We start from the raw sequence: 144,179 nt of genomic DNA on the forward strand, positions 1-144,179 counted from the left end.
AACATGAGACAATAATACTAAGTAATATCCCAGTAGGTAGTAGGAAAGAAACAGAGATTTTGCATGTTTTTTTGTCCCTGTCATTAGTAGAAGTTTAAAACCTATGCTTAGACATATATGATATTACCAGGTCTGATTTACCTGCAGTCTGGGCCTAATTGTATGGGCATTTCCTTGAGATCAACAGGTGAAGGTTTTAAAATACATGTTGGAACAATTTCCCATACACTTAATATTCTGTAGTAAATGTAACATGCCATTTGGAAGGCATTAAGTGGAAACATATTTTATAGCACAGTGTCCCTTTAACTGCAAACATTGTTTGTCTGTCAGAATTTATCTCTGTTTCAGTCCCATGAAAGCTCATCAAAGCAACAATTTACTGAGTGTTTACTCCCTTGCAGGCACTGTATGACTGTAATGGTAGCATATGTGTTTAAGACAATGAACAGAGAGAGACTGTGGTCAAATTATAGTCTATTTTCCATGTCTGGGAGTTATGTATACTGGTATGCCAGGCAATATATTTTAAAAGGTTATGAGATTTTGACCTACAAGTTTAAGGTCACGACCTGTATTTCCAGTCTGCACAGAAAGAGCAGTGCTTAAGCGTACCTACTGTAATGGCTTTAAGCAAACAACAAATATTTTACTGTGTTTAATATCATTCAGGACACCTGCAGTTTTGAAACAAAATGAAGCTTCTAGACCCCTATAGTGATAAATCTTGGTGTGAATAGAGACAATCTATAAACAGATAAATTATGGTATACTGAAATGTGCTGGTACAATGACAACTATTCAGAAATATTAACATCTAAAAATAGAAAAACAAAATTACACCAACAACAATCATTCTTTAGTAGAGTTTTTTGTTGTTGCAATATTTGAAGAAACAGAGAGATATGTACCTGGTAAAATAGTTAAACCAACCATAAGGAAAAATCTATCCAGCATCTATTATATATATATATTCCAAGATGGTAGCCACCACTCATGATGAAATCTGAACCTGAGGGGCATATCAGACTGTATCTACATCTTCAAAGTGGAAAGCACTTGCAAAGATTTATAATGTAGCTTTTTATTTACCACAACATGTGTAACGTTTCAGGGATTTTAATTTCACCCTCAGACACAACAAATTAGTGTAAGACACAAACAACCTTCTAACCTGTTAAAATAAACTCCTATAGCATTGGTGTGGTACTCTGTCTGACTCCAGCTGTAATGTTAAAAACAAGTAGAAACTATAGAATTAAAGTATCAATCAGGGCAGACTGTGAAAGATTAAATCAATACACCATCAGATTTCATATCATATAGCTAATCGCTACCATGCTATACATATAAAAAGTATTACATGCAAGTCCTACCTGCGATTCAATAAATTGCGCTAAATTAGAGATATTATATAACACTACTTAAGTGCTTTCTGTACTACCAGTGCTTCGCTATATATATTAGTATTAATCACAGCGCTGTCTTAAAGTTCGTGAATCTCGGTGAGCCTATAGCAACCTGGGCAGCAGAGGGTCATATGTAGGAATATATAGAGATTTTTAAAGACATGTTCAAAAATTAATATAAATCCTATCCTACATAATGCAAACCCCAAACAATAGAGCTGGTATTACTGGTGATCAGCCTAGGTTATCATGACAATCTATATTAACTTTTGTTTTATGTCAAGAAGCTATGCCGTTACAGTTTTGTTTTTAACCCCAAGCCTGAACATTTTCTTCCTGTCACCTGCTCTAGTTGGTTGTGAAACATGATCAGTGATCATATATATTAAGTCAGAGACATTGTGATTGGCCTGCAAAAAATGCCTGGCCACTGGTTGGTCTGATCGCTACTTATTTTTCACCAACTGGATGGCACTTCTATGGTTCACCATCCATGTCCTAAGGTCATTATTTTTCTTCCTAACATAGAAGAGGCGACACGGGCAATTGATTAAATAAACAATATGGTTAGTTGTACAGGTGACCATGTGTTGAATCTTAAACATCTCGGATGACATAAAAATGAACCCATTTGTAGTCCATTACCTGTGGTTCATCTACTACACTTATAACAACTTGGTTTTAACCCTTTCACTGCTGAGCCATTTCACCCCCACGTGCTAGAGATGTTTTTAGTTATTTGGGCCTCATTGCATTTACACATACATTTTAACTTTTTCTGTGAGGTACCCACTCAAATTATACCTTCTTGTCTTCAGAAGACCAGACGTTTTTAGAAAATAACATTTGTTTGCAGGAATATAATAATATGAGAAAATGCCACCGTATTAAATGCAAACTAAAATAAATACATTTTTGTCTTTTCATCTGGTGCACATAGTAAATAGCTGCATAGGAGTAATTATTTGTTAAATATTTCAAACCCACATTAACCATCAGTTCACCTGCAAAAAACAACAAAAATTATGATTTTATAATTTATGGTTCAATTAAAATTAACAACTTAAAACCAGAAAAGAGAACAATTATTATTTTTGTCACTTTTTGCCATCTTGCAATTTATGCAAACAATAAGTAGGTATAAAATATCTAACCATGCAAATATTACACAAAAACATAATTTATGCTTACCTGATAAATTTATTTCTCTTGTAGTGTATCCAGTCCACGGATCATCCATTACTTATGGAATATATTCTCCTTCCCAACAGGAAGCTGCAAGAGTCCACCCACAGCAAAGCTGCTATATAGCTCCTCCCCTAACTGCCATATTCAGTCATTCGACCGAAAACATGCAGAGAAAGGAAAAACCATAGGGTGCAGTGGTGACTGTAGTTCAAATGAAAAAATTACCTGCCTTAAAGTGACAGGGCGGGCCGTGGACTGGATACACTACAAGAGAAATAAATTTATCAGGTAAGCATAAATTATGTTTTCTCTTGTTAAGTGTATCCAGTCCACGGATCATCCATTACTTATGGAATACCAATACCAAAGCTAAAGTACACGGATGATGGGAGGGACAAGGCAGGTACTTAAACGGAAGTTACCACTGCCTGTAAAAAACCCTTTCTCCCAAAAATAGCCTCCGAAGAAGCAAGGTATCAAATTTGTTAAATTTGAAAAGTATGAAGCGCAGACCAAGACTCCGTCTTGTAAATCTGTTCAACAGAAGCCACATTTAAAAAAGGCCCAAGTGAAAACCACAGCTCTAGTAGAATGAGCTGTAATCCCTTCAGGAGGCTGCTGTCCAGCAGTCTCATAAGCTAAATGAATTATGCTTTTTAACCAAAAAGACAGAGAGGCTGCTGAAGTCTTTTGACCTCTCCTCTGTCCAGAATAGACAACAAACAAGGTGAACGTTTGATGAAAACTGTAGTAGCTTGTAAGTAAAACTTTAAAGCACAAACCACGTCCAATATTGTGTAATAGACGTTCCTTCTTTGAGGAAGGATTAGGATACAAGCATGGAACAACTATCTCTTGAGTGATGTACTTGTTAGATACCACCTTAGGAAAAAACCCAGGTTGGTACGCAGGACTACCTTATCCGTACGAAGGACCAGATAAGGAGAATCACATTGTAACACAGATAACTTGGAGACTCTACGAGTCGAGGAATTAGCTACCCAAAAGGAACTTTCCAAGATAAAGATTGATATCTATGGAACAAAAAAGGTTCAAACGGAACTTCTTGAAGAACCTTAAGAATCAGGTTTAAGCTCCATGGCGGAGCAACAGTTTTAAACACAGGCTTGGATCTAACCAAAGCCTGACCAAATGCCTGAACGTCTAGAATACCTGCCAGACGCTTGTGCAAAAAAATAGACAGAGTAAAAATCTGTCCCCTTTTAAGGAATTAGCTGACAACCCTTTTCTCAAAAACATCTTGGAGAAAAGATAATATCCTGGGAATCCAGACTTTACTCCATGAGTAACCCTTGGATTCATAACAATCAGATATTTACACCATATCTATGTTCAATTTTCCTAGAGACAGGCTTTCATGTCTGTATTAAGGTATCAATGACTGACTCGGAGAAGCCATGCTTTGATAACATCAAGCGTTCAGTCTCCAGGCAGTCCATCTCAGATTGATTCTATTTAGATGGTTGAAAGGACCCTGAGGTAGAGGGACCTGTCTCAGAAGCAGAGACCGTGATGGAAAGGATGACATGTCCACCAGATCTGCATACCAGGTCCTGCGTGGCTATGCAGGCGCTGTCAAAAACACCAAAGCCCTCTCCTGCTTGGTCTTGACCTCCGGAGGAAATCCCACTCCCCCGGAAGAAAAGTCTGACGACTTAGAAAATCCACCTCCCAGTTCTCAACACCTGGGATATGGATAGCTGATAGACAAGAGTGAGTCTCTGTCCAGTGAATTATTGTAAGACTTCTAACATCGCTAGGGAACTTCTGTTCCCCCTTGATGGCTGATGTAAGCCACAGTCGTGTATATTGTCCGACTGAGTATGATGTACCTCAGAGTTGCTAACTGAGGCCAAGTCTGAAGAGCATGGAATATCACTCCCAGTTCCAGAATATTTATTAGAAGGAGGGTCTCCTCTTAAGTCCACTATCCCTGAGCCTTCAGGGAGTTCCAGACTGCATCCCAACCTAAAAGGCTGGCATCTATTGTAACAATTGTCCCATCTGACCTGCGGAAGGTCATACCCTTGGACAGATGGACCCGACATAGTCACCAGAGAAGAGAATCTCTGGTCTCTTGGTCCAGGTTTAAAAGGGGGACAAATCTGTGTAATCCCCGTTCCTCTGACTGAGCATGCATAGTTGCAGCGGTCTGAAATGTAGACGTGCAAACGGTACTATGTCCCTTGCCGCTACCATTAAGCCGATTTCATTCATGTACTGAGCCACCGAAGGGCGCGGATGGGATGAAAAAACACGGCAGAAATTTAGAAACTTTGACAACCTGGACTCCGTCAGGTAAATTTTCATTTCTACAGAATCTATCAGAGTCCCTAGGAGGGAAACCCTTGAGATTGGGGATAGAGAACTCTTTCCTTGTTCACTTTCCACCCATGTGATCTCAGAAATGCCAGTACTACGTCCGTATGAGACTGGGCAATTTGGATGTTTGACGCCTGTATCAGGATGTCATCTAAATAAGGGGCCACTTCTATGCCCCGCGGTCTAAGGACCGCCAAAGCGACCCCAGAACCTCCATAAAGATTCTTGGGGCTGTAGATATCCCAAAGGAAAGAGCTACAAACTGGTAATGCCTGTCTAGAAAGGCAAACCTGAAAAACGATGGTGATCTTTATGCATCACAATGTGAGGATAAGCATCCTTCAAATCCATTGTAGTCCTCTATTGACTCTCCTGGATCATAGTTAAGATGGTACGAATAGTTTCCATCTTAAATGACGGAATTCTGAGGAATTTGTTTAAGATCTTTAGATCCAAAATAGGTCTGAAGGTTCCCTCTCCTTGGGAACCACAAACAGATTTGAGTAAAAACTCTGTCCCTGTTCCTCTCTTGGAACTGGATGGATCTCGTACACAATGTAAGAATGCCTCCTTCTTTATCTGGTTTGCAGATAATTGTGAAAGGCAAAATCTCCCCTTTTTTGGGGGGGAATCTTTGAAAACCAGAAGATATCTCTGGGATATAAATTCCAATGCCTAGGGATCCTGGGCATCTCTTGCCCACGCCTGGGCAAAGAATGAAAGTCTGCCCCCTATAGGATCCGTTACCGGATAGGGGTCCATTCCTTCATGCTGCCTTAGAGGCAGCAGCAAGCTCCTTGGCCTGCTTATCTTTGTTCCAGGTCCGATTGTCTCCAGACCGCCTTGGACTGAGCAAAAATTCCCTCTTGTTTTGCCTTAGAGGAAGAGGATGCCACACCTGCCCTGAAGTTTTTAAAAGGTACGAAAATTAGACTTTTTTTTTTTTTTTTTTTTTTTTTTTTTGCCCTTGATTTAGACCTATCCTGAGGAAGGGCATGACCTTTTCCTCCAGTGATATAAGCAATAATCTCCTTCAAACCAGGCCCGAATAGGGTCTGCCCCTTGAAGGGAAGTTAAGTAGCTTATTTATTAAAGTCACTACAGCTGACCATGATATAAGCCATAGCGCTCTGCGCGCCAGTATAGTAAAAAACAGAATTCTTAGCCGTTAGTCTAGTCAAATGAACAAGGCATCAGAAAACAAAGGAATTGGCTAGCATAAGCTTGTCAAATATATTCATCCAATGGAGTCGCTTAACTGTAAAGCCTCATCAAGAGACTCAACCCAGAACGCTGCAGCAGCAGTGACAGAAGCAATGTATGCAAGGGGCTGCAGGATAAAACCCTGTTGAATAAACATTTTTTATCCATTGGATCTAAAAAGCACAACTGTCCTCGTCAGAGGTAGTGGTACGCTTAGCTAGAGTAGAAACTCTTCTCTCCACCTTAGGAACTGTCTGCCAGAAGTCCCGTGTGGTGGTAACTATTAGAAAACATTCTTCTAAAAAATAGGAGGGGAAGAAAACGGCACACCTGGTCTATCCCATTCCTTATTAAAAAATTTTTAGTAAACCTCTTTAGGTATTGGAAAAACATCAGTACACACCGGCACTGCATATTATTTATCCAGTCTACACAATTTCTCTGGCCCTGCGATTGTACACATTCATTCAGAGCAGCCAAAGCCTCCCTGAGCAACAAGTGGAGGTTCTCAAGCATAAATTTTAAATGTTGAAATATCAGAATCAGGTTAAATCATCTTCCCCGAGTCAAAAAAAAATCACCCACAGACTAAGCATATTGTGAGGTAGTATCATACATGGTTCTTAAAGCGTCTGTATGCTCTGTATCTACCCCCAGAGCTAACTGCTTTCCTTTAATTTCAGGTAGTCTGACTAATACTGCTGCCAGAATATTATTCACCACCTTTGCCATGTCTTGTAAAATAAACGCTATGGGCGCCCTTGATGTACTTGGCGCCATTTGAGCGTGAGTCCCTGAAGCGGGAGTTGAAGGGTCTGACACGTGGGGAGAGTTAGTCGGCATAACTTTCCCCTCGACAGAATCCCCTGGTAAAAGAAACGCTATGGGTGCCCTTGATGTACTTGGCGCCATTTGAGCGTGAGTCCCTAAAGCGGGAGTCAAAAGGTCTGACACGTGGGGAGAGTTAGTCGGCATAACTACCCCCACGACAGAATCCTCTGGTGATAATGTTTTTAAAGACAAAAAATGATCTTTATTGTTTAACATGAAATCAGTACATCTGGTACACATTCTAAGATGGGGTTCCACCATGGCTTTAAAACATAATGAACACAGAGCGTCCTCTATGTCAGACATGTTAGAACAGACTAATAATGAGACTAGTAAGCTTGGAAAACACTTTAAATCAAGTTAACAAGCAAATATATAAAACGTTACTGTGCCTTTAAGAGAAACAAATTTTGTCAAAATTTGAAAAACAGTGAAAAAAAGGCAGTAAAACAAACGAAATTTTTACAGTACATGTAATAAGGTAACAGAGCATTGCACCCACTTGCAAATGGATGATTAACCCCTTAATGCAAAAAACAGATAAAAAAAAAAAAAAAATAGACGTTTTTAAAAACAGACACAACAAACTGCCACAGCCAACAGTGGGAAGCTTCAGTTAACTGTTTCTATGCAAAATTTAAGCCAGCCATGTGGAAAAAACTTAGGCCCCAATAAGTTTTATCACCAAACATATGTTAAAAAACGATTAAACATGCCAGCAAACGTTTTAAAACACATTTTTACAAGAGTATGTATCTCTATTAATAAGCCTGATACCAGTCGCTATCGCTGCATTTAAGGCTTTACTTACATTACTTCGGTATCAGCAGTATTTTCTTAGTCAATTTCATTCCTAGAAAAATATTTTACTGCACATACCTTATCTGCAGGAAAACCTGCACGCCATTCCCCCTCTGAAGTACCTCACTCCTCAGAATGTGTGAGAACAGCAAATGGATCTTAGTTACGTCTGCTAAGATCATAGAAAAACGCAGGCAGATTCTTCTTCCAAATACTGCCTGAGAAAAACAGCACACTCCGGTGCCATTTAAAAATAACAAACTTTTGATTGAAGAATAAACTAAGTAGAAAGCACCACAGACTCTCACGACCTCCTATCTATGTTGAGGCTTGCAAGAGAATGACTGAATATGGCAGTTAGGGGAGGAGCTATATAGCAGCTTTGCTGTGGGTGGACTCTTGCAGCTTCCTGTTGGGAAGGAGAATATATTCCATAAGTAATGGATGATCCGTGGACTGGATACACTTAACAAGAGAAATTACACTACATTTTGAATTACTAGAGAGGTAGTTTAACCCATTTAAAAATTGTATGCATGTTCCTGTCTCTGTCCAAAATCACTCAGCTTATCAATAAACATAAAATTGTTGTACCAAAAGTCACCCTTTATAGAACTTAATAAAATATCACCCATTTTTACATTCTCTCAGTTATCCCATATATTTTGATTCTTCTTTTTTTTTTTTATAGGTTCAGACAAATATCAACAGTACAAATAAATAAGGCACATTACTGCCAGATTATCAGTTTTACTATAACAATCACTTTATAGATATAAGGGCATGAAACCCCTTATTTGAATTGTTAAACCTCACACTTTTAAATGTGGGGTATTAGGATATGTTGTTATTGTGAGGGCAATAAAGAACTTTAAAAAAACACCAGAACCAAAAAATATAACCAAAGATGAGAGGTATTTGTCATTGTTGTGACAATCAGCTGAGAGAGGGTGGATACAGGATTGCTGCTTTCAAATAAGGGATCTCAAGGTAATGTTTGTATTGAGGGGACAACATAGAGGATACACCACCCCCCTGATATTGTTCCATATGCTTATGGTTCTGAAAGGTGAGGGACTCCCTGTATGACAAACACATGTTTGTCATATGCACTACAGGAGAGATGTGAATGATGATCTAAGTGGTGTGGTGTGGGTCTATAATTTGTAGAATGATCTTAAGAGACTTGGCCTTCTTATACTCCTATGTGTGACAGTCCCCTTTTTTCTCCACAATAGTTTGTGGTGAAAATGAGACTTTCTTTTTGAGGTTTATTCTGCATCTCTTTCTCTGCTTCTAATTAATTAATGATTTGTTCCAATTGAAAGATGAAAGATAGATTTAGAAAGGGAAGATACAATAAGAGACATTTTAAACAAATCATTAATTACCTAGAGGCAGCTAAAGAAATGCAGAATACCTCAAGAAGAACTAACTTTCACCACAACCTATTGTGGAGATAAAATGGAACTGGAACTTGATTAACACAGACCCCTCATTCCCCTTTAAAAATATGTCCCCACCTCATATTGGATACAAGAAGACTATGGGGTAGATTTATCAATATGCGGGGGGCGGACATCGATAAATGCAGAAACCATACGCTTTGGCACCCCCTACCGCTAGTAGGGGGTGTCAATCAACCCGATTGTATCCGTTCGGTCTAATTGCTGTCCGCTGCCTCAGAGGTGGCGGATGAGTTAAGGAGCAAGTGGTCTTATGGCCGCTACTTCTTAACTTACTTTTCCAGCGAGCCAGAAAGTACGGGGGTAGATAGCAGCATCCACTGCTTGGAAAATCTACCCCTAAGTCTCTTAAGGACATTCTACAAATTACAGGGCCACAACACTGCTATTCGCCAAAAACAAGATTGAGGACTTTAAAACCAGGTTTTTATGGGTGTAGTGGGTGCAAAACATGAAATGGACTACAAATTGGTAAATTTTTCTGTCATCCAAGACGTAATAAGAAGCTTAAATTCCAACAAAGGATCACCTGAACAACTAGCCATATTTAATTATTATTATAGTACTTTAAATTATTTTTAAAAAGAATGAAGTGAATGAAAAGTTTGAATATCAGAATAAATTTGGATTTGGGAATTCTAAATAAATGCTAGATAGAATCATGTTTTCACAAAAAGATTAGTCTGAGAATAACACGTAGATTTTTTTTTTAAAAGTTTCATTAGTTGTTTAAATATTGACAAAATAAGTGTAAAGTTTTAGTGTCTATAAAGGTATGAGAACTGCCATGTTGTAAATTAGGTTACTTTCTCTGCTAGAGCCAATTAGAGACAGTTAGAAATAGGTCACTAGAGTGTGCAGCCAATGGCTATGTGTCCTACACTTCCATTTCTAACAGGAACTGAGAAACTCACAATTTCAAAATGGAATTACAGGAAAAGGTGACAAAATAAATAATGAAATTATATTGCAGAGTTTTTTTAATATACTGTATATGATTTATCATTTTATATTACCATCTCAAAGTGTTTAATGCTTCTTTAAGCAGGAGAATATCAGTACTCGGCTATTATCCCAAAAGTAATCTTCATAAAGCAGGCACACACTCGGTAACGTTCCAAAAAACGTTAATAGTAATCAAATGAACCTCAGGCCATTATTCCATAATGTTTTGGCTCAAACTAGAGCCTTTTCCATTGAGTCGTTAAAAATGGAGCCGTAAGCTACCGAAGTTGCCTTCTGCCAAAAGTAGTTTACAGCTCCATTTTTATACCAGGTTTGCATAGAAATATTTTGCGCAGTAAGTGTAGTTAGTCTTTTCATGTAAGCGTAAATTAAGGTTGTGTTAATGCTTCCATTCGCTGTTGGATTTCTCGAAAATCACACCACAACAAGTTTGTTTCTATGGTAATCCAACCTTACACCATAAAATGTATGTTTTGTGTCTATGCTCTTAATCTGTGATCACCATAGAGTCTCCTGCGGTAGACACAATTCTGAAACCCATAAATGTATTTTATATGTTGCTTTTTGGTCCTCTGTTTCCTATTAGATAGACAGGACACTGACGATTGAGGTCCACAAAATGTTTTCACCCTACACTTAAGATCATAATTGTAGCTTTATTTATTATTTTGTTTAGGAGATAAATGAGATTTTTAAAGTTATAAATTGGAAACCTATGCCCTTTACTTATAAAATGGTTAAGGGAAATGTCCCCTTTATTGTAAGGAAAAGGAAAAAAAGCAATTCTTTTTTATTTTAGAGTATTTAAAAAGACTGAAACAATAATATATTTAGTAATCGTGTATAGGCAAAAAATAGTTTAAAGCAAATTATTATTCACAAAAAAAATATTTAATCTGATATTGATTCTATGGGTTAGATTTATTATAGCGCGAGCAGACATGATACGATGTAGCGTATTATGTCCGCTGCACATCGATAAATGTAGACAGCATACGCTGTTGGCATTTATCATTTGACCAGCAGTTCTTGTGAACTGCTGGTGCAATGCCGCCCCCTGCAGATTTGCGGCCAATCGGCCGCTAACAGAGGGTGTCAATCAACCTGATCGTGTTCGATCGTTTTGATTTCTGTCCGCGGCCTCAGAGCAGACGGGCAAGTTATGGAGCAGCGGTCTTTAGACCGCTGCTTCATAACTTCTGTTTCCGGCGAGCCTGAAGGCTCGCGCGGAAACAGGGGCATCAAGCTCCATACAGAGCTTGATAAATTGGCCCCATGGAGTTGTTGACAGAAATGCATTCCTTCTTTTTTTCTATAGGGAACACCTTCAGGCAGAAAAGCAGTTGGATAGGAGCTGGAACTTAAAGGAACAGTCTACTCCAGAATTGTTATTGTTTAAAAAGATAGATAATCCCTTAATTACTCATTCCCCAGTTTTGCATAACCAACACAGTTATATTAATATACTTTTTACATCAGTGATTACCTTGTATCTGAGCTTCTGCAGACTGCCCCCTTATCTCAGTTCTTTTAAAAGACATGCATTTTAGCCAATCAGTGCTGACAATGTTATCGAAAAGGAACACATAAACTAGCGCTGTTGAGCTGTAAAAAAATTGTCAAACCGCACTTAGATAATATGCGGACTTCAAGGCCTTAGAAATTAGCATATAAGACTACCTAGGTTTAGCTTTCAACAAAGAATACCAAGAGTAAAAGCAAATTTGATGATAAAAGTAAATTGGAAACTTGTTTAAAATTGCATGCCCTATCTGAATCATAAAAGTTTAATTTTGACTAGACTGTCCCTTTAAATAAATTTAAAGTAAAATAGTGTTACATCTGCATTTGATTATTCAATTTTCATTAAAGATTATCATTTTTGGATGATTGCCAGAAACATGGAAACATTACTTTCTTTTACATTCTTCTGAATCTCAATGAAAATGGTTAAATTTAAATAGTCATATTCCGTGTCAGTCCTAGAACCCATCTAATGAAAAAGTTAATGAAATATATGATCTACAAACTATTACTTATACCCTTGCAGTCATGTCATATATGGGGCAATATTTTTTTATATTAGCAATCACATGTGCTTTTTAGGAATCACTAACACTTCTAATCTTAAAACAGTAATGGAGTAGAATATTGTGAAAGAACCTCTTACAAATACATATATTGTTATCTAAAAATGTTAAAGATGAACTTGTATTTCTAAAAACAAGAAAAACTAAATAAATATTTCATTATTTACATTTTTAACAAACTGTAACATTTTAATGACATTGATAAATAAAAAATACATAAAAGTTTTTGATGACTGAATGGAATGTACTTAAGACTATTCTTTAGAAAGGGTAATGGGAATTTAAATTGACCTAAAAGCATTTATTTGTCAAAACTGCCTATCCTTACATTTTCTGCTGTCACTGCACATGGAAAAAAATACTTTCACGACCATTGTGCAACGCTTGAACAAAAGATAAGGCAGTTTAAAGGGACAGTCTACTCCTGAATTGTTATTGTTTAAAAAGATAGATAATCCCTTTATTACCCATTCCCCAGTTTTGCATAACCAACACAGTTATATTACTTTTTACCACTGTAATTACCTTGTATCTAAGCCTATGCAGACTGTCCCCTTATTTCAGTTATTTTGACAGACATGCATTTTAGCCAATCAGTGCAGACTCCTAGATAACTCCACGGTCGTGAGCACAATGTTATATTTATGGCACACATGAACCAACACCCTCTAGCTATGAAAAACGGTGAAAATGCATTGGGATTAGAGGCGGCCTTCAAGGGCTTATAAATTTGCATATGAGTTTACCTAGATTTAGCTTTCAACTTTGAAAACCAAGAGAACAAAACAAAATTGATGATAAAAGTAAATTGGGACGTTGTTTAAAATTGCATGCCCTGTCTGAATCATGTAAGTAAAATTTTGACTAGACTGTCCCTTTAACGTATTCAGTCACAGGATTGCTGATTGGGACTCAAACCAACGAGTTTGTTGCCTGTAGATCCATAGCCTTGCTCACTTAGCTATATGGTTGCTTGTTTATATTTATATATTTAGAGGCCTCTAACTGTGGGTTACAAAGTTCTATTTCAATTTGTTATAAGTTCATAGGTAAAGTAAGGGCGAACAAACGCCATAATGTGACCTCATAGACAAAGGCTAAAGTGTCCGCAAACTGTGTGAGGATATTCAACTGAACATGATCCTGGGAAAGGAGACCAGTTAAACCGGACAGAAGTATTCACTACTGCTTAACTTTTGATAAGTTTGCCAACTATTGTATTATTTTGTGTATATTAAATGTTTTCTTTTTTATAAGCATACCTGGATTCACTTTGCAATTCTTTTGCCCTAAGTGTAATAATTTTTCTTTTATACCCTTGTGCTGGTTAAGAATCGCTATTTGCTCTTTTTTCTTTATATTTAAACTTTTGGATTCTCCGTGCACAGGGAGGCGGCGATTATTAGGTTTTCCTACACCACCGACTAATGGGCAATTTGATATTTTTTGTGTAGTTTGGCACTATTTATATTCCATATATATATATATATATATATATATATATATATATATATATATATATATATATATACATGGAAAAAAATACTTTCACGACCATTGTGCAACACTTGAACAAAAGATAAGGCAGTTTAAAGGGACAGTCTACACCTGAATTGTTATTGTTTAAAAAGATAGATAATCCCTTTATTACCCATTCCCCATTTTTGCATAACCAACACAGTTATAAGACTTTTTACCACTGTAATTACCTTGTATCTAAGCCTATGCAGACTGTCCCCTTATTTCAGTTATTTTGACAGACATGCATTTTAGCCAATCAGTGCAGACTCCTAGATAACTCCACGTTCGTGAGCACAATGTTATATTTATGACACACATGAACCAACACCCTCTAGCTATGAAAAACTGTGAAAATTCATTGGAATTAGAGGCGGCCTTCAAGGGCTTATACATTTGCATATGAGTTTACCTAGATTTAGCTTTCAACTTTGAAATATATATATATATATTAAAACATATAGGGGCCTATATAAGAAGGTGCGAGCAGACATGATCAGATATTTTGCGGATCATGTCCGCTGCACATCGATAAATGCCGACAGCATATGCTCTCGGAATTTATCATTGCAACAGCAGTTCTGGTGAACTGCTGGTGCAATACCGCCCCCTGCAGATTGGCCGCTAACAGGGGGTGTCAATCAACCCGATCATATTCGCCAGAAACACGGGGCAGCTTCATTCGGACCTTGATAGTTCGGCCCCATAGACTGCACTCACTGGAATTGTGAGAGAAAAAAAGATTTATTTTGTTTTATCATAGTGATGTTTTGGGATCCCGAAATGTCACTATGAAATAACAAAATAAATCTATTTTTTTCACAAATCTAGTGAATGTAGTCTATGGAGCATATTTATCAAGCTCCGTATGAAAAACCGCTGCTCCATAACTTGTCTGCCTGCACTGAGGCGGCGGACAGAAATCAACCCTATCGAATATGATTGGGTTGATTGACACCTTTTAGGTGGCGGACTGCAATCACCCCGATCAGATATGATCAGGTTGATTGACACCCCCTGCTAGCAGCCGATTGGCCGAGAATGTGCAGTGGGTGGCATTGCACAAGCATTTAACCAGAAATGCTTGTGCAATGTTAAATGCTGAAAGCATATGCTGTTGGCATTTAGCGATGTAGGGCAGACATGATTCACTATAGCAAATCATGTCCGCCCGGGGTATGATAAATCTGCCCCCTGGTATTTTGGCCTTTTTGTTTTTACCCTGAACTTTGAATATCTGCTGCCTGACCTGAGACTTCAAAGTAATGTCTATAATATTCCTTAGACACAGCCCCATGGAACTTGTATTTTGTTATTATCAACCCGAATAAGAGAGTTTGAGGGGATCTATCTCTGCCACCTATGATAAGATCACAAACTGTTTGTGATTGCAGACTCACTCTTGCCAGTCTGAACTGTAAGTTCTCAAAAGCTGCAAATATTTCCCAGAATTATACATTGTTTAAGCCCAATAACCTGCAGTGAAGTACTAGCATATTTTGAACAGGTGACCAGTACAACTCGTACTTATTTTGCACAAGTGTCACTGTATCGTAATGATAATGAACACTTATACACTAATAAACACAACATTTTGCACTAATAATATTTATGTTGCACTGTATAATGATGTTGAGAGTTCATACACCAAAAAAACAGAACATGCTGACATATATATACACAGTGTATATATATATATATATATATATATATATGTGTGTGTGTGTGTGTACAGACAACCTTTTATCCATGGAACCAGAGAAGGTTTTTCAGAATAGTTTGGATTTTGTAATATTTGCATCTTCAAAATGAGACAGTTTGGAGAGTGGGTGGAACAAAGTGTAAACAACAACATCTTATTTCATTTTGGCAATATTTAAATGTCATAATACAGGTTATACATATAAGCTAAAGGTAGCATTATATAATTTTTTCATACTTTTGTATAAATAGTACCTTCAGAAGGATAGTACAGTACTGCAATCAGAAAGGTAATATTTGTTTATTTTAATAGACTATTTGAATTATAGAACACAAAAAAAACATCAGCCAGCCCAGGGCCCTGCGCTTGGGGGGGGGGCCACAATGTCAGAGTTGAGGGTATGAGAAGGTGCAATGTACATCCTGTATTTAATTTATGAAGAACTGTTTATGGAATTAGGAGGTGTAACATATAGTATTATTGTTTATATTGGTAACACTGAATATTGGCACCAGGTGGGTAAAACAGGGGGCAGGGTATACAGGGGAAGAGGAATAAGGGTGCTGGGCTGACAGGCCCCACAAATTTGTCTCACCCAGGGCCCTGCAACTGTTAAGGGTGGCCCTGCAAAAAACAACCAAAGACACTGGCTGAGTAGATTGTGACTTACAGGCAGGGAAAAATAGTAGTGATAAAAAAATTATTATACTATAATTATTATTATAATACTATAAAAAAATTTTGAAAAAGGATGAAGTGAATGAAAAGTTTAGATTTCAGAATAAATTTGGATTTGGGAATTCTAAATAAATGCTAGATAGAATCATGTTTTCAATAAAAAGATAAGTCTGAGAATAACATGTGTTTTTTAAAGTTTTATTAGTTGTTTAAATATTGACAAAATAAGTGTAACATTTTAGTGTCTATAAAGGTATGAGAGCTGCCATGTTGTAAATTAGGTTACTTTCTCTGCTGGAGCCAATTAGAGACAGTTAGAAATAGGTCACTAGAGTGTGCAGCCAATGGCTATGTGTCCTGCACTTCCATTTCTAACAGGAACTGAGAAACTCACAATTTCAAAATGGAATTACAGGAAAAGGGGACACAATAAATAATGAAAGTATATTGCAGAGTTTTTTAATATACTGTATATGATTTATCATTTTATATTACCATCTCAAAGTGATTAATGCTTCTTTAAGCAGGAGAATATCAGTACTCGGCTATTATCCCAAAAGTAATCTTCATAAAGCAGGCACACTCAGTAACGTTCCAAAAAGCCCTTAATAGTAATCAAATGACCCTCAGGCCATTATTCCATAATGTTTTGGGTCAAACTAGAGGCTTTGTCGAATGGAGGCATATCAAAGATAGGATATAATATGCCTCCATTTGACAAAGGGTCTAGTTTGAGCCGAAATGTTATGGAATAATGGACTGAGGTTTATTTGATTACTAGTAAAGGCTTTTGGAACAATTCCAAGTGTGCCTGCTTTATGATGATTACTTTTGGGAAAATAGCCGAGTATTGATATTCTCATGCTTAAGTCTGGACAATATATAGCAGAGCACCTACATGTTGTTTTATTAGTGAGTGCTGATCTTATGATATATATATATATATATACACACACACGCACACACTCACAATATAAAATATGCATTTTTTATGATGATCATGTTTCTTTGTTTTTTATTTCTTCTTTGTTTAATTAATCTGTTTACTCTTATTTTCTTTCATTAATTAATCATTTCAACATTTTATTCTAATCCAGACAGTGATTCTCCTAATGGATTAGAATGGCCTTGTAAGGGACCTATTATGTCAGAAATTGGGCTTCAGTTTTTACCCATTAAGATCACACAGTATTATTATATGTATTTTTAAAATGCATTCCACTGCTGTGTTGTGATTTTTATACAAAACAGAAATAACTATAGTGAGAAAAAATAAAACATAAAATATGTTTTATTTTTATTCTACTGGGACCTGTCACTATTGGAGAATTGCCACTGAACTTATGTCCCAAAAGGCCAGTATTGCAAAACACACACTTTCTAATTCAAAATCAAAATAGACAGCCTCAATGTAACCTGTTTCAAGAATAAAAATATCTGTAACATGTTTCAGTATAGCTCCTTTATATGCACAACAGAAAATTTTAAAGTTGACTGGTCCTTTAAGCAGCAGGATTAATATGTAATTGACACATCATTTCTATCTGGCACAAGTTGATATTTTGTTGAATATGTAATTTAAAGTGTTATTCTGGTTTATGCTTCAGCAAAACTATTACAAAACATACATATTCCAGAAAGAGTTCTAATTAGGAATAAAAAATAGTTGGACACCGATAAAGGATTTCATTAGGGTTGTAGCAAGCTGAAGTGTAAAAGTCCATATGGTAGATGAGAAACATTTATTAAAAATAACTCATCCTACTTGCCAGAACATATGAGACTAAAGGGAGAATGAAAAATCAAGATACATAATTCATGATTTTAAAGAAGACACATTTTAGTTTTGCTTGGGAACAGTATGAAGTTTAACTTATAACCAGCACAAAACACAATCTGATAAGTGCATAATGCAAACAGTATTTACCTTATTTCAACTTTAGTTTTAAAATAATTGCTGACTGTGGAATATAGCTTGTTTGAAAATGCTGTTATAGAACACTACATTATGAAAATTAGTATTATCTTAAAAACTTTTCAAAAATATAAAAATAATGAAACCTCAAAAAACTATTTTAAATGGATATTAAACACTAAGGACTAGATTACAAGTGACGCACTAACATTAGCATGTGTACGGTCTAATTTGAGCGTGTACCATGAGCACAAACTAAATTTGCAATCTTTGAGGCCTATTTATCAAATGTCTGTCGGACCTGATCCGACAGTACGGATCAGGTCCGACAGACATCGCTGCATGTGGAGAGCAATACGCTCTCCGTATTCAGCATTGCACCAGCAGCTGTGAGCTGCTGGTGCAACGCCGCCCCCTGCAGACTCGTGGCCAATCGCAGGGGGGTGTCAATCAAACCGATCGTACTCGATCGGTTTGACTTGTGTCGATCTCTGTCCGCCTCATCAGAGCAGGCGGACAGGGTTATGGAGCAGCGATCTTTAGAAACACGGGCCCGCAACCTCAGTTCGGAGCTTGATAAATGGGCCTCTTTGGGTTTGCATGACTGAAGACCTTGTGTAAAGGGTTAGGGCTAAATTAAAAGGTGCTTTAGACGCAAGGTAAATACATTAATATAAAGAGTTACACTCGTATATACACTATCTAATAAGAATTATTCATATAATTATTAAAACGTTATATGGGTGAAATGGTATATGGTATATGGTGGCAAACTCATGTTTCATCTGTTACTTACAATCTGATTGAATTTTAATCCACACTGTATAGCAATATATGACCGAGGATGGTACTATTCAGTCATACATGTACAGTGTGAGATATAAACAGATAACCTTTATGGCTGTTGAGTATCAGTACGAGTTTCACCTGTTCCTTACAATCTGATTGAATTCTAATTCACACTGTATAGTAATATATGACCCAGAAATTTTAGATCTGATTCAAATTTGGTGATATTCAGTGGAGTGAATTGCAGTCTCTGCCCCACATGATCTAAAGTCAACAAGATTATATATACAGTTGACTTGTGAATATGTCTAAAATCTATAATTTGTATCTGACATGTTGTATCTGAGTAGATCGTGAGACTCTAATATGCATGTTCATTTGAAATAACAAGTTGACCAGATGACGTGTTTAGATGGTAAGATGGTAAGCCTATCTGACACACTACACCCTTGGATGCTTTTCCATGGACTCTGTGGTTTTTAAACTGTGATAAGAAAGAATCTTTTGTTTTTACCCAAACAGATCGTTCCTGTCTTATGGTAATACTATCATAAGAAAATTCAAATGTTTATTGCGACATCAATACACATAACTGTTTGTGACAGAGAAAGCTCTTCTGCATCCATTTGGCATAATGTTATACATGCCAACTATAACATTATTAGCCTTTTGCAACCCGATATTACAACGGCCGATATTGATACCACATACTACTGTCTCATCACTCCACTGTCTTGTTTTAATTAACGATCGCTGTGCTAGACTAGCTGTCAAATTAAGTAAATCTCTTAAACAGCGAAGAATTGATGTGGCAAATACACACGCCCCTCTGACATATAAGAGGATGTATAATGCCCTATAAAAATGAAAACAATGGGACACGGCTAACTAACAGGCCCCTCTGGTGTAGGAGGGGGCATACAATGCCCCACATGTATGGAGGATAATGATTGGAATCCACTATGAACCAATAGGGACCGCTGCGGCGGTGTTGTTGTTTCTGAAACAAGATATGATATGATTGGTGCAAACACGGTACAAATATGGATGATGTTGTGGCGATATGCGTGTAAGGCATTTGTCTGTCTGAGTTACTAATTAAGGTATTGTGACCTATTGTTATTACTTTGGTAAACTTGGTAATTTTGGTAAGCCAACTCTAAATACTGAGGATGATGCCCTAGACCTTTTTTCAAATAATTGTGTGTGCACCCTGATCGTCAATATTGCGTTAAGCCCCATGATTGTCCACTGATTGTGAAACTCAACAAATATAGTGTAATTGAAATACAGGGAACTTTTTGAATGTCGCTTGGTGCCAGACAATGGGCCTCTCTGTCCTTTAAACCTTTAAGTCGCTACCTTTTTGCACTTTGGGATTTATTGTACCGATCAAGTTAACTAACCTCATCTGATCCCTTATACTCAGACAGTGGTACATGGTAGCTTTCTTTTAACTGATTTTATATTGGTGTTTTCTTAAACACTTTTTAGTTTATGGGATTAAAAGTTATGTTTTAACATTGTTCTTCCCTTCATCTATCCACCTATAAGTGTGTGCCCAAATTTATATATCTTTGAATTAATAAATGTAAAGGCTACATTTAAACCTCTATTTAAAAGCTCAGTGATCAAAAAAATTATCTGGTATGGAGAGAAGTCAATCATAATTTGTTAAACGGTAATAATATTGTTTTTTTTGTTGTTTTTTTTTATTCGTGATGTACCTTACATTATTGGAAATAATTTTTTGATAATGTCACCAGATCAGAGAGTGATATAAAAATGTGCCTCTAATCTCTTATTAGATGCTGTAACATGAAGCCAGAATTGTCCCTGCTTTTTCACATTTAAGTGAGAATGTACAATACCAGTCAAAGTTTTAACTCATTTCTATTTTTCCAGATTTTATTGAAAATTAAGCATTTAGTGAATAATCTGAAATATTCCACAGCTAGGCGTTAAACTGCCAGGGGTTACAAGTAACAAGCTTTGGTTACCAAAAACTGGAAACTAATGCATATTTCAGAGTTATAAACAAAGGCCCTTTTACAGTTGTTCTGCAGCAATAGAAGTAAATTAGGCCTTGAATGTTGATGTTAACTCTTCTAAGCGGTGTCAACTTTTGTTGATTATTTACAAACCCTCTGTCTATATAAAAGCAGTGTTGGATTTACTAACAGACTTAACAAACCCTCTTAGGCATTATTTGGGCATCATTTTACTGTATGAAGTAAAATATTGCTATCATAATGGCAAGAAAAAGGCAATTAACAAAAAAAGACAGGCAGACCATTAAAACCCTTAACATAGTAGTTTTTTTTATTTAGAGAAAATTCTTACACCATCAAAAAGCACTTTGAAACTGGAAACCCTTGACAATAAATGGTCTGGAAGGCCCAAAGCCACAAAAGAGTCAGAAGACACGTTTCTGAGAGTCAACAGCTTAATTACATTTTCTAAAAAATGATAATTCCATAAATTATTTTTAGATCCAGTTGAGAGAGAAGCACTAAACCTGAGAACGAACAATAGCATAATAGCTTGTTCTAGTTTCCACCCAAGAAGCAGCCTCTTTTTGCTCAACATGTGCCTCTCACAGAGAAGAACTTTCTGGTAGAATATCAGTCTGATCCTGACTTAACAGTACAGTCCAGCTTCGAAATACCAGGCAATCACTCTCTGAACGAGAGAAAAAGCAAAATCCCAGATGTACATTTCAGCCTAGTGTGGGCCTCATCAGTGAGGTGCAGCCATATCCCTCTATGCACACTGAGCAACAGGTAGATGTCTGGATTACCGCATCACACTTAGGGAGACTTCCCTAAGAGTCATCATTTGCATAAATAAAAAGAGAGAAGCACTTAACCTGAGAACGAACAACAGCATAATAGCTTGTTCTATGGCTAGTTACCACCCAAGAAGCAGCCTCTTTTTGCTCAACATGTACCTTTCACAGAGAAGAACTTTCCTGTAGTATATCAGTCTGATCCTAATTTAACAGCACAGTCCAGCCCTGATATACCAGGCAATCCCTCTCTGAACGAGAGAAACAGCAAAACCCCAGACATACATTTCGGCCTAGTGTAGGACTCATCAGTGAAGTGCAGCCATATCCCTCTAGGCATACTGAGCAACAGGTCCACGTCTGGATTGCCGCATCACTCTTAGGGAGACTTCCCTAAGTGTCATCATTTGCATAAATAAAAAAAGAAAAGTGCTAAACCTGAGAATGAACAATAGCATAATAGCTTGTTCTATGTCAAGTTACCACCCAAGAAGCAGCCTCTTTTTGCTCAACATGTGCCTTTCACAGAGAAGAACCGCTGCAATAGAATCAAATTAGGCCTTGAATGTTGATGCTAACTCTTCCAAAAGGTGTCTTAACTTATGTTGATTATTTACAAACCCTCTGTCTATATAAAAGCAGTGTTGGACGTACTAACAGACTTAATAAACCCTCTTAAGCATTATTTGGACATTACATTGTACTGTATGAAGTAAAATATTGCTATCATAATGGCAAGAAAAAGGCAATTAACAAAAAAAGACAGACAGACCAATTTAACCCGTAAAATAGTATTTTTTTTTAATTAGAGAAAATTCTTACACCATCCAAAAAGCACTGAGAAACTAGAAACCCTTGACAAGAAATGGTCTGGAAGGTCCAAAGCCACAAAATAATCAGAAGACATGTTTCTGAGAGTCAACAGCTTAATTACATTTTCTTAAAAATAATAATTCCGTAAATTATTTTTAGATCCAGTTGTTAATTTGTTTATGCTTAAGCCTTATTTAGACATTGGAACAACACATTTGTGGTACCTTCTGCAACTATTTTGGGAAGAACTTTCTGAAAAAAATATTTGGTTTCCTTTGTAGAAATAATGTCATGACTGTTTTCTGCTGCAATATGTGGCTATTTTGCTTAGTCAAAAATGTAGGTTACATTTTCTTTAAAATAATGATTCCATGATCTTTTTTTAGCTCCAGTTGTGTATTTTTTTATGCTTTAATGAAACATTAAACAGTGTAAAATTCAATAAAAACTGAAAAAAATGGAGACGCTCTAAAACTTTTGACTGGTAGTTTAAATTCTGTAGTTTTTTTTTGCATTATATAGTTTGCCCATTTACCTCACCTTTCTGTCTAGAGATCTGGAATGTGTACGCATGATACTGGTTTATAATTTAGTTGAGAAATGGGGTTTCTACAATACAAAATAAATTCACAGCACCCTCTTAAAACCACCCCTTAGCAAATTGTAATGAATTATTGTAATGAAAATAGTTGTACCAGCATATGTTTATCATAACAGGAATCATTAGGAATGTTTATTTTATAGAATCTGCATTGTGCTTTTTCTTTTATACATTTAAGAGAAGTAGTCCACTATAACTGTATTTTTTTAGAAGTAGACAATCAGATGATGACACTAGTGGTAACATTTAATCTTATGAAATGTCAAATAAGGAACCTACAGGATATGGGATGAGGAACACTATGATGTACTGAGATCTGACTAGACTATGTATTTATTAGAGTCATCATTCCCTGCTGAGTTACAGGTAACCTAAGGAAGGATTTTTTTTTTTTTTTCCTCTTCATGGATCATAGAGCTGAAATGTCATGCAGAGAGAATGTTACTATGCGGCTTGACTATTGAAACAAAGGCAATAAGTAAATCTCAGAAAAAAGCCTCAAGGTCTACAAAAACATTTTCTTAAAGGCAGATAAATGAAACACACAAACCTAGACAAATTAGCGTATTATTATTAATAATTCCTTTTAAATAAAATGAATACATGCAAATTGGAAATAGCACATGCCAATTATACTAAATAGTAGATGTGTAATATTAAAAAATAATAATAATAATTTTTATAGTTACTGAAAAACATCTAAAGTAATTATTTACATGAATTATTAATATTTTTAAATATTTTATGTGTAATAAATACATAACTCACCTTAATATAAGAATTGGTGTACTCCAGTCGGGTTTATGCGTGCAAAAGAAAAGAAAAATATGTTCTTCTTATATCTAACAAAAAAATAAATAAATGTTTTATATATATATACACACACACACACACACCACAATAATATCCGACGATGGGCTAGATTACAAGTGGCAACTGTAGTGAACGAGCGATATGCACACAACGAAAATAGTGTAATAGTTGCACACAACGAAAATAGCGTAATATTACGAATTGAAAGTAAGCGCATTCACTTGAGCACAATTTTTAATCTTTAACACAGATAAACCATCACACTGTGGGATGAAAGAGGAGCTTGCCTCATGTACGTTTAGACTTTTTATTCAGACTTTTTACGTTTTTATTTTATTTATCTATATAGTTAATGTTGTTTTAATAACAATACATTTACAAACACACTTATCAAAGCTTTCCTTCACATTATATTTATCCAGTGTGCCCCCTTTTTTCAGATATCCTTGGTTGGATATTGTTTATTATATATATTCCTCCATAATTAGTCATCAGAGAAAAAAAACACCCTACTCGGAACTTGATCATAAACTCTTAAGTGTGCTAACCCGACATGAGCAGAATATATTCTATTTATTCAGAAACAACATATTTATAACTATATATATATATATATGTAACACACAGAGAAAGTCCAGCACTCACTTACAAGCTCTCAGCTAAGATTAGAAGCAACTAAAGTAACTAACCCTTCCATTTTTGCTTTAAATATTAGCTGAGAGCTTGTAAGTGAGTGCTGTACTTTCTCTGTGTGTTGTATTATTTTGTTTTGTAATTTTCCCTATGGTTATTGCACCCAGACCTGTCTGGGATTAACTGCCTGTGACTCTAGGAACACCACAGCTTCCTGTGAGTGCCAGTGAGCGCACTCAGGGCTGAGCATGTTGCAGGGTCATGGGATGTGTACCCGGTCCGGTTTGAGAGTGCAGTCCACTTCAGTGTTTTGTATATATATATATATGCAAAAGACAAGTGCAAAGGATTAATAGAACTGATCTGGTTCAAAAATGTTTGAAAGCGCTGCCCAACTCTGGCACAGATTTCCAAGGTGTAACTTTTGTTACATAATTTAGTACTCAATACACAGAGATCTGCAAGATTGTTAGGAAGCATTTTAACTTTCTTTCAGCAGATGACAAACTTGAAAGATGTGTCAGTGATGGGTTGCGCTGTTCTTACAGGAGAGCAAGAACTTTAGCTAATGTCCTGTCACCCTCTTCTCTGAATAAACCGATCAGCTCTTGGCTCGCACAAAAGGGACTTTTTAAATGCAGACAAAAGTGTCTGGTTTGTGAGTATATTACAGTGTCCAACATGTTTTGATCTGAAGTCACTGGGGATACTTTCCCAATTAACAGCTGCTTGAAATGTTCTTCAACTTATGTTGTTTACCTACTCACCTGTACACTTTGTCACCTACAATATGTAGGCCTCACTACAAATGAGATCAAGGTTCGCATTCAAAACCATTTATCTACAATACAAGCAGGAGAAGTCAGTACTCCTTTGGTCAGACATCTTGCACGTTGTCACAACAAAAATATCAACAGTTTGAGATGGCAGGTCATAGAAAGGGTAACTTCCCCCCCGAGAGGAGGTGACCGTGATAGGTTGCTGCGGAAAAGGGAGATGTACTGAATCTTTAAGCTTCAGACAAGGGTTCCAACTGGTCTGCACTCTGAATATGATTTAATCAATTTTTGGAAATAGTGTACTCTTTTTGCTCCATGTGTCTCCCTCTTCTGCAGCATACCCTTCTTCGTCCCTTTGTCTTTATTCCATTTATGATTCTCATGAAATTTATGATGAATATGAACATTGAGAATCTGCATGTGCGCATATGCTTCCTTGGAATATACATTTTTGGTGTACTTAAAAAGTTCAACAGAAGGACACCACTTGCCCTGTTAATTTAAATTTATAAATTTCACATAAATTCCTCTTCCTTTGATATGTATATTTTAACCCGTCTACGTTTAAAATTAGGATTCAAGTTGACTACTTTCTAATTTGTTTAAAACAGTTCAAATAATATTATAAATACCTAATTATTCTGTTCCCACACCTTACCATTACAATTGTGTGAAATGCAATAGTATTTTTCAGGTAGTTAAATATGGGAGAAAATATAATTAATCATAATGTTCCTCAAGAGGCGCATATGTGCACATGCATATATGTGCATATACTGTATGTATATATGTGCATGTATGTGCATGTCTATGTACATGCACATACATATGTGTGCTGATCTGTAACTTGTGTTCTCTTACGTATATGCATATATATGTCTACGCACTTTGTATACAAGTTTTTTTATGTATATGCATAGATACATGTCCTTAATTATGATCTTTAGGCACAATAGGATGTAATATAAAGGGTTTCCAGTTAACGGATTGCATTACCTTGCTAATTTAAGTTTTGAACCCTTTTACCCGCTGCCTTAAATAGGTAAGAAGGTGTTTTACTTGTAGCTATGATTACGACCTAATTGTTGAAACATGTCTGCAGCAGTTTTTTGCAAGTGTATGCAATATTTGTGACCCATGGATGTTGTGGGTTTTTTACCTTGAAACAAATGAATAAAATGGAGTTTTAATGTCATCTGCATATCGTTTTTTTCACTGACATATATATATATAGGAATATCTATTTAAAATACGTAGAACATATTATGCTATGTGCAGAGCATTGGAATATCAAATGTTTAATGTAAATACACAAACACTTTTTTTAAAATTAGTATTGCATAAATATAATTTTACATATTTTTATCTACTTAAAAGCAAATGACTCCAAAGCACTACTATATATGTCTATATGTGTGTATATATGTATGTATGTGATTATTTGTCTGTAATTACATATATATATATATATATATATATATATATATATATATATATATACAGTTCCTTAGAGGGAAAGCACAATCTCACCACTTGTTAAGCGCCACGGTGCTCTGCTGTAAATAATCCACAACGTCCACAGAATACAGGCACTCACTGGTCTTAGTAAAATATAACAATTTTATTTAGAGATCATTAAAAAGACATAACGTTTCGGCACCAATAAGTGCCTTTGTCAAATGTCAGCATGTAACCAAACAAATATGCAGCACACTTAAAATCATTGATTTTAAGTGTGCTGCATATTCGTTTGGTTACATGCTGACATTTGACAAAGGCACATATTGGTGCCGAAACGTTATGTCTTTTTAATGATCTCTAAATAAAATTGTTATATTTTACTAAGACCAGTGAGTGCCTGCATTCTGTGGACGTTGTATATATATATATATATATATATATATATACTGTGTGTGTATATATATATATAAATACATAAATACTTCTGTACACACACACATATATATATATATATATATATATATATATACTAGTCCTAAAGCCCGTTCACACGGGCCATTTTTTGCAGTACAGCGGTCCCACCCCTTGCGCTCTTTCCCTCCCCCTATCTTTTGCTCTCTCTCTCCCCTCTCTTTTGCTCTCTCTCCCCCTCTCTTTTGAGCTCTCTCTCCCCCCCCTCACTTTTGCACTCTCTCCCCATCTCTTTTGCGCTCTCTCTCCCCCCTCTCTTTTGCGCTCTCTCTCTCCCCCTATCTTTTGCGCTCTCTCTCCCCCTCTCTTTTGTGCTCTCTCTCTCTCCCCCTCTCTTTTGTGCTCTCTCTCTCCCCATCTCTTTTGCGCTCTCTCTATCCCCCCTCTATTTTGAGCTCTCTCTCCCCCCTCACTTCTGCGCTCTCTCCCCCCTCTCTTTTGCGCTCTCTCTCTCCCCCTCTCTTTTGCGCTCTCTCTCTCCCCCCTCTCTTTTGCGCTCTCTCTCTCCCCCTCTCTTTTGCGCTCTCTCGCTCTCCCCCTCTTTTTTGTGCTCTCTCTCTCTCACCCATCTCTTTTGCACTCTCTCTCTCCCCCATCTCTTTTACGCTCTCTCTCTCCCCCATCTCTTTTGCGCTCTCTCCCCATCTCTCTCCACCCTCTCTTTTGCGCTCTATTTCTCCCCCTCTCTTTTGCGCTCTCTCTCTCCCCCTCACTTTTGCACTCTCTCCCCCCCTGTCTTTGCGCTCTCTCCCCCCCTCTCTTTTGCTCTCTCTCTCTCCCCCATCTCTTTTGCGCTCTCTCTCCCCTTCTCTTTTGAGCTCTCTCCCCATCTCTTTTGCGCTCTCTCTCCCCCTCTCTTTTGAGCTTTCTCCGCCCTCTCTCTCTCCCTCCCCTCCTCTCTCTCTATCCCCCCCTCTCCTCTCTCTCTCCCCTCCTCTCTCTCTCTCTCTCTCCCCTCCTCTCTCTCTCTATCCCCTCCTCTCTCTCTCCCCCTCTCTCTCTCTCCCCTCTCTCTCCCCCTCTCTTTTGTGCTCTCTCTCCCCCTCTTTTGCTCTCTCTCTCTCTCTCTCTCCCCCTCTCTTTTGCACTCTCTCTCTCCCCCTCTCTTTTGCACTCTCTCTCTCCCCCTCACTTTTGCACTCTCTCTCTCCTCCTCTCTTTTGCGCTCTCTCTCTCCCCCTCTCTTTTGGGCTCTATCCCCCTCTCTTTTGCTCTCTCTCTCTCCCCCCTCTCTTTTGCTCTCTCTCTTCCCCCTCTCTTTGTGCTCTCTCTCTCTCTCCCCCCTCTTTTGTGCTCTCTCTCTCTCACTCCTCTTTTTTGGGCTCTCTCTCCCCTCTCTCTTTTGCGCTCTTTCTCTCCCCTCTCTTTTGCGCTCTCTCTCCCCTCTCTTTTGCGCTCTCTCTCTCTCTCCCCCTCTCTTTTGCGCTCTCTCCCCCCTCTCTTTGCGCTCTCTCCCCCCTCTCTTTTGCTCTCTCTCCCCCATCTCTTTTGCGCTCTCTCTCCCCCTCTCTTTCGAGCTCTCTCTCTCCCCATCACTTTTGCGCTCTCTCTCCCCCTCTCTTTTGAGCTCTCTCTCCCCCTCTCTCTCTCCCTGCCCTCGTTCTCTCCCCCCTCTCCTCTCTCTCCCCCTCTTCTCCCCCCCCTCTCCTCTCTCTCCCCCCTCTCCTCTCTCCCCCCTCTCCTCTCTCTCCCCCATCTCCTCTCTCTCCCCCCCTCCTCTCTCTCCCCCTCTCCTCTCTCTCCCCCCTCTCCTCTCTCCCCCTTCTCCTCTCTCTCCCCCCTCTCCTCTCCCACCCTCTCCTCTCTCTCCCCCCCATCTCCTCTCTCTCCCTCCCTTTCCTATATCTGCCCCCTCCCCTCTCCTCTCTCTCCCCCCTCTCCTCTCTCTCTCCCCCTCCTCTCTCTCTCTTCTCCCCCCCTCTCTCTCCCCCCTCCTCTCTCTCTCTCTCCCCCCTCTCTCTCTCACTCCCCCTCTCCTCTCTCTCTCCCCCCTCTCCTCTCTCTCTCCCCTCCTCTCTCTCCCCCCCCCCCTCTCCCCTATCCTCTCTCCCCCCTTCTCCTCTCTCTCTCCCCCCTCCCCTCTCTCTCTCCCCCCTCTCCTCTCTCTCTCCCCCTCTCCTCTCTCTCTCCCCCTCTCTCTCTCTCTCTCCCCTCTCTCTATCTCTCCCCCCTCTCTATCTCTCCCCCCTCTCTATCTATCTATCTACGCCCCCTTCACGCCCAGCCACGCCGCCTTAACGGCATTCACACTCGGCCACACCCCTTCATGCCCACTTCTGCCACAGATCAGCTAGGGAGTAGGACTCAAAGGCCAGGTGTGTTTGTCCTTGTGCTGTCTCTACTGCGCATGACAGCTTCGGACACACGGCCTTTTATATTATAAGATATATATATATATATATATATATATATACAGTATATGTTCTGTATACATACATATACATCTTTAGACATGCATATGTATGTATCTTATTGTCAAAGCCCTTTGCCTGCCTTTTTTTTCTAACATCTGAGACCTCATATCTTGAGCCCTTATAACTTTGTGCAATTTTTTAAACATATTTTTTTATTAGATGGGGTTATTATGAGTGTAACTGTACTTTGTAATGTATTTTTTATGTGTTTGAGACACATTTTATTGCTTTGCAAAACCATGCTATCCCATCATTCGTTAACTTGACTTGCTCTCAAGTGATCGCATTTCTTTCAACTTGTATATGAGCAAAACATTTGACATGCAAACACCCACAATAAACCCTTTTTTGCTCTTGCACTCCACTCTTTGTCTTTAACAAGCCTTTCTGGCTTGCTTTATATGCCGGTGATTTTCCTAGTTATGTCATAGAGTTTTTTCAAGTTCTGTTGGCTTGCTGCTTTTGAGCTTCTGTGGCGAGACCATCAATGCATATTTACTTCTCTGATCTTAAGCTTCTCTTTTCTTCCTTGCTGGCTTCGGTGTACTCGTCCTGAACTTTTTCTTTTTCTGCTCTTGTTCAGCTGGTGTTGACTGCAACTTCCTTTTCATTCCTCTCTTGGATTTTGGGGAGAGTCTTGGTGGAGATCCAATCATTATACTGGTGTTCTTATGGACCCAGTACCTCCTGGCAGGTTGATGTCACTGTTTATTTGATTTTCTCACAGTAACGTTCTACTTGGTCTCTGTTATCCTCTAGTTATTGCAGTACTTCAAATTTGTTGCTAAGGTTGGCTCAGTATTCACTACATTTCTGTACATCTTTGAGGAGGGTGGTGTTATATCTGACATCATTGTCAGTTCTATTCATGCTTCCTTCAGCTTTAGGGTCAGCCTGGCAACAACAAGGTGATGATCTGAACCCCAACCACTCCTCTCATCACTCCTACATACTGCAGGAACCTCCAAAACTTCTTGGCAATGTAGACATGGTCACCCTGGTTATCTCAAGAATGATCTGGTGACACCCACATTGCTTTGGGAATTATTTTATGTGGAAATATACTGCTGCTTATCACCAGATTGTTCAGGGTGAAGACATCTGTGAGCCTTTCACCATTCTTATTCATGTTGCCAACAATGGTTGCCCTTGAATGTTTTGTTCACAGTGTTGTCACTTCTAGCCTTGGCATTAAGGACCCCCATCAGTATGCTGAGGTTTCTCTCGGGACTTTTCTCTAGGATGGACTGGAGTCTGTTGTAAAACTGGTATTTTTCCCTGCTTTACTGTAATTTTTAGGTGCATAGCACTGGATAACATTTAAGTTAATACTCTTTTTATTTGTGCAGAAGGTCACTGTAATGGTCCTGGAACCTTGTGCTTCCCATACAATCAGAGTTCTTTTGGCTGCTGGTGATAGCATCAGTACTACTCTCTGAGTGTAAGGGACATTATCTTCCTTCTGTCTTGAATACAGCAGCATTCCTCCTGGAGCCAGTCTTTTTTCTCTGGACTCTGTCCATCTGGTTTTGCTGGTACCAAGCAGGGCAAGGTTGTAGTTTTTCATCTCTGCTGCTATGTGGGCTATATTGCCTGTTTTGTACATGGTTCTTACATTTAATGTCCTAATGGTGATGGTCTTTGTTATAAGCAGATGGATCAGCTTTGTGACTTTCAGGGATCTCTGATTTTCAGCACAAGACACAATAGATCTCTGTGAAAGAAATTCTTCTCTCCCCAAGGCCTGCCTGAATTTCTTTGATATTTTGGTTGATATTTTTGTAGCTAGAATTTTTTTTATCTCCTGGAGTAGCTAGTGCCTCACATATTATTTAACACATTATTTAGCTTGCCTCAATACAAAAAAAAAGCAGCTCGATCCTCCTTTTCCTACAGAGCGCCACAATTATGGAATGACCTCCCTCACACTTTAAAAACTTCCCCAAGCCTAAAATCCTTTAAGAGATCCCTCTATACATATCTCAAAACAGAATGCTCCTGTCATGGTTGATTAAATATTTCATACCTGCTCTATGTTAAATGTTTGCATATAATGTGTATTTTTATTATTGTTTTTGTATTTTATTGTACCCTATTGTATCAATGCAATGTTTTGTGATCCCAGGACATACTTGAAAACGAGAGAAATCTCAATGTATCCTTCCTGGTAAAATATTTTATAAATAAATAAATAAATAAATAAATATTTTTCCTTCTTTTAGCAGCTGGGTTTGGAACCAGCCTTGGCAGAGTTAATCCTATCCAGGGAAAACCCAAAATGAGTGGAAACCAAGAGGAAACCACCACATCAAATTATAAAGTCTCAACATGACTTGAGTCCAAGAACACAACAACACAGACACTAGTGAAGTTTCTTGAGTAACAGGACTATATTTCATAGGACTGCCATCTGTGACAAAATCTATATAGCAGTTGTATTTGCTTGCAGATGAATTCCAATATTATCAGACAGAGCAAAATCAATGAAGCATATTACCATATGAATAGCCAAGCACTGAGCAGGTGTAGGTAAAGGCCTTTTAACACCTTCCTTTCAGATTTGGCACTCTGGAAACAGCAATAACAATTGTGATGAAAAGCATACAAATAGCCCTATTCTTAGCACACTCTAACGTAGGACTCCTAATCTGAGAGGCAATGAGCAGCCAACCCCACTAAGCCAAAACTCCTTTATTATGTCAGTTGAGTCCTGCCATTGAAAGCAGCCTTTCAATGCTTTATGTTCCTATTGCCCTTTAAACTGGTGATGAAGGCAAAGATAGCATGGTTCTTACCATAATTCTTACTATTAATTCATAATATAACATTATGCTGTCCCTCAGTGTTACTGTGTGTGTATATATATATATTCCAGCCGAAACATGTCAGACATTACCTGGCTGTTTTTTAATATGTAAATAATAAAATATTACTTTTTATCCACTGAGGAGGGTGCTGATTGTTTCTTCTTTGTATATATATATATATACACACACACATGCATGGTGTTGCAACTTTTACTCTAATTATTATATTATCTGTCATCAGCAGCAACACAGAGTCGTTGATGGTAGATTATTCACAGAACATTCATGGAAATCGGTAAGTCCATAACTTGCGGCTAGGAGGTTACATCTTGCTGGATGTAAAAAGTGAGTGCAAATTGGATTTTTGTGTTTATTTGCCCTCACCTAGGTATGTAGAAATAACAATTTTGGTGATATGTATTTTTTAAAAGCAAGTAGGGAACTTTAAAACAAACTTTATTAATTGAATTTATTTGTTTCTACTCTGAAGTACATTTGTATCTGTACATCGGTATAAGATGGTGTTTATTATAAAAGTAACTGGATAAATAAGCAATTTAAGGGCAATTACATTTTTGAATGTAATGGGCCCGATTTATAAATTTGTGGATACAGCTTTGGAGCCTCTGCATTTTAGGCCTAAAGTGTGGTGGAGCTAGATCACCCCAATCCCATCTGATAAAGACGATTGACAACCACTACTTGCACAAAAGTGTTTGAGCAGTTCTATAGTTTTATGCCAAATGATATTTGCTAATATTCATAACTTGTAGTTTTACCAATAGATACTATTATTTAAGACTGTCTGCTAGTCCAGAGTGAGTCAGGACAACACAGAGGGTACAATATACTCATATACACATGTTTTTGTTTATTAGGATATGTGAGAACCCATCATAAAGTGATCTTGGTGTGTGTACCATCTTCTTCAGGATACACAATGTGGCACCCTCATTTGTTTTTTTTTTCTAGATAAAGTGTGATAAGTACTGCAGGGAGCCATGTGATTATACATTTGGGGGTCCATCCGATAAAAATCGTCGCCCGCAAAAGCCGGCGATGCCAATATTTGCGCGGGTTTGGTATCCTATATACGGCGTAACCTAGAAGTTACGCGCGTATATTTCTGCCGTCGCCCGTAGTTTTTTGGGCTATAGGCAGGTATACCAAACCCGCGCAGTTTGGTATCCAATATGCAGCGTAAGGACTTACGTGGCGAAAATGGAGAAAACTTACTCCATTTTCACCTCGCCACAAAAAGCAGCCGTAAGAAGCCTTACGCTGACTATTGGAGCCCCGTAACTTCCTAAACTGGCTGCTAAAATAAACCTAACACCTAACGCATGCGCAATGTCTATCTCCCTGTCAACCGCGATCTTCTAAAATAAACCTAACACCTAATGCATGCGCAATGTCTATCTCCCTGTCAACCGCGATCTGCTAAAATAAACCTAACACCTAACGCATGCGCAATGTCTATCTACCTGTCAACCGCGATCCCCCCCCCCGAAATCCCTAATAAAGTTATTAACCCCTAAACCGCCGCTCCCGGACCCCGCCGCCATCTACATAAACTAACCCCCTACTGTGAGCCCCTAAAACCGCCGCCATCTACCTTATCTATCCCCTAATTAGAACCCCTTACACCGCTGTCATCTACCTTATCTATCCCCTAATCTGACCCCTTACACCGCCGCCACCTATATAAAAATTATTAACCCCTAATCTAATCCCCCTATACCGCCGCCAGCTATATTAATATTATTAACCCCTAATGTAAGCCACTTACACCGCCGCCATCTCTATTAAAATGATTAATCCCTTATTTAATCTACCTACCCCGCCGCCAGCTATATTATCTATATTAACCCTAAGTATATTATAGTTAATATAGGTATTACATTATATATATTAACTATATTAACCCTAATTATATTAGGGTTAATATAGTTAATATAGTTACTATAGTATTTATATTAACTATATTAACTCTATCTAACCCTAACACCCCTAACTAAATTTATATTAAATTAATCTAATTCATTTATAAACTAAAATATTCCTATTTAAATCTAAATACTTACCTATAAAATAAACCCTAAGATAGCTACAATATAATTAATAATTACATTGTAGCTATGTTAGGGTTAATATTTATTTTACAGGTAAATTGTTAATTATTTTAACTAGGTATAATAGCTATAAATAGTTATTAACTATTTAATATCTACCTAGTTAAAATAATTACCCAATTACCTGTAAAATAAATCCTAACCTAAGTTACAAATACACCTACACTATCAATAAATTTAATAAACTACAAACATCTATCTAAAAATACAATTAAATTAACTAAACTACAAAAAAAAACACTAAATTACAAAAAATAAAAAAAAGATTACAAGATTTTTAAGCTAATTACACCTATTCTAAGCCCCCTAATAAAATAATAAACCCCCAAAATAAAAAAAATTCCCTGCCCTATTCTAAATTAAACAAATTTCAAAGCTCTTTACCTTACCAGCCCTTAAAAGGGCCTTTTGTGGGGCATGCCCCAAAGAATTCTGCTCTTTTGCATACAAATACAATACCCCCCCCCCCATTACAACCCACCACCCACATACCCCTATTCTAAAACCACCCAAACCCCCCTTAAAAAAGCCTAACACTACCCCCCTGAAGATCTCCCTACCTTGTCTTCACCACACCGGGCCGAACTCCTGATCCGATCCGGGCGATGTCTTCCTCCAAGCGGCAAAGAAGAATTCTTCCTCCAGCGATGTCTTCCTCCAAGCAGCAAAGAAGAATTCTTCCTCCGGCGACGTCTTCCTCCAAGCGGCAGCAAAGTCTTCATTCTTCCGGCGGCATCTTCAATCTTCTTTCTTCGCTCCGCCGCCGCGGAGCATCCATCCCGGCCGACTGCTGAACTACGAATGAGGTACCTTTAAATGACGTCATCCAAGATGGCGTCCGCCGAATTCCGATTGGCTGATAGGATTCTATCAGCCAATCGGAATTAAGTTAGAAAAATCTGATTGGCTAATTGAATCAGCCAATCAGATTCAAGTTCAATCCGATTGGCTGATCCGAACAGCCAATCAGATTGAGCTCGCATTCTATTGGCTGATCGGAACAGCCAATAGAATGCGAGCTCAATCTGATTGGCTGTTCGGATCAGCCAATCGGATTGAAATTGAATCTGATTGGCTGATTCAATTAGCCAATCAGATTTTTCTAACTTAATTCCGATTGGCTGATAGAATCGTATCAGCCAATCGGAATTCGGCGGACGCCATCTTGGATGACGTCATTTAAAGGTACCTCATTCGTAGTTCAGCAGTCGGCCGGGATGGATGCTCCGCGGCGGCGGAGCGAAGAAAGAAGATTGAAGATGCCGCCGGAAGAATGAAGACTTTGCTGCCGCTTGGAGGAAGACATCGCCGGAGGAAGAATTCTTCTTTGCCGCTTGGAGGAAGACATCGCCCGGATCGGATCAGGAGTTCGGCCCGGTGTGGTGAAGACAAGGTAGGGAGATCTTCAGGGGGGTAGTGTTAGGCTTTTTTAAGGGGGGTTTGGGTGGTTTTAGAATAGGGGTATGTGGGTGGTGGGTTGTAATGGGGGGGGGTATTGTATTTGTTTGCAAAAGAGCTGAATTCTTTGGGGCATGCCCCACAAAAGGCCCTTTTAAGGGCTGGTAAGGTAAAGAGCTTTGAAATTTGTTTAATTTAGAATAGGGCAGGGATTTTTTTTTATTTTGGGGGTTTATTATTTTATTAGTGGGCTTAGAATAGGTGTAATTAGCTTAAAAATCTTGTAATCTTTTTTTTATTTTTTGTAATTTAGTGTTTGTTTTTTTTGTAGTTTAGTTAATTTAATTGTATTTTTAGATAGATGTTTGTAGTTTATTAAATTTATTGATAGTGTAGGTGTATTTGTAACTTAGGTTAGGATTTATTTTACAGGTAATTGGGTAATTATTTTAACTAGGTAGATATTAAATAGTTAATAACTATTTAATAGCTATTATACCTAGTTAAAATAATTAACAATTTACCTGTAAAATAAATATTAACCCTAACATAGCTACAATGTAATTATTAATTATATTGTAGCTATCTTAGGGTTTATTTTATAGGTAAGTATTTAGATTTAAATAGGAATATTTTAGTTTATAAATGAATTAGATTAATTTAATATAAATTTAGTTAGGGTTAGATAGAGTTAATATAGTTAATATAAATACTATAGTAACTATATTAACTATATTAACCCTAATATAATTAGGGTTAATATAGTTAATATATATAATGTAATACCTATATTAACTATAATATACTTAGGGTTAATATAGATAATATAGCTGGCGGCGGGGTAGGTAGATTAAATTAGGGGTTAATCATTTTAATAGAGATGGCGGCGGTGTAAGGGGCTTACATTAGGGGTTAATAATTTTAATATAGATGGCGGCGGTGTTAGGGGCTCACTTTAGGGGGTTATAGATATAATATAGCTGGCGGCGGGGTACGGGAGCGGCGGTTTAGGGGTTAATAACTTTATTAGGTTGCGGCGGGGTACGGGAGCGGCGGTTTAGGGGTTAATAGCTTTTTTATTGTTAGGCTAGTGAGGGGGGATAGCGGATAGAGGGTTAGACGTGTCGGGCTATGTTAGGGAGGCGTGTTAGTCTTGTCGGGCTATGTTAGGGAGGCGTGTTAGACAGTGCGGGTGTTTTAGACTTTAGTCAGGTTTTATAGGCGCCGGCAGTTTCTAACGTGCCGCAAGTCACTGGCGACGCCAGAAATTTGTACTTGCGCAGATTTCTGGACATCGCTGGTTTGTCAGACTTACGGCACGTTAGCATCTGATGGCGACTTATATGGGATAGCTCGAGTTGCGAGCTGAAACTGCGGGCGACGCCGGTTCCCTCGCTTGCGCCGCAAACTGCGATCTATATCGGATCGCGCCCTAGGAATTCAAAAGTGGACTAATTTGCATACCACACCCTTTTTTTTATTTAGTAAACATTTCCAGTAATTTTGAACTTGAATCAGGTTTATATCTATGTAATATAATTTGTATTACTGAAATTGTACAGGGACTAGTTTTCATTTTTTATGTTCACCAAATGCTTAATGAATTATTTTAAATATGGTAGATTATATACTCAATGTTTTATAGAGTTAAGTTACACAGCAATTAATTTCCTATTAGGATATATTTCATTTTCAGATTTTTAAGTTGCAAAATCTATCCTACTGAGCTAGTTCCTCTTCTGTCGACTAAAAAGAAAAGAAATTAACAACTAGATCAAAATTACACTAATTAAAAAAAATCTGCATGCCTTTTATTATTGAACTAATTAGGTTAGTACTCCTCCTTAGTTTTCGTCACAGCATTTGGAAAGCCTGGAGCCTGTGAAGAAAAAGGCTTACAAAAAAATCTTTTTTTGCCAAACAGACCTTTTACAGATTTTGTTCACTCTAGGGGCGCATATTAACAGATGTAGATTTAAAGCACTACAGATGATATTTTGCTGCAAAAAAAAACATGATAGTGATAAAAGGAATTAGCAGGGAGTTTTTTTACTCCTAAAGCTATCAGTATATTACAAGATGATCCTTTAAGACTAAAAAAAAAAAGAAAAAAAAAAGATTCAATCTTTTCTACAAGAAATATCTGTTTCTTTTACCCTAAAGGCAGTTATGATCTAAAGAGGGTTCCCTGCTGAGGCAGTGCTGCCAACTTCAGTAAACATGGTTAACAATAAGTTACATTCATTTTAGAGAATATAGAAATAACTTTGAATGTAGCCTGTGTGGTTTTTGAAAAGAAAGACATTGTTAGATTGTGGCTTTCTTCTATATGTCTACACTTGACACTGTTTCAATACTTTTTAATATAATTGCTTAAAATCAATGTTACACTGTGCATAATTTAAAGAGGAAATACTATGGCAAATATGTTCCACAGGGGAAAAAAAGTTATTTTTAAAGCAAAGAAACATATTTAAAGATATTTTACAAAATGGATATTTAACTTATTTACAAAGCACCCCTAGATATCCTATAATTTTAGTTAAAAGTATATCAATATTTAAAATGTTTGTTGAAGAAAGGAATTGGGCAAAGGCAGTTTTACCATCTGTTAATTACTTTATTTGTAATGCTTTATGATTTGATGTTGAAGTCAGAAGGATTTTAGCAATGCAGTGCTACAGATCAGTAAGATATCAGTGCTCACATATACAAGAAAACAGGAATAGATGTACATATACAAATAAATCATACAACAAAAGAAAAAAACACACATAAAACCAAAACAAATCAAGTAATGCAAAAGTCCATTAAGGATCCTAAGAAAAAGGCAGCTCTCTGTCAGGATGGTCAAAATCCAGATGGTGTGGGTGATCTGAAAGAGGAAAACACAGAGGCACCACAATGGCCTAGTACCATCACAAAAATTATATTACAAATGTGATGAATGGCTACTCACAAACGTGGTGCACCCAGTGGTGCCAGTGGAGCAGACTGACACTTCCTTCTTAGTTGTCCGGCTAACTAGTGATTAGCAAACAGCTCCAGGAGTTAGGATTCTTCCAGACAATTCTCAAATTCTTCCTATGTAGGAATAAAAGGGAACCACCATAGCCCAGTACAGTTTGATATAAATAAAATGTGATGTTCAAGGTCACACTTACAACATCCAAAGCACCTCCAGGTACAATATGGGCAGGCTGGAGCTTCTAAGCCACCCAGCAGACTGATATCCGAAACTGAACAGGTCACACTCCAGTCCACAAATGAATGGGAAAACAAGGTCCAAAAAGCAGCAAGTGTATATTTAAAAACAATCTTTTATTAAAAATCAACGCATTTTTCAGCCTATATAGTAGCCCTGTGTAGGTTTAGAAACGCGTTGCTTTTTAATAAAATATTGTTTTAATAAACCTTAAATGATATTAAAAGTAAGTAATAAACTGCCTGAGGCTAAAGAAAAAAGTTTAGGTTGATATAATCTGAAACATAGCATACATTTCAGAGTTATGAACAAATACTTTATTCAGGGAACAAGAAACAGTTTCAAACTTACAGCTGTTCTGCAAAAATGGAAGTAAAGTAGGCCTTGAAAATTGATGATAAAAATTCCTACACATGTCCCAAATTCAGTTATTTACTTACAAACCCTCTATGTGTGTGTAAAAAGAAGTGGTTACTGTGTTACTGCATCCTCTTAATTTATACAGTATATTACTACATGAAATAGTATAGTGCTATCAGAATGGAGAGAAAAACATAATTTATGTAAGAACTTACCTGATAAATTCATTTCTTTCATATTAGCAAGAGTCCATGAGCTAGTGACGTATGGGATATACATTCCTACCAGGAGGGGCAAAGTTTCCCAAACCTCAAAATGCCTATAAATACACCCCTCACCACACCCACAATTCAGTTTAACGAATAGCCAAGAAGTGGGGTGATAAAAAAGTGCGAAAGCATATAAAATAAGGAATTGGAATAATTGTGCTTTATACAAAATCATACCCACCACAAAAAAAGGGCGGGCCTCATGGACTCTTGCTATTATGAAAGAAATGAATTTATCAGGTAAGTTCTTACATAAATTATGTTTTCTTTCATGTAATTAGCAAGAGTCCATGAGCTAGTGACGTATGGGATAATGATTACCCAAGATGTGGATCTTTCCACACAAGAGTCACTAGAGAGGGAGGGATAAAATAAAGACAGCCAATTCCTGCTGAAAATAATCCACACCCAAAATAAAGTTTAACGAAAAACATAAGCAGAAGATTCAAACTGAAACCGCTGCCTGAAGTACTTTTCTACCAAAAACTGCTTCAGAAGAAGAAAATACATCAAAATGGTAGAATTTAGTAAAAGTATGCAAAGAGGACCAAGTTGCTGCTTTGCAAATCTGATCAACCGAAGCTTCATTCCTAAATGCCCAGGAAGTAGAAACTGACCTAGTAGAATGAGCTGTAATTCTCTGAGGCGGAGTTTTACCCGACTCAACATAGGCAAGATGAATTAAAGATTTCAACCAAGATGCCAAAGAAATGGCAGAAGCTTTCTGGCCTTTTCTAGAACCGGAAAAGATAACAAATAGACTAGAAGTCTTTCGGAAAGATTTAGTAGCTTCAACATAATATTTCAAAGCTCTAACAACATCCAAAGAATGCAACGATTTCTCCTTAGAATTCTTAGGATTAGGACATAATGAAGGAACCACAATTTCTCTACTAATGTTGTTGGAATTCACAACTTTAGGTAAAAATTCAAAAGAAGTTCGCAACACCGCCTTATCCTGATGAAAAATCAGAAAAGGAGATTCACAAGAAAGAGCAGATAATTCAGAAACTCTTCTGGCAGAAGAGATGGCCAAAAGGAACAAAACTTTCCAAGAAAGTAATTTAATGTCCAATGAATGCATAGGTTCAAACGGAGGAGCTTGAAGAGCCCCCAGAACCAAATTCAAACTCCAAGGAGGAGAAATTGACTTAATGACAGGTTTTATACGAACCAAAGCTTGTACAAAACAATGAATATCAGGAAGAATAGCAAGTTTTCTGTGAAAAAGAACAGAAAGAGCAGAGATTTGTCCTTTCAAGGAACTTGCGGACAAACCTTTATCTAAACCATCCTGAAGAAACTGAAAAATTCTCGGTAATCTAAAAGAATGCCAAGAAAAATGATGAGAAATACACCCAGAAATATAAGTTTTCCAGACTCTATAATATATCTCTCTAGATACAGATTTACGAGCCTGTAACATAGTATTAATCACAGAGTCAGAGAAACCTCTTTGACGAAGAATCAAGCGTTCAATCTCCATAGCTTTAAATTTAAGGATTTCAGATCCTGATGGAAAAAAGGACCTTGTGACAGAAGGTCTGGTCTTAACGGAAGAGTCCACGGTTGGCAAGAGGCCATCCGGACAAGATCCGCATACCAAAACCTGTGAGGCCATGCCGGAGCTACCAGCAGAACAAACGAGCATTCCTTCAGAATCTTGGAGATTACTCTTGGAAGAAGAACTAGAGGCGGAAAGATATAGGCAGGATGATACTTCCAAGGAAGTGATAATGCATCCACTGCTTCCGCCTGAGGATCCCGGGATCTGGACAGATACCTGGGAAGTTTCTTGTTTAGATGGGACGCCATCAAATCTATTTCTGGAAGTTCCCACATTTGAACAATCTGAAGAAATACCTCTGGGTGAAGAGACCATTTGCCCGGATGCAACGTTTGGCGACTGAGATAATCCGCTTCCCAATTGTCTACACCTGGGATATGAACCGCAGAGATTAGACAGGAGCTGGATTCCGCCCAAACCAAAATTCAAGATACTTCTTTCATAGCCAGAGGACTGTGAGTTCCTCCTTGATGATTGATGTATGCCACAGTTGTGACATTGTCTGTCTGAAAACAAATGAACGATTCTCTCTTCAGAAGAGGCCAAAACTGAAGAGCTCTGAAAATTGCACGGAGTTCCAAAATATTGATCGGTAATCTCACCTCCTGAGATTCCCAAACTCCTTGTGCCATCAGAGATCCCCACACAGCTCCCCAACCTGTGAGACTTGCATCTGTTGAAATTACAGTCCAGGTCGGAAGCACAAAAGAAGCCCCCTGAATTAAACGATGGTGATCTGTCCACCACGTTAGAGAGTGTCGAACAATCGGTTTTAAAGATATTAATTGAGATATCTTTGTGTAATCCTTGCACCATTGATTCAGCATACAAAGCTGAAGAGGTCGCATGTGAAAACGAGCAAAGGGGATCGCGTCCGATGCAGCAGTCATAAGACCTAGAATTTCCATGCATAAGGCTACCGAAGGGAATGATTGTGACTGAAGGTTTCGACAAGCTGCAATCAGTTTTAGACGTCTCTTGTCTGTTAAAGACAGAGTCATGGACACTGAATCTATCTGGAAACCCAGAAAGGTTACCCTTGTCTGAGGAATCAATGAACTTTTTGGTAAATTGATCCTCCAACCATGATCTTGAAGAAACAACACAAGTCGATTCGTATGAAATTCTGCTAAATGTAAAGACTGAGCAAGTACCAAGATATCGTCCAAATAAGGAAATACCACAATACCCTGTTCTCTGATTACAGATAGAAGGGCACCGAGAACCTTTGTAAAAATTCTTGGAGCTGTAGCTAGGCCAAACGGCAGAGCCACAAACTGGTAATGCTTGTCCAGAAAAGAGAATCTCAGGAACTGATAATGATCTGGATGAATCGGAATATGCAGATATGCATCCTGTAAATCTATTGTGGACATATAATTCCCTTGCTGAACAAAAGGCAAGATAGTCCTTAGAGTTACCATCTTGAACGTTGGTATCCTTACATAACGATTCAATATTTTTAGATCCAGAACTGGTCTGAAGGAATTCTCCTTCTTTGGTACAATGAAGAGATTTGAATAAAACCCCATCCCCTGTTCCTGAACTGGAACTGGCATAATTACTCCAGTCAACTCTAGATCTGAAACACAATTCAGAAATGCTTGAGCTTTTACTGGATTTACTGGGACACGGGAAAGAAAAAATCTCTTTGCAGGAGGTCTCATCTTGAAACCAATTCTGTACCCTTCTGAAACAATGTTCTGAATCCAAAGATTGTGAACAGAATTGATCCAAATTTCTTTGAAAAAACGTAACCTGCCCCCTACCAGCTGAGCTGGAATGAGGGCCGCACCTTCATGTGGACTTAGAAGCAGGCTTTGCCTTTCTGGCTGGCTTGGATTTATTCCAGATTGGAGATGGTTTCCAAACTGATACTGCTCCTGAGGATGAAGGATCAGACTTTTGTTCTTTGTTGAAACGAAAGGAACGAAAACGATTATTAGCCCTGTTTTTACCTTTAGATTTTTTATCCTGTGGTAAAAAAGTTCCTTTCCCACCAGTAACAGTTGAAATAATAGAATCCAACTGAGAACCAAATAATTTGTTACCCTGGAAAGAAATGGAAAGTAGAGTTGATTTAGAAGCCATATCAGCATTCCAAGTCTTAAGCCATAAAGCTCTTCTAGCTAAAATAGCTAGAGACATAAACCTGACATCAACTCTGATAATATCAAAGATAGCATCACAGATAAAATTATTAGCATGCTGAAGAAGAATAATAATATCATGAGAATCATGATGTGTTACTTGTTGCGCTAAAGTTTCCAACCAAAAAGTTGAAGCTGCAGCAACATCAGCCAAAGATATAGCAGGTCTAAGAAGATTACCTGAACACAGATAAGCTTTTCTTAGAAAGGATTCAATTTTCCTATCTAAAGGATCCTTAAACGAAGTACCATCTGACGTAGGAATAGTAGTACGTTTAGCAAGGGTAGAAATAGCCCCATCAACTTTAGGGATTTTGTCCCAAAATTCTAATCTGTCAGACGGCACAGGATATAATTGCTTAAAACGTTTAGAAGGAGTAAATGAATTACCCAATTTATCCCATTCTTTGGAAATTACTGCAGAAATAGCATTAGGAACAGGAAAAACTTCTGGAATAACCACAGGAGATTTAAATACCTTATCCAAAGAATTAGTATCAAGAGGACCAGAATCCTCTATTTCTAAAGCAATTAGAACTTCTTTAAGTAAAGAACGAATAAATTCCATTTTAAATAAATATGAAGATTTATCAGCATCAACCTCTGAGACAGAATCCTCTGAACCAGAAGAGTCATCAGAATAAGAATGATGATGTTCATTTAAAAATTCATCTGTAGGGAGAGAAGTTTTAAAAGATTTTTTACGTTTACTAGAAGGAGAAATAACAGACATAACCTTCTTTATGGATTCAGAAACAAAATCTCTTATGTTATGAGGAACATTCTGCACCTTAGATGTTGAAGGAACTGCAACAGGCAATGGTACTTTACTAAAGGAAATATTATCTGCATTAACAAGTTTGTCATGACAATCAATACAAACAACAGCTGGAGGAATAGCTACCAAAAGTTTACAGCAGATACACTTAGCTTTGGTAGATCCAGCACTAGACAGCGATTTTCCTGTAGTATCTTCTGACTCAGATGCAACGTGAGACATCTTGCAATATGTAAGAGAAAAAACAACATATAAAGCAAAATTGATCAAATTCCTTAAATGACAGTTTCAGGAATGGGAAAAAATGCCAAAGAACAAGCTTCTAGCAACCAGAAGCAATGAAAAAAGAGACTTAAATAATGTGGAGACAAAAGCGACGCCCATATTTTTTAGCGCCAAATAAGACGCCCACATTATTTGGCGCCTAAATGCTTTTGGCGCCAAAAATGACGCCACATCCGGAACGCCGACATTTTTGGCGCAAAATAACGTAAAAAAATGACGCAACTTCTGGCGACACGTATGACGCCGGAAACGGAAAATAATTTTTGCGCCAAAAAAGTCCGCGCCAAGAATGATGCAATAAAATGAAGCATTTTCAGCCCCCGCGAGCCTAACAGCCCACAGGGAAAAAGTCAAATTTTTTAAGGTAAGAAAAAATGATTAATTCAAATGCATTATCCCAAATATGAAACTGACTGTCTGAAAAATAAGGAATGTTGAACATTTCTGAGTCAAGGCAAATAAATGTTTGAATACATATATTTAGAACTTTATAAACAAAGTGCCCAACCATAGCTTAGAGTGTCACAGAAAATAAGATTTACTTACCCCAGGACACTCATCTACATGTTTGTAGAAAGCCAAACCAGTACTGAAACGAGAATCAGCAGAGGTAATGGTATATATAAGAGTATATCGTCGATCTGAAAAGGGAGGTAAGAGATGAATCTCTACGACCGATAACAGAGAACCTATGAAATAGACCCCGTAGAAGGAGATCACTGCATTCAAATAGGCAATACTCTCCTCACATCCCTCTGACATTCACTGCACGCTGAGAGGAAAACCGGGCTCCAACTTGCTGCGGAGCGCATATCAACGTAGAATCTAGCACAAACTTACTTCACCACCTCCATCGGAGGCAAAGTTTGTAAAACTGAATTGTGGGTGTGGTGAGGGGTGTATTTATAGGCATTTTGAGGTTTGGGAAACTTTGCCCCTCCTGGTAGGAATGTATATCCCATACGTCACTAGCTCATGGACTCTTGCTAATTACATGAAAGAAATGGCAATTAACAAATGAAGACACAACCCAGTGTAAGAAACCTTTAAAAGTGTAGGCCTTTCTTTTAGAAAAAAATTCAAATAAATCTAAGATGTCGGTAAGTACAGTTTTCTACACTATTAAAAGGCACTTGGAAAGTAAAGGAAACTCTGACAGGAATGAGATCTGGCAGACCCAAAGTCACAACAGAATAAGAAGACACGTTTCAGAGAGTCAATAGCTTTCCTGATAGGCGGCTCACAAGACAACAGCTTTAAGCATAGCTGAAAATTGGTTGAGAAGCTCACAAGATAACAGCTTTAAGCACAGTGCAACACTGGTCATTCAGCTGAACTGCAGGTTTAAAATGCTGAGTTACAGTAAGAAAATGTTTGCAAGATGACAAAAAAAAGGACTTTCCTTGGCAATGAAGCACTGCCAGTGGGTTTCTGAAGACTGGAAGCTCCTATAGACCAACATTTTAAATCTTTGGTTCATCACATAGGGTTTATTTGAAAATGGTTCCCCATTATGTGACACCAACAGTCAAACATGGAAGAGAAAGCATGAGGGTCTGGAGCTCTGTTGCTGGATATTGAGTAAGAGATTTTACAGAGTGAGTGACAACATGATCCAAAAATACTGACATGGCATTTTGCAACACCATGAAGTACCCTTTGGTATATATCTAGCTTGTTAGGAGTTTATCCAACAGAAAGATAATTACCTAAAACATACCTCTAGACTATGGCCCCCTTTTACTATCCAGTGGGTGAACAAGGTTCCTGACTTAAGAACCCGTCCTTCCAACTTTTCAGTGAATAGGAGGCAAATGCCAAACTTCCTCTTGCTATGCCACCCTTGCTCTCACATGACTTGTCATGCTTGTTATGGGTGATTTACCTCTGCCACTTTAGAGTTGGTAGAAATGGTAATAAGCAATGGTCATATTACTGCTTCTTCTTGTGGTAAGCAGGCTTGCATGAGCGAGCCTAAGGGTACCAAAGCAGCCTCCATTGGTTAGAATATGGAACACTATATTGGAACTATCTTAGAAAAAAGAAGAAGACAGCAGGCTTTAATTTTTGCAGTGGCCAGTACAGTCTCCAACATTAAATCCCATCCAGCTGGTTTTAAAGGACAGGATAAAAGAGTGAAAGCAAATCAACTTACAAGTGCAACATTTGTGGGAACTATTGCAACAGTTTTGGGATAAATATTCCAAAAAAATGTTGATTACCATCATGGAAAGAATAGCATGGGTGTGTTTTCTTATATCTGCCGAATGTAGCTATTATGATGAGTCAAAAATTTAGATTAAATATTGTTAAACATAGTGATTCAATTATTTTATTCTTATCTACAACTGGTTATTTGTGCTGTGCATTAATTTCAAAGCACATTGATAAATTAAACTGTAATTTTCAATAAAAAAATAGAAAAATTGAGATGCTCTAAATGTTTCCACCTGCATTGTTACTATTAGTTACCTTTGGGTAATAAGGGCCCAATTTTATAAAGTTGTCCAGTTAGACAAAAATATCTAATAATATTATTAAAGGGACACAACACCCAATTTTTTTTATTTAACAATACAAATAGAGCATGCAATTTTAAGCAACTTTCTAATTTACTCTTATTATACATTTTTCTTCATTCTCTTGCTATCTTTATTTGAAAAAGCAGGAATGTAAGAATAGCAGCCAGTCCCCTTTTTGGTTCAGCACCAGGATAGCACTTGCTGATTTGTGGCTAAATGTAACCACCAATCAGCAAGAGTTACCCAGGTGCTGAATAAAAAATGGGCTGTCTGCTATGCTTAAATTCCTGCTTTTTCAAATAAAGATAGCAAGACAATGAAGAAAAAACTATAATAGGAGTACAATATAAAGTTGTTTAAAACTGCATAATCTATCTGAATCATGAAAGAAAAAAAAATGGGTTTTGTGTCCCTTTAAGTATTTTAAGGGATTCTCTTAAGGCAAACTTTATCTACAGCACAAAGTAAAAACAAGAGCAAAGTATGTATTCAAAATCATATAACTATATGAATGTAAATCTGTTTTTAAAGTATGCTTCAAAATTAAACACGTGCAGCAGAGAATAGTTTGTTTGAACTAATTAGTTATCAGAATATTTGTTTGCTGCATAATTCGGTATTTATTTCATTTAAAATTAAACAAAAACTGTATATTTGGTAACATTTACATTTGTTTTTGTTGAAATTAATGTAAATGTTTCTTTTCTGCGGATGACACACTGTCGCCTGTAGGTTTATACTGAGCCTTCTTCACTGAGTACAGGGTCGTGCCTAGTGCGGCAGATTCCAGTGCCTGCCCTAAAGGACATTCTTCTTTAGTGCCGGCTCTGAGATCTGCTGTAAGTCTACTATTAGTAGAGCCCTGGACTTAGCAAAGAAAGATCTGGATTAGCACAGTTCCCCAGCATTAGAGGTAAGTGTATCACCTTTAAAAGATAATTGAAGGAAACAAATATATACTAACAAATTTTATACACATATCTAATCAAACTACAAACTATAACTATGCAGTAAAAGTATAGTATTTAATTAAACATTAAACATCATATTTAATGTACAAAACAAGTTAAACTCATATAAGGAAGTATAAAATTCTAAAATTTTCCATTGAGGAAACAGTTGATAATACTAAATAAGTGAAAAAAATGCCTTTGATAAAGCCATTAGTTTGGCGAAATGCGCATCAGGCGCTCCTTCTGAAAGCCCCTACTTGCCTTATGTGTGTTTGGTAATTTGCGTGTATGGCGACAGTTAGATGTCTTTTTGGCACTAACACTGAGCTGCATGATTTGAAATAATTTGGACTCTATGGGAATTTGACAGACTTCGCACCGCTCCAGCATTGCACTAGTACTAGATAATTGTTTGAGGTCAATCCTCTTTTCAGATTAGTTTACCGTGCAACCGTGAGCATTTTTGGGTGCCTTTCTGCCAAATATTCCCCTGAATACATACAACACACTATATGGTATATACCTGGGCATGTTTGCTTTCCTAACTATACTAGTACATTTTAACTTGTTTTTAAACACATTGGTAGTGTTCTTTGATATTTGATATTTTATTATATCCTTATTAAAAGTTAAGTTTTATTTTTAACCCGATCTCACCCAACCTCACTGTTGGTTTACATTGTGTTATACACTTAATAGTAAGGAACTGAGTGCTCTGGACTATCCATTATTTTCTCTCCTTTTTGAAGATAATACTAAATACAATGGGGCATATTTATCATGCTCAGTGTTTCTGGTGAGTCTGCAGGCTCGCCAGAAACACCAGTTATGAAGCCGCGGTCTAAAGACCGCTGCTCCATAACCTGTCTGCCTGCTCTGAGCAGGCGGACAGACATCGCCGCAATTCAACCCGATCGAGTACAAACGGGTTTATTGACACCCCCCTGCTGGCGGCCGCGAGTCAGCAGGGGGCAGTGTTGCACCAGCAGCTCTAGTGAGCTGCTGGTGCAATGTTAAATGCGGAGAGCGTATTGCTCTCTGCATTTAGCAAAATTCTTGCGGACCTGATCCGCACTGTCGGATCAGGTCCGCAAGACCTTTGATAAATAGAGGCCTAAATATATAGAGTCGAGGATAAAGAAATATTAATGTCAATCCTTTTTCTGGGTTTTTATTTTTGTTTTTATTGTGTCATATTGGCTTTATCAAACAGCATGTCTCACAAATTATAAGCCATTTACCAAGACTTTACAAGCTGCAAAATTTAAAAGGACAGTCATGTCCAAAATAGACTTTCATGATTCAAATAGGGCATGCCATTTTAAACAAATTTCCAATTTACTTTTATCACAAATTTTGCTTTGTTCTCTTGATATTCTTAGTTAAAAGCTAAATTTAGGTAGTCTCATATGCTAACTTCTTAGACCTTGAAGGCCGCCTCTAATCTGAATGCATTTTGACAGTTTTTCACCACTAGAGGACGTTCATTCATGTGTGTCATATAGGTAACATTGATCTCACACACGTGAAGTTACCTAGGAGTCAGCACTGATTGGCTAAAATGCAAATCTGTCAAAAGAACTGAAATAAGGGGGAAGTTTGCAGAGACTTAGATACAAGGTAATTACAGAGGTAAAATGTGTATTTTTATAACTGTGTTGGTTATGCAAAACTGGGGAATGGGTAATAAAGGGATTATCTTTCTTTTTAAACAAAAATTCTGATGTTGACTGTCGCTTTAATGGTAAATTATATAGGCAAATAATCAGAAAAGCATTTAAAGGGGGTAGAAAAGATTAGGAATTTACATTGCCTTACCACAAAAAGTCCCAAGCATTGGCTCCAGGTATTAGTTACAGTATAATATAATTATAATCCTATAATAAATCTATCACAGCACTGTTAGTATGAAAGATAAATGGCCTTGATCTGAGGCTTGTTAGAATAGGAGCAAAGGAACTGCCAACAAAACTGTCCTTTTATAGAGTAAGATAATGTGCCTTACCAGTCCCGTGGTTCACTTCTAACTAGTGCACTTGTATACCTCCTTTCGCTGTGCACAGTTTAAATGTAATTAGATATAAATGATAACATTTGAAGTCTAAAGTAAACAAAAACTACAATTCCCAAAATTTAAATGCAACAAAACTGTAATTTCCCATAGTTCTATATTGTACTGTGGTAGTCTCTCCTACACATCCAGAAACACAGGGAACTCCCCTTAGAGATATATAAAAAAATACATTTATAGAATATTACAAGGAATTTTGTTATGCAAGTGTTTAATCGTAGCTAATGAAGAGCAGAGAGCTTTAGAGAAGCAGACCCTTACTCTTTTAATTTCTGCAAGCACCCTGCCTGTGACCCACCATCTGAGAACTACAGGTGGATAACAACTGAGACTGTTCCTCTGATATCACAGTCAGTTTCTTCACTGCTGTTATCTTGTATATCATAAGAGATGAGTGATTTCTCATCTTCTGGCAAATGGTAGGTTTCTGAAAAATGGGTACCTTATTTGAGTGTGGATGAGGTTGTCTTGCTGAATCTAGGTCAGGTTATGTCCACTTACTTTGATTGTTTCCATTGTTGCCCTTGATATTAACTAGACAAAAATAACAGTTATCATGGTGTTTTTTTGGTTCCCTTCAAACCATTGGTATTCCAAATTTCAGTAATCTTCTCTTTCCATCTATCCATTGTCACAAATGCTCTGTGAAAGTTTTGCATAAAATATGGGGAGCCCACAATGTATCCTGGTCTCCCAGCTGGATACCAAAATAAGCAAGATATTCCCCCTTCACAAACTCAGAAATAGTTGTGCTATTGTGCTCACCACAAATGTATAAAAAGACATCTGGACAGTTTAAGCTGCTTCTTTGGGAGGATGCTATGACGTCTACTTAATCTGCAAATATAAATCGATCATAATAGACAATCTAGTTGTATTGTTTATTCAGAAACGTACAATTAAACTAACAGACAGTGGGGCCAAATTATCAAACTCCAAATGGAGCTTGATGTTCCTGTTTCTGTGCAAGACTTCAGGCTCGCCGGAAACAGCAGTTATGAAGCAGCGGTCTAAAGACCGCATCTCCATAACTTGTCTGCCTGCTCTGAGGCCGCGGACATCAATCCGCCTGATCCTATACGATCGGGCTGATTGACACCCTCTGCAATTGGCTGTGAATCTGCAGGGGGCGGCATTGCACAAGCAGTTCACTAGAACTGCTTGTGCAATGATAAATGCCGACAGCGTATGCAGTTGGCATTTATCAATGTGCAGCGGACAAGATCTGCTATATCGGATCATGTTCACTCGCACCATAATAAATAGGTCCCACTGACTTTACATTATAAAATAACAATATACAATTTATTATATACTCATAAAATAACAATATACAATTATATTTCTACACATCATCATCTAAGGTGGGTATGCCATATCTCCAAAACTAGAGTTGATACTGCCAAACTGGTGCCATTTTTGGAATCAGTGCCCCAAATATACCCAAGAATCCAACTTCCGAAGCACCAGAATTATTTTTTTTTTTGTGCAGAGTTATGTAACCCTTGGTCTATCTTATTCATTAATCTAGTAAGTACATTACTTATGATAGATGTGTGTTTTTATGCTATAGTTTGTATGACAAAATATTTCTGTCAATATAAAATGGTATATCAAATTATATATGTCATTTTTTGGAGTATTTTTGTAGATGTTGTAATTTCTGGGAATATTTGAGTAATTTTACTTGGCATACATGCATATTTTATTTACCATCGGAAGCCTTTATAGACTATTGACATTGTCCATGTTATTTGTGTTGTCGCACAGTGGATTCTTTGTTCTATGATGGGTATGGTGGCATGGATGCTGTTCCAAGACAGGTAGCTGCTGATTATTTGTGTTTGTTTTTATTTTTGCTGCCAGAATTATTGGATGGGATGTAAAGAACCTGAACTGCAATGCATTAAATGGAAATAAAATAAATATAATTGACCTGTATACACCTATGAAAAGAAATGTTCAACAGCAGACAAATTAGTTTACTGAACATTTGTTTCTAGGTGTGCATTCTGTTTCGTCACAAATGCAAATTGGTGACAAAACACGGATATTTGTTTCATTTTCATGAAACAATATCCAAATGAACTCACCAACTAAATAGAAAGAAAATTAAGAAATACTGAGGGAATTATTTTGTTTCTTTTAAATTACCTCAGGGGTTACAATACTTACCACTAACTCGATGGAGAGCCATACTAATGCCAACACTTCTGCACAGAGCCCTGGGCCGCACTAATAGAAGGCTTGGCAAGGCAGATCTCAGGGCCTGCATTAAAGAAGAATGTCCTTTAGCGAAGGCTCTGGGATTCCCCACGTTAATCCTCCTTTTAGCAGGGCCTCGGGCAGAAGTGTTGGCTTTAGCTCTCTAGCTTGCTAGATGTATGTATTAAAGGGACAGTCTAGTCAAAATTAAATTTTCATGATTGATATAGGGCATGCAATTTTAAACAACTTACCAATTGACTTATATAATTAAATTTGCTTTGTTCCCTTGGTGGTATTTTTGAAAAGCTAAACCTAGGTAGGCTCAAACTGATTTCTAAACAGTTGAAAACCGTCTCTTAGCTCAGAGCATTTTGAAGGTGTTTCACAGTTAGTCAGTACTAGTTCATGTGTGTCATATATATAACATTGTGCTTACTCCCGTGGAGTTATTTATGAGTCTGCACTGATTTGCTAAACTGCATGTCTGTCAAAAGCACTGAGATATGGGGGCAGTCTGTAGAGGCTTAGATACAAGGTAATCACAGATGTAAAACATATATTAATATAACAGTGTTGGTTATGCAAAACTGGTGAATAAATAATAAAGGGATTATCTATCTTTTTAAACAATAAAAATTCTGGTGTAGACTGTCCCTTTAAGCTACTGGTAAACTTTTTCACATTTTGCAAAAGAACATTTACATTTGTTTAATGAAAATGAATGTAAATGTTCCAACAATATTCAGTATTCATTTCATTTAAAATAAAATGAAAACTGAATAGAACGTCAGCCAAATACTCAAAAAGTAATTTTTCTTAATATTCGGTCTGAAAGATTCAGCCAAACTGAATTTTTTGCCCGTTCACTTGTCTATTTTTTCCCATCCTTTTATCACTCTCACTCTGAGATGATGAAGGGCTTGTTCTATTAGATGTTTACAACTTCCTTGCTTTAAAATATCTTAAAAAATATCTCACAAAACATGATGAACATGAATGTAAATTATGCAACAAATAATGATGCCCTTACGCATATATTTTTGTTTGTTTCCTACTTGGGAAGCAGAAACTCTTTGAAACTTTGAAATTTCTGCACATAACTCAAATGTATTTAAATTTATTCAGAGGCTTTACTCATTGATTGGAATTAGTTTTTTTTTAAAAAATGCCAATGCTCCTAAATATTTTTTATGTACAAATTAATACTGATTTGATTTTCAGTAAAAGAAAATGACCTTTCAGCTTGCATTTCCCCTTTTAGATGTGTTTACCATGTGCATTGAATATGTGAAATTTAAAGCCATATGAAACTATCTTTTTTTCTTTCTTGATTCAGATAGATCATGTGATTTTAAACAGCTTTCTAATTTACTTCTTTTATGAATTTGTATTTGTTCCTTTGGTATCTTTTGTTGAAAAGCAGATATGTAGGCTTAGGAGCCAGCCCATTTCTGGAGCACTATATGACAGCAGTTTTGCATGAATGTTAGGAATTTGCAAGAGCACTAAATGGCATCCTACTTAGGTTTTTCTTCAACATAGAATACCATGGGAACAAGGCAAATTTGATAATAGAGGTAAATTTGAAAAAAAAATGTTATGTTGTGTCTGAATAACAAAAGAACATTTTAGGGTTTTATATCCCTTTAAGTTTAGATGCTGTATTATGTACCTTAAGAAAGATGTTGATCTTATTATACCTATACAACTAACATTTTTGTGGGATTTTTATAATATTACTAATCTTAATGTTAATTGTGTTTGCTACTTTAATACACTGATCTAGATAGAATAAATATTCCCACCTCTTTGTATTGGTATAGAGCACTTAAAAGGACAGTAAAACTGTTTTAATTACAAGATATCTCTGATTTGTTGTTATGGAATATAGGACTGTTTTTCAAACTCCAAACTTCCCTCTCCATTTGCCTTATATAGATTAGCAAATCTGGACTCAAGTATGAAGACAACAAGGCTAGTCACAATCATATTATTGTTGGTATAAAGGACATTGTTTTGCAGTTGTTATGAGTTACAGTCAAGTTGGGAAAGATATGTATCAGGGTTTGCCTTGATACATCAGTAAGGTACCTTTCAAGGACTGAATATTAGAAAATACACAATTTGTAGAGCGAAATTACATGAAAATGGTGGGAAATAAATAATGAAAGTGTATTGAAAAGCATTATTAATACAATCTGTAACAAGCAGTTAGGGAACACATTAGTTTCATGTGAGATATGACCCTATGTAGCATTTAGACTGATTATCAATACTTTTAAATGTATTACTTTAAAGATGTGTGACAATTCCACATGAAAACTTGGTTTACTGTTGCATGCTTTCAAACTTTATATTATATTTTATATAAGCCCTTTGGAAGGTAATACATTTTTAATGAATATTACTCCTTATATACACATCATAGTATGCTGTATGTAGTTTAACCTTATTAATTAAGGTTTATTAGGAACGTCCACCCAGCAACACTCTAGGACTTTCAAGTGTTGGATTAAGACTGAAACAGTGAAAACACATTCTAAGAAGGATGTGGAAAATCAGCTTTAGCCTGCTAACTAGGGATCTAAAAGAAGTTAAGAGACCTAGGGGCTGATTTACCAAATGGTCAATTGGCCCCAATACAACTATCGCTGGAAACAGCAGTTAAGATGCAGCGGTTTTAAGACCACTGCTCCTTAACTGGATCCACCTCCTCTGAGTAGCGTACAGCAATCAACCCGATCGGATACGATCGGGTTGATTGACACCCTCTGCTAGTGGCAGGGGGCTGCAGGGGATGGCATTGAACAAGCAGTTCACTAGAACTGCTTGTGCAATGCTGAATGCCATCAGTGTATTCTGTCCGCATTCAGCGATATCTGGCAGACATGATACGCTGCAGCGTATCATGTCCACAAGATATTAATAAATAAACCCCATAATGTAAGTCATAGTAGAGAACTGGAAAAGTAGTAAGAGACTTGAGACCTAATTTTCTAAAGCTTTCCAATCAAGTGAGACTCTCTAAATTCTGTCAGTGCTACAAGATAGTATAATTACTACATGTTGAAATCTGTGAATAAAAATGCAAAATATGAATTTACATATATAATATACACCGTAATTTTTTTATTTGGAGAAAACAAAACAGTTGAATGAAACATGAACAGTAAAAATAGTTTTAAACATACAATTGAATTTTAAAATAGTTAAAATTGGAACCAAGAATACAAAACTTGAAGGATACTTTATTGTTCTATTGTTAAACAGAGTATAGCCTTGGGCCTCTAGTTATGATGCCGTCTACTTACCTGCATTCGCCGGCCCAATACTCTCGCCTGAACTCGCCTACCATCGCTGCCGCGGACCTAAATACGTTCGCCAAAGTTATCAAGAAAGCTGTCAAGAAGCCGTGCACCAAGTACGGAGCGATGGTTAACTGACAGTCATCGATCTCGCTGCTCATCGGCTTCTTCGCAGCTTTTTTGCTAGCCTGTCACTAAGCACCCACACTAACTATACTGTTTTACCCCCTAAACCGCTGCTCCTGGAGCCCCCCGCACCTAAATAAAGTTATTATCCCCTAAACCACCGCTCCTGGACCCCGCCGCAACTATAATAAATATATTAACCCCTAAACCACCGCTCCCGCACCCGCTGCCACCTACATTATACCTATTAACCCCTAATCTGCCGCCCCCTATACCGCCGCCACCTATATTCAAGTTATTAACCCCTATCCTGCGGATCGGCGCAACTAAATAAATTGTTTAACCCCTAAACCACCGCACCCGGAGTCCACCCCCACCTTTATTAAAGTTATTAACCCATATCCTGCTCCCACTACACCGCCACCACCTACATTAAACTCATTAACCCCTAAACTGCTGCTCCCAGACCCCGCCACAACTAAATTAAATGTTTAACCCCTAAACCACTGCTCCCGGACCCCGCCACCACCTATATTAAACTTATTAACCCCTCTCCTGATCCCCTATACCGCCACCACCTATATTAAACTTATTAACCCCTATCCTGGCCCCCTATACCGCTGCCACCTATATTAAACTTATTAACCCCTAAACCTAAGTCTAACACTAACACCCCCCTAACTTAAATATTATTTTAATAAATCTAAATACATATTACTCAAATTAACTAAATTAATCCTATTTAAAACTAAATACTTACCTGTAAAATAAACCCTAAGATAGCTACAATATAACTATTAATTATATTGTAGCTATTTTAGGATTTATTTTTATTTTACAGGCAACTTTGTATTTATTTTAACTAGGTACAATAGTTATTAAATAGTTTTTAACTATTTAATAACTACTTAGCTAAAATACTTACAAAATTACCTGTAAAATAAATCCTAACCTAAGTTACAATTAAACCTAACACTAAACTAACATTAAATTAATTAAATAAATTAACTACAATTACCTAACATTAAATTAAATTAAATAAACTAAACTATAGTACCAAAAAAAATTAATTTTTTTTTACAGAAAACAAAAAAAGAATTACAAGAAGTTTAAACTAATTATACCTAATTTAATCTTCCTAATAAAATAATAAAGCCCCCCAAAATAAAAAAAATGCTCTACCCTAGTCTAAATTACAAAGTAACCAGCTCTTTTACCAGCCCTTAAAAGGGCTTTTTGCGGGGCATTGCCCCAAAGTAATCAGCTCTTTAACCTGTAAAAAAAAATACATCCCCCCCAACATTAAAACCCACCACCCACATACCCCTACTCTAATCCACCCAAACCCCCCTTAAAAAAACCTAACACTAACCCCCTGAAGATCACCCTACCTTGAGCCATCTTCACCCAGCCGGGCCGAATTCTTCATCCAAGTGGCGCAGAAGAGATCCTCCATCCATCAGAAGTCTTCATCCAGGCAGCGTCTTCAATCTTCATCCATCCGGAGCCAACGCAGAGCCATCCTCTTCAACCGACGACTGAACGACGAATGAAGGTTCCTTTAAGGGACGTCATCCAAGATGGCATCCCTCGAATTCCGATTGACTGATAGGATTCTATCAGCCAATCGGAATTAAGGTAGGAAAATTCTGATTGGCTGATTCAATCAGCCAATCAGATTGAAGTTCAATCCGATTGGCTGATCCAATAAGCCAATTGGATTGAGCTTGCATTCTATTGGCTGATCGGAAAAGCCAATAGAATGCGAGCTCAATCTGATTGGCTGATTGGATCAGCCAATCGGATTGAACTTCAATCTGATTGGCTGATTGAATCAGCCAATCAGATTTTTCCTACCTTAATTCCGATTGGCTGATAGAATCCTATCAGCCAATAGGAATTCGAGGGACGCCATCTTGGATGACGTCCCTTAAAGGAACCTTCATTCTTCGTTCAGTCGTCGGTGGAAGAGGATGGCTCCGCATCGGCTCCTTGGAAGATGGCTCCGCTCCGGATGGATGAAGATTGAAGACGCCGCCTGGATGAAGACTTCTGATGGATGGAGGACCTCTTCTGCGCCACTTGGATGAAGAATTCGGCCCGGCTGGGTGAAGACGGCTCAAGGTAGGGTGATTTTCAGGGGGTTAGTGTTAGGTTTTTTTAAGGGGGGTTTGGGTGGGTTAGAGTAGGGGTATGTGGGTGGTGGGTTTTAATGTTGGGGGGGTTGTATTTTTTTTTTACAGGTAAAAGAGCTGATTACTTTGGGGCAATGCCCTGCAAAAAGCCATTTTAAGGGCTGGTAAAAGAGCTGGTTACTTTGTAATTTAGAATAGGGTAGGGCATTTTTTTAATTTTGGGGGGCTTTATTATTTTATTAGGGGGATTAGATAAGGTGTAATTAGTTTAACCCCTTAAGGACCAAGGCCATTTTTCAATTTCTTTCCCTTAAGGACCAGGGCTATTTTTACATTTCTGTGGTGTTTGTGTTTAGCTGTAATTTTCTTCTTACTCATTTATTGTACCCACACATATTATATACCGTTTTTCTCACCATTAAATGGACTTTCTAAAGATACCATTATTTTCATCATATCTTATAATTTACTATAAAAAAATTATAAAATATGAGGAAAAAATGGAAAAAAAACACACTTTTTCTAACTTTGGCCCCCAAAATCTGTTACACATCTACAACCACCAAAAAACACCCATGGTAAATAGTTTCTAAATGTTGTCCTGAGTTTAGAAATACCCAATGTTTACATTATCTTTGCTTTTTTTGCAAGTTATACGGCAATAAGTACAAGTAGCACTTGGCTATTTCCAAACCACTTTTTTTCAAAATTAGCGCTAGTTATATCTTTCAGGAATTCTTGAATATCCCTTGACGTGTATATATTTTTTTTTAGAAGACATCCCAAAGTATTGATCTAGGCCCATTTTGGTATATTTCAAGCCACCATTTCACTGCCAAATGCGATCAAATAAAAAAAATTGTTCACTGTTTCACAAATGTTTTCACAAACTTTAGGTTTGTCACTGAAATTATTTACAAACAACTTGTGCAATTATGGCATATATGGTTGTAAATGCTTCTCTGGGATCCTCTTTGTTCAGAAATAACAGACATATATGGCTTTGGCGTTGCTTTTTGGTGATTAGAAGGCCGCTAAATACCACTGCACATTACACATGTATTATGCCCAGCAGTGAAGGGGTTAATTAGGGAGCATGTAGGGAACTTCTAGGGTTAATTTTAGCTTTAGTGTAGTGTAGTGTAGTAGACAACCTCAAGTATTGATCAAGGCCCATCTTGGTATATTTCATGCCACCATTTCACCGCCAAATGCCATCAAATTAAAAAAATTGTAACATTTTTCACAATTTTAGGTTTCTCACTGAAATTATTTACTAACAGCTTGTGCAATTATGGCACACATGGTTGTAAATGCTTCTCTGGGATCCCATTTGTTCTGAAATAGCAGACATATATGGCTTTGGAGTTTCTTTTTGGTAATTACAAGGCGGCAAAATGCCGCTGGGCATCACACGTGTATTTTGTCTAGCAGTGAAGGGGTTAATTAGGTAGCTTGTAGGGAGCTTGCAGGATTAATTTTAGATTTAGTGTAGAGATCAGCCTTCCACCTGACACATCCCACCCACTGATCCCTCCCAAACGGTTCTCTTCCCTCCCTCACCCCAAAATTGTCCCCGCCATCTTAAGTACTGGCAGAAAGTCTGCCAGTACTAAAATAAAAGCTCTCTTTTAATTTTTTGAATTTTTTTCCCAGCATATTTACATATGCTGCTGTGTAGGAGCCCCCCATAGCACCCAACCTCCCTGAGCCCCCCCACACAGCTCTCTAATCTCCCCCCTCTCACTATTTGGTGCCATTTTTTCAAACTTTAGTGCACTTTTTTTTAATATTTTTTTTTTTCTGTAGTGTAGCTGGCCCCCCCTCAATACCCCCCACCCCCTCTCCCAGATCCTTTTTATAAATAGAAATTTAGCCCCCAGCACCCGCTCCCACCACGGATCACCTCCTGCTCCCACCACAACCGGACCGTTTATGTGCATGCATGAATTTTTTCCCAGCATATTTACATATGCTGCTGTGTAGGAGCCCCCCATAGCACCCAACCTCCCTGAGCCCCCCCACACAGCTCTCTAATCTCCCCCCTCTCACTATTTGGTGCCATTTTGGGTACTGGCAGCTGTCTGCCAGTACCCACTTTTCAAACTTTAGTGCACTTTTCTTTAATATTTTTTTTTTCTGTAGTGTAGCTGGCCCCCCCTCAATACCCCCCACCCCCCTCTCCCAGATCCTTTTTATAAATAGAAATTTAGCCCCCAGCACCCGCTCCCACCACGGATCACCTCCCGCTCCCACCACAACCGGACCGTTTATGTGGCATGCTATGTTAAGATCGGGGGGGCGCGCGGGCGTGCGCACATGCGCGCTCACGCAGCCCCGCCCCCCGTGCAAGCGCCCGCACGCACCGGTACTAATTCCGGGACCAAGATTCCCAGCAATGGGCCACCCACCATCCTCCCTGTAACTGCTCCCACCCACCAACGATCGGCACCATCGCTGGCCAGAAAAGGTGCCAGAAAAGGTATTGCCATGATGCCTCAATATCGAGGCATCACGGCAATACCTTGAAAGCGGCTGGAAGCGATGAGGATCGCTTCCAGCCGCTTTAAACACTTAGGTCGTACAGGGTACGTCGCTGGTCTTTAAAGACCAGGTTGTGTGCGACGTACCCTGTACGACTCGTGTCGTTAAGGGGTTAAACTTCTTGTAATTCTTTTTTATTTTCTGTAATTTATTTTTTATTTTTTTTGGTACTATAGTTTAGTTTATTTAATTTAATTTAATGTTAGGTAATTGTAGTTAATTTATTTAATTAATTTAATGATAGTGTAGTGTTAGGTTTAATTGTAACTTAGGTTAGGATTTATTTTACAGGTAATTTTGTAAGTATTTTAGCTAGGTAGTTATTAAATAGTTAATAACTATTTAATAACTATTGTACCTGGTTAAAATAAATACAAAGTTGCCAATAAAATAAAAATAAATCCTAAAATAGCTACAATATAATTAATAATTATGTTGTAGCTATCTTAGGGTTTATTTTACAGGTAAGTATTTAGTTTTAAATAGGATTAATTTAGTTAATACGAGTAATATGTATTTAGATTTATTAAAATAATATTTAAGTTGGGGTGGTTAGGGTTAGTGTTAGACTTAGGTTTAGGGGTTAATAATTTTAATATAGGTGGCGGCGGTATATGGGGGGCAGGATAGGGGTTAATAACTTTAAATGCATATATTCAATACCAACTTTGTGGAGATACACGCAGACAATATATTCGTTGTAAAATATAAATCACTTGGTGAAAACAACTCCACACAGGAATCCCACATTCGCGGATTACACCAAGGTTATGCGAAATATGTGTACACAATAGAAGTACTTACCGCACAGTAGATCCCACCGACTGTTGAGAAAGTCTCTCCCACGCTGCCACAATGAGAGCGTGCAGCTTGTTGTGTATACACAATAATGTCGGCAGAAAAAACACCTGTGCTGCCTAGGTAAATTACCTGCTACGTCACGCAGGTAGAATGCTGCTACTTCTCAGGTGCTGTTAGGGCTCTCCAATGCCCCTATTCTTCCATCCAAGGAACAAACATCAATATCACACACTTTCACAGTACCGGTAAAGAAAGGCAGGGAGAGAAAGCATCCATTTAAAAGTTAGTCTTTATTATACTTGCATTAAAATCGTACAAAGGCACAGCACACTGTCAGAATCCACGGCTGACGCGTTTCCTGCCTCACGGGCAGTTCATCAGAGCATTAGGGGTGTTTAGACTCGGGGTACATGTTAGGGTGTTAGGGTGTTAGGTGTAAACATTCCCATAGGAATCAATGGGATATCAGGAAGCAGCGAACATAAGCTTTCGCTATGGTCAGACTCCCATTGATTCCTATGGGATCCGCCGCCTCCAGGGCAGCGGATTGAAAAACAGGTACGCTGGCCCTGAATAGTGGCAAGCGTACCTGGTAGTTATTTGATAACTACCAAAAGTAGTCAGATTGTGCCGAACTTGCGTTCAGAACATCTGTAGTGACGTAACCATTGATCTGTGTCGGACTGAGTCTGACGGATCGTAGGTTACGTCACTATATTCTACTTTTGCCGGGCTGTAGGGCTTGATAACTAAGGCGAATCAGCCTCGCCACAAATACGCTGCAGAATTCCAGCGTATTTGCAGTTGACGGCTTGATAACTAGAGGCCTTGGCAAGTAGAGTGTTTCTTGGGCATGTTTGAAGTTCTCTCACAGGTTTTATTATATTATTATGCATGTTATGCTTTCAGATCTCACTATTGTTTCTTGACAACTGTAAGCTGCTGAGATTTGTTTTAAAATACCAAGGACCATATTATTAAATAGTGCATTATCTCACTTCCGCTGAAGCGTTATTTGCACTCCACTTTGTAATACCAATACACGCTAATGTGCGCTGGTATTACAATTTAGGTGCAATGTAAACTCAGCCTCGCGTTTGCATTGCAAGGAAACATTGCGCTCACGGAGTGCACTTCCAAAGGCTCCAATGGGAGCCTCGTTCTGATGCTGTCAGAGACAGCATCAGAATATTGTGCAGCGAAGGGGTAAGTAGCGCAGCGATAGCAGCATATTTTTAAATATATATATGTATATGACTATAGACATATATATTTATGTATTAATATGTGTTTATACATATATTAACACATAAATATATATATGTATATTGTCATATACATATATATTTACTTGGAACACACAGTTCCCATAGACCACAATGTAAAGACTCTTTTTAGAGCCGTTTCTTTTTCTAACACTCCACACCCACCAACTTTAGACCCCCAAAACTTCCTAGTGCAGATGTTTTTTATTTAAAAAAAATTACATTTTGAGGGCATTTGGGGCACTTTTAGAAAATTAACCAGAGATCGGATCTCTGGTTAATTCTCTGAGCACTAATTGCTACCACAAGCTTGTGGTACCAATAACCAGCCACTTGTAATGGCTGGTTATTTATTGCATGCCCGCAAATGGGCAAATTTGCCTATTTATGGGTGCATGATAATTTAGCGCTCCTCTTGTAATCTCGCCCAAAATGTACTGATTGTACAGAAAATAAAAGGGATGTATGCTGAGCTAGAAGCAAATGCAAGGTGAAGTTTACTGAAAACAGTATAATTTTATTTGTAAAATACAACCAAACCAGAGGGTTTATAATAAAAAATAATACAATAGTAAAAAGAGAAATAGATAACATAAATATAAATAATAAAATGCAATAAAAACAGCATTGAGTGTAAAATGCAATCCAAATAAAAATTCAATAGAGGATAGATCAGGGACAATCTTATCCTACGAACTTATAGTCCATAAACATCAGGTGCATGGCTGCTCTCCTCCTTGCAGATCGCTCAGGATCAGGCTCTAAAGATGGATACAAAAGACAGAGGGGTGCCTCATGTGTAGATCAGAAATGCAACAAAATATGCATCAATTATTGCCGAATGGGTACTCACATTTAGCTGAAGCACCCTTATGTGTTTGTGGTAACGGGCTGATAACTTGGGGTGTATCAGCTAACTCAGGTGACAGGTTTTACTCAGGAACACCAGATGCAGTACCCGGATGAGGTACCCGGACGCAGTCAGACCCAAATGAGCGGTTAAGGTCGAAGTAAGGTTCTGTCACTTGGCTTCAGTAAAACAACTTTTTTTTTTTTAAAAAAAAACTCACAAATAAAGCAAAAGCTTCAAGTGTAAAGGGGCATAATCATATGACCCCCCAATGCAACACGTTTCTCGGCTGTAAAATCGCAGTTTCATCAGGCATATAGGCACCTTACCATCTCCTAAACTTTTAAATAACTAATGGCCAATCAGAGCATGAGATAAAACACACCCCTCTAGAGACATGGCTAAACACATACTTAGACAATCAATACTTCGTTATGTACAATACATAATAACAATTCCAACTTCAGTGTACATATGACATCCTGACTGAGTATTCTAAGCATAATGTCCAAATTCCACATATATATATATATATATATATTAATCAGATCCCCACATCTTGATCTACCCATGGGCCTAGAGACCAGATTTTATCTGAATGTCAAAACAAATGTAAATAATGTTTGCTTGCTATCATATTGTATCTGATGTGCTTGTGTAACACACTGACTCAACTTTGCTTTAATTGCATCACTTAGATCCAATGCTTTAGTTTGTTCAGAGCTCCGGAATGTTTTAGTTATGTTAGCTCCGCAGCGTGGTCGCGTCATCAATACCACCGATTGGAGTACTACCATCACATGTACCTAACTACCAATCAGAAAATCACCCATTGCACTCGTCACTAATTGTTGGCTAATTATATTGCCCTACAGGTCATACTCACTCACTGTTATGTTGTATCTAATTTGTTTAAACTACACTCTGTTTTATTTTGTTCTAATAGCATTGTCCAAATCCGATACTTAGTTTATTAACAGAGCCAGAGTATTTTTGGATATGTATGTTACGTAGAGTGTGACGCCATCTACATCACCAATTGGAGTGCTACCAGTTCATGTGACTAACCGTACACCTATCCAAAAAAAAACAAACTTTTTTATATATACTCCCCATTGTCACTAGTTTCTCAATAGATCTATTCCCCTATCCTCTAATATGTTTATATGCATCATCACTAGTTGTTAAGGTAAGAGTAAATTGCTAAAACAGTTGTGAAAGCTTCTATATTCGCCCCAGTGGACTAATAATACGTCTAATTTGACAAAACAAAATTAATTAAAAAATGTACTATATAAATTTGATACAATTTCTTCCTTGATAAGTGTGCAATTAAATAACTAGTATGTTTGTGAATAATAATGTGAATTAAAACCATGTGACATAGAATTTTTTTTTATAATTCAAATATATCTACCTGTTAATACATATAACATAACTGAATGATCTTGAATATATAGAGGCCTATTTATGAAAGGTCTTGTGGACCTGATCCAACAGTGCGGATCAGGTCCGCAAGACCTTGCTGAATGCGGAGAGCAATACGCTCTCCATATTCAACATTGCACCAGCAGCTCATAAGAGCCGTCCCCTGCCGACTCGCAGCTAATCGGCCGCCAGCAGGGAGGTGTCAATCAACCTGATCGTATTCGATCGGGTTGAATTGCGGCGATTCCTGTCCGCCTCATCATAGCAGGCGGACAGGGTTATGGAGCAGCGGTCTTTAGACCGCTGCTTCATAACTGGTGTTTCTGGCGAGTCTGAAGACTCGCCAGAAACACGGCCCTTCAAGCTCCATACGGAGCTTGATAAATGGGCCTCATAGTGTTAAAAATGAGTGATAATAGTCTATAATCAACTAAAGTTGTAACTATGCGATGCAGTGAGATCAAATTCTAAATCCATCTATATGTGGTACATAAAATGAAACTAAATAATATAGTACTTACTAATCTCAATGTGTGTGCAAGTGTCTAAAACTAATATTGTGAAAGGTAATGTTATAGTGTCCAAAATCTATGAATAATGCTAAGATTCTATATCTAGATAACGACAATAATGAGATAACAATCTATACATATATGTAATACGCAAATGGGACTATACTAACAAAAAATAAATAGATAACCTATCAGGTCTCATTTAAATTTATGAGAATAATAATGTCATGTATTTTAATGAAACATGATCCTCAGAAATCGCACTACCAAGAATACCCCATATAAATCCTATACATATAGACTATAATATCAAACAGCTACCCCAGAGATAACAGAGAAAAATAAATGCATCTAACAAACGATATAATAAATGAGGATTACAATTCTGCAAATATCCCCATCTAAACTCTCATGTTGGGACTAAAAAGCAGCCAGATCTAATACTTCATTTAGGCCAGAAGGAAACAGAGATTGGAAACCATGTATCCAAAAAGTTTCCCTCTGGCGTCACCGAGAGTATCTATTGTATCCAGAAGCACGTGGAATGCTTTCCAAAGGGGTAATTTTAAATGTATTGCAATTTTTATTGTGTTTAATTGTGCTGTGTCTGGAGACGCTATGTTTCATAGAACATTTCTTTAGATTGCGCAGGTGTTCGCTCCATCTAGTTCGCACTTTTCTACAAGTGCGACCCAAATATTGAGAACCACACTCACAAGTCATTACGTATACCACAAAATCTGAATTACAACTACGTTGTGATTTAATGTTGATCTTGATTTTATTTGTATGTGCCTCAATACTTTTATTTGTATGAGCTACAAAATAATCCTGATCCTTTTTTCAGAGCCCAGTGGACTTTCTCACATCTGTTCTCCTTGGCAAGATTTTCCATTCCAGAGAGCTCTATTAATTTCTTTTGTAAAAAGCTCACCATTTGTCAGAGTCAGCACCTATTTTTAGGTTTGTCGATGCAACAACTTTCAAAATATTTCTCTCCATGTGGTGAATTTTTGGGAATTAAGTCCTCTGTGTTTGTGATTTATTCCAATTTTGACTTCTTTAACTTATTAACCAATAAGGTACAGAATATTGTTTTACGCCAAATTTATGATAGAAAATTATAGTAGTAGTTGCCAACAATTGAAAAAAAATTCCAGGGACACTTTGGAGTATTAAACATGCCCCAAATTTGTGAATTGCATAGCCTAACCCACTCCAATCCACCTCAAGAAAAGCACATAAAATACTAGTAGTATAATGTACCCATATTGATTGCTTAAAGAGATAGGGAAAAATGATAATTTCCTGATTTAGACAGACTCAGTCTGTTTCTGGAAGGTAACATCGTTTACCACACAGCTGGATGGACAGAGTTATTCTAAAAAACAACATCCATCAGTGATTCAAAGAGGAGCACCCGGGACTATACAGTTCTGATATGGTCATATGAATTTTTTAACTTTTTATCGTGTAAGTGCAATGTTTTACGAATGTCATTAAAGTTTGTTAATAATTTTACCTATGAATCAGGGTTGGCACAGTCTTTAATGTACAATGGAATGTGGCTAATGAGAAAATGCTGAGGTAAAATAACTTCCTTTTTTCAGATGCTCAGGTGATATTGTCTATTCAGGTTTTTACAGCTATGGTGCATCACTTTCAAGTGCTTTAATACTTGGGTAAAATTTATTTTTAAGTATTCAAATAAAATAAGTCTACATTAAAGCAGACTTTAATACAAGTTAAGTTTCCGTTTCTGCTGAGGCCAGTTAGGGACATTTATGAATGAGTCACTAAAGTCAATTACTTTTTTTAATATAGTAGTGCTGTCTGTAATCCACACTTCCACTTTTAACAGGAATTGGAAAGCACACTATTTTCAGTATTAAATTACAAGAAGCATAGACATAATAAGGTATATGGCATGTTTTATTTTATTACAGATCATTAAACCTTGTATTTTTCAGTCCTTAAAGTATTTAATGCCCCTTAATAACAGACTGTGGCCTAGATTTAGAGTTCGGCGGTAGCCGTCAAAACCAGCGTTAGAGGCTCCTAACGCTGGTTTTGGCCGCCCGCTGGTATTTGGAGTCAGTGATTAAAGGGTCTAACGCTCACTTTACAGCCGCGACTTTTCCATACCGCAGATCCCCTTACGTCAATTGCGTATCCTATCTTTTCAATGGGATCTTTCTAACGCTGGTATTTAGAGTCGTTTCTGCAGTGAGCGTTAGAGCTCTAACGACAAGATTCCAGCCGCCTGAAAATAGCAGGAGTTAAGAGCTTTCTGGCTAACGCCGGTTTATAAAGCTCTTAACTACTGTACCCTAAAGTACACTAACACCCATAAACTACCTATGTACCCCTAAACCGAGGTCCCCCCACATCGCCGCCACTCGATTAAAATTTTTAACCCCTAATCTGCCGACCGCCACCTACGTTATACTTATGTACCCCTAATCTGCTGCCCCTAACACCGCCGACCCCTGTATTATATCTATTAACCCCTAACTTGCCCCCCACAACGTCGCCGCAAGCTACTTAAAATAATTAACCCCTAATCTTCCGACCGCAAATCGCCGCCACCTACGTTATCCCTATGTACCCCTAATCTGCTACCCCTAACATCGCCGACCCCTATGTTATATTTATTAACCCCTAATCTGCCCCCCTCAACGTCGCCGACACCTACCTACACTTATTAACCCCTAATCTGCCGAGCGGACCTGAGCGCTACTATAATAAAGTTATTAACCCCTAATCCGCCTCACTAACCCTATCATAAATAGTATTAACCCCTAATCTGCCCTCCCTAACATCGCCGACACCTACCTTCAATTATTAACCCCTAATCTGCCGACCGGAGCTCACCGCTATTCTAATAAATGTATTAACCCCTAAAGCTAAGTCTAACCCTAACACTAACACCCCCCTAAGTTAAATATAATTTTTATCTAACGAAATAAATTAACTCTTATTAAATAAATAATTCCTATTTAAAGCTAAATACTTACCTGTAAAATACATCCTAATATAGCTACAATATAAATTATAATTATAGTATAGCTATTTTAGGATTAATATTTATTTTACAGGCAACTTTGTAATTATTTTAACCAGGTACAATAGCTATTAAATAGTTAAGAACTATTTAATAGTTACCTAGTTAAAATAATAACAAATTTACCTGTAAAATAAATCCTAACCTAAGATATAATTAAACCTAACACTACCCTATCAATAAAATAATTAAATAAACTACCTACAATTACCTACAATTAACCTAACACTACACTATCAATAAATTAATTAAACACAATTGCTACAAATAAATAAAATTAAATAAACTATCTAAAGTACAAAAAATAAAAAAGAACTAAGTTACAGAAAATAATAAAATATTTACAAACATAAGAAAAATATTACAACAATTTTAAACTAATTACACCTACTCTAAGCCCCCTAATAAAATAACAAAGCCCCCCAAAATAAAAAATTCCCTACCCTATTCTAAAATACAAATATTACAAGCTCTTTTACCTTACCAGCCCTGAACAGGGCCCTTTGCGGGGCATGCCCCAAGAATTTCAGCTCTTTTGCCTGTAAAAAAAAACATACAATACCCCCCCCCCAACATTACAACCCACCACCCACATACCCCTAATCTAACCCAAACCCCCCTTAAATAAACCTAACACTAACCCCCTGATGATCTTCCTACCTTGTCTTCACCATGCCAGGTTCACCGATCCGTCCTGGCTCCAAGATCTTCATCCAACCCAAGCGGGGGCTAGACATCCACTGAAGAAGTCCAGAAGAGGGTCCAAAGTCTTCCTCCTATCCGGCAAGAAGAGGACATCCGGACCGGCAAACATCTTCTCCAAGCGGCATCTTCTATCTTCTTCCATCCGATGACGACCGGCTCCATCTTGAAGACCTCCAGCGCGGATCCATCCTCTTCTTCCGACGACTAGACGACGAATGACGGTTCCTTTAAGGGACGTCATCCAAGATGGCGTCCCTCGAATTCCGATTGGCTGATAGGATTCTATCAGCCAATCGGAATTAAGGTAGGAATTTTCTGATTGGCTGATGGAATCAGCCAATCAGAATATAGTTCAATCCGATTGGCTGATCCAATCAGCCAATCAGATTGAGCTCGCATTCTATTGGCTGATCGGAACAGCCAATAGAATGCGAGCTCAATCTGATTGGCTGATTGGATCAGCCAATCGGATTGAACTATATTCTGATTGGCTGATTCCATCAGCCAATCAGAAAATTCCTACCTTAATTCCGATTGGCTGATAGAATCCTATCAGCCAATCGGAATTCGAGGGACGCCATCTTGGATGACGTCCCTTAAAGGAACCGTCATTCGTCGTCTAGTCGTCGGAAGAAGAGGATGGATCCGCGCTGGAGGTCTTCAAGATGGAGCCGGTCGTCATCGGATGGAAGAAGATAGAAGATGCTGCTTGGAGAAGATGTTTGCCGGTCCGGATGTCCTCTTCTTGCCGGATAGGAGGAAGACTTTGGACCCTCTTCTGGACTTCTTCAGTGGATGTCTAGCCCCCGCTTGGGTTGGATGAAGATCTTGGAGCCAGGACGGATCGGTGAACCTGGCATGGTGAAGACAAGGTAGGAAGATCATCAGGGGGGTAGTGTTAGGTTTATTTAAGGGGGGTTTGGGTTAGATTAGGGGTATGTGGGTGGTGGGTTGTAATGTTGGGGGGGGGGTATTGTATGTTTTTTTTTACAGGCAAAAGAGCTGAAATTCTTGGGGCATGCCCCGCAAAGGGCCCTGTTCAGGGCTGGTAAGGTAAAAGAGCTTGTAATATTTGTATTTTAGAATAGGGTAGGGAATTTTTTATTTTGGGGGGCTTTGTTATTTTATTAGGGGGCTTAGAGTAGGTGTAATTAGTTTAAAATTGTTGTAATATTTTTCTTATGTTTGTAAATATTTTATTATTTTCTGTAACTTAGTTCTTTTTTATTTTTTGTACTTTAGATAGTTTATTTAATTTTATTTATTTGTAGCAATTGTGTTTAATTAATTTATTGATAGTGTAGTGTTAGGTTAATTGTAGGTAATTGTAGGTAGTTTATTTAATTATTTTATTGATAGGGTAGTGTTAGGTTTAATTATATCTTAGGTTAGGATTTATTTTACAGGTAAATTTGTTATTATTTTAACTAGGTAACTATTAAATAGTTCTTAACTATTTAATAGCTATTGTACCTGGTTAAAATAATTACAAAGTTGCCTGTAAAATAAATATTAATCCTAAAATAGCTATAATATAATTATAATTTATATTGTAGCTATATTAGGATTTATTTTACAGGTAAGTATTTAGCTTTAAATAGGAATCATTTATTTAATAAGAGTTAATTTATTTCGTTAGATAAAAATTATATTTAACTTAGGGGGGTGTTAGTGTTAGGGTTAGACTTAGCTTTAGGGGTTAATACATTTATTAGAATAGCGGTGAGCTCCAGTCGGCAGATTAGGGGTTAATAATTGAAGGTAGGTGTCGGCGATGTTAGGGAGGGCAGATTAGGGGTTAATACTATTTATGATAGGGTTAGTGAGGCGGATTAGGGGTTAATAACTTTATTATAGTAGCGCTCAGGTCCGCTCGGCAGATTAGGGGTTAATAAGTGTAGGCAGGTGTCGGCGACGTTGAGGGGGGCAGATTAGGGGTTAATAAATATAACATAGGGGTCGGCGATGTTAGGGCAGCAGATTAGGGGTACATAGGGATAACGTAGGTGGCGGCGGTTTACGGAGCGGCAGATTAGGGGTTAAAAGTGTAATGCAGGGGTCAGCGATAGCGGGGGCGGCAGATTAGGGGTTAATAAGTGTAAGGTTAGGGGTGTTTAGACTCGGGGTACATGTTAGAGTGTTAGGTGCAGACGTAGGAAGTGTTTCCCCATAGGAAACAATGGGGCTGCGTTAAGAGCTGAACGCTGCTTTTTTGCAGGTGTTAGGTTTTTTTTCAGCTCAAACTGCCCCATTGTTTCCTATGGGAGAATCGTGCACGAGCACGTTTTTGATGCCGGCCGCGTCCGTAAGCAACTCTGGTATCGAGAGTTGCATTTGCGGTAAATATGCTCTACGCTCCTTTTTTGGAGCCTAACGCAGCATTAGTTTGAACTCTCGATACCAGAGTTAAATTTATGGTGCGGCCAGAAAAAAACCCGCGGAGCGTTAACAGCCCTTTTACCGCCGAACTCCAAATCTAGGCCTGTATGTATAGCTAAAAAAATTTAAAGGGACATTTAAAAAAAAAAAAAAAGTTTGCTGCCTACTTTAGTGCATACACTTGCAACAGTATCCCAACTCAACTGCAGGTGTTTAAACAAATAAAAAAAACATCTAAACTTTTTTCAATACTTTATAGTACATGTAATTATCATCACTTGCTTATTTTAGCCATTAACTTTATGCCCATTTTGTTTTTTTCTCTACCTAAAACAGCTGGAATTAAAATTTATAACATGTGGATTGCTGTTACAACTCACTAATTAATTAATTAAAAAGAGGACAGTATGTCTTAAATTTATTCGAAATAAGTAGACATTCTCAAATAGTTTAAATCAGTTTTGTCTGGCTAATATCAGATCTGAGTGGAGCCAGAATTCTTTGCTTTGGTGTCTAGTGCCCTTGTGTTTTGATCACATACAAAAACTGAGTGATATATTCCTTTTTTCGGCAAAATGAATCTGCAGATGCAATTAGCAACTCTACAGAGTTTTTTTGTTTATCAGATATTCTTAAAAGTGATTTATATATTTTTTTTCTTGAGTTGTAGAAAAACAAGTTCAATAGTTGACATGTTCAATTTAAAATAAAGTGTTTGGGTCTGAATACATTTTTAATACTAGGCTATATATCTAACTACAGTGCAGTAGGTCATGATGTATTTTCCTAACATAGAATATATTTAAGTCAAAATTGACATGATGTAATGGCTAATCTATCTGATTCAAGACACTGTTCTAAATGCTATCTCTGTAATACCTTAATTAATAGTTGCTATATCTGATTAAGTGAATAATGCATGTGATTTAATGGGGTTGTTCAGTATTAAGTTCAAAACCAGGAAGGCAATTTGTCTTTTTTTTGCAGAGAATAGGATTTTGGAAGAAATAAATTATCTGTTTCATTATAAACTAAATCAAGGACATATTCTTTTTACAGTGACTTTCAATATGCTTCATATTATGACAAGTTTGCCCTCAAGTGGACTTTGCATCCTCCATGATGTGTTAGGGAAAAAAAATCAGTTGGTATTTGCAAACAATAAAATAATTGTCCACTAAAGTTTTAACACACCCATAAGATGGATAAAAATGATAGATTTAATATATAGTTTGTTACTGGTTCTCTTTAAAGAGTATTTGGTGAGTACAATTTTTACTACACATCTAAGCCATGATACAGTTAACAATTTTGTTTTATTGTACTAACTGTTATATAATAAAGATTATTTCTAGAAGACTATTTGAGCAACACTTGCTATAGAAGCTCTTTGTAATGTACCTACAATCTCCTGTGAAGTCCACAAACAGGATCCTTGCATAAGTCCCTAGGTTGTCGAGATGTTCCAAGATGTAATGCAGTTCCATGTTGACTGAATTATCTACCAACCCTTTTGCATGATAAGCAAGCTACATTGGGTCTAATATCCCTCTTTGACAACATTTCTACAACCACTATTCAGATACAGGTCCATTCCCTGCCTTTTGAACTTTCTTATGCGTGACTATAGGCTAGATTCACATACATTTGTACAGTTGCTAGGGACCTTATTGCAAAAGAAGATAATATGGTCAAAACTCACATGGATTGGAAAAAATAATAATCCAGGGATATCATACATATACATTAGTATGGTATACATTAATAAATGCCCATGTTAGGTTATCTATACTAGAGAGACTATACATCAGATAATGGAAATAACAATCTAGCACAAATCCAACATAAAATGTAGGGATTATACAGCACCTGCAGTTTACATGTCCCTTTTTAAAAGACATAGCATATCTCATCTGAGGTTCCAGATTTTTGATCCTTAAAGAAGGGAAGGGAACAAAGAACTCATACTTAAAAATGACAAGCTTTCTGGATTTAGTGACTAGTGTCATTGTGTTGGGATATTTATGAATATTAATAATTAAATATTAATATATAATCCCAATTGATAAAAAATAAGCTCTGACAGGGGTCATATTATAGACACAACAAATATATTTATGCAGCAACTAGGGCTTAATTAAACATTAAAATATAATACAGTTATAGAAATATTAAAAATAATCAAATAGTTTGTGACACAATGAGATATGGTGGGGGACGAATTATACCCCTGTTTTCGCACGAGCCTTCAGGCTCGCCGGGAACAGCAGGCTCGCCTGCTCCATAACTGATCCGCTGCCTCTGAGGCTGCGGTCCTCAATCCGCCCAATCCTATATGATCGGGCTGATTGACACCCCCTGCTAGCGGCCGCAAATCTGCAGGGGGCGGCATTGCACAAGCAGTTCACAAGAACTGCTTGTGCAATTATAAATGCCGACAGCGTATGCATCGTATCATTTCCGTCCACACTTTAATAAATCGGCCCATGGACTCAATATTATTGGAAAATTAAATAGCAGCCCCATTGATGTATATGGGGAAAAAAAAGATACGTTTAAACACCCTAACATAAACCCCACCTACATAATGTTATTAACCCCTAATCTGCCACACCCGATATCGCCACCCCTATACTAAAGTTATTAACCCCTATTCCCCTGCACCCCAACATCGCCCACACTATAATAAATCTATTAACCCCTACTCCGCCACTCCCTGACAACGCTGCAACTAAATAAAGCTATTAACTCCTAAACCTCTGGCCTCCCACATCACTACCACAAAATAAACCTATTAACCCCTAAACCGCCAGGCCACCACATTGCAACAACCTAAATTAAACTATTAACCCCTAACCATAACCCTATTGTAACCCTAACACCCCCTAACTTTAACATAATAAAATAGAGCTAAAATAAAGTTACAATTATTAACTAAATAATACCTTTTTAAAACTAAATGCATACTGTGAAATAAAACCTATATATTGTAGCTAGCTTAGGTTTTATTTTTATTTCACAGGTAAGTTTGTATTTATTTTATCTAGGTAGACTAATTAGTAAATAGTAATTAACTATTTACTTACTACTAACTAGTTAAAATAAATACAAACTTAACTGTGAAATAAAACCTAAGCTGCCTTACACTATAAACTAATATTAAAAAAAATAAAAAAACACTAAAATTACAAAAAATAAAACCACTAAAATTACAAAAAAAAACTACCATTACAAAAAATAACAAATTCAAAGTATCTAAAACAATAAAAATTATTCCTATTCTACCGCCTCTTAGCTAACAAGCTTAGGCAGCGCACTGCAGAAGCTCGCATCCCCTACTTAACAACTCTGCAAGGTACTGTTCGCCTCCCAATGGATATTGGGAACGCTTTTGCACACTACTATTCTTCTCTCTATAATTTACAAAAATCTTCAAATGCCCCTCCCCCGTCCTCTTCACAGATCCAGGAGTTTTAAAGTTCCTTGTCCCTACCAGTTCTATCCGAAACCCAGGAAAATTCACTAGATTCCCCTATTGTTATTGATGAAGTGACTTCAGTTATTAAATCCCTGAAACCCAATAAATCCCCTGGGCCGGATGGTTACAGTGCCCTCTTCTATAAGACCTTTTCCTCGCAGCTCGCCCCGCTACTCACCCGAATCTGTTCGCTTGCCAGACAAACTGGCTCCCTTCCTCCTGAAATGCTTGAAACGGTCATAGTAACAATCCCAAAACCGGGAAAGACCCCAGATAAGTGTGAACACTTCCGTCCCATCTCATTAATTAATACAGATGTCAAAATCCTAGCTAAAGTTATGGCTGTTAGGCTCAATCGGGTTCTGGCCTCCCTTATCAATGAGGACCAAGTTGGCTTCACCTCGGGCAGGGAGGGACCAGATAATACTCGTAGATTACTCAATATCTTTTTTGAAGCTAAACAAAAACTTATCCCCTGCACTACGCTGGCGCTCGACGCCGAAAAAGCCTTTGATAGGGTGAACTGGGCATACCTATTTGAGGTCCTCAGTCACTTTGGCTTCCCCCTAGCTTTATCTCTTGTGTTAGGTCGTTATACTCAGCCCCCTCAGCCTCAGTTAAAGGCCTCGGTTTTCGCTCTACAATCTTTCAAATTACCAACGGGACCCGGCAAGGGTGCCCTTTGTCCCCGCTGATATTCGCCTTAGTAATGGAACCGCTTGCGGAAGCCATTAGGAGTAACCCAGAGATTCGGGGAGTCGAAATTGAGGGGACTATTCAAAAGACGGCATTGTTCTTAGATGACTAAACGGTTTTCCTGAGTGACCCAGTTCGACCCCTTCCTGCCCTATTTAGATTATTAGACTCCTTTGGACAGATTAGTTATTATAAGATTAATCTCAGCAAGACCGATGCTTATGCCATAAATTTAGAGGACAAAGACGTTGAGCAACTTAAAGAGACTTATCCATTCAGTTGGTCCCAACAGAGGATTAAACACCTAGGTGTCTATCTGTCTTGCAACATATCCACCATCATTGAATCTAATTTCTACCCGCTACTACAGCAGTTCCAAAAGAGTGTGAATACTTGGAGTGTTCCTTGCATCTCCTGGCTGGGTCGGTGGCAGCATTCAAAATGATGCTGCTTCCTAAACTGACCTACCTCTTTCGCTCGCTCCCTATTCCGATACCCAAGTCTCTCATTGGCAAATTCCAACAGGTCTGCAATAAGTTTGTTTGGAGAAATAAGCATCCTAGAGTAGCTACTCACATTTTACAGCACCCGCTGTGTGGAGGAGGCGCTGGCGCCCCTAACATAGCTACTTATCATGAGGCCTCACGCTTAGCGCACATTCTTGCCTGGAATGTCACTTCTTCTCCAAGCAGATGGCGAGCCTTGGAACAAGCCACCTTGCCCAATTCATTATTGCTTCCAGACCTTATCTGGCTCCCTAAACATGTCAGATCTACATATAGCATTCACAATACCATTATCCTACATGCTCTGCGATTCTGGGACAGACTGCGCCCATTAAAGCAAATTGCCCCACATCCTTCCCCTATACATTCCCTGCCGGGACTTCTTATGGCCCTCAAGGACTCACACCCCCAACTCTGGCAAGAGTGTAACATTTCCTATATAGCAGACTTGTTTCCCAATGGTAGGTTTATAGCCACCTCACATTTCATATCAACCTACACCCCACCACCCCTCCTACGATTTGAATTTTGGAGGCTACACAGCCTTTTAAAATCTTGGGGATTTCTCAACAGACCGCTACGTGAAGCAACTGTATGGGAAAAGAGGTGGACGAGGAAAATTAAAATACTGCGGCCGCTCTCGATCTCATATAGAGACCTGTTGAATTCCTGTCATATTACCACCCCTTATGGCTGCTCATTCTGACACCCTATAAATACTGACCTGTGTCTTCCTGTCATTGCTTGTTATTTTGAATTCCTCAGTCTTCTATTGCTCTGACGTGCTGTGAAATCTGACAGACCTTCTACTGAGACACTTCTAACATCATCAGCTGCAGCCGGGTGTGGCTTCTCTCCTTCAGCTCTGTGAACACACTTCCTGCTCACTCCTGCTCTGCAAACTTTGGCCTAGATTTGGAGTTTGGCGTCAGCCGTGAAAACCAGCGTTAGAGGCTCCTAACGCTGGTTTTAGGCTACCGCCGGTATTTGGAGTCAGTGATTAAAGGGTCTAACGCTCACTTTTCAGCCGCGACTTTTCCATACCGCAGATCCCCTTACGTCAATTGCGTATCCTATCTTTTCAATGGGATCTTTCTAACGCCGGTATTTAGAGTCGTTTCTGAAGTGAGCGTTAGAGCTCTAACGACAAAACTCCAGCCGCCGGAAAATAGCAGTAGTTAAGAGCTTTCTGGGCTAACGCCGGTTCATAAAGCTCTTAACTACTGTACCCTAAAGTACACTAACACCCATAAACTACCTATGTACCCCTAAACCGAGGTCCCCCCACATCGCCGCCACTCGATTTAAATTTTTTAACCCCTAATCTGCCGACCGCCACCTACGTTATACTTATGTACCCCTAATCTGCTGCCCCTAACCCCGCCGACCCCTGTATTACATTTATTAACCCCTAACCTGCCCCCCACAACGTCGCCGCCAGCTACTTACAATAATTAACCCCTAATCTTCCGACCGCAAAGCGCCGCCACCTACGTTATCCTTATGTACCCCTAATCTGCTGCCCCTAACACCGCCGACCCCTATATTATATTTATTAACCCCTAATCTGCCCTCCCTAACATCGCCGACACCTACCTTCAATTATTAACCCCTAATCTGACGACCGGAGCTCATCGCTACTATAATAAATGGATTAACCCCTAAAGCTAAGTCTAACCCTAACACTAACACCCCCCTAACTTAAATATAATTTAAATCTAACGAAATAAATTAACTCTTATTAAATAACTTATTCCTATTTAAAGCTAAATACTTACCTGTAAAATACATCCTAATATAGCTACAATATAAATTATAATTATATTATAGCTATTTTAGGATTTATATTTATTTTACAGGCAACTTGGTAATTATTTTAACCAGGTACAATAGCTATTTAATAGTTACCTAGTTAAAATAATAACAAATTTACCTGTAAAATAAATCCTAACCTAAGTTACAATTAAACCTAACACTACCCTATCAATAAATTAATTAAATAAACTACCTACAATTACCTACAATTAACCTAACACTACACTATCAATAAATTAATTAAACACAATTCCTACAAATAAATACAATTAAATAAACTAGCTAAAGTACAAAAAATAAAAAAGAACTAAGTTACAAAAAATAAAAAAATATTTACAAACATTAGAAATATATTACAACAATTTTAAACTAATTACACCTACTCTAAGCCCCCTAATAAAATAACAAAGCCCCCCAAAATAAAAAATTCCCTACCCTATTCTAAATTAAAAAAGGTAAAAGCTCTTTTACCTTACCAGCCCTGAACAGGGCCCTTTGCGGGGCATGCCCCAAGAATTTCAGCTCTTTTGCCTGTAAAAAAAAACATACAATACCCCCCCCCAACATTACAACCCACCACCCACATACCCCTAATCTAACCCAAACCCCCCTTAAATAAACCTAACACTAAGCCCCTGAAGATCTTCCTACCTTGTCTTCACCATCCAGGTTCACCGATCCGTCCTGAAGAGCTCCTCCGATGTCCTGATCCAAGCCCAAGCGGGGGGCTGAAGAGGTCCATGATCCGGTCAAAGTCTTCATCCAAGCGGGGCAGAAGAGGATCTTCCATCCGATTGAAGTCTTCATCCAGGCGGCATCTTCTATGGTCTTCCATCCTGAGCGAAGCGGCAGGATCCTGAAGACCTCCAGCGCGGAACATCCATCCGGCCCGACGACTGAACGACGAATGACTGTTCCTTTAAGGGACGTCATCCAAGATGGCGTCCCTCGAATTCCGATTGGCTGATAGGATTCTATCAGCCAATCGGAATTAAGGTAGGAATTTTCTGATTGGCTGATGGAATCAGCCAATCAGAATCAAGTTCAATCCGATTGGCTGATCCAATCAGCCAATCAGATTGAGCTCGCATTCTATTGGCTGTTCCGATCAGCCAATAGAATGCGAGCTCAATCTGATAGGCTGATTGGATCAGCCAATCGGATTGAACTTGATTCTGATTGGCTGATTCCATCAGCCAATCAGAAAATTCCTTCCTTAATTCCGATTGGCTGATAGAATCTTATCAGCCAATCGGAATTCGAGGGACGCCATCTTGGATGACGTCCCTTAAAGGAACAGTCATTCGTCGTTCAGTCGTCGGGCCGGATGGATGTTCCGCGCTGGAGGTCTTCAGGATCCTGCCGCTTCGCTCAGGATGGAAGACCATAGAAGATGCCGCCTGGATGAAGACTTCAATCGGATGGAAGATCCTCTTCTGCCCCGCTTGGATGAAAACTTTGACCGGATCATGGACCTCTTCAGCCCCCGCTTGGGCTTGGATCAGGACATCGGAGGAGCTCTTCAGGACGGATCGGTGAACCTGGATGGTGAAGACAAGGTAGGAAGATCTTCAGGGGCTTAGTGTTAGGTTTATTTAAGGGGGGTTTGGGTTAGATTAGAGGTATGTGGGTGGTGGGTTGTAATGTTGGGGGGGGGGTATTGTATGTTTTTTTTTACAGGCAAAAGAGCTGAAATTCTTGGGGCATGCCCCGCAAAGGGCCCTGTTCAGGGCTGGTAAGGTAAAAGAGCTTTTACCTTTTTTAATTTAGAATAGGGTAGGGAATTTTTTATTTTGGGGGGCTTTGTTATTTTATTTGGGGGCTTAGAGAAGGTGTAATTAGTTTAAAATTGTTGTAATATTTTTCTTATGTTTGTAAATATTTTTTTATTTTTTGTAACTTAGTTCTTTTTTATTTTTTGTACTTTAGTTAGTTTATTTAATTGTATTTATTTGTAGGAATTGTGTTTAATTAATTTATTGATAGTGTAGTGTTAGGTTAATTGTAGGTAATTGTAGGTAGTTTATTTAATTTATTGATAGGGTAGTGTTAGGTTTAATTATATCTTAGGTTAGGATTTATTTTACAGGTAAATTTGTTATTATTTTAACTAGGTAACTATTAAATAGTTCTTAACTATTTAATAGCTATTGTACCTGGTTAAAATAATTAACAAGTTGCCTGTAAAATAAATATAAATCCTAAAATAGCTATAATATAATTATAATTTATATTGTAGCTATATTAGGATTTATTTTACAGGTAAGTATTTAGCTTTAAATAGGAATAAGTTATTTAATAAGAGTTAATTAATTTCGTTAGATTTAAATTATATTTAACTTAGGGGGGTGTTAGTGTTAGGGTTAGACTTAGCTTTAGGGGTTAATCCATTTATTATAGTAGTGGTGAGCTCCGGTCGTCAGATTAGGGGTTAATAATTGAAGTTAGGTGTCGGCGATGTTAGGGAGGGCAGATTAGGGGTTAATACTATTTATGATAGGGTTAGTGAGGCGGATTAGGGGTTAATAACTTTATTATAGTAGCGCTCAGGTCCGCTCGGCAGATTAGGGGTTAATAAGTGTAGGCAGGTGTCGGCGACGTTGTGGGGGGCAGATTAGGGGTTAATAAATATAATCTAGGGGTCGGCGGTGTTAGGGGCAGCAAATTAGGGGTACATAGGGATAACGTAGGTTGCGGCGGTTTACGGAGCGGCAGATTAGGGGTTAAAAAAAATATGCAGGGGTCAGCGATAGTGGGAGCGGCATATTAGGGGTTAATAAGTGTAAGGTTAGGGGTGTTTAGACTCGGGGTACATGTTAGGGTGTTAGGTGCAGACGTAGGAAGTGTTTCCCCATAGCAAACAATGGGGCTGCGTTAGGAGCTGAACGCTGCTTTTTTGCAGGTGTTAGGTTTTTTTTCAGCTCAAACAGCCCCATTGTTTCCTATGGGGATATCGTGCACGAGCACGTTTTTGAGGCTGGCCGCGTCTGTAAGCAACTCTGGTATCGAGAGTTGCATTTGCGGTAAAAATGCTCTACGCTCCTTTTTTGGAGCCTAACGCAGCATTTGTTTGAACTCTCGATACCAGAGTTAATTTTATGCTGCGGCCAGAAAAAAGCCTGCGGAGCGTTAACAGCCCATCTACCGCCAAACTCCAAATCTAGGCCTTTGAGAGTAATCCCTGCTCTCTCATTTTTTCTTAAGTTCTACTTGCTGTGATAACGGACCTGTAAACTCAGTGATATTCTACTCAAAGGTATTTTTTTGTGCATAACTTTGTTTATTCTATTAAGGATTATTTTGCATCACATTAGAGCTCTTACTTTTTATATTATGCATATTTATTTTTACTATATCAGGGTACTCAGTTTTGTTATGTTATATAAAGGGTTTAAACAATTGCATTGAGAATTAAGACTTTTACTCATTTGTTTAGCAAATCCTTTATTAAAATAAACACAGTGCTTAAATACTATGACCTAAGTTGTGGTTTATGGTTAAAAGCTACTGTTACACACCTTTTTTACTTCAGCCTGAGTTTGTTCAGCAGCTGAGTTGTCTGCATCTCCTTTTTTCAGAAAATAATCTACTTGGATTATTACATAATAACAAGCCTAAAAAATGCAAGTGGACCCAGCTGAACTCGCTCAAGCAGTTTATACATTATCCCAAAGAGTTGATAATATAAGCCAAGGTCTCAGAGAGACTCAATTAGATATACAAAATCTAAGAGCCTTTATTTCTCAGGAAATTGCAGTTAAAATGTCAGCTACTACACCTGAACCACAGGTGTTATACCCTGAAATTTTTACAGGTGATAGATCTAAGTATAGGGAGTTTAAAAATGCCTGTCTACTCCTTTTTTCCCTAAAACCAAAAACATATAGTACTGACAAACAGACGGTTTTAACTATCATAACTTATTTAAGGGGAGAACCCTGTGCGTGGGCTGATAGTTATTTTGAATCACAAGATCCAATACTAAATAATTTTCAGGTCTTTTTGATGCATTGTCAGCATTGTATGAGGATCCTTATAGACAGGCAACAGCTGAAAAAGCCCTAAGAAATGTAAAAAAAGCTAAAAGACCTGTGGAGGACTTTATTACTGAGTTCAAACGGTATGCCAGGGATTCTGAATGGAACAAAGTTCTTTAAGAAATCAATTTCACTTGGGCTTAAATGAATCCCTAAAATATGAACTTGCTAGATTAGACTTACCTATATCCTTAGATGCCCTATATGATTTAGCAATACAATTAGATAGGAGATATAGGGAAAGAAGGGTTGAGAAACTTTCTTATGAGTCATCTAGCAAAAGATACAACAGTATTCCTAACCCTGCTCCAGCCACATCTACTGAAACACCTATGGATTTAGGGGTATTACGTGGACCCCTAACTCAAGAGGAGAAGAATAGAAGGAGATTGAATCATCTCTGCATGTATTGTGGTTCTAAAGAACATATTCTGAGAGACTGCCCTAATCTTCTAAAACAGAAGTCAGGTAAAACCATCACTACTAACACTACTGTCTGTACTTCTCTTTCAGATCAGATGTTTATAAAACTACCTCTATCTTTGCAGTGGGATCAAAGACGACTGAATATTGAGGCCATCGTGGATACTGGGGCAACTGGTTGTTATATAGACATAAGTTTAATTGAAAAAAATAAAATACCACATATAGCAAAAGAAAAACTTGTTTCTATACTTGTCATAGATGGTAACACAATTAGTACTGGTCCAGTTACACATGAGACTATACCTCTACTGGTGACTTGCAATCAGACACATGTTGAATACATGTCTTTTGACATAATACCCTCACCTCTGTTTCCAGCTGTCATAGGTATGAACTGGTTAGTAAAACATAACCCTATCTTTGATTGGCAAACATTATCTATAAAACTTGATTCTGGTTATTGTAAAAATACCTGTTTACAAAATCATCACATACTACATACATCCTCACTCTCATTACCATCTCACTATTCGGATTTTAGTGATGTTTTTGATGTAAAAGAAAGTCAGGTATTACCTCCGCATAGACAGTATGACTGTCCAATTGAGTTATTACCTGGTAGCACAGTACCTATAGGGAGAATTTATCCTTTATCTAAATCTGAATTAAACCATCTTAAAGAGTATATATCGATGATAACTTAAAAAAAGGTTTTATTAGGCCATCTACCTCACCAGCAGGTGCTGGAATGTTTTTTGTACGTAATAAGGATAATTCATTACGTCCAATAATTGATTATCGTCAACTGAATAAATGTACCAAAAAGAATCGTTACCCATTACCTCTCATTCCAAAGATTATAGAACGATTGCAAGGCACCACCATATATACAAAGCTTGATTTACGTGGTGCATATAACCTGATCAGAATGAAAGAGGGAGATGAATGGCTGACAGCTTTTAGGACCCGTTACGGTCTCTTTGAATATCAAGTCATGCCATTCGGGCTATGTAACGCCCCAGCCACATTTCAAAATTTCATAAATGATATTTTTAGAGATATATTAGACACTTACATCATCATATATTTGGATGATATTCTGATCTTTTCTAAGAACTTGGATGAACACATAAAACATGTTCGTTCAGTTTTATCCCGTTTAAGAGCTCATCATTTGTTTGCCAAATTAGAAAAATGTATTTTTAACTCATCAGAGATTACCTTCCTAGGCTATCAAATTTCACCATCTGGTATTAAGATGGATCAGAATAAGGTGAAAATTATTCAAGATTGGCCACAACCTCGGACTAGGAAACAATTACAACGTTTCCTAGGTTTTGCTAATTACTACCGCAAGTTTATTAATACATTTGCTGACATTGCAAAACCTTTGACTAATCTCACTAAAGTACAAAACACTTTCAAATGGCATTCAGAAGCTCAAAGCGCTTTTGAATTCCTAAAATCTAGCTTCACTTCTGGCCCTATTTTGCAATACCCAGATCCATTGTTGCAATTTACTTTGGAGGTAGATGCATCAGAATATGCATTAGGAGCTGTATTGTCACAAAAAATTCCACTACCCAAGTACTTCATCCTGTGGCATTTTTTTCTAGAGTTTTTTCAGCTGCAGAGATGAATTATTCAGTAGGCGAAAAAGAACTCCTATCTATAAAAGCCTCCTTTGAACAATGGAGGCATTTACTAGAGGGTACTACTGAACCAGTTTTAATCTATTCTGATCATAGAAATTTGCAATATTTGCAAACTTGTAAAACACTGTCTGCCCGTCAGGTGAGGTGGAGTATTTTCTTCTCACGGTTTAACTTTGTTATTTGCTATAGACCGGGAAGAAATAATGGTAAAGCAGATGCCCTATCCAGGTTGCCTGATAAACCCAGCTACGCACCACCACATCAACATATCATTCCAGAAGATTGTTTCTTAGGTATTCTACAACTTACACCTACTTCTTTAAAACAGTTACAACGTAGTGACACAGAGAAACCAATGCATCTGTTGCATCAAGATTCTAATGGTATTCTTTTATATAACAACCAGATATATATTCCAAAATCTTGTAGACCCACTGTTCTCCAGATGGTACATGATTCCACTTTAGCAGGTCATTTAGGAGTGACTAAGACATTATCTCTACTAAAGAGATCTTTTTGGTGGCCTACTTGTAATAAGGATGTTAAAACTTACGTCTCTACTTGTACCACCTGCGCAACATCAAAATACTCAAGAGGCAAACCTTATGGATTGCTGTTATCTCTCCCTGTACCCAGTAAACCATGGTCAAACATTTCAATGGACTATATTGTGGATTTACCCAAATCTTCCAATTACACTACCATTTTAGTAGTAGTGGATCAATTTTCCAAGATGGCTCATTTCATTCCTTGCATCTCTTTACCTACAGCAAAACAAACTAGTGATCTTTTGATAAAAGAAGTGATCAAGTTGCATGGTTTACCAACATCTATTGTTTCAGACAGGGGATCACAATTTACTTCCAGATTTTGGAGGGAATTATGTTCTACTCTTCATATTCAACAGAGGCTCAGTACTTCTTACCACCCACAAACAAATGGACAGACGGAGCGCACTAACCAGTGGCTCTAACAGTACCTCTGGTGTTTCTGTTCTTCCCAACAGCAAGATTGGTCAACTTATTTACCTCTTGCGGAATTTTCATACAATAACACTATGAATACCTCCACCCAACAAACACCATTCTTTATTAACTATGGCATTCATCCTTCATTTCATGTATTCTCTGATATGACTAGCACCTGTCCAGCGGTGAATGATGCTCTCAATTCTATTTCAGAGAAGTTTGCTATTATCAAGGATAATATTGAAGTAGCTCAAAATTCTCATAAATGTTATTATGATTTAAGAAAAAGGCCTTCATCTGTGTATAAGGTTGGACAAAAGGTCTGGTTGTCCACCAAACACTTACGCTTATCCGCTCCTTCGAGAAAACTAAGTCCACTGTTTATAGGTCCATACGCTATTACAGCATTAAAGAACCCGAATACAGTTACTTTGGACTTGCCTGCACATTTTAAAATTCATCCCACCTTTCACGTGTCATTGGTGAAACCTGCCACATTACGTTTGGACACATCTTCTCCTGCATCGACTTCGACCATTGTAAAACCTGAGGTTGAGTATGAGATTCAAACTGTTTTGGACTCTAGAAGAGTAGGTGGGGTTCTGCAATATCTCATAAGATGGAAGGGGTTTACCCCTGCTGATGACTCTTGGGAGCCTGCCACGAACTTGCATGCTCCTCGGTTGGTGTCACTTTTTCACCGCCGTCACTCGGATCGACCTTCTTCTTCTCAACCGGAGGTTGTTCGTTGAGGGGGGGGGTATGTCATATTACCACCCCTTATGGCTGCTCATTCTGACACCCTATAAATACTGACCTGTGTCTTCCTGTCATTGCTTGTTATTTTGAATTCCTTAGTCTTCTATTGCTCTGATGTGCTGTGAAATCTGACAGGCCTTCTACTGAGACACTTCTGACATCATCAGCTGCAGCCGGGTGTGGCTTCTCTCCTTCAGCTCTGTGAACACACTTCCTGCTCACTCCTGCTCTGCAAACTTTGAGAGTAATCCCTGCTCTCTCATTTTTTCTTAAGTTCTACTTGCTGTGATAACGGACCTGTAAACTCAGTGATATTCTACTCAAAGGTATTTTTTTGTGCATAACTTTGTTTATTCTATTAAGGATTATTTTGTATCACATTAGAGCTCTTACTTTTTATATTATGCATATTTATTTTTACTATATCAGGGTACTCAGTTTTGTTATGTTATATAAAGGGTTTAAACAATTGCATTGAGAATTAAGACTTTTACTCATTTGTTTAGCAAATCCTTTATTAAAATAAACACAGTGCTTAAATACTATGACCTAAGTTGTGGTTTATGGTTAAAAGCTACTGTTACACACCTTTTTTACTTCAGCCTGAGTTTGTTCAGCAGCTGAGTTGTCTGCATCTCCTTTTTTCAGAAAATAATCTACTTGGATTATTACAATTCCCCTACCTTCTATAAGTCAGCCTACATTATAGCCTGGGAAAGAGACTTAAAGGTTTGATGCAGATCAAGAGGACTGGGCTAAGGCCGCCATGCAAACTAAACAAGTCCTCCACTGCGTAACCATATTAGAGCTATATGTCAAAATATGTTCTCAATGGCATCTCACGCCGCTCAGACTCTTCAAAATTTCTCACTCCAATTCCCCATTGTGCTGGAGAGAATGTGGGATGGTGGGATCACCAGCCCATATTTGGTGGGAATGCCCGACGTTACGACCTTTCTGGACTGCAATTCTAAACAAATGCTCAACCCTTGACCCCCTGATTGGCAATTCACCACAAACCATCCTATTTCACTTAGGCATCAAGTCAGCCTCTGACCCCAATGTTTTCCTTAGTATTTACCTGTTTTCAGCTGCCAAGTTAGCTGTGGCAAGACTCTGGAAACAGAAGACAGTCCCAAGATGGGTCGATGTAATTAAGATTATGTCCTACTTCAAACAAATGGAATGCCCAATATTTATCCAGCAGAACAAGGTGACCTTACACCATCAAATGTGGGACTCTTGGAGGCAGTTGACTAACCCAGTGTATAGAGCGCCACATAGTACTCAATCTCCCATGAGTTCAGATTAAGCACTGTTAGTCTCATAACTCAGTCATCCATTAGGCAAATATAGGCTATCACTCTGGAAGTTTGGTAGGTACCTATTGTGGGGATGTGTGTTTTTTTTTTGTTTTTTTTTTCTCCCTTTCTATCTCTCTCCTTCTCTCTACTACCTCATTTCGTCCCCTCCACTTCTACCCCTCCCCTCACCCTATGCCGCCCTCCATTTGAACCTCCAAGATAGACAGACACTGTATTATATATAACACACTATTTGTATTGTTATCTGTTTTTCTCTCTGCAGTTATATGATGACCCACAGTTTTATTAAAAAAAAAATGTTGAGGCCGATTGTTGTAATGATGTTATCAGATTGTATGCTCTCCCATGTACTGTTTTAGACACAATACTCTATACTGTGAACATTTTGTCCATCAATATCTTGTTGGTTGTGTGAACATTACCCTGTTGTTTTGTGACTTTTGACCTCAATAAAAATATTCAAAAAAAATAAAAATAAAATATAAAAATTATTCCTATTCTAATACCCTTTAAAAAAAACATCCCAAAATAAAAAACCCTATCTACAATAAACTACCAAGGGCCCTTAAAAGGGCCTTTTGTAGGGCATTGCCCTAAAGTTAACAGCTCTTTTGCTAAAAAAGAAAATCAAACACCCCCTAACAGTATACAAACCCCCACCCCCCAAACCTACAAAATAAAAATAAATTAACGTATTTTACCCATTGCCTCGAAAAGGGCATGTGTAGGGACATTGCCCTTAAAAGGGTATTCAGCTCTTTTACTGCACATTAAAAATAAAAAATGGCTATTCTAAAAAGAAAAACCCACCCCAAAACCAAAAAAAAATTACACAAAATAACAAACGAATTATCAAAAATAATAACAATTATTCCTATTCTAATACCTATTTAAAAAAAAAAACACCCCCAAATAAAAAACCTAATCTATAATAAACTACCAATAGCCATTAAAAGGGCCTTTTGTAGGGCATTGCCCTAAGTTAAACAGCTCTTTCACCTGAAATTTTTTTACAAAGACCCACTAACATTACAAACCCCCACCCCCCCCAAACCCACAAAATAAAAAAAAAATCTAAAAAAAACCTAATCTACCCATTGCCCTGAAAAGGATATTTGTATGGGCATTGCCCTTATAAGGGCATTTAGCTCTTTTGCATTGCCCTGAAAAGGACATTTAGCTCAAACCATAAACTAAAAAAAAAGACGGCATCTTCTATCTTCATCCATTCGGCGCGGAGCGGGTCCATCTTCAAGACATCCGGTGCAGAGCATCCTCTTCTTCCAATCGTCGCTGGAAAATGAAGTTCACTTTAAGTGACGTCATCCAAGATGGTGTCCCTTACATTCCAAATGTCTGATAGAATTCTATCAGCAAATAGAAATTAAAGGAAAGAAAATCCTTTTGACTGATCCAATCAGCCAATAGGATTGAGTTAGCATTCTATTGGCTGATTGGAATAGCCAATAGAATGCGAGCTCAATCCTATTGGCTGATTGGATCAGCCTATAGGATTAAAACTCAATCCTATTGGCTGTTGGATTAGCCAATTGGATATTTCCCCTTTAATTCCTATTGGCTGATAGAATTCTATCAGCCAATCGGAATGTAAGGGACGCCATCTTGGATGACGTCACTTAAAGTGAACTTCATTTTCCAGCGATGATCGGAAGAAGAGGATGCTCCGCGCCGGATGTCTTAAAGATGGACCGGCTCCACGCCGGATGGATGAAGATAGAAGATGCCGTCTGGATGCAGACTTCTGCCCGCTTGGATGAAGACTTCTGGCCACTTCAATGAAGACTTCTGCCCGCTTGGATGAGGACTTCGCCGGCTGGATGAGGATGGATGTCCTGTCTTCAAAAACTGTAAGTGAATCATCGGGGGTTAGTGTTTTTTTAAGGGTTTATTGGGGGGGTTTTATTTTTAGCTTCAGGTTTGGGCACCATAAAACAGCTAAATGCCCTCTGTTCCGATCAGCCAATAGAATGCGAGCTCAATCTGATTGGCTGATTGGATCAGCCAATCAGATTTTTCCTACCTTAATTCCGATTGGCTGATAGAATCCTATCAGCCAATCGGAATTCGAGGGACGCCATCTTGGATTATGTCCCTTAAAGGAACCTTCATTCGTCGGGAGTTCGTTGTGGAGGAAGGATGTTCCGCATCGGCGGGATGAAGATGGAGCCGGAAGAAAGAAGATTGAAGATGCCGCTTGATAGAAGACTTCAGCCGGATGATGGACCTCTTCAGCCCCCGCTTAGATGAAGACTTCAGCTGGATGATGGACCTCTTCAGCCCCCGCTTGGATGAAGACTTCAGCCGGATGATGGACCTCTTCAGCCCCCGCTTGGATGAAGACATCGCCCGGAATGGATGAAGAATTCGGCTTGGCTGAGTGAATTGTAATGTTGCGGGGGGGGGTATTGTATGGTTTTTTTTTTACAGGCAAAAGAGCTGTTTTCTTTGGGGCATGCCCCGCAAAAGGCCCTTTTAAGGGCTGGTAAGGTAAAAGAGCTTTACAATTTTTATTTTAGAATAGGGTAGGGCATTTTTTTATTTTGGGGGGCTTTGTTTTTTTATTAGGGGGCTTAGAGTAGGTGTAATTAGCTTAAAATTGTTGTAATATTTTTATAATGTTTGTAAAATTTTTTTATTTTTTGTAACTTAGTTCTTTTTTTATTTTTTGTACTTTAGTTAGTGTATTTATTTGTAGGTATTTGTATTTAATTTATTTAATTTATTTAATGATAGTGTAGTGTTAGGTTTAATTGTAACTTAGGTTAGGATTTATTTTACAGGTAATTTTGTATTTATTTTAACTAGGTAGCTATTAAATAGTTATTAACTATTTAATAGCTATTGTACCTGGTTAAAATAAATAAAAAGTTGCCTGTAAAATAAATATTAATCCTAAAATAGCTACAATATAATTATTCGTTATATTGTAGCTATATTAGGGTTTATTTTACAGGTAAGTATTTAGCTTTAAATAGGAATAATTTATTTAATAAGATTTATTTTATTTCGTTAGATTTAAATTATATTTAACTTAGGGGGTGTTAGGGTTAGGGTTAGACTTAGCTTTAGGGATTAATACATTTATTAGAGTAGCGGTGAGGTCCGGTCGCAGATTAGGGGTTAATACTTGAAGTTAGGTGTCGGCGATGTTAGGGAGGGCAGATTAGGGGTTAATACTATTTATTATAGGGTTTTTGAGGCGGGAGTGAGGCGGATTAGGGTTTAATACATTTATTATAGTAGCGGTGAGGTACATTCGGCAGATTAGGGGTTAATAATTGTAGGTAGGTAGCGGCAATGTTGGGGGGGGCAGATTAGGGGTTAATAAATATTATGTAGGGGTCGGCGATGTTAGGGGCAGCAGATTAGGGGTACATAGGTATAATGTAGTTGGCGGTAGTTGGCGGCGGTGTGCGGTCGGCAGATTAAGGGTTAAAAAAAATTAATAGAGTGGTGGCGATGTGGGGGGGCCTCGGTTTAGGGGTACATAGGTAGTTTATGGGTGTTAGTGTACTTTAGAGCACAGTATTTAAGAGCTTTATGAACCGGCGTTAGCCCAGAAAGCTTTTAACTCCTGGCTTTTCTCTGCGGCTGGAGTCTTGTCAGATTTCTAATGCTCACTTCAGCCAAGACTCTAAATACCGGCGTTAGGAAGATCCCATTGAAAAGATAGGATACGCAATTGGCGTAGGGGGATCTGCGGTATGGAAAAGTTGTGGCTGGAAAGTGAGCGTTAGACCCTTTCCTGACTGACTCTAAATTCCAGCGGGCGGTAAAAAACAGTGTTAGGACCCCCTAACGCTGGTTTTGACGGCTAACGCAGAACTCTAAATCTAGGCGTTTGGTTTTTTTAAAAGGTAAGTTTGTATTTAGTTTTAAATAGGTATTATTTAGGTAATAATTGTAAGGTTTATTTAGCTTTATTTTAATTATATTTAAGTTAGGGGGTGTTAGGGTTAGGGTTAGACTTATGCTTAGGGTTACGTTAGGGTTAGGTTTAGGGGCTAATATATTTAGAAGTTTGAGGCTTAATAACTTTAGTATAGTGACAGTGACATTGGGGGCAGCAGATTAGGGGTTAATAAGTGTAGGTAGGTGGCGGCGATGTTAGGGGTGGCATATTAGGTGTTAATAACTGTAATGTAGGTGGCGGCGATGTTAGGGACGGCAGATTAAGGGTTAATAACTGTAATGTAGGTGGCGGTGATGTTAGGGGAGGCAGATTAGGGGTTAATAACTGTAATATAGGTGGTGGCGTTGTTAGGGGCAGCAGATTAGGGGTGTTTAAACGTGGATTTTATGTTAGGGTGTTAGGTTTAAACATAACTTTTTCTTTCCCCATAGACATCAATGGGGCTGCGTTACGTAGTTTTTGTTTCCGAGATTGCAGGTGTTAGGCTTTTTTTTGTCGGCTCTCCCTATTGATGTCTATGGGGAAATCGTGCACGAGCACTTCAAAACAGCGCTTGTACTTTGGTGCGGTATGGAGCGCAACGCCACCATATCGCCCGCACAAGCCTGCTTTTTACAAACTTGTAATAGCAGTGCTAAAGGGAGGTGAATTAACGCCTCTTTTGTGGCGCTCCTTAATTTCCCTATAGCGCTCAAAACTCGTAATCTAGCTGACAGTCTGAACTTCAAATAAGTAGTATATTTTTTTCAGACAATTTTCAAATGTATGTCTATTTCAACTTCTACTGTATCATATGTCATCAGCCAATCCACTAATGCATATACTTATATTCTGTGAATTCTTGCACATGCTCAGTAGGAGCTGGTGACTCACAAATTGTAAATATAAAAAAACTGTGCACATTTTTGTTAATGGAAAGTTGTTTAAATTTGTGTGCTCTATCTGAACCATGAAAGTTTAAATTGACTTGAGTGGCCCTTTAATAACACAGCTTATTTGCAAAATTCAGCTTTTGAGCATGAACCAAAAATTACCATCAGCTTTTGTTATGTGGAATCTGTTGGCACTCTACAAATACCTGATACAAATAAAAATAATAATAATAACAATTCAATAAAATTACAACATCAAATCTTATGCCTGATTATAAGACCTAACACAATTGTTAATAAATCAAATATATTAGTAAAAAGCCTTATAATGGTTCACCAAATAGCCAACATTTATCAGTGAATACAATGTAGCTCAAATTTTATCTAACCATAGAACAATTTATAATAAATTAAAATAATCAACCTTTTGTCATGTGTACTATATCAAGTTGATGTATACAAAACACTTTTAAGCAGGAAGTCAAAAGTCACTTTTAGCTACAATAATTATTCATGGATTTTCCCAGGAAGCTCTATAAAAACCGTAAACCAATAAATGCAACAGCAATGAATACAATATGGCTTAACTTTAAATACAATTTCTATATTCTAAATAATCCATAAAATATATACTCAGGGGCCCATTTAACAAGCTCCGAACTCGCCAGAAACAGCAGTTATGAAGCAGCGGTCACAAAGACCGCTGCTCCATAACCCTGTCCGCCTGCTCTGATGAGGCGGACAGGAATTGCCGGAAATCAACCCGATCGAGTACGATCGGGTTGATTGACACCTCCCTGCTGGCGGCCTATTGGCCGCGAGTCTGCAGGGGGCGGCGTTGCGGTGCAGTGCTGAATACGGAGAGTGTATTGCTCTACTCATTCAGCGATGTCTGTTGGACCTGATCCGCACTGTCGTATCAGGTCCGACAGACATATGATAAACCGTAGTCTTTAATCAGCACATGCCTATAAGCTAAAAATGCCAAGGGGGCGGCGTTGCGCCAGCAGCTCTTGTGAGCTGCTGGTGCAATGCTGAATACGGAGAGCGTATTGCTCTCCGCATTCAGCGAGGTCTTGCGGACCTGATCCGCACTGTCGGATCATGTCCGCAAGACCTTTGTTAAATAGGCCCCAAAGTCATGAAGTTAGCGAGCATCAGCCTTTGCTCACATGCAAACATTTTATTTAATTAACTTAACCCGCACCCATTAAAAGTTTATTTCTAGGGGTGTTTGTGCATGAGTAAAATATCTAAATAGCTCACCACTTGTAATCTGACACTTACGGCACTAACGGCTCCATTTATTATGGGTTAGGCTTGACCTTGCTGTGAGTGGACAGCATATACTGTCCACATTTAACATTGCAATATAATGGACTGTTCATCCGATGATGATATCAATCTGCCACCTTTTAAATGGTGGACAGGTCAAGCATCTCTGTGTTTAATCACAATCTTTTTTTTGGGGGGCTGAAAAGGTTTTTGTCTATTTATCTGGGCTGGGATCATGTTTTCAGCTAGCACAAATATAACACAACTATTTTTAACATGGAGTTAATTTTCTTTGTGATCACAATGCAGTTTAAATTGCTTTTAAATAGGTTTTGAAGACCATTTTACCCTTATTGAATTTGAAACCTTTGACACATTGACAAAGTCCTGAACGGGCCTTTTTGACATATTTGCAATTATTCCAAGACAATTTAGAATCATTCTATTATGTTGCACATGTGCAAGAAACTTTGAAATTGCCAGAGGCATTTAGAGGCGGAAACAATCATCTGGGGTTGCCATGTTCCTTTTGCTGAGAGGGATTGCCTGATATTTTGGGACTGGACTAACCTTGTTAGGTGGAATCAGACTGATATACTTCAGGAAAGTTCTTCATTGTTAAATGCTTTATTGGGCTTAAAGAAGAAGCACCCAGGTGGTAAATTATCATAGAACAAGTTAATAGGTTAATGAGATATTATTCTTTCCTGAGAGAGCGCTTCTCTTTCTGTAAATGTTTTAGAGGCTTATTTGCTTGCCATGTGTATTTGTTTCATTATGAATATCCGTTTGTAATGAAAATGCAGATATTTGCTATGTTTTAACGAAACAAATATCCAAATGAATAATAAATATAATTCATTAATGTATTTGTTATTCTTTAATTTAGGAGTATTACTTACCTGTAGTGCACTAGGCAGCCATACTAATCCTATTCTTTTTCATAGACTCCCGGGCAGCGCTAATGCTCTTATTAGCTTACTAGCTCCAGTGCGCTACATGTACATTAGTGAGATGAATTCCTTCTCCTTTAGAACTGGCTGCTCTAATAGGAGAATTAGGCTCTGGACTATGTGAAGAAGGCTCAGATTAGAGTGCCCCCCATCTGCGCTAAAGGAGAAGGGGTTCATCACCCTAATGTACCTAAAGCGCACTGGGGAGCCACGCTAAAATCAGCATGAGCACGGCCCAGGAGTACATGAAGAAGTAGAGGACTAGCTCAGCTCCCCAGCAAGCTACAGGGAAGTATCAAGGTGACAGGAGTAGATAAAATTTAAAAAAAATTTAAGAAAAATTAATGTAAATGTTAATGAATATTCAGGATTCAGTTAATTTTAAACAAAATGAATACCGAATTGTGCAGCACACTAATATTCTGAAAAACTAATTTTGATAAGTCCAAAATGAATTATTTAGTGCTGCACAAGTCTAGTATTTGCATACATGGGGGCAGATTTATCATAGTGTGAGCAGACATGATACGATGTAGCGTATCATGTCCGCTGCACATCAATAAATGCAGACAGCATACACTGTCGGCATTGATCATTGCACCAGCAGTTCTTGTGAACTGCTGGTGCAATGCTGCCCCCTGCAGATTCGCGGCCAATCAGCTGCTAGCAGGGGGTGTCAATCAACCTGATCGTATTCAATCGGGTTGATTTCTGTCCGCGGCCTCAGAGCAGGCAGACAAGTTATGGAGCAGCGGTCTTTAGACCGCTGCTTCATAATTTCTGTTTCCGGCGAACCTGGAGGCTCGTGCAGAAACAGGGACATCAAGTTCCATACGGAGCTTGATAAATCGGCCCCATGGTCTAGATTAAAGGGACATTATACACTAGATTTTTCTTTGCATAAATGTTTTGTAGATGATTCACTTATATAGCCCATCTGGGTGTGTTTTAGTAAAAATGTATAGTTTTGCTTATTTTTAAATAGCATTGTGCTGATTTTCAGACTCCTAACCAAGCCTCAAAGTTTTAGATGTATACCGATGTTTACATACTTCAGTCTTCTTCTGTTTTGTATTTTTATATGCGGGGTGGGGGGGGAGGTTCTGCTATCAGCCCCTTTCTGTGTGTGTACAAGGCTTATTTCATTAACAGTGTTAAATTGGTAGCTTCTAAGTAAGTTTTTCAAATGTTTTACAATGGACTTTTAGATCAGTATCTGTGCACATTATTCTGTATAGTAGTGTCTATTACATGCAGTTAAATGAAAATTGGTGTATACTGCCCCTTTAATTAAAGATGTGTTCATCGCTATTGTGTGTGTAGTTGGCTAGGCACAAATTTAAACATGTATATGTAAATTCACATATGTTTTTGTATTGAATATGTGATATTCTGTACAGCTAAGGGGATCCCCAACATCTAGAAATAGCATTTAGAAATAGCATGTAGCAATCTTTTTCTGTTTATATTTTTTTCTAATTCACACTCGCATTGTCATGATTGTCATTTTAAATACAGGTCACTTCATAACCAGGCTTTCAAACGTGAATGCAACTTCATGACCAAGCCTTCAGAAAGGATTGCACCTTCATAACTACAAATGAAAAACGTGTTACGCATTCCCACGCAATCTGATTTAAAATCCCTTTCAAGAAGACCAAGTTCCATTTGAAATCATATAAGCACAAAAGTGTTTGCATTATATTTTTCCTCCCTCTACCAACCTCTGTATTCCTCAAACCTCTCTTACTGTGGACAACTCTGTCATCACCTCTACCACGCAGGTCCAGTGCCTTGGGATCACACCTTTGCTCCCCACATTACGGCCTTAAAGGGACACAGAACCCAATTTTTTTCTATTGTAATTCAGAAAGAGCATGCAATTTTAAGCAACTTTCTAATTTACTCCTATTATCAAATTCTTTTCATTCTCTTGGTATCTTTATTTGCAATGCAAGAATGTATGTTTGGATGCTGGCCAATTTTTGCTGAACACACTGTGTTGTTCTTGCTGATTGGTTGGTAAATTCACCTACCAATAAACAAGTGCTTTCCATGGTACTGAACCAAAAAAATAGCTTAGATGCCTTCTTTTTCAAATAAAGAAAGCAAGAGAACGAAGAAAAATTGATAATAGGAGCAAATTAGAAAGTTGTTTAAAATTGCATGCTCTAGATAAATTGCCTCACTTCAATTTTTTTTAATTCTCTTTTCTTTTCTGGCACATGGATAAATTCCTTCACACCTCACCCCGGAATATTTCTCCAGCCATGGCAGCAAGACAGAGAGACAGAAAATTGAAGGGTAATCAGGAGCCTCCCACAGAAGCGCAACCAACTATGTTAAATGTACCAGTTGTACAAGAAGTAACCAATATTCACAGCTTAGTCGCTAGTATATCTGATGCGCTCTCTCCTAAATTTGAGGCTCTTAGAGCTGAAATCAAACAAGATTTTCTTTCTCTGACACAAGAGGTTCGTCAATTCTCCAATAGGCTGCAGGAAGCCGAACAAAGAGTTTCGGACCTGGAAGATCTAACTATAACGCATAGTTCTAATCTAGAAGGTATAAATAATAACGTACAGAAAATTCAAAACAAATTAGAAGATCTAGAAAATCGTTCTAGAAGAAATAATATAAGAATTATAGGCCTTCCGGAAGAACAACAATATGACAATCTTGTTAATTTTATATCAGAAACCTTGCCTACAATTTTAAAGATGCCATCTACCCTATATCCCATCCCAGTGGAGAGAGCGCACAGACTTGGTCTACCTCGCTCAGGCAATAAAGATAGAACTAGGCCTAGGCCTGTTATCGCTAGAATATTAAATTTTCAAGACAAACTTACCTTATTCCAGCATTATCGCAAACAACAGCCTGTTAAGGCTGGAGACGCTACAATCCTTATGTTTCAAGATTTCTCCGCTGACACTGCAGCAAGGAGAAGGGAGCTTGCTCCTATTTGTTCCAAACTGATACAAAAAGGGTACCAGGCAACCATAATGTACCCCTACAAATTAAAGGTTAAAGTTGGGGAAGTCACACACTTCTTTGAAGAAGCTCAACTGGCTGAGAGCTTCTATAACACACTGGGTTCCTAAGCTTAATAACAGCAATATTGAATATCTGATTATTAGACTGAGTGTAAGCTATAGGTTTTTGCTTATGGGAAAGACCGTGTCTCTTCTAGACGTGAGTCCTAGGACCCAACCCCCACCTGTGCGGAGAAAATTTAGGTGTCTAATTTTAAATTATTATTATTATTTTTTTTTTTTATTATTATTATTATTATTTTTTTTTATTTTTTTTTATTTATTTATTTTATTTATTTATTATTTTTTTTTTTCTCTTTCTCTCTTCTCTTTCTCCCTTCTTAATGTATAAATGAATATGCTGAATAAAAATTGTAAAATAGTATCTTGGAATGTAGGTGGTATATCTACCCCTATAAAGAGAAAAGCAATCCTTAATCACCTGCGAAAGATCCAGACTGACATAGGTTTTATTCAAGAAACCCATTTATCAGCTGAAGAATCTTTAAAACTTAAATCAACATGGGTAAAAGAAATCTATTTTGCACCTAGTGTTAAGAGGAAAAGGGGGGTAGCAATTCTAATAGGAAAGAAAATTGATACCGAAGTCACACATTTTGAGGCTGACATCGGGGGGAGATATGTACTACTGAAAATAAAGATTGCCCAGAAGATGTATACATTATGTAATACATACGGCCCTAATGTATTTGATCCAAAATTTTGGAACACTTTGCAGACCAAATTATTATCCTTCACGGAAGGCTCTTTAATTATGGGAGGAGATTACAATATGGCACCACAATGCCCGATTGATAGGCTAAGACATAATGTCAAACAGTTAAAACAAAAAAAAGATAATCTAGAGGGTAAGATGTTTAAAAAAATAATGCGGAACTTAGCACTGCGGGATATCTGGAGACAGCAAAATCCTTCTACTCAAAATTTTACCTGTCTTTCCAAGGCGCATAAGACGCTCTCCAGAATCGACATTTTTCTAATTGATGAACGTATGGTGATGAGAGGGGTAAAAACAGATATAGGACCAATATTTCTTTCAGATCATGCACCGATTGTACTTGAGTTTCAGCTTTCACATTTGTATTCTGCTGCAACACGTTTCTTTTTTCCCTACTATCTGACGACTGAGGTAAAATTCAAGAACTGGCTTATAAATAGATATAAGGAATTTGTACATTTTAATAAAGACTATTTAAACCGCCCTGAAGTATTTTGGGACACTGCAAAAGCAGTAATGAGAGGCGAAATAATTTCATATAGCTCAGCCCTGCATAAGAAAATTTGATCTAGAGAAAGAGAATCATGCCAATGTTTAACTAACACTTATAATCATTATCTGCTTGACAAAACCCCCTTAAATTGGGCAAAATACGTTAAAGCAAAAAATGAAAGGGATACTTTTGTTTTACTGCAAGAAACTCAAAAGGAATTAAAAATGCAGGCTAAGCTATATAAATATGGTAATAAATCAGGTAAGATGCTGGCCAAATTAATAAAAAATGAGAAAAAACAACCAATCATAGACAAATTGTATAATAAAGGTCTTCAGCTTTCTAAAGCCGAAGACATACTAGCTGCATTTAATGAATATTACCAGGAATTATATTCATTTAAAACAAGTGATACGCATACATCTGATGACTTTTGGAGAGATATCACGTATCCTACTGTCACATCAGAAATGGCTGATAGCCTCAATGTCCCTATTTCCATAGAAGAAATAGAGAAAGTAATATCCAAGCTTGCCTCAAATAAAGCAGCAGGTCCAGATGGCTTGCCTAGTGAATTCTATAAGATCCTGATTGGTGAAGCCACCCCACATCTTTGCACGCTCTTTAACAGCTTCTTTATTAGTGGTAAAATGATCCCCTCTTCATTTACCAATTCTTACACAACTTTGATATTAAAAGGCGGAAAAAACCCTGAATACAAGGAATCCTACAGACCAATTGCACTGTTAAATTCAGATTACAAAATTCTTACTGCAATTCTAGCATCTAGACTTCAAAGACCCCTCTCAGAAATTATACATACTGATCAAGCAGGTTTTCTAAATAACCGCAACTCAGCCTCAAAAATTAGGGAAGCCCTATTGGTGACAGAATATTTTGAGGTACTATCTAATTTAACTAGCGGGGGGGAGGACATACCTGACCTTGCTATTATTTCCTTAGATGCTGAAAAAGCCTTTGATTCAATATTTTACGAACATATCAAAACATCGTTAAGACAATTTGGCATCAGAGGTAATTTTCTTGAATTTATCGAAAATCTATATAAACACCCATCTACAAGATTGATAGTGAATAACAACATTTCCCCCTCTATCTTGTTAGGTAGAGGAACAAGGCAGGGCTGTCCTCTTTCCCCGCTCTTATTTAATATTTCCATTGAACCTCTGGCAATTAAAATACGCCATCATTTGGATGGTATAAAAATTCGTAACTGCGAAATAAAAATCGGTCTGTATGCTGATGATCTGCTGCTTTATTTGGCTAACACCAAACTGAACTTACCAAAACTTTTTCAGATCTTGGAACAATTTGGTACATTCTCTGGATACAAAGTAAATATGACAAAATCAGAGATAGTGTGGCTCAGGAAAAATAAAACTTCAATATTAAAAACTCCTTTTCGCCAAGTAAAAGATTCTTTTAAATATCTAGGGATTCATATTCCGACAAGGTCCGTAGATCTCTATACATTGAATATACCCCCAGTAGTAAAAATGATCAAAGAAAAGCTTTTGTTATGGCAAAATCTCCCAATATCACTTTCTGGAAGGATTGCCCTTTTTAAAATGGCTCTTCTTCCAAAACTTTTATATATACTTCAAAATACACCAATAATTCTATTAGGTAAGGATATACGTTCAATCAATACTTCACTTATACAGTTCTTATGGCAGAATAAGAGGTCAAAGATATCTCTTATGAAACTTTCAATACCAAGAAAGGATGGTGGTCTTGCCTTACCAGACATAAGGCTATATAACCTCTCCTTTCTGGCTCGTGTCGTAACAGACTGGATCTCATCTAATAACTATGTCTTGAATAATTATCTCGAGACCAGTGTCTGCTACCCATATTCTCTATCTGCATTAATACACTTAGTACCTAAAGAAATCCCCTCAGAAATTAAACGATTTAAAACAATTCTTAACCCACTTAAAGCTTGGCACAAGATAGTAACCTTTCTTTCAATTAATAATAGTGCTACCTGTCTTTTGCCTATAATAGGTAACCCTATTTTTCAATCAGGATTGCATTCCGAAGTCTTTAGGAAATGGCATAATCGGGGGTTAACCAAGGTATACCAAATAATTGATAAAGAGAGAAAATATATCAAAACATTCCAGGAATTAAAAAGAGATTTTGATTTGCCCAATAAAGACTTCTTTGCGTATTTGCAATTAAGGCATTTTGCACAGGACCTAGTTAAGAAAGCTGGTTGGGAATGGGGACTAGGTAAACTCGATGATTGGCTTGCTCTAACAAGAAATGGTCATATGTCAATTGCACCATGTTATCACCTTCTGGGTACAAATAAAGGAGAACCGGTACTGGCAAAGATTGCCCTCTACTGGAATACAGCAATCCCTCAGAGTAATATTGAGTCTAAAACTATTCAATTGTCAATTAAAAAAATTGCACAAGTAACGCTCTCTGCAACTTGGAGGGAGGCACATGTTAAGCTCCTTCATGGGGCATATTTTACCCCCGAGAGAGGTTTCAAATGTGTGAATGTAGGGTTTAATAAATGTCCTAAATGTTCGTATCAGGCAGCTGATTTAATACATATGTTTTGGTATTGTCCAAAGATTAAAAATCTCTGGGCTAGGCTCGAATACTGGCTAAAAAAGGTGCTTAAGATAGGCTATGTCTCTTTGACAATATATCAGATAATACTCTGCCTTAAGGAAGAGCCTGGTAAGCAAACTGATGAAAAAATAATAATCTCCGCTATTCTTGCTACCAGGTATTTAATCTGTAAGAAGTGGAAAAGTCATGCAATGCCAAGCATTACTGAAATTAAAAACTGCATGAAAAAACAATGCATTTTAGACCAGAGAAACGCGGATATAAATAATGAACAAGACATTAAAAGGTTCTTTGATAAATGGGCAGCCTTCTTAAAAATCTTTCCGGCTGCAGAAATAGATTATATAATCTTCCCCTTTAGAAATACAGAAATTGTTCTATTAGGGAACTGGTAAAGCTTCAGGAGGAAGAAAGTGATGGTAATTTTTTTTTCTGTTTTCGTTTGGTTTTTTGTTTTTTTTTTTTTTTGGTTTTTTTTTTGTTATGTTTTCTCTTCGCATGGGGGGGGGGAACAAGGGGGGGAGTTATACTGAAAATCAAAAACTCCAAGCATTGTAGGAAAATAAAATGTTTGTGTTCATTAATGTGATGATTAGCCTAAATTTAACTACATGTATAAATGAACATAGTACTATGTTGTCAAATTTATTGTATCTTTTGATTATGCCATGTTTTCAAAATGGTTGATATTGTTTTTGGACAGTGACTTGGATTATAAATAAAACAATTAAAAAAAAAATTGCATGCTCTATCTGAATCATGAAAGAAAAAAATTGGGTTCAGTGTCCCTTTAACTAACTTCGCTGCTTCCACCTTAAAACATCTCTTAAATGTGTCACTTCTTCACTCAAGACACTACTAAGATTATTATCCACTCCCTTATCATTTCCTGCTTTGACTATGGCAATTCATTGTTATCTGGTCTCCCTAGCTACCGCTTGTCCCCACTGCAATCCATCATCAATGTCTCTGTCAGGCTCTACATCTGTTGCAACTCTTTCCCAACACCTCCACCGGCTTCCCTTAGCCTCAAGAATAAAATTCAAAATTCTGACCCTAACATACAATGCCCTCAACAGCACTGCACTCTCCTATATCTTTGCTCTTGTCTTCAAATACTCCCCAGCTGACCACTCGGCTCTGCTTAAGACCCACTTTTCTCCTCATCACTTATTACTTCCTCACACTCTCCCCTGCAAGACTTTTGTAGAACTGCACATATCATATAGAATTCCTTGCCTTGCTCAGTCAGACTTTCTTCCAGTCTCAAAAACTTCAAGTGCTCCTTAAAAACATAGATGTTCAAGGACTCACCCATGTACTTCCTTTATCTTGTAAGCTTTAGAGCCTCTCTAACTTTAACTCACTTTGTATAAAATTGCATCTACATTCATTGTGCTTAAGGGCAGGTCGCTCCTCTCCTTTTGCTTATGTTTGTCAATGTTAGTGTATTAACGTACATTGTATAGTCTTACACAATGTAAGCTTTTATTATATTGTAACCTCATGAATGTAATGTACTTTTGTATAGTTCTTTGTATGGTGCTTTATGAATAAACTATAATAATAGGTACAATATTGCAAAGGACTGGTTTAATGCTTTACAGTTAAAATCCCATTTTAATAGATGTCATTATAATAATCAGATGTTAAATTTGTCAAACTAGAAATGGTTCTTTAAAGTGAAGGTAAACTTTGGTGAATGAAAGCCCATTTTTTAAAAATACTATTAAAAACAGGGGCACTTTCATTCATAAAAAATTACAAAGCAGCAGTTTTGATTAAAAACTTACCTTTTATTTCTTTTCACAGCCAGAGCAGCTTCCCCCTCCTGGAAATCCTCTCTTCACACATCAGCAATGACTAATCCGGCTTCCGACAACCAATCTCCACTCCCTGCACTATCTACCAATAAAATGGCGCATACTATTCAAGCTAGGCCTGCTGTACGACAAAGCTCTTCATTATCAGGGACCAAGCTATTTAAAAGAATTACCGATGGTCTATGCCCTCAACTCATAGGGGCCCATTTTTCAAGCTCCGTAAGGAGCTTGTGGGCCCGTGTTTCTGGCGAGTCTTCAGACTCGCCAGAAACACAAGTTATGGAGCAGCAGTCTAAAGACCGCTGCTCCAAAACCCTGTCCACCTGCTCTGATGAGGCGGACAGGAATCACCGGAAATCAACCTGATCGAGTACGATCGGTTTAATTGACACCGCCCAATTGGCCGCGAGTCTGCAGGGGGTGACATTGCACCAGCAGCTCACAAGAGCTGCTGGTGCAATGCTGAATACGGAGAGCATATTGCTCTCCATATTCAGCGATGTCTGTTGGATCTGATCCGCACTGTCGTATCAGGTCCGACAGACATATGATAAATAGGCCCCATAGTCTTTAATCAGCACATGCCTATAAGCTAAAAATGCCAATAATTCACCAAAAATGTGGTTTGCAAGCTTTTAGCCATTCTGCCCCATCTCTATGAAACACTCCCCACATACCTGTGAAAGAAGCCACTTTTCTTGACATTTTAAAATAAATACACAATACCTACCCACAAGCCTTTCAGGAATAAAATCTGTAACTTCTAACCCTTTAATATAAATGTGCTTTGTGCCCAACCCAGAGAAAAGAGCTAAATAAGGTGCTATGATTATGGTTGATTTTTATTATTTTACTATTATTATTATAGCATTTTCTTTTTGCACTATCATATTCCTTTAAATCATCTTTCTTGTTAAATTTTAAATTATTAATCTAGTTTAGTAAAATTAAAAATAGCACAGTTTCATATTAAACTTAAGCTGAAATAAAGCAGGTATGTTTAAAATATGATGACTATGATTAAAGACTACAGCTTTAGTACATAAATTGCATTTCTTTTAGATGAAAATGTATATGTGACATAAAAAAAATAGATCACACAAGCAGTTCACTCTATATTAATTTCTCAGTATTCTTTATTTGTGTGTAGTATTACAAAGGTGCTATATCAAAGGCAACATTTCCATTCCAATTAGAAGGGGTCTTTTGTCTACATTTTAGTTCAGTAAATAAAAGTGATGGTCTTCTTTAATACTGATGGGGGTTTCTACTCTAAAACCACAGGATCCTTCTTATATGCATACTTCAATAAATCAAATGGTTAATACTAAAATAATTAGTTTCACTTGTTCTTATCAGGATTAAAAGTTCAATTACTGAAATTGTTATTCTGTATTATAAAAAATGCAATTTATCTCAAGCATATTAATTTAATGTTCAAAGTATCTATTTTGTCCACCAATCTTTGAAAAATGAACAATTGTAATGTACTTCTTCATAACCAAAAGGAAATAAGAACTTATGTTTCTTTTAATTTGTATAATCAAATGAACTAGTACCAATTCTCTATTTTAAATCTTTATATTTAGCTATATAATTTATCAAATTTACATTAGTGCAAATCACTGGGTTCCCTGATGAAATTACAATGTATTTTAGCGAACTGCCACAGATAAAATCAATATAGGTAGCTGATAAATACTTATTATTATCACCCAGCTATATATAGAGTTGGTCTTACCTAGACAAGAACCTGTAGTTACGCTGGACTAAAGCCTATGGGTCGAAAATACTACAGATTGCCAGTTAACCAGTAAAACATATTTACTAGTATATTGTTGCTTTGAAGTTTTTTCTAACTTTATGTCTAAAACCGTAAACAGAGATAAAACAGTATGCACTAACATGAGTTTCTAAATACATAATGAAGCCAAAGCTTGAATGCAAAACAGTTTCTGTTTTAACCCCTATAAACCCCCTTAATTAAGGCATAGTTTCATTAGTAGCAAGCTCCCTCTGGGCATTTCCATATATAGAAGGTGCTATCCAGGCCATAGCTTCAGCAGAATGCACTTGTGCATGTGCACAGTAGGGAGCAGAGTCACATGACATCTGACTGATGCAGTGCACAGTATAATGTGTACTGCTTCCCTAAGCTCAACAGAAGCTTTCACAAAACATGTGAGATCATCCTCATGGAAATGAGCCAGCCTCTTGGCAACAAACAATAGCAGTACCTTACCTGTAAAAGTTATAGGATTTTAAACATGGAATAATATGTTAATCATATTAATCTGCAATATAATACTCTTGAGCAGAGCATGCGTAAGGCAATAATATTAACTTTATATGAATTTACTTTTTTGTAAATTTCCAATCAAAGTGTGTCAACTTATATATAATATATGCATATATCAATTTCTGCTTATACATTTAGTAGGTAGTAGATAGCTCTCCCGCCTCAACCCCCCTTGCTTGCATAAGTAATTATCCTCACATGCACACTTTTTTTACATGACAACACAAGGTATGGAGTAGGACACTGATAAGGGGGTGAAGCATGCTACACTTGGCAACACTAAAGTGCAAGTAATTTTGCAGATTGTTTGAAATTTTATTAAACTACTTATAAGCTTTTTTTTTTTTTTTACACTTTTTTTCACACACTGTTTTACCTTAATTTACCCTTCTATAATATGCACATAAATCAAAATGTTTTAAGGCAATTTAAGTGTACATAAAAGGGTCAAACGAATATGCTCTTATGTGTTAAAGAATGTTGTTATTGCACTATTTCCTTCATAACTATTGGCACGATTACAAGTGGTACACTAAGTAGCAAGGGTCTCAATAAGCAATATTGCGACCTTGCTAACTTGCACGCATTTAACAAGCTGAAATGGGTGTAATTGAGCGTAACAACATTTGAACCCATCAAGTAAGCTTGAGTTAAGACCTAGCATAAAGTGTAAGGGGTATATATACATTTTTTATTTATATCATGGTAGAGATAAATTTATAAATTAAATTTGATTTTGCCCTTGAATGAGCTTTACCTAGCAGCAATCAAAAACCTATCTACTGCTGAAGCTTTCTAATAAGAATGAAACAGCTGTCCAGTAGTGGTTTTTATATTACCTGAACTTACCCCATTAGGGGACCGCTGTGTTTTAACACAGTATTAGAAGCAAAAAGCCTGAGAAGTTGCATATCTTATTTCCATATCTTACCCAGAATCCTCTGGTGCATTGGCAACAGTGTATATGGAGTTTTACTGGATAAAGGCAAGCGGAAATACTTGCCTAGAAGTGCTAATTGCCTATGCATATACACATATAAATATATACACATATTTACACCTTCTCAGTCATATAAAACATTACAAGACACAAGCAAAAACAGTTTACTTTCAACTTGAGTGCAATCCGACGTATGCAAAAAGCTTACTTCTAGCACAGTTAATGCTCAAGAAGGAATGTTAATTAGCACTCCACTTGTAATCTAGCCTTATATGGGGAACAGTTTACCTAACGGTTCCCCCTCTCCCGTAAAGACAGCATACAGCACACATACACACAATAGCCCTCACATAAAAAGGGGGTTGCCCATAATCTAATGAGTGGGCTTGTGCCCCTTTAAATAGCATGTAATTGCCATAGATGTGATTATTAACTGAACACTTAGTCCCTTGTACTATTCTCTGGACTATAAAAGGAACCATTGAACCCCAAAGTATGCTCTACAACAGGGCAAGTGGCCCATCTTTTTAGCAAGGCAAGGCAGTTTTTTTCAAAAGAAGGGTCACGTGCCCAGGTGTTTATCCACTAATGACAGGTGATAACCTGTCAGAACCATAAGCATATAGAAAAACATCAGAGGGGTGGGGTATCCCCTATGTTGTCCCCCAAAATACATAAATAAACATGAGACCCCATATTTGAAAGCAGCAATCACACGCATTCAATTAAGTGGTTCTGGATTTGCCGAATGTCAGCACAATGACAAATATGTCTAAACTTTTATTCTATTTTTGAGTGACTGATGCTTTTTAAAGGCCTTTACCCCCTCACCATAATAATATATAATAATATGCCACATTTGAAAGTGTAATGTTTCACAATTCAAAGACATTTTATGTTCTTATAGCTATAAAGTGATCACTATAGTAAGTGGCAGTAACTGCTAGCCTTATTTTTTTCTGTACTGTTGATCTTAGGGCTCATAGGCTGATGTTTGTCTGAACTAATAAAAAAATAAGAATCAGAATAAATGGGAGAAATTGGAGAATGTAAAGATTGGTGATATTTTGTGAAATTCTATATAGGGTGACTTTTGGCACAACTATTTTATGTTTTTTGTTTTGTTAGTTAATATTTGTTGGTAAGCTGAGTGATTTCTGACAGGGGCAGTAACATGCATACATTATCAAAATGGGTTAAGAAACCCTTCTGGGAAATCAGAATTTTTCGTTATTTTATACCTACCCATTTTCAGCATAAACTAAAACATGGTGAAAGTGACAAAAAGAATATTTCTTTTCTTTTGATTTCTAATTGTTAATTTTAATTTAACCATACAAGTATAAAATCATTTTGCTGTTTTGGAAAGTGTACAGATTCTAAATGTGGGAAAATAAAATGTGTGTTTGAACTATTTAGGAAATAATGACTTCTGTCCTGCCATTTACAATGTACACCGTAGAAAATGACACTAGAATGCACATTTGTTTTTGCCTTTCGCATTATGATATTTGTGCACTGCAAACTAAACTTATTTTCTAAAAAAATACTTAGTTTGCCAAAAAAATAAGATGTAGAATTTGTGTGGGTGCCTCACAGAAAAAAAGTTAAAATGTATGTATAAATACAAGGGCCACACAACTAAAAAAAAAAATACCCTATAGCACAGGGATGGGAAAATGTCTCAGCAGTGAAAGGGTTAAAGTGAATGTTAACTCTAGTGCATCTGGTAACACCATAGTAATCTTATAGCCAAATTAGGTAGACTTTAATTCATTGTTTTATTTAGATCTCACTAATTATGCATAATTATACTTTTTAATCGTGTTACTGTTTGCGCCGTTCCTCCGCCCGCCATACTGCCTTCTTGATTGACACTTCTTCTAAATTATATCTCCCAACCATTATTTCCCCCCTGGGACGTTCAACCCCTTTCCTAAAACATCACACGATTGTTCTGCGCATGCGCTAATGTAAATCTTTCCTATTGAGTCTAGATGCCGTACACGCAAAGTGCATGCTCTATAGCGCTCACATTGGCAATATAGCATTAGTCATCGATCGAATCCAAGTAAGTTGCAGTGAGATTGGAGATTAGTGCATGCGCAGATCAACTTTTTATCGTGAGCTCGCTTGAGAAATACGTATAGAGAGGGTGGGATCACTTTATACGTCACACAGTGCTGAACTAGGAAGTAACGTCTGAACGCTTTATATTATATATATATTTCCGAAATTTGAGTTTGGATATAAAAAATAACATAGAGGTTACACTAGGACACAGTACAGAAATGCTTAGGAGACTTCAACACATCACAATTTTACATTCACTTTAAGCTGTGTTTCTCAGATAACATTTTCAGCTATTTAAAACATAAAAATTATGACTCTATATTGAATTATTATTAAAATAATCATATCTACCTCCCCAAATGTAATAAAATAAAACATTGTATTTAACATAGTTACTCAAATATATTGCATATGAGTATTTATAGTAGATTCACATATACATCTTCATACATTTTGTGTGCTTTTTACTAATGGATGGTGTCTCCTTTTGCTTAGCAGTATTTTTTCCTGTGTTCATGTAATTTTAAATCTTGTAACAGTTTTATTATTATATTATATATATTTATTATATGTAATATTTTCCATATTAGACAGATATTTATATACACTTCTAAGAATCATATTTCTATGTTTTAGATTTCCTTTATTATTTTGTATTGTTTCCGTAAAAAAATATTTTTAATTATCTATTATATGTGGATCAAAGAATAAATATAATAATAAAATCCGTTTGTATAACAGTTTTAGTGCACATATTGTGTCTCCAATATTTTACAACACAGTTGTTCTAAGAAATTGGATGTTATGGGGCCTATCTATCAAGCTCCGAATGGAACTTGATGCCCCGTGTTTCCTGCAGGCTCACCAGAAACACAAGTTATGAAGCAGCGGTCACAAAGACCGCTGCTCTATAATCTGTCCGCCTGCTCTGAGCAGGCGGACAGACATCACCGGAAATCAACCCGATCAAGTACGATCGGGTTGATTGACACCCCCCTGCTGGCGGCCGCGAGTCAGCAGGGGGCGGCATTGCGCCAGCAGCTCTTGTGAGCTGCTGGTGCAATGCTGAATACGGCGAGCGTATTGCTCGCCGTATTCAGCGAAGTCCGCCAGACTTTCATAAATAGGGGCCATTGTCTCTAACATTGATTGTTACTTTTTACTTTGCAAATAGTATCAGATAATTTGTTAATTTACTTTGCTATCACGTGACCACAATAGCCAATAGCAAGCCAAGATGTCATTGCCTCTTAAAAAGAAGAGTTAATCTTCAAAACGTGTAAGACTTTTTCTGTGGAATACCTGGCTATTGGCTCACGCTAAGGATACCCTTTATAAAGATACTGATTACAGCTACAAGAATACGTAGCTTTGTGACTGGTGTTTATATACACTGCAAGTGTGTGTGTTTTTTATGTTTATCTGATACCTCATAAGTATTGAGGTTGCAAAGTGTGATTTTTTTTCCCTACTGGATTTATATATATATAATGAAAACTGCAAGATCACAGGGGTGCACTCAAAAAATGAGTCTCACCACTGGGAGCCTAGGCTGCGCAAACTTTAGATGGATTTTGTTAGAACTGAGTTATTAGAACTTGACACCACAATTTCTGATATTATATGTGTTTAAACAAATAACCACTTGATAGCAATCAGATATATACAAACAAAAAGATAGTACAATGAAAGTAATAATGTACTTATCACACTAGGTAGTATCCCTGAATTAGGAGAGAGACAACGATAATGTCCTTCTAGTGATCAGATGTGATGAAATTCCAATGTAGTTGGTGTCTCCGTGCTGCTCGTTATGATATCACTTAAGGTCCAAATTGAGTGAAGTAAAATACAGCTGCAAGAATCTAAAAGAACAAGGGCACAGATACACTTTTCATAGTGCAGATCAATTTAATATTTTAAAAACACATTACATATATTCAGCAATTCAGGAATGAATCCTACTCACAAAGGGAACCCCAATCATATGAGGTAAGTAATAGCGGTCGGATCCTTAAAGTGTCCCCACTTGTTACTGGTAGCAAATCCCAAAGAAATAGGAAAGTCTCCTTGTCAGTAAGATCCCCAGTCAGGTTCAAGGTAGATGAGGGTAGCGGTTAGTAATGTCTGAAAGTTCTGGTTAGTCTTACCACTCCGCTCCGCTCCTGAAGTTGGCAATCCGGTCAAGTGTTGACAGATAAAAAAAAACGCTGCAGGTAGTAGTAACAGCGTGTATAGCTATGCTCCTGCTCGGCGTGTGAATCACAAGTGACGTAAGGTGGGCGTGGCCTTACGCGTTTCACGGAAACATCCGCTTCATCAGAGGCTTGATGTACGCCCACCCTACCTGCTGTGCTTATGAGACAGCGTTAAGGTTCACGCCCTCCCTACATCAGAACGCTTGCGAGACCTGTCAGTAAAAGTGCCGGTATATGAGGAGTAATAGTATTTCAATGTTGAAGGGAAGCTACAACTTAAAATCCTATTTAACAACACACAATCTCATATGTTCTATTACAATCATTGTTTTATAGGATTTAACTCTGTATACTCAATTTACGAGTTCCTCCTAAACAGTCATTCTAATGTTGATCCAAGTTAAATTTTTTTGCATATGTATATACACATAAAAAAATATAAAAAATCGAAATAATAATGTATATATTTTAAAATCTAATAACCAATATATATTATGAGCTATCAGCAGATCATTCACTAAATTTACAATTTAATAGTACATGTGTATATATAAAACGCTTACTTGATAAGGGGATATTATAATGCGTTCACTACAGTTTATGGGTAATTAAATTTTAGTCACTTCTAAGTATATAGATGCTGTTTGAAATAAAGCTATTGTGATGTATTAATTATCTGTATCTTCTATTTGAATATGCAGTTAATAGCTCATACCTGTAAAGTTAATTACAATTGAGTAATGAAGTTTAAACAATCCCCTTTATCATTTTTACACATAAAAATAATTGATATCCACCTTTTTAAATTCGATTCAATTTTTTAAAAATGAAACTTGTTCTAATTATATTTTATACCTTATTGAATTAAATTGAGTCAATATTAAGTTGATATTAAATTTAAATTAAAAAGGCCTGAATATCCACTTCCCTATTCATTCCATAGGGCTCCAAGGTATGAAGGGAGTGGATCCAGAATGTTTCTCTCTGTCTCAAACATAACATCCTGTCTCCCCTCCTTTCATCCATGACCACTTGTTCTATTGCCTTAAATCTCAAGCTAGAAGGATCATTATTATGTTTCTTTCTAAAGTGGTCCGTCACTCCATGGGACATGTCCCCTTGCTCAATGTTTGCAATATGTTCTAATACCCTTCTTTTTACTGTTCTTTTAGTCCTACCAATATATTGCAGCTTGCAACTACATTCTAGGGCATATACAACATACTTAGAATGACAATTCATAGATGTTCTAATAGGCCTAGTGTAGCCATTTACATGAGATGTTATTTGTTTGTTGTCATGATCTATTATTGGACATGTGCTGCAATTCTTCCTATTGCACTTAAAAAAACCACAGCTCACTCTATTTAGTCAATTCTGTTTGTTTGGATCCTGTCTCAATCTACTGGGAGCTAAAATATAATTTAAATTCTTGTTTTTCTTGAATACAACTCTAGGGATATGATCCAAGGACTTTTTAAGGATAGGATCTTCTAATAAAACATGCCAATGTTTTCTCAGTACTCTCTTTATATCCCATGATTTTTCGTTGTATTTTGTTAAAAATAGATTGTCCATCTTTTTCCTTTCAGAATTATGGTTTGATTTCTGCTTTAGAAGAGTGGATCTTTCTAGTTGGCGGGCCCTTGAGTATCCACTTTCTACCAAGTCCCTAGAATAGCCCTTGGCTCTAAACTTGATTTTTAGTTCTTCTGATTCTTTATCAAAGGAGACCAGACTCGAACAGTTCCTCCTCACCCTCTGAAATTGACCATATGGTATATTTCTGATCCAATTTCTATGGTGACCACTCTTGGCGTGGAGGTAGCTGTTCGAGTCTGTCTCCTTTTTATATAAGCTGGTAGTTATTATATTCTCACTTCCTGTGAGCACTACATCTAAAAATTCAATTTTAGTGCTATTCACATTTTTTGTGAATTTTAGATTGAATTCATTATGATTCACATAATTAAAGAATCTGTCTATTTCACTCTCATCCCCTTTCCAGATGACTATTACGTCATCTATAAATCGTTTCCAAATGATTATATTTTCCTTAAAGGGATTATTATCCCATATGTACTTATCTTCCCAAGTTCCCATATAGAGATTTGCATAGTTGGGGGCAAAGCGAGTACCCATCGCTGTGCCCCCAACTTGCAAATAAAAGTCCTTATTGAACAAGAAGTAATTCTTCTGAAGAATGAACTTGATTGCTTTTAACAAGAATTCCCTCTGCATAACTGGCAGATGATTATATTTGTCAAAATTATATTTTATGCTCTCTACACCTGTATCATGTGGGATGCAAGTGTAGAGAGATGCAACATGTAGTGTCAGCCACCTGTAATCGGGTTGCCACTGTATGTTCTCCATAATAGATAGAATGTGAGGAGTATCACGTATATATGATTTTAGGGTGATAACCATAGGTTTCAAATAGTAATCTACAAACTGAGAAAGATTGCTAGTCAAGGAGTTGATGCCCGAGATTATAGGGCGTCCAGGTGGGCGTTCTGAATCTTAATGTATTTTGGGCAAGTGATAGAAAATTGCCACTCTACATTTGTCCAATAAAAGAAATTCATATTCCTCCTTAGATATATTACCTAGCTTTAAATTCTCAGTGAGTAGGTTTTTTAATTCTTTAATGAAGCTATTTGTGGGGTCTCCCTTCAATTTCCGATAGGTAGTAGAGTCATTCAGGATTCTGAAGGCCTCTGTCAGATAGTCATCTTTGTCCTGAATGACTATACTTCCCCCCTTATCCGCTTCCCTTATTACTATTGAAGTGTCCTCTTTCAGTTTTTTTGGGCTCTCATCTCAAACTCATTCAAATTGGTATTATTTTTGGATCTTAAAGTGTCTTTCTTACATAGATCCATAAGTTCTTTCTCAACTAGTTTGTAAAAAACTGGTATATGGTTACCTTGTGAATAAAGAGGATAAAAAATAGACTTGGGTTTAAATGATGGACCATTTTTGTATTCTGAATTGGTTTTTTCAAGATCCATAAGTAAATCTAAAGTATACTGATCTAAACCATCTGCCAGTTTTTCCATACCCCAGTTTTCACATTCCAAAGATATTAAATTTGTGAGGCTAGTGAAATCTGTTTCGTTCAGGTTTACTTCTTTCTTTTTATCTTCAAGCTTTGTAAAGTGCCTATTTAGAGTCAACTTCCTAATGAATCTATTTAGATCAATAAAAAGATCGAAATCATTAGGAGTGCTACTTGGGGCAAAATTAAGCCCTTTGGCTAGAAGACTGTGTTCAGAGGGGTTGAGGGGACGTTTGGATAAATTAAAGATTTTCGTATAGTTCTTACATAATTCTACTTTCTCCTTTTTATTTCGTACATGTCTTCCTCCTCTGTGTCCTCGTCTGACTCTATTCTTCTTTTTAATTGTGCTGTTCTGGTGAGATATTGTGCAATAGATGGGGTTTTCCCCCAATATTTTGGTGGTTTTAGTTTGATGCCTTTCTCTAAAAAAGGTGTCGGTGCGCTAGCACTATCTGATTTCTTTCTTTCTTGTTCTCTATAGCTTTGATTGTCCCCTAATGATTCTCTATTTCTTAAGTTAGAGTCATTTTCATATGTTCTAAAATAATGAGACTTATATTCCTGCTCATCTCTTGGTGCATTGAACCTCCTATTTTGATGTTCTTCCTCTTGGAAATCTACTGGATATTTATTTTGAGAATTAAACCTTGGTGGTTGGTATTGTGTTTTTTGTTTTTGTTTATTCTTATTTTTATTTTTATTTTTGTTTTTATTAAAATTATTATTATTGGACTTGGGCTGGCCATTGATGTATGTTCTAGTATTTGGATTCTGATGATTATCCCTATACATGGAGGCTCCCTTGTCTGTATTTTGATTTTTCCATTGAGGCCTCAAGTGATATGTATTTGGATGTTTGTCTTTAATGCCTCTATTTGATAATGCTGGGCTATTAAAAGATGTAGTATCCATTATGGCTCTCCCTAATTCCTGGTTGTTTTCTATTCTGTCTTTTTCTAATTCTTCTTCTATATATCTCTTCTTAATTTCCTATTCTTTCTACTTTTGATTTCCAATTCATAGGCCTGTACTCTTTGTTTGGTTTCTTCATTTAGCTGCTCATAGAGGACATCCCCTTTGTGTTTTTCCAGTTCTTCCCTGATTTTTTTTATTTTCTCAGTTATTTTGGAAAATTTGTACTCTCTATATTTGACCAATATGTTTATAAATGTTTTTGAGCAGTCATTTAGTGCTTGCTCCCACTCTGTGTAATATTCTACATCAGCTAGGTCAAAAATTGGTGTTTTTTGTAGCCTCAAACCTTTCGGGATGATCCCTTTTTTAATATATCTTTTAAGTATTTTTTTTATCATAATACTGATTAATCTGACCCTTGCTGAGTTTTTCTAAATTAATAAATAAATCAATAGGGTCTGTATAGTTTGAGTCATCTCCATCATCTTCTATAGAAGAACTACTATCTAGCCTTCTATTGGAGAAGTCATTTCCATAATGGAATGTAGACATTTGGATTAAGCAAGGTGCAGCTGCCACACTAGAACCAAAGAAATAATGAAAACTGCAAGATCACAGGGGTGCACTCAAAAATGAGTCTCACCACTGGGAGCTTAGGCTGCGCACACTTTAGATAGATTTTGTTAGAACTGAGTTATTAGAACTTGACACCACAATTTCTGATGTTATATGTGTTTAAACAAATAACCACTTGATAGCAATCAGATATATACAAACAAAAAGATAGTACAATGAAAGTAATAATGTACTTATCACACTAGGTAGTATCCCTGAATTAGGAGAGAGACAACGATAATGTCCTTCTAGTGATCAGATGTGATGAAGTTCCAATGTAGTTGGTGTCTCTGTGCTGCTCGTTAAGATATCACTCAAGGTCCAAATTGAGTGAAGTAAAATAGCTATACACGCTGTTACTACTACCTGCAGCGTTTTTTTTATCTGTCAACACTTGACCGGATTGCCAACTTCAGGAGCGGAGCGGAGTGGTAAGACTAACCAGAACTTTCAGACATTACTAACCGCTACCCTCATCTACCTTGAACCCGACTGGGGATCTTACTGACAAGGAGACTTTCCTATTTCATTGGGATTTGCTACCAGTAACAAGTGGGGACACTTTAAGGATCCGACCGCTATTACTTACCTCATATGATTGGGGTTCCCTTTGTGAGTAGGATTCATTCCTGAATTGCTGAATATATGTAATGTGTTTTTAAAATATTAAATTGATCTGCACTATGAAAAGTGTATCTGTGCGCTTGTTCTTTTAGATTCTTGCAGCTGTATTTTACTTCACTCAATTTGGACCTTGAGTGATATCATAACGAGCAGCACAGAGACACCAACTACATTGGAACTTCATCACATCTGATCACTAGAAGGACATTATCATTGTCTCTCTCCTAATTCAGGGATACTACCTAGTGTGATAAGTACATTATTACTTTCATTGTACTATCTTTTTGTTTGTATATATCTGATTGCTATCAAGTGGTTATTTGTTTAAACACATATAATATCAGAAATTGTGGTGTCAAGTTCTAATAACTCAGTTCTAACAAAATCTATCTAAAGTGTGCGCAGCCTAGGCTCCCAGTGGTGAGACTCATTTTTTGAGTGCACCCCTGTGATCTTGCAGTTTTCATTATTTCTTTGGTTCTAGTGTGGCAGCTGCACCTTGCTTAATCCAAATGTCTACATTCCATTATGGAAATTACTTCTCCAATAGAAGGCTAGATAGTAGTTCTTCTATAGAAGATGATGGAGATGACTCAAACTATACAGACCCTATTGATTTATTTATTAATTTAGAAAAACTCAGCAAGGGTCAGATTAACCAGTATTATGATAAAAAAAATACTTAAAAGATATATTAAAAAAGGGATCATCCCGAAAGGTTTGAGGCTACAAAAAACACCAATTTTTGACCTAGCTGATGTAGAATATTACACAGAGTGGGAGCAAGCACTAAATGACTGCTCAAAAACATTTATAAACATATTGGTCAAATATAGAGAGTACAAATTTTCCAAAATAACTGAGAAAATAAATAAAATCAGGGAAGAACTGGAAAAACACAAAGGGGATGTCCTCTATGAGCAGCTAAATGAAGAAACCAAACAAAGAGTACAGGCCTATGAATTGGAAATCAAAAGTAGAAATAATAGGAAATTAAGAAGAGATATAGAAGAAGAATTAGAAAAAGACAGAATAGAAAACAACCAGGAATTAGGGAGAGCCATAATGGATACTACATCTTTTAATAGCCCAGCATTATCAAATAGAGGCATTAAAGACAAACATCCAAATACATATCACTTGAGGCCTCAATGGAAAAATCAAAATACAGACAAGGGAGCCTCCATGTATAGGGATAATCATCAGAATCCAAATACTAGAACATACATCAATGGCCAGCCCAAGTCCAATAATAATAATTTTAATAAAAACAAAAATAAAAATAAAAATAAGAATAAACAAAAACAAAATACACAATACCAACCACCGAGGTTTAATTCTCAAAATAAATATCCAGTAGATTTCCAAGAGGAAGAACATCAAAATAGGAGGTTCAATGCACCAAGAGATGAGCAGGAATATAAGTCTCATTATTTTAGAACATATGAAAATGACTCTAACTTAAGAAATAGAGAATCATTAGGGGACAATCAAAGCTATAGAGAACAAGAAAGAAATAAATCAGATAGTGCTAGCGCACCGACACCTTTTTTAGAGAAAGGCATCAAACTAAAACCACCAAAATCGTGGGGGAAAACCCCATCTATTGCACAATATCTCACCAGAACAGCACAATTAAAAAGAAGAATAGAGTCAGACGAGGACACAGAGGAGGAAGACATGTACGAAATAAAAAGCAGAAAGTAGAATTATGTAAGAACTATACAAAAATCTTTAATTTATTCAAACGTCCCCTCAACCCCTCTGAACACAGTCTTCTAGCCAAAGGGCTTAATTTTGCCCCAAGTAGCACTCCTAATGATTTCGATCTTTTTATTGATCAAAATAGATTCATTAGGAAGTTGACTCTAAATAGGCACTTTACAAAGCTTGAAGATAAAAAGAAAGAAGTAAACCTGAACGAAACAGATTTCACTAGCCTCACGAATTTAATATCTTTGGAATGTGAAAACTGGAGTATGGAAAAACTGGCAGATGGTTTAGATCAGTATACTTTAGATTTACTTATGGATCTTGAAAAAACCAATTCAGAATACAAAAATGGTCCATCATTTAAACCCAAGTCCATTTTTTATCCTCTTTATTCACAAGGTAACCATATACCAGTTTTTTACAAACTAGTTGAGAAAGAACTTATGGATCTATGTAAGAAAGACACTTTAAGATCCAAAAATAATACCAATTTGAATGAGTTTGAGATGAGAGCCCTAAAAAAACTGAAAGAGGACACTTCAATAGTAATAAGGGAAGCGGATAAGGGGGGAAGTATAGTCATTCAGGACAAAGATGACTATCTGACAGAGGCCTTCAGAATCCTGAATGACTCTACTACCTATCGGAAATTGAAGGGAGACCCCACAAATAGCTTCATTAAAGAATTAAAAAACCTACTCACTGAGAATTTAAAGCTAGGTAATATATCTAAGGAGGAATATGAATTTCTTTTATTGGACAAATGTAGAGTGGCAATTTTCTATCACTTGCCCAAAATACATAAAGATTCAGAACGTCCACCTGGACGCCCTATAATCTCGGGCATCAACTCCTTGACTAGCAATCTTTCTCAGTTTGTAGATTACTATTTGAAACCTATGGTTATCACCCTAAAATCATATATACGTGATACTCCTCACATTCTATCTATTATGGAGAACATACAGTGGCAACCCGATTACAGGTGGCTGACACTAGATGTTGCATCTCTCTACACTTGCATCCCACATGATGCAGGTGTAGAGAGCATAAAATATAATTTTGACAAATATAATCATCTGCCAGTTATGCAGAGGGAATTCTTGTTAAAAGCAATCAAGTTCATTCTTCAGAAGAATTACTTCTTGTTCAATAAGGATTTTTATTTGCAAGTTGGGGGCACAGCAATGGGTACTCGCTTTGCCCCCAACTATGCAAATCTCTATATGGGAACTTGGGAAGATAAGTACATATGGGATAATAATCCCTTTAAGGAAAATATAATCGTTTGGAAACGATTTATAGATGACGTAATAGTCATCTGGAAAGGGGATGAGAGTGAAATAGACAGATTCTTTAATTATGTGAATCATAATGAATTCAATCTAAAATTCACAAAAAATGTGAATAGCACTAAAATTGAATTTTTAGATGTAGTGCTCACTGGAAGTGAGAATATAATAACTACCAGCTTATATAAAAAGGAGACAGACTCGAACAGCTACCTCCACGCCAAGAGTGGTCACCATAGAAATTGGATCAGAAATATACCATATGGTCAATTTCAGAGGGTGAGGAGGAACTGTTCGAGTCTGGTCTCCTTTGATAAAGAATCAGAAGAACTAAAAATCAAGTTTAGAGCCAAGGGCTATTCTAGGGACTTGGTAGAAAGTGGATACTCAAGGGCCCGCCAACTAGAAAGATCCACTCTTCTAAAGCAGAAATCAAACCATAATTCTGAAAGGAAAAAGATGGACAATCTATTTTTAACAAAATACAACGAAAAATCATGGGATATAAAGAGAGTACTGAGAAAACATTGGCATGTTTTATTAGAAGATCCTATCCTTAAAAAGTCCTTGGATCATATCCCTAGAGTTGTATTCAAGAAAAACAAGAATTTAAATTATATTTTAGCTCCCAGTAGATTGAGACAGGATCCAAACAAACAGAATTGGCTAAATAGAGTGAGCTGTGGTTTTTTTAAGTGCAATAGGAAGAATTGCAGCACATGTCCAATAATAGATCATGACAACAAACAAATAACATCTCATGTAAATGGCTACACTAGGCCTATTAGAACATCTATGAATTGTCATTCTAAGTATGTTGTATATGCCCTAGAATGTAGTTGCAAGCTGCAATATATTGGTAGGACTAAAAGAACAGTAAAAAGAAGGGTATTAGAACATATTGCAAACATTGAGCAAGGGGACATGTCCCATGGAGTGACGGACCACTTTAGAAAGAAACATAATAATGATCCTTCTAGCTTGAGATTTAAGGCAATAGAACAAGTGGTCATGGATGAAAGGAGGGGAGACAGGATGTTATGTTTGAGACAGAGAGAAACATTCTGGATCCACTCCCTTCATACCTTGGAGCCCTATGGAATGAATAGGGAAGTGGATATTCAGGCCTTTTTAATTTAATTTAATATCAACTTAATATTGACTCAATTTAATTCAATAGGGTATAAAATATAATTAGAACAAGTTTCATTTTTAAAAAATTGAATCGAATTTAAAAAGGTGGATATCAATTATTTTTATGTGTAAAAATGATAAAGGGGATTGTTTAAACTTCATTACTCAATTGTAATTATTGAAAGTCCAAGAAACTTTACAGGTATGAGCTATTAACTGCATATTCAAATAGAAGATACAGATAATTAATACATCACAATAGCTTTATTTCAAACAGCATCTATATACTTAGAAGTGACTAAAATTTCATTACCCATAAACTGTAGTGAACGCATTATAATATCCCCTTATCAAGCAAGCGTTTTATATATACACATGTACTATTAAATTGTAAATTTAGTGAATGATCTGCTGATAGCTCATAATATATATTGGTTATTAGATTTTAAAATATATACATTATTATTTCGATTTTTTATATTTTTTTATGTGTATATACATATGCAAAATTTTTTAACTTGGATCAACATTAGAATGACTGTTTAGGAGGAACTCGTAAATTGAGTATACAGAGTTAAATCCTATAAAACAATGATTGTAATAGAACATATGAGATTGTGTGTTGTTAAATAGGATTTTAAGTTGTAGCTTCCCTTCAACATTGAAATACTATTACTCCTCATATACCGGCACTTTTACTGACAGGTCTCGCAAGCGTTCTGACGTAGGGAGGGCGTGAACCTTAACGCTGTCTCATAAGCACAGCAGGTAGGGTGGGCGTACATCAAGCCTCTGATGAAGCGGATGTTTCCGTGAAACGCGTAAGGCCACGCCCACCTTACGTCACTTGTGATTCACACGCCGAGCAGGAGCATAGCTATACACGCTGTTACTACTACCTGCAGCGTTTTTTTTATCTGTCAACACTTGACCGGATTGCCAACTTCAGGAGCGGAGCGGAGTGGTAAGACTAACCAGAACTTTCAGACATTACTAACCGCTACCCTCATCTACCTTGAACCTGACTGGGGATCTTACTGACAAGGAGACTTTCCTATTTCATTGGGATTTGCTACCAGTAACAAGTGGGGACACTTTAAGGATCCGACCGCTATTACTTACCTCATATGATTGGGGTTCCCTTTGTGAGTAGGATTCATTCCTGAATTGCTGAATATATGTAATGTGTTTTTAAAATATTAAATTGATCTACACTATGAAAAGTGTATCTGTGCGCTTGTTCTTTTAGATTCTTGCATATATATATATATATATATATATATATATATATTTATATATATGTATATATACATACAACAAGAATAGGTACTCTGTTCACATACATAGATTTGAAATCCCAACATATAAGTGTTTAAATGGACAAACAGCCATAAAACCCACCAAATCCCTAAAACAGCAGATGGATAAAGCTATCTATGAGAGACCCAAAAGTCACCATGTGTCACCCCCTGTACATGCCAATATCACAAAGCACCAAGAAATCAAGTGTCGCATTCATGGCACTGGTGGTTGAATATAACAGAGGTGATAGGCAATAAGCTCTATATGTTCCACTCACCGCTACCAGCTCAGGCCCCTCTCCTCAGGATGAATGCGGTCAAAGACTTTGCTCGCTGTGCTGACTTCGGTGTCCCGCTATGCAGGAGGAGGCGTTGTCCCAAACACGTGACTCCCTTGTCCAATCGGCTTATCTGAAGAATGTAGCCTTGAAAATCAGCTGTTGTAGGGATCCAAAAGCCCTAAAACCGTCTATGGCAGCCCAGTAAGATAAGTAATCATGAAAGAAGATGTGCTGAGAACGGTGTATGATTTAAAAAGTCTGTTTATTGAAAATATTTCATAAAACCATCCAAAGAGCTATGATTACGGCCTAAGGGCTGAAACATGTTAGCGGATTCGCTGCAATGCTATTTGTTTAACTCCTTGGATAGTTTTATGAAATATTTTCAATAAATGTACTTTTTAAGTCGTACACCGTTCTCAGCACATCTTCTTTCCTGATTTTATATATATATATATATATATATATATAAAGAAAGCAATATGTCCAGCACAAATCAACAGTTCAGAAATAGTTAGCAGAGTGCACGGTAGCCAGAGGGTCCTGCTCACCTCCAATATATAAATCCAAAAGGAAAAAAGTAGATGGCTCCAGCACTGTTTTCTTTAAAAGTGAAAAAACCTTTATTAAGGTGACATAATGAACAGACAGCAACGTTTCGGGTAACGCAGACCCTTAATCATGCTGATGAAGGAGGCAAGTCCTCCGAAAACGTTACACGAATAAAGTAACTTTGCTGTGAAAAGACCTGGGAGTGCACTTCTTTTTGGGTTACTATATATATATATATATATATATATATATATATATATATATATATATTATTTATTAAACTTAATTACACTATGTCCTGCTTTCTGATGCTTCCCTTTGCATTATACTGACTGCACTCGTGAGTTCAAAGTTTCCATGCTCCCGCGTCGTCATCCTTGATTTGCCACTGTGGGATAGACACCCCTCTCATCTCTATGCACAGACCTTACCTTATCTGATTGAGGTTGACTCTTGTAAGTAGAATTTACTATTATTTTCCCTTGGACACATACTTGAAGATTGGACTTTTATTACCCTAATGTTTCCCATATATATTTCATATATATACTTATGCATATTGATGTTTATATGTTCTCACAATTGTATAGTATATCTTGGTACTTAGAATCCCGTTTAATTTTTTCACCTGTGATTTAGATCTGATAGCCCTGAGTTTTTTGTTCTCTTTTTACCCAAATTATTAATATAACCTTATATTTTAACTCCTTAAAAAAATAGAAATTATATAGTTTTTAGTAGTTGTAATACGGCTACATCTTCATTTAATTTTGTCAAAAGAGAATACAAGATACACTCTTTTTCCTTTCCTTGCCTTATGCTTGTACACTAGACCTTTTTTTTACAGTATCTTGCCAGGCAACTTTAAGATAAAGTTTCTTCCTACTACAGATCAACACACAAAAACCTATATTACGAGTTTTCAGCATTAAAACAGCAACGCAGTCATTACGAGTCTTGTCGGTATAACTGTACCGCAAGCCTTTTAGCCTGTAACGCAACGTCAGTCCCGCAATCGAAAAAAAATTACGTTTTTGCATGGGATTTCCATAGCGCTGCCATTACAAGTTTTGCAGTGAGGCTAAAATGCTTGCATTACAGCCTATACTGACATGATCCGTTTCACAATCTGAGACCAGTAGTTATGAGTTTTAGTGAACAAAACTGTTACACAAAACTCATAACTAAAGTGTTACAAAGTACACTAACACCCATAAACTACCTATTAACCCCTAAACCGAGATCCTACCGCATCGCAAACACTATTTTAAAGTTATTAAAGTAAATGTAAATTTTGATGATAAAGTGCCTGTTTTTTAAATATTTGATTAAAAACAGGTGCACTTTAATTAATCAAAATTTACATTTCACTCGTGTTGTGAAAATACTTACCTTTTAATCTTGACAGCCGCTGAATCGCTTCCTCCACCCATAGCAAAGCCTCTTCCTGGGTCCAAAATGAGGAATCCGGCTTCCTCCAATCACGGTGTTGAATCAGACACTGATTCCCCGGGGGGAAGACGTGATTGGAGGATGACCGATCCGTCATTTCTGATGTAGGAAGAGGCTTGCCACGACCGGGGGAAGCATGAGTGACTGTCAAGATTAAAAGTTAAGTATTTTCACAAGACAAGTGAAATGTAAATGTTGATGAATTAAAGTGCCCCTGTTTTTAATTGAATTTTTAAAAACCGGGCAATTTATCATCAAAATTTACATTCACTTTAACCCCTTATCTGCTGCTCCCGACATCACCTCCACTAATACAATTTATTAAACCCTATTCCGCCACTCCTCGACATCGTCGCCACTATACTAAAGTTATTAACTCCTATTCCCCTCCACCCAAACATCGCCCACACTATAATAAAGATATTAACCCCTATTCCGCCGCTTCCCAACATCTCCGCCACTAAATAAATGTATTAACCCCTAAACCGCTAGCCCCCCACATCGCCAAAAACTAAATTAAAATATTAACCCCTAAACCTAACAACCCCCTAACTTTAAATTAAAATTGCATTACTATTATGCTAAAATTCAAATAACTACAAATTAAAATAATTAAATTACACATTAAAAAACCTAACCCTACTAAAAAAATGAAAATCTTAAAGTACAAAAAATAACAAACACTAAATTATGAAAAATAACAAACGAAATTATCCAAAATAAAAACAATTACATCTAATCTAATAGCCTTATCAAAATAAAAAAGCCCCCCAAAATAAATAAAAAACCCTAGCCTACAAAAAACTACCAAAAACCCTTAAAAGGGCCTTTTGTAGGGCATTGCCCTAAAGAAATCTGCTCCTTTCCCTGTAAAAAATACAGTAAAACCCAACACCCAACTAACCCCCCAAAATAAAAAACCTAACTCTAAAAAAAACCTAAGCTACCCATTGCCCTGAAAAAGACATTTGTATGGGCATTGCCCTTAAAGGGCATTCAGTTCTTTTTCATTGCCATTAAAAGGGCATTTAGCTCTTTTAAGAATGCCCAAAACCCTAATCTAAAAAAAAACCCACCCAAAAAAAGTTAAAAAAAACATTACACTAACCCCCAATGATTCACTTACAGTTTTTGAAGTCCGGACATCCATCCTCATCCAGACGGCAAAGTCTTCATCCAGGCGGTGAGGTCTTCATCCATCCAGGTGGAGTCTTCCTCCAGGCGGCATCTTCTATCTTCATCCTGGCGTCGCTGAGTGGCTCCATCCTGAAGACATCTGGCGCGGAGCATCCTTTTCATACTGTTGCTGCCATATACTGAATCTTCAATGCAAGGGAGACTTTTCAAAATGACGTCCCTTAAATTTTGGAAATTTAAATAAGCCAATAGGATGAGAGCTACTGAAATCCTATTGGCTGTTCAAATCACCCAATAGGATGAGAGCTACTGAAATTCTATTGGCTGATTTGAATAGTCAATAGAATTTCAGTAGCTTTCATCCTATTGGCTGATTTGAACATCCAATAGAATTTCAGTAGCTCTGATACTATTGGCTGATCTGTACAGCCAATAGGATTTTAGTAGCTCTTATCCGATTGGCTGATTTGAATTTCCAAAATCAAATCAGTCAATAGGAATTCAAGGGAAACCATTCTGAACAGGCTCCCTTGCATTGAAGATTCAGTATACGGCGACGACCGTATGAAGAGGATGCTCCACGCCGGATGTCTTCAGGATGGAGCCACTCCGCGCTGCCGGCCTGAAGATAGAAAATGCCGCCTGGATGAAGATAAAAGACGCCGGCTGGATGGATGAAGACCTCGCTGTCTAGATGAAGACTTCGCCGCCTGGATGAGGATGGATTTCCGGACTTCAAAAACTGTAAGTGGATCGTCGGGGGTTAGTGTTAGGTTTTTTAAAACTTTTTTTGGTGTTTTTTTTTTAGATTAGGGTTTTGGGCATTCTTAAAAGAACTAAATGCCCTTTTAAGGGCAATGAAAAAGAGCTGAATGCCCTATTAAGGGCAATTCCCATACAAATGCCCTTTTCAGGGCAATGGGTAGCTTAGATTTTTTTTAGAGTTAGGTTTTTTGTTTTGGGGGGCTGGTTTGGTGGTGGGTTTTACTGTTCAGGGGGTCTTTGTATTTTTTTTACAGGGAGAAGAGCTGATTTCTTTAGGACAATAGGCTAGGGTTTTTTTTTTATTTTGGGGGATTTTTTATTTTGATAGGGTATAATTGTTTGTATTTTGGATAATTTTGTTTATTTTTCGTATTTTTGTGTTTGTTATTTTTAGTACTTTAGCATTTTTTTTATTTTTTGTAATTTAGTATGTTTTATTTTTTGTAATTGTGGATTTAATAGTAATGTTAGATTAATTTATAGTTTCAATTTTTTTTTTATTTCCCAGGTAAGTTTTTATTTATTTTAAGATAGGGATCTTGTAATTTTAATTAAAAGTTAGGGGGTTGTTAGGTTTAGGGGTTAATAGTTTAATTTAGTTTTTGGTGATGTGGGGGCTGGCAGTTTAGGGGTTAATAGGTTTATTTAGTGGTAGTGATGTGGGAAGCCAGTCGGGGAGCGGCAGAATAGGGGTTAACATCTTTATTATAGTGGCGGCGATATCGGGAGCGGCAGATTAGGGGTTAATAGATTTATTTTTCATTGGCAGCGATGTCGGGAGTGGCAGATTAGGGGTTTATAACATTATGTAGATGTCGGCGATGTTAGGGGCAGCAGATTAGGGGTGTTTGGACGTGGGGATTTATGTTAGGGTGTTAGGTTTAAACGTAACTTTTTTTTCCCCATAGACATCAATGGGGTTGCGTTACAGAGCTTTTCATTCCGCGATCGCAGGTGTTAGTTTTTTTTCTAACACTTTCTCCCCATTGATGTCTATGGGGATAGTGTGCAAGAGCACGTCAAAGCAGCCCTTATATTTTGTGTGGTATGGAGCTCATCGCAACCATATCGCACGCACAAGGCGGCTTTTTCAAAACTCGTTATGGCAGCGCTATGGAGGGTGAAATAATGCAACTTTTGTTGCATTCATTTCGCACCCTCTATAGCGCAAAACTTGTAATGTAGGTGAAAGACTTTGATTGTGATCACCTCCCTTCTACTGCTTTGTTTCCTATGCAGCTTAACAATAAAGTCTCATGAAAGATTTGTTGAAATTTTCACTTGTTAACCACTTTGGTCCAAATAAACTAGGAATAAAAAGTAAGGCTAGGAGAAGCAAATTTTTTTCTGATGGGACTTTCAAGGAAAAATTAATAAATGACCTTTTCGCATTTCGCAATTTCCTGCAAGAATATCTTAATAGCCGGAGTTCTGCTACAACTTCAAAAATAACTCATAGAATCAAGGTATAAAAGTAACTTTGCTTAGAAAATTCAAAGAAAAAAAGAGTGCCACTTAGTCAGTATAAAAAAAATCCATTATAGGAGCAGAAGAATACATTATTTTTACCACACAAAAAATGCTAGATAGGTTAAAGGGAAATGACACCCAACATTTTTATTTCACAGATTTTTTTTAAAAACTTCCCAATATACCTCTATTATCAATTTTGGTTCATTCTCTTGGTATCCTTTGTTGAAGAAGCAGAAATGCACTACAGGGAGCTAGCTGAACACTTTGAGCCAACAATAAGAGACTGTCAGCATCAACCATTTCACTGTACCTTTAAGTCAAGTTCTCCTCCCCTCAGTTTGACTATTTAAACACACTTTACCCATAAGACATTGCTTGATTATTAAAGAGTGTTTTGAGACAGCATCTTGTCTCTTTATATCTTAAAGAATAATTAGCCTTGAGCAATCCTTAATATTGGAGGATAATTTCAACCTCTCACTTTCTAAAACATTGCTCACTATCTTTGCCTATATTATTGATGGCTTTAACTTTACGCTATAACTTGATATACTAAGTTGAATGGGAATTCAATTTCACTTTTACTTTTGCACCTGTGTCAAGCTGCATCTCTCTTCGTTACCAGTTTTCAATCGGACGCTCAGACTATTGCTGACGTCACCTCTGACTCTCAGTATTCACTGCGCAGCACGCCGGAGTTGCTCACACGCTGCAGGCATCAGACGCTGCTCTCCTGTCTCCTTAGACATTGAACTAATCACCATATCCAAGTAAGACACGCTGTAACTGTTACTTATTTCTCTTATTCAAGGTATGTGCACCATCGATAAAGTATATAAGCATGCTAGGACAACTTAATAAAGGGTAATGCATTACTGAAATTCCTATGTTTATATGTTTGGAAATCGTCAGCCATCACTGCTCAATTTCTATTATATGTCATATCAAACTTATTACTTATATCGAATCTCCATATCTTAACCTACTTTCTGAGAAGCTCATTTATTACATTCATATCACAAAATACAAATTATCTCAGTCTATAAATAAATCATATGAGTCAGTCACAACTACAGAGAATCATAGTTGTGACATTAAATACTAAATCCACCATTAAAACTGAATACACACAGGAACCTTATACCTAAGTAATGGTATTAAGGAGATTGTGTATTCATAGAAAACCTTTATCTGGTAAATTACAAATACTTACTGATAATATTATTAAAAACAAAACTGTATCCTCACAGAATAATCAAGCCCATAAAAATATATTTAAATTCACACACATATTTCTAGGTACAACATGGATCCTAATGAAATGGCTAATCAGATCACCACACTAAATCAAAAGGTGGAAATATTGGCACAAGGACTAACTGAATTGAAAAATGAAAATAGTAGTCTTAAGCAAGTAATAAATGAATTTATTAGTCAAAAAACTAATGAGACACCTGAACCACAGGTTAATCCCCCAACTCCATTTTCTGGTGATCGCACGAAATTTCGTGAATATAAAAATGCATGTTTATGGGGGGGGGGGGGCGGAGCCAACAGCCGAAGCAGCTAGACGCTTCTCTCTATAGCTCCTATCATCTGATTAAATATACTGTGGTTTTATGCTAACTAAGGACTTTTAAACTTTAAATTCAGCTTACTAAACATACTGGGAAATGTAGTGGACCCCTTTGTGGGACACCGAAGCAAAAGAAGGGGAGCACTTAACGGCATAAAGCTTTTGGGCCTGAGTTGCAGACAGCACAAAGTAAGCCGCCATTACATAGAACACCTGCGCGCCTTTCTTACTACAAGGGACATAATCTATGCAAACTATTTGACCCTCTAGCTCAGTCATGGAAGAGTCACTTTCAACTAGGTTGCAGGGTTTACTGAACACGCTAGACCTACAGCAACATACCCTCATCAACGAACTCAGAAGAGCTGTTGGAGCGCAGCCGGATCGGCTGTCCCCATGCGGGACTGCAGATTGGTCCAACTGTAGTACATCCGATCTGCCGCAACTGAAAATGAAGGTGCCTCAGGGAGCCGGGAAGATACAGGGGGCAGAAGCATTAAGTCTCGAACCCTGCGTGGCGACACAGCGCGAGCATACCATGCACTCTCCTGAAAAGGAAGTAGAAACTTCCCAACATAATGCGGCACATGAACGGAGCAGCTTGCCGGGGCTGGGACAGATAGAGGCAGAGCCGCGCTCTTCCTTACCAGTGTGGAAACTTGAAGGGAAACATATGGCCCCAAAACCGGATTTGTGTGCTTCTAAGAGTACACAGAAGGATCTGCCCACCGCTACTCATGTGTTCACTCTGCTTCTACAGTTTGCCCAGCCGGTGGCGGTTTCTGGCCTGCTGTACCCTTTGGCGGTGTTAGCCCCGGTTGAACTTACACTGCAGCCTGGCCTTTTGATAAATTCCAGTGTACTAGGCACAATGGCCCGCACCGGAGTGGAGGGCCTACCTTGTCAGTTTTGGGACATTATTGTGACTTTTCACCTCTCCTTCTGTCTGAGGGTAATGATCTCAGACCCTGATGTTTTACATACCCTCTTACACTATGCATCTCACCAAACACAGCATTTCCCAGTGTGGAACTCGGAGCCTAGAGTCACAGCAGCCACCGGAGTAGGCTAGAGGATGGCCTTCCTGTGAGTCTCTGGCAGCTCAGTTCATCTTCTGCGTCTGGAAAGCTCAGGTTGTATAGACGATGGCACCAGCTGCCTTGGGACAATATGTGCACTCAATCTCAATATATGCACACTAACAGACTTTTAATGCAGTTTAAATTGGTATTTATGTATACGTTTTAGAAGAGACATATCGCTATTCTCTACATATGGAAAGAACCCCCAGATCTATTAGTCTCACTCTATAGTCTGAGCCTACACAGAGACTGATGAACGCTGAAAGTCATATTTAGATGCGTTTAAATTTGATATAATTCCTCTGTCTATCAAATGTTGTATATATCCATATGTAAAAATATATCTAGGTAAATGCTTTACTATACATAGATTATGTAGACAAGGAACTAGGGGTAGACCACTACTGACAGATTACTTGAGGAGGCAGATGCCCTAACCAAATACTATGTACCTTCTTGCTGGATATTAACTGAGCAATTGATACGCCTGTAAAAATTGGATAACTACTTCCCTAATGACTATATATTTCCCCTCCTACAGGAAAGACGCACTAAGAATAGAAAGGTGTATTAGATAGCTGCTCTAGACCTAATAGACACCACTTGGGTAACTGCAATCGTGATACTGGCTGTTGAAAGTTTAATAACAGTTTCTTTAAATGTTACACTAGCCCTTTACATCCAAGTGGGAATGCTGACATTGCCAATTATGCAGGCTTTTTCTGAGCCCTCTGACATACCCAAGCTTGTTAACTCAATGTGGTGCTCTACGCCCTAATACAGATAAGTACTATCTCTATTGTCTTCTCTATGAGATGGTTAGGTGGAGTACTTGATATTACATGGTGTGCAGTGTTTTGCTCTCAAAAGAGTCTATATTTTCCCTAACAGTTTTTAATTCTGTAGACATTCAGAATGTTCTATTGACTAAGGTTAATACCTAGATTTGAGCTATAGTCCTAATAATACATGTTGGCTCACCTAGACTGTAAACCCCCTTACTTATGGCCAACATCTTACCAACACCAACCTGTTTATGCTATAGCTACATTATTATGTTCATCGGCTAACACCTTCACAGGAAGGCTCATTAGGATAACATTGTGGTTATTTAGTACATGCCTGCCTCATTTGTTTGTAATTTACATGCCTAAACTATTCAGCTTGGGTTTTTGTCCATTTTTATAGGATAATATATCTTCTACGTAATAGCATGTTAGGTATACCTCTCTCTGATTGTTTGCATCAGATAGCATACGGCTCATAGTAGATTTCTTCTACTGATAAATGACACTACTATATTCCATATTTACTAAATGGCAATGGTTACAATAGGTATGTGTAATTAGCAATATTTTGAGTTCACGTAGGTATCTTATAGCATTGATGCTGAGTGTTGGTATATATGCTTGCCCTATGTTTGTTTTCTATGATCTAGATGTTTTAAATTATGTTTTTATCTCCCCAATATATAGGGGAGCTCTCTCTACTTAACCCACTCATGTTCCCTGTTAGATGGTGGTACACCCCTTATGTAGAATTACTAGATTGCATGAGTTGTGTGCCCTTGATGAGCTCCTCTCTTTCCTTTCCCGCCGGTTCATGTGGTCTGCGGGTCATATCCCTTCTCCTTTTTCCCACATCGCTTATAGCTAGTACTTCCCCAAGAGAGGAGCTCACCCAGAAGTCTTTTAGCCCTGACCCACACTTTTTAGCTTCCCCGCTCGTGCAGAACTTTACTATGGTCTTAACCAACCTATTCCCATTAGCTCCTGACCCGTAGTCTATAAGATTTGCTGTGATGATAGTGTTAAAACATCCTACGCCCTGATAATGTCCCTCTACTATCTAACTTCTCTTTAATCCTTTAGGTACATTCATAACAATAGAGGGGAAGCTTAACGACTGGGAATACCCTAATCCGCTATTTATTAGATATAATATTCCCTAGATAGTCCTGGGACCCTTCTATTAGGACATTTCTGAGCTCCCAGCATATACTTTAAACTTCGCATACTAATATAAGGCTCCCCCCCCCCCCTTCTCCTATATGTATAGCGGTGCTTACCCGCTGAATATCCCCCCCCCCCCTGTATATCTCAGCCCAAAAGTGGCCGACGCATAAGCTTATTCTCCACAGCCTGTTATCTCTAACTCTGATACTCTACTGATTCTTTTTTATAGTACTGTGGAGATTAATCACTAATTATATAACATAAAATGAAGTTATATTCCACCTCGCCTAAGCTTATTGTCTATCTTCAGCTTACGATTTGATATGTAATTCTATTGTTACAGATATATCTTGCTTTTCTCTTTCTAATAATGTCAACTTATAGACAAATGTATTATTTACTCTGATGTAATTTTGGCCTCAAGGCGAGGCTTGTTTGTTAATCTATATGTTAAACTTCAATAAAAAAATTATTTTCAAAAAAAAAAATGCATGTTTATTACTTTTTACCTTAAAACCACGAACCTACAGATCAGAAAAGATTAAAGTATTTACTGCAATATCCTATCTATCTGGAGAACCCAGAGCATGGGCAGATAGATTCCTAGAGTCAGAAGATCCTATTTTAAATTCTCTTGAGAATTTCTTCCAAACTATGGCAATACTATACGATGACATTAATAAGCAACAAACTGCAGAAAATAGATTAAGATCCCTTAAACAGGGAAAAAGGCCTGTGGAAGACTACATTTCAGATTTTCAACTATGGGCAACAGACAGTAAGTCTGAAAAATCAATTTCGCCTAGGATTGTCAGAACACTTAAAGGATGAATTATCTAGAGTGGACTTTCCTGAAAGTTTGGATGCTTTGATTAAGTTATGTATTGCTATGGATAGAAGGTACCGGGAAAGGAAGACTGAAAAACATTTCTTTGAAAGTACTCCCAAAAGAAATTTTCAATCTTATCAAGAAAAAACCCAAATAAATCCCATACCAATGGAAATAGGTACCATACGTGGTCCTCTAAGTTTAGAAGAAAAACAAAGAAGAAGATTAGGCAATCTCTGCCTTTACTGCGGAAAAAAAGACCATGATGTTTCCACATGTCCCATTCTATCCCGTCAAAAGAAGGGTAAGTTATTTAATAATTGTTCATGTGAAAAATCTAAACATATACCCTACCTGTCAATAATATTGTCTTTACAGTGGGACAGCCAACAACTACAGAACGAAGCCATTATTGATTCTGGAGCTGAAGGCTTATTTCTTGTTGAATCTTTAGTTAAACAAAATAAAATACCAATACTGCAGAAATCTTCTCCTGTTTTTGTTAGGGTAATTGACGGATCTCAAATTTTAAAGGGTCCTATCACACACCATACAATACCCTTATTAACCATCACACCTGATGGGCACAAAGAGTTTCTAACATTTGACATTATTCCCACTTCAATTCACCCAATAGTACTAGGTATACCCTGGTTACAAAAACATAATCCAACCATAGATTGGTCACAAAATAAAATCACTTTCACATCACAATACTGTCAAAAAACATGTTACCCATATGTCAATATCGCACATATAAGTTCCACATTACCTCAAGAATATCATGATTTCAATGATGTTTTTAATCTTAAGAATGCTGAAACTCTCCCACCTCATAGGCATTTTGATTGCCCAATTGACACAAAACCAGGGATAGAGATACCATCAGGGAAAATCTTTCCCCTTTCACAAAAAGAATTAAATCATCTAAGAGAATATCTAGATGAGAACCTAAGAAAGGGTTTTATAACCCCATCTTCATCACCAGTTGCATCTTCAATCTTTTTTGTTACAAACAAAGATGGTACACTTAGACCCATAATTGATTATCGTGCCCTAAACGCAGTCACGATAAAAAACAGATATCCGTTACCACTCATCCCGGAAATAATTGAACGACTAACAGGTGCAAACATCTTCACCAAGTTAGATTTAAAAGGTGCATACAATCTAATACGTATGAAATCCGGTGATGAGTGGAAGACAGCATTCAAAACAAGATATGGCCTATTCCAATATAATGTTATGCCTTTTGGTTTGACAAACGCCCCTGCCACATTCCAGTTCTTTATAAATGAGATCTTTAAAGAACTTATGGATGTGTGCGTAATTGTTTACCTAGATGATATCCTCATATATTCAAAATCTATAGAGGACCACAGAAAACATGTAAGATGGGTTCTCTCAACACTTCGTGAACATCAATTATACGCCAAAATGGAAAAATGTCAGTTCCATAAAGACACTATTAAATTTTTGGGATATATAATTTCTCCCAATGGCATACAAATGGACCAAGAAAAGGTAACAGCCATAATCAATTGGCAAACTCCTACAAACCTGAAATCCTTACAAAGATTTCTAGGTTTCTCAAACTTCTATAGGAAGTTTATCAATAACTATTCTACCATTGTACAGCCACTAACAAGATTGACAGGAAAACAAAGATTTGTTTGGGATTCCAATGCTGAATGTGCTTTTCACAATTTAAAACAACAATTCACTACAGCACCAATTTTGAGACTCCCTGATCCAGATCTGCCTTACACCTTGGAGGTGGATGCCTCAAATGTTGGGATTGGTGCAATATTAATGCAACCAGATATACATGACAATCAACTATATCCTATCGCTTATTACTCACGACGGTTAACTACAGCAGAGACTAATTATTCTATAGGCGATAAGGAATTATTAGCCATGAAATCCGCAATGGAACATTGGCGTCATCTCTTGGAGGGGACTGTAATTCCTTTTCAAGTTTTTACAGATCATAAAAATCTTCAATATTTGAAGAAAAATAAAACCCTGTCATCAAGACAGGTAAGATGGGCCCTTTTCTTGGACAGGTTTAATTTCCAACTAACATATATTCCAGGAACAAAAAATGAAAAAGCAGATGCCTTGTCACGTTCTTTTGAGACAACTGAGGATTCTCAAACTAATACATATATAATTCCACCAACTAAAATCATTGCAGCAACAATACTAGAGACATCTGATATTTATCAAGCACAAAATGTGGATACTCAAATTCCACCTATTTGTACACCAGACACTGAATCTGGATTATATATGAAGGATGGGTTGATCTATGTTCCACCAACTTTAAGGAACCAGATTATCCACCAACACCATGATTCCCCTTTAGCCGGACATCCTGGTATTGAAAAAACCGCTGAACTAATAAGTAGGGAATACTGGTGGCCCCAGATGAAAACTACCATTCATTCCTATGTGATAAATTGTGACGTTTGTGCAAAGAAAAAGAAAGAACATCATAAGCCCTATGGTCTCTTAACACCTTTACCAATACCTTTGAAACCTTGGGATATGATTGGAATTGATTTTATTGTAGATTTACCAATTTCAAATGGACATAATACCATAATGGTTGTAGTGGACCATTTAACCAAGATGGCCCATTTCATCCCATTAAAACGAATACCAACTGCTTCTACCACTGCCAAATATTTCCATAGCCATGTAGTCAAATTACATGGTTTACCTGCTTCAATTGTAACTGATCGAGGAAGTCAGTTTACTTCCAAATTTTGGAGATATTTATGTAAAGCTTTACAAATTACACTCAGACTTACGACAGCTTTCCATCCCCAATCAAATGGTCAAACAGAACGATTGAATCAGACACTTGAACAGTATTTGAGATGTTTTATTTCATCTCAACAGGATGACTGGTTGGAATGGTTACCAAGCGCGGAATTTGCCTATAATAATTCAAACAATACTTCCACAAAAGTCTCTCCCTTTTATGCAACTTATGGATTTCATCCTCGAACATATCCAAATACTATAACTTCTTCCCATTCTCCATCAGTGTCCAACTACACTGATTCATTGAAAGAAGTTATGGACACATTACAAGATCATTTGGCCTCTGCCAAAGAAGCTCAGAAGAAATACTATGATAAAAAGAGGATACCATCTCCGGTATATAAACCCCGAGATATGGTATGGTTATCAACTAAAAATATCAGGTTACCTGTACCCAGTAAAAAACTTGCTGATCAATTTATAGGACCTTTCCCTATACTCAGGGTAATAAATGACAATGCGGTGACTTTGAAATTACCGGCCACAATGAGAATACATCCCTCGTTCCATGTGTCCTTGGTGAAACCCTATCTGGGAACAACACCTCCATCCTCTGATCTTTCCATTCTCCCTATACCTGATCCACTAGATTATGAAGTAGATGGGATTTTGGATTCTAGGTATCGTAGAAGAACCCTTGAATACTTGGTACATTGGAAGGACTATGGGGATGATGAAAATTCCTGGGTCCCTCTCCGTGATTTAAATGCACCTGATTTGCTGAAGGACTTTCATGTTCGCTTTCCCTTTAAGCCGGGCCCTCGGACTGCTGGGAGGCCCTCTTGAATGGGGGGATCTGTCAGCATCAACCATTTCACTGTACCTTTAAGTCAAGTTCTCCTCCCCTCAGTTTGACTATTTAAACACACTTTACCCATAAGACATTGCTTGATTATTAAAGAGTGTTTTGAGACAGCATCTTGTCTCTTTATATCTTAAAGAATAATTAGCCTTGAGCAATCCTTAATATTGGAGGATAATTTCAACCTCTCACTTTCTAAAACATTGCTCACTATCTTTGCCTATATTATTGATGGCTTTAACTTTACGCTATAACTTGATATACTAAGTTGAATGGGAATTCAATTTCACTTTTACTTTTGCACCTGTGTCAAGCTGCATCTCTCTTCGTTACCAGTTTTCAATCGGACGCTCAGACTATTGCTGACGTCACCTCCGACTCTCAGTATTCACTGCGCAGCACGCCGGAGTTGCTCACACGCTGCAGGCATCAGACGCTGCTCTCCTGTCTCCTTAGACATTGAACTAATCACCATATCCAAGTAAGACACGCTGTAACTGTTACTTATTTCTCTTATTCAAGGTATGTGCACCATCGATAAAGTATATAAGCATGCTAGGACAACTTAATAAAGGGTAATGCATTACTGAAATTCCTATGTTTATATGTTTGGAAATCGTCAGCCATCACTGCTCAATTTCTATTATATGTCATATCAAACTTATTACTTATATCGAATCTCCATATCTTAACCTACTTTCTGAGAAGCTCATTTATTACATTCATATCACAAAATACAAATTATCTCAGTCTATAAATAAATCATATGAGTCAGTCACAACTACAGAGAATCATAGTTGTGACATTAAATACTAAATCCACCATTAAAACTGAATACACACAGGAACCTTATACCTAAGTAATGGTATTAAGGAGATTGTGTATTCATACAAAACCTTTATCTGGTAAATTACAAATACTTACTGATAATATTATTAAAAACAAAACTGTATCCTCACAGAGACTTATCTGTGCAGCTACCAATCATCAGCTAGCTCCCAAACAGTGCATCACTGCTTCTGTGCAAATTGAAGCAAATAGGAAATGTATTTACAATTGTGTACTCTATCTGAAACATGATAGAAAATGTTTGAGTTTATATACCTTTAAGTGGCATTAAAGTCAGTGAAAAGGGGTATTAGGGTACATTATTTATATGTGTATAGTATATATTAGCAATTAGCCTTTATATTGAAAAAGATAAAGCCTAAAAATAACAAATATGATAAATGAGCAGCCCCTTACACAAGTCAATGGCCTCTAGTTATCAAGGTCTGTCGGACCTGAACCGACAGTGCGGATCAGGTCCGACAGACCTCGCTGAATACGGCGAGCAATATGCTTGCCGTATTCATCATTGCACCAGCAGCTCACAAGAGCTGCTGGTGCAACGCCGCCCCCTGCAGACTCGCGGCCAATAGGCCGCCAGCAGGGGGGTGTCAATCAACCCGATCGTACTCAATCGGGTTGATTTCCGGCGATGTCTGTCCGCCTGCTCAGAGCAGGCGGACAGGTTATGGAGCAGCGGTCTTTGTGACCGCTGCTTCATATCTGCTGTTTCTGGCGAGCCTGCAGGCTCGCCAGAAACACGGGACATCAAGCTCCATTCGGAGCTTGATACATATGCCCCAATGTGTGAACAAAAATATGTAACATAAAAAATCTTTTGATTTACTTTTGTGGTAAAAAATCTTTTGATTTACTTTTGTGGGTTTTTTTTGTAGCAGAAACACTAGCCAATACGTTAATATATGTTTAAGTAGCTGTCAAGCTGCTTATCTGCTTCCCTGAGTTTTTTTCCAATTAGTAACAATAGATAAATAGATTTTTGTTAACAAACCCTATGGGGCATATTTATCAAGCTCCGTACGGAGCTTGATGTCCCGTGTTTTCGGCGAGCCTTCAGGCTCGCCAAAAACAGAAATCTAAAGACCACTGCTCCATAAACTGTCCAGCTGCTCTGAGGCGGCGGAAAAAAATCAACCCGCAGGGGGTCCGCAGGGGGTCCGCAGGGGCGGCATTGCACCAGCATTTCACAAGAACTGTTGGTACAATGATAAATGCTGAGATTGTATGCTGTCGGCATTTATCAATGTGCATCGGACATGATCTGCTATATTGAATCATGTCAGCTCGCACAATCATAAATACGCCCCTATGAATGAACACTCGACAAAGAAAAAGAACGTTTTTTGTTTTATCTTTTCTTTTTCTTTTTTTTTATATTATATATATATATGTCTAGAAAACAACTGAATCCAAATGAAACAATTGAATAATTATTAAATAAATTAATAATTAATTGTTAAATTATAATAATTAATTATTTAATAATGTATCAAATTTGCAAATAAAAAACAGCTTAGGTATATAACCCTTGTGGAATTCGCATTCCTGGTTTAGCTTGTGTATATAGTAATAGACAAGGGTCAGCTAAATTCTTAATACCTACGTATGATTGGGGTATTGAAACTTCTCTTGTAGAAGTTGTGCAGTTTTTGGATTTTTAAACAGAAAAAGCAGGTGAAATAAATTAAACATAATTGAATAAGATCCTAAAATAATTAGAACCCCGGAGGAAAGAATTGAGAGGAGGGGTTAGTAACCTCACTGCAGGCCATGGAATATGGTCGTTAGGAAAGTGGTAGTCAAGGGAGGTGTTAGGGAGGGGAGGATAAGAAGGGTGGGCAGCAGAAGATGTCAGTCAGTTTTTATTTGAGATAAAAGAAGCTAGACAGCTGTTAGGATGGCTGACATTGCAGAGCTATTGGAGCAGGTTAGGGGCCTAGTGGAGAGTAGGGGACTTACTTGGATTAGGAGGCGGCTGGCCGAGGAAGGGGAAGGAGGCAGCAGTCTTGGAGAAGTTGCGGCTGGAGGGGAGCCGTCCCAAGCAGTAGAGGCAAGAGCAGCTTCATCGTAAGCCGGTGCAGAAGTCACGGCCACCGGAACTGCTCAGCCTAACCATCAGGAGCAGGAGGCGGTCTGGGAGCTTGCAGGATTCGGATTCCAGGGCCGGGGGCTCATCCAATGTGAGCGGCAGGAAACAGAGGGCTGGTGGCCTACCAGTATCTCCTGCGGCGGAGGTGGGATGCAGCAGAAGGCGCAAAAGAGGAAATGGCGGGTCGGGAGCGATGACGTCATTGTGGAGTCCGTGCAGGAGCGATGCGGCAGTTATCAGGAGGCCGCACAGAGCAGAGGAGTGCAGGAGGCAGCAGTGGCATGCGGTAGACCATGTAGTGGTGAGAGGGAAGGTGAAGAGGAGGAGGCGAGGGGGGTTTGAGAAGAGGGAGGGTAAGGTCCGGAGCAGAAGCACAGCAAATGAGAAAGCAGGCAAAGGGGCATAAGGGTAGGCCCGGTGTTTGGGGGAGTGGTAGAGGGCAGGGGTGCGGTATTACAGGCAGCCAGAGAGGAACGGAGTGGTGACAGGACAGCCAGGATTGCTGGACAGGATAGGATGGGGAGTGCAATGGCAGCTTTAGTGCAGGAAATGAGAGGGAGAGAGGATTGGAAGCGGAGCAGCTGGTAGGGGCTTAAGGACAAGGCAGGGGCCGGGGGGGTTGCATGTTGGTGTCAGTAGGGATGGCGGGGTAGGGGAGGCTATGATCAGGCACCGGGGGTTAATGTTTGTGTATCTTTGCCCACAGATCAGGAGGAGATGAACGGCATCCCTGTGGAATGGCAGGGGTTGCCCCTTGCACATTCATCGCTTCTGGACATGGAGGATGACGTACTGTGGGTGAACGAATCCTACAGCGACTTCGCAGCTGGCTGCCTTAATGCAGCTTCTATGTTCTTGGGTGCCTGGGAAAGGGGTTGCAGGGAGAAACACTACACAAGGGTGGTCAGGGGAGAATAGGTCAGGGGGGAGAGGGAACCTATAGTAGGGAGCCAAGGGGGGGCTGCAGGTTGACGGTATCTCCCCCTTCCCAGAGAGTGGCCCTGACCCCAGATAGGCGAGCAAGAGAGGACAGGAACAGTATGGTACGGCAAAGGGAGAGATCCCAAATGCCTGAGAGGCCCTGCAGAGAAAGGGAAGGGCGTACATCACCCACTTGAAGGCAGGCTTGAGACAAGGGATAACAAACGGAGGGAGAGATCCATTTCTATAAGAGGAGGCAGGTGAGACAGTCAGGAGCAGTTAGCGACAACTGAGGGGAGGAGACAGCCAGGTGCTCTGGCGCGGTGGACGTGGACACAGTGGCAAGACTGGCAGGTGAAACAGCAGAGCAAGCTAGGATGGAGGGTGACAGAGGGAGTGACAGCAGGGTGCATAAGTTGGTGCTGAAAGGGTTGAAGGAACTAGTGTCCCAACTGGAGAACCCTAGGAAGGGAAGTGCGGTGGTGATGAGTGGTGCTATGGCCACGCAGGGGAGTGGGTCCCCCCGGGCGGGGTTGGATCTGCAGTGGCAGGAGTGAGCAGTGGTGGTGTGCCCCCTGCTGGCTGGCTGCTGGGGGGGGTAGCCCCAGCGGCAACCGGGGAGATATTAAAAGTGGCCGACCAGGCCCAGAGGAGGCCTTGTCTGTGTTTGGTGGGTCCTCTCGGAATACATTTGAGTAAGGAGGTAAAGGATAAGATATGGAAGCGGGGATTTGTTGAGTTATTCTTGTTGCTCCCATTAGACCATTTTATTGAGGTTAAGGAGGACCCAAAGGTGGAGAAGGGTAAAAAAGAGGAGGAGGAGAGAAGAAACGGTGGAGGAAGTTGCCCAAGACTGAGGAACAGCCTGTGTGGCTTTTTTAGTATAACTAGGTTACTTGCCAGAGATTAAGGCCAATAAATATCCCAAAATAGTTCCTCTTCATTTGAGACAAGCTACTGATGCTCTCTGTCTTACCCTCTTTTTTCATAGTGCAACAGATGCTGTGATGTCACTTCCAGTGATGTCAGTTACTTGACATAACTGCAGTTGGTTGGGTCAAAGGTGCACTTAAACTTCTTTCACCCTAGCTGCTGCTACATAGAAACCCTGCAGTGTTTGAGCTGCTCAACCTTTAGGGTGATGACTGGCCTCTTCAATAGGACTAAAGCTATGGCATAACTCTCTTGCTGTCAATATTGGATAATGTAAAATCTAGGTCTATATATTTCTGAGTGTAAAAAATGATTTTCTTTCCTGATTTATTGGACAGATTGGGAGCCACAGCATAATCATCCAAGGGTTGCATCTACACATGAGCATCTACATGCCTACCTCTGTAAAAGTGACTACATAAAAGTCTTTTTTACTCACACCATGCTTCAACTTGAAAGTTAAAACAAGCAATTTGCTTTGAAACTTTGCACATCCCAATAATGTATTATTTATATATATATATATATATATATATATATATATATATATATATATATATATATAAATCATAATTTTTTATTGAGGTTTGGAAAATAACAACAAAAACAAATACATGGGCATGTATTTATCAAGCCGTCAACCGCAATTACGCTGGAATTCAGCAGCATATTTGTGGCGAGCCTGATTCGCCTTAGTTATCAAACCCTACAAACCAGCAAAAGTAGAATTTGGTGACGTAACATACGATCCCCCGGACTCAGTCCGACACAGATCAATGCTTACGTCACTACAGATGTTCCGAACGCAAGTTCGTCACAATCTGACTACTTTTGGAAGTTATCAAAAGTCTACCAGGTACGCTCAGCACTATTCCGGCCCAGCGTACCTGGTTTTCAATCCGCCACCCTGGAGGCGGCGGATGCCATAGGAATCAATAGGAGTCTGAATGCAGTGAAAGCTCATGTTCGCTGCTGCCCGATATCCCATTGATTCCTATGGGAATGTTTACACCTAGCATCCTAACATGTACCCCGAGTCTAAACACCCATAATCTGCCCCCCCCTACACCGCCGCCACCTACATTATACTTATTAACCCCTAAACCGCCGCTCCTGGAGCCTACCGCCCCTCTAATAAATGTATTAACCCCTAAACCGCTGCTCCCAGAGCCCACTGCAACTAAATAAATTATTTAACCCCTAAACCGTTGCTCCCAGAGCCCACCGCAACTAAATAAATTGTTTACCCCCTATACCGCCTCTCCCGGAGCCCACGGCAACTCTAATAAATGTATTAACCCCTAAACCTCCGCTCACGGACCCCGCCTCAACTAAATAAATTGTTTAACCCCTATACCACCGCTCCCGGAGCCCACTGCCACCTACATTATACTTATTAACCCCTAATCTGCCCCCCCTATACCGCCGCCACCTACATTATATTTATTAACCACACCTACATTACATTTATTAACCCCTAAAGTCTAACCCTAACCCTAACCCCCCCTAACTTAAATATAAATTAAATAAATATAAATAAATATTCCTAGCATTAAATAAATTATTAAAATTTAAAATTAAATACTTACCTGTAAAATAAGCCATAAGATAGCTACAATATAACTAATAGTTACATTGTAGCTATCTTAGGGTTTATTTTTATTTTACAGGCAACTTTGTATTTATTATTTTCTGTAATTTAGTGTTTGGTTTTTTTTGTACTTTTTTTAAATTGTATTTAATTGTATTTAGTTTAGGGAATTTATTTAATTATAGTGTAGTGTTAGGTGTAATTGTAACTTAGGTTAGGTTTTATTTTACAGGTAAATTTGTATTTATTTTAGCTAGGTAGTTATTAAATAGTTAATAACTATTTAATAACTATTGTACCTAGTTAAAATAAATACAAAGTTGCCTGTAAAATAAAAATAAATCCTAAGATGGCTACAATGTAACTATTAGTTATATTGTAGCTAGCTTAGGGTTTATTTTATAGGTAAGTATTTAGTTTTAAATAGGAATTATTTAGGTAATAATAGTAATTTTATTTAGATTTATTTAAATTATATTTAGGTTAGGGGGGGTTAGGGTTAGGGTTAGACAGGTTTAGTGGTTAATAAATTTAATATAGTGGAGGCGACATTGGGGGCGGAATATTAGGGGTTAATAAATATAATGTAGGTGGCAGCGGTGTAGGGGGGGCAGATTAGGGGTTAATAAGTATAATGTAGGTGGCGGTGGGCTCCGCGAGCGGCGGTTTAGGGGTTAATAATTGTATTTAGTTGCGGCAGGGTCCGTGAGCGGCGGTTTAGGGTTTAATACATTTATTAGAGTTGCGGTGGGTTCCGGGAGCGGCGGTATAGGGGGTAAACAATTTATTTAGTTGCGGTGGGCTCCGGGAGCGGCGGTTTAGGGGTTAAACAATTTATTTAGTTGCAGTGGGCTCTGGGAGCGACGGTTTAGAGGTTAAACAATTTATTTAGTTGCAGTGGGCTCCAGGAGTGGCGGTTTAGGGGGTAAACTGTATAGTATAGTGTGGGTGTTTAGTGACAGGGTACCAAGAAAGCTGTAAAAAAGCCAAAGAGCAGCGAGATCAATGACTGTTAGTTAACAACAGTCCGCTGCTCATCGCCCCATACTTGGTGCGCAGCTTTTTGACAGCTTTTTTGATAATTATGGAGAACGTATTCAGGTCCGCGACAGCGATGTTAGGCAATCTTAGGCGAGTGTATTGATGCCGGCGAATGCAAGAAAGTCGACGCTTTGATAAATGGATGCCATGGCCTTTAACATAGCCTTTAATTTGCTTATCACAGTAACAAGATACTTAATAAATTGAACAGACATCAGTTATAACAGTGAAAGAATATTATCCTGCTATATAGATATATAGGGTAAAACAAGGATATTGATCAGTATTGATGATTATGTCAGGAATACAGTTGACCATATACTGTATATTCATGAGACCTCATTTTTTTCCCCTAACAAATAAACCTCTCATTACCCAGGGGATCACTCTTGGACCTAGCTAAGCTTCTGGCACCATGGAGAGGCAAACTAGTAATTGTATTGGTCGCTCTTAGACCATAGCATTCATATTTAAAGAAAATAGCAACTGATATTACATATAATAAATGTAATAGACTATATATGAAAATATATAGTAAAACGGTATATTTAAAGAAGAACATAGAATATTTGCTAAGTATAGTAATGGCGTGAAATTAGTGAGACTGTAGAGAACAAAAATAAACCTGAGTGCCCATTATCATCTGTCATCTATTAACTCTGAACAGCCTTAGGTATAAAGAATATAAACTCACTGGGTAGGCTTTAGGGCTCTCTATTACCACTGTAATAATTCAACTTACAACTTAAAAAAACTAAAACAAAACTAAAGGGGGTCTTATGTAAAACAAGGAGAGGAGAGTGAGCAGAACCAAAGCTGTTACACTTGGGGTAACTAAACAAACCTTATCTGAAAACATACATAAGATACTGGTGTAATAATGACTCTAAATAAAATACAGGATTAACATTAGGGCATTAAAACTTGAAAATATGTAAAGGATATATCAGATATCCTT

The 144,179-nt window shown here is 37.8% G+C and overlaps 1 long non-coding RNA gene and 1 pseudogene across 1 annotated transcript; one reads left to right on the forward strand and one right to left on the reverse strand.

The window, feature by feature from the left end:
* Positions 1-30,561: 30,561 nt before the first annotated feature.
* On the reverse strand, positions 30,562-76,223 carry LOC128640754 (craniofacial development protein 2-like; annotated as a pseudogene).
* A 6,047-nt stretch (positions 76,224-82,270) lies between these two features.
* LOC128641457 (uncharacterized) lies at positions 82,271-82,685 on the forward strand. The gene is made up of 2 exons (XR_008399492.1): positions 82,271-82,491; positions 82,572-82,685. It is a non-coding gene; the product is annotated as an uncharacterized LOC128641457 (long non-coding RNA).
* The last annotated feature ends 61,494 nt before the right edge of the window (positions 82,686-144,179 follow it).

The sequence above is a fragment of the Bombina bombina genome, chromosome 10 (assembly GCF_027579735.1).
Source record: "Bombina bombina isolate aBomBom1 chromosome 10, aBomBom1.pri, whole genome shotgun sequence".
Lineage (NCBI taxonomy): Eukaryota > Metazoa > Chordata > Amphibia > Anura > Bombinatoridae > Bombina > Bombina bombina.